At 45.0% G+C, this 144,179-nt stretch overlaps 5 protein-coding genes and 1 long non-coding RNA gene across 6 annotated transcripts; 2 read left to right on the top strand and 4 right to left on the bottom strand.

Moving 5' to 3' along the window:
• Nucleotides 1-32,955: 32,955 nt before the first annotated feature.
• On the bottom strand, nucleotides 32,956-42,726 carry LOC125705344 (germinal-center associated nuclear protein-like). The gene is made up of 28 exons (XM_048971864.1): nucleotides 42,488-42,726; nucleotides 42,177-42,406; nucleotides 41,981-42,062; nucleotides 41,714-41,852; nucleotides 41,133-41,335; nucleotides 40,905-41,044; nucleotides 40,611-40,808; nucleotides 40,263-40,531; nucleotides 40,019-40,181; nucleotides 39,781-39,935; nucleotides 39,438-39,661; nucleotides 39,147-39,343; nucleotides 38,956-39,056; nucleotides 38,732-38,863; nucleotides 38,535-38,648; nucleotides 38,297-38,449; nucleotides 38,017-38,214; nucleotides 36,962-37,030; nucleotides 36,751-36,885; nucleotides 36,495-36,648; nucleotides 36,020-36,284; nucleotides 35,769-35,866; nucleotides 35,304-35,694; nucleotides 34,949-35,200; nucleotides 34,736-34,865; nucleotides 34,368-34,547; nucleotides 34,122-34,272; nucleotides 32,956-34,028 (listed from the first exon to the last, which is right to left on the bottom strand). The coding sequence occupies exons 1-28, from the start codon at nucleotides 42,573-42,575 to the stop codon at nucleotides 33,870-33,872; spliced, it is 4,770 nt and encodes a 1,589-aa protein (XP_048827821.1). The 5' UTR covers nucleotides 42,576-42,726; the 3' UTR covers nucleotides 32,956-33,869.
• Nucleotides 42,727-43,748: 1,022 nt separating this feature from the next.
• On the bottom strand, nucleotides 43,749-112,361 carry LOC125705345 (germinal-center associated nuclear protein-like). Its single transcript, XM_048971865.1, has 28 exons — nucleotides 112,122-112,361; nucleotides 111,811-112,040; nucleotides 111,615-111,696; nucleotides 111,348-111,486; nucleotides 110,765-110,967; nucleotides 110,537-110,676; nucleotides 110,243-110,440; nucleotides 109,895-110,163; nucleotides 109,651-109,813; nucleotides 109,413-109,567; nucleotides 109,070-109,293; nucleotides 108,779-108,975; nucleotides 108,588-108,688; nucleotides 108,364-108,495; nucleotides 108,167-108,280; nucleotides 107,929-108,081; nucleotides 107,649-107,846; nucleotides 46,989-47,057; nucleotides 46,778-46,912; nucleotides 46,522-46,675; nucleotides 46,047-46,311; nucleotides 45,797-45,894; nucleotides 45,332-45,722; nucleotides 44,977-45,228; nucleotides 44,764-44,893; nucleotides 44,396-44,575; nucleotides 44,150-44,300; nucleotides 43,749-44,055 (listed from the first exon to the last, which is right to left on the bottom strand). Exons 1-28 carry the CDS (start codon nucleotides 112,207-112,209, stop codon nucleotides 43,969-43,971), a joined length of 4,698 nt encoding a protein of 1,565 aa, XP_048827822.1. The 5' UTR covers nucleotides 112,210-112,361; the 3' UTR covers nucleotides 43,749-43,968.
• Nucleotides 56,943-128,544, top strand: LOC125705365 (uncharacterized). The gene is made up of 3 exons (XM_048971908.1): nucleotides 56,943-57,043; nucleotides 57,787-58,534; nucleotides 128,143-128,544. The coding sequence occupies exons 1-2, from the start codon at nucleotides 57,036-57,038 to the stop codon at nucleotides 58,502-58,504; spliced, it is 726 nt and encodes a 241-aa protein (XP_048827865.1). The 5' UTR covers nucleotides 56,943-57,035; the 3' UTR covers nucleotides 58,505-58,534; nucleotides 128,143-128,544.
• Nucleotides 91,558-93,463, bottom strand: LOC125705382 (uncharacterized). The gene is made up of 3 exons (XR_007381497.1): nucleotides 93,330-93,463; nucleotides 92,229-92,253; nucleotides 91,558-91,689 (listed from the first exon to the last, which is right to left on the bottom strand). It is a non-coding gene; the product is annotated as an uncharacterized LOC125705382 (long non-coding RNA).
• Nucleotides 112,549-115,268, bottom strand: LOC125705364 (germinal-center associated nuclear protein-like). Its single transcript, XM_048971907.1, has 6 exons — nucleotides 114,964-115,268; nucleotides 114,609-114,860; nucleotides 114,396-114,525; nucleotides 114,028-114,207; nucleotides 113,782-113,932; nucleotides 112,549-113,687 (listed from the first exon to the last, which is right to left on the bottom strand). Exons 1-6 carry the CDS (start codon nucleotides 115,211-115,213, stop codon nucleotides 113,601-113,603), a joined length of 1,050 nt encoding a protein of 349 aa, XP_048827864.1. The 5' UTR covers nucleotides 115,214-115,268; the 3' UTR covers nucleotides 112,549-113,600.
• On the top strand, nucleotides 126,251-128,299 carry LOC125705366 (uncharacterized). Its single transcript, XM_048971910.1, has 3 exons — nucleotides 126,251-126,642; nucleotides 127,386-128,199; nucleotides 128,260-128,299. The coding sequence occupies exons 1-2, from the start codon at nucleotides 126,635-126,637 to the stop codon at nucleotides 128,101-128,103; spliced, it is 726 nt and encodes a 241-aa protein (XP_048827867.1). The 5' UTR covers nucleotides 126,251-126,634; the 3' UTR covers nucleotides 128,104-128,199; nucleotides 128,260-128,299.
• Nucleotides 128,545-144,179: the final 15,635 nt, after the last annotated feature.

The raw sequence follows: 144,179 nt of genomic DNA, 5'->3' as shown, positions 1-144,179 counted from the left end.
GCCTGGGCCCCCTCTCCTGCTGCCTCACCTTTGGGTTGAAGTGGCTCCCCATTGCCTCTGTAAAGCTCTTTGTGTATCTTAGAAAAGGGCTGTATACATGTAACATTCATTCATTTATTCGAGGTCCCAGCCAGAAGAGTGCAGTCCCACACTGTCCCAACAGCCTGAATCAGCTGGATGTTATAGGATTAAGACACTTCCTGCATTAGGCCATTTACCCTCAGTGTATTTCCACATACCCTGACAGGATGGATGACAATACTGTGGCCCTAATTTTCAATACACAGTTTTCACAGGAGTCTCACCCTCATCCACATTCTCTGCATTCCTTATCTCATGCTTTTTTGCCACCCGCATCTCCTCTGCCTGCTTTGTCTCATTTTCCCACAATTGAAACACCTTCCAATTTGTCTCCGTTTTAGTTCTACCACATTAATACCTGAGCAACCAGTCTGATCCTGTTCCTCTAATTTCAAACGCATCTGGCTTATCTGATTGGGACTGAAGCTGCTGTTTCTAGGAAAACCACATTCGTCCCACTGGGGCAGGTCTGACGCCGCGTCCTTCCCATATTTCTCCCATAATTGTTGTAGAGAATTTCAGCTGGAGATCTTTCCCAGAAGCAAGTCACTTCACTTTAGCACCTGTTATCAGTAAAAGTCAAGTCAAGTAGGTCTTTAATGTTATTTTTAACTTTACACAGTTGAGTATAGTACAGTTACAAAAGAAACTGTTTCCCTCGGACCAAGGTGCTACTTAAATTAACACAAGACTAACACATACCAACCTAGCAACATACTGTATGGTGCATAATGAGCAAAAACTGTGCAAACATTGCAGGACAGTGCAAAAAGAGAGGACAACTGACACCAACGAGCACAAACAGCACAGTAAACCCAATACTGATAAGGTGCAGTTTGGTTGTGCAATGAGGTAGCAATAAAAATAAATAAAAGTAACTGTAAACATGGCTACAATAAGATAAAAAAATAGTAGTTAAATAATAAAGTGTGTTAATGAGTGTATGTGTGTGTGGTATCAGATTAGTCCCTGAGAGTTCAGTAGTCTGACGGCATGGGGGATAAAGCTGTTTGAGTCTGGCTGTAAAGGCCCGAATGCTCCGGGACCTATTTCCAGAAGGCAGGAGGGTGAAACGATAATGTGAGGGGTGGGTGGGGTCATCCACAATGGTGGTGGCTTTGCGGATGCAGTGTGTGGTGTGAATATCCGTGATGGAGGGGAGAGATATGTTAGGGTTATCTTCTTCTGAAGATGCGCTGGAAACAAACCAGTCTCTGAACACAGAACAACACAGACAGCTGTGATGACGTTTTACTTGCTGCAAGGTGTAGGGAATCCACTTGCAGAGTCTCCGCAGTTTCAGCAAAATGATGGTTTATTGAACAGCAAAAATAATACAATGTAATACAGTGTAGAGACACACCGGGTACTGAAAGGCAGCTCAGACACAAATTGAAGACAGTTCTTCACCCCCCTTTATACCCAAAAAGGCCCTCCCCACCAAGGTGTTGTGTGTAGGTGTTGTGAGTGAATTTACATATAAAGAGTGACCCCCTGGAGTGTGAGGATCCTGAGACGGGGACAGGACAGAACAGGGTAGAGACTTTTATGATCATTGTAATTAAATTCTTATCACCTTATCTTATCCTTATCACCCTAGTGGTGCCAACTGGAACCCCCATTCTCTCCCTGGCTTCCCCCATGATCATAAATTCCTAACATTGTCTGCATTCAAATGATCAACCAAGAACCTTGGGGCATTTTTACCACTTTTCCTTACAAAGGGAAGCCCGGTCCTGACCTCGAGGTGTCAGCCTCTCAGTCGAACTCGGCCAACTTCGAAAAAGGAACTCCCCTCGCAGTGTCTTTTATTGAGGTACACAAACAGGATATGCAACTGACATTGAACATTGTTTGTCACCATATATGGGGTGGAAATATTCAAGCGACAGTTCTTGAGACGTGTTATTGCTCAATTAAGATCAAGCTGCGGCAGGGTGTTGTTTCCAAGCGTCTAGCAAAATGATAATAAAAAAAGTACATATTTCTCTAACAAGATACTCCAATGATTTTCTCACCTGTCATCACTATCTGTTGTAGGGACTTGCGATCTGAGGCGACATAGTTCCCAAAGCAGACTGTGATGCAGTTCCCCAATAGAGTGTGAGGATGGGAGATGGGCTTTTCTGAGCTTCCGTGGAGAGTAGAGGTGCTGCTGTGCTTTCCTTACTATGGAGCTGATGTTGAAGGACCTGGTGAGATTCTCCGCCAGATGGACAACAAGGAATCTGGTACTCTCTACGATCTCCACAGATGAGCCATCGATGTGCAGCAGAGAGTGGTCACTCTGTGCTTTGTGTTCTTCTAAAGTCAACAACCATTTCTTTGGTCAACATTCAGAGACAGGTTGTTGGCTCTGCAGCAGTCCGATAGTCATCACACTTCCTCTTTGTATGCTGAGTCACCGTTTTTATTGACGAGACCCACAGTCTTGTCATCAGCCTGATGTTGATGATGTGATTCGAAATGTGCATTGCTGCTCAGTTGTGAGTCATCGGAGTTAACAGCAGTGGGCTGAGCATAAAGTCCTGGGTTCCTGCTACAGCGTCTGAGCAGCCGCCTTCGTCGCCCGTAGCTCCTGCGCAGCCCGAGCAGCCGCCTCCGCTGCCCCCTGCGGCCCTAGAGCCCGAGGCGCTCCCTCTGCCTCAAATGACTGTGCCCCCTGGGGCTCTTGTTCCTGGCCCCACTCCTGTCCCTGACCCAGCTCCAGACTTTCCTGCCCTAGTCCCCGAGGAGGTCCCGGACAGTCCGACCACCGTGTGTGCCACGCCCCCTGATTATCCACGTGTGCTTCCCTGATCGTACCCAGCTGGTTCCGATTATTTTCAATCAGTCCTGTCTATTTGAGTCCATGTCTTACTAGAGTTCAGTGTCCGTCATTGAAGTCCGTCTGCGTGAGATGTTTCCTGCACCCCGTGTTCCTAATAAATCCCCGTATTTCCCCGTATCCTGCCTGCCTTGCCTGTTTCCTGCCCGTCCGCCGCTCCCGTTAAACGGCGATCGTGACACAAGGCACACGCACATCAACAAGTACCAATGCAGCAAATACAGATGAACAATTTAGGAGGAATACTAGTCAAAGGAAGGAAGAAAAGCAGCCCACCCTATCTCATGGTCACGGACACAAACATCAGGGAGTGTTATGAAGAAGACACCACACTTAGCACCATTGGTTTTACGCAGTGAATTACACCAGAGAGAGTTTTTACATTCTAGCTGTGTTACATAACATTCCTCAGCCTTCAGGTTTTTTCCACACAATGCAGGACACGCAGGGGTGCCAAACAAAACAGCGGAACTGCAGTGTAGCCAATTATTTGTTTCAGTAGTTTTAAGAAAACTAGAACATAAAATGTTTGTTTTACTTAGGTAAAAGTCCAGTTGAAACAGACTTTATTTTTAAAAAGTTAGATTGGCTTTAAGTGATGAAACATGTTACTTGTGTTAATATTGCTTAATGAAGTGTAGGTGACATAGAAGCATGCAGTTTGATGTTTGGGGGCTGTAGTTTTTAATGGGACTATTTGAATATGGAGTACTAGTGTTGTACTTTTTAAGGGTACAGCACACGAAAAAAATACAGAGTATTAAAAGTGCCTCTCTTTAAAGGAACTGAGTTATCTTAGTGTATTTTACATCACATACACTCTCGGTCCGCTGGGGGAGTCCATCCCGCTGTAGTTGGAGAATGCTGCCATCAGTCGCTCGGTGTAGCACTCGCAGGATTTACCAGGCTCCTGTTTAAACTGATGCATCATGCCCCAGTCCATGCGCAGGAGGACCAGTCTCTGAAGGGCTGTCGCATGGTGAGGTCTGTTCTGCCTGGGATCCAGCAGGTCACTGGCAATGTCCTTCAACTCCTTCATCTACAGTGTCAGATGAGCAAACCTCATCTCCCCCTTGAGGATTTGGACAAACCAACATAGGGGCAAGAATTTCTGCTACCTCGTCCTGCTGCCTGAGTGTTTCGCCACGGCACTTCATCACCGAGAAGGAGGTAGAGTCGGGTGCTGAATGGTTATGATCCTCGTCTGCAGGGGGGAGAGGGGAAGGGGCAGGGGAACCACTTGCTACTCCTCCCTCGGCGGCATAAGGAGGAAGCTGCTGTTTGGGCAGCAATGCTTGGGCAGGAGCCACACAGTTTATTTCTGGGTATCTAATTAGCGGACACCATTAGGTCCCTTCAGGGGCTCCACAGACAAACTCATTGACATAATAGAATTGTCACAGAAAAATTCTTTGTCACATTCTCAGTCGACATAGACTGTGTGCTGTTTACATATTTTTGGCACAAACGAAATCTCATATGCATATTGACATATCTTTGGCACAAGTGGACCTCCATCACTTTAAAGAGGGTAAACTCTGGTCAGGAAATTTACGACGTCAGAATAAACTGATTTTTAACAGAAGTAACTGACATGCCCTAATAAGGAAATGCATACAATCAGAATACAATATCTGTGGTTTTTAACAGTGGTAACAATCTGATAATGAAAGGAATCAGATCAACATTTCTATAGCATGTAACAGAGCTTGCTCCCCTCCAGAACTCATTGTTCCAGTAGTTATCTGAAATCATCTGCAGGAGCTATTCTTTTATTTGTATATTAAGCGTAATTATTCATGAATATTATTGATGATGTTTATTTGTTCAATGTTTTTATTTATTCGTATTTATTGTTTATAATATAATGTTATATATATATATATATATATATAGTATTGTAATAGGGGTGGCATGGTGGTGCAGTGGTTAGCACTGTTGCCTCACACCTCTGGGACCTGGGTTCGAGTCTCCGCCTGGGTCACATGTGTGTGGAGTTTGCATGTTCTCCCCGTGTCGTCGTGGGGTTTCCTCCGGGTACTCCGGTTTCCCCCCACAGTCCAAAAACATGCTGAGGCTAATTGGAATCACTGAATTGCCCATAGGTGTGCATGTGTGAGTGAATGGTGTGTGAGTGTGCCCTGCGATGGGCTGGCCCCCCATCCTGGGTTGTTCCCTGCCTCGTGCCCATTGCTTCCGGGATAGGCTCCGGACCCCCCGCGACCCAGTAGGATAAGCGGTTTGGAAAATGGATGGATGGATGGATGGATAGTATTGTAATACTTGAAACGAGAGGTACTGCCTGCCTTAGTGATCTTTACTATTGTGTAAGTGTATTCCCACCTGTAGGGGGCAGCAATGGTTGTTATTAGAGGTGCTGAGATTACGCGGCTCAGGGCTGAAGGTGCAAAGTGAAACAGTCATTGACCGTATTTGCCGTGTGTGATGGTGTCTGCATATCGACCCTTTCGAGCCAAACAAACCAGTTCAAAGTACTGTGCGTTAATATATCATATGAATAAATCCACTCAAGAACTAAACTCAATATCGTATCCTCATCATTCAACGCGTCCGACTTTTCCACCTCTTACCACAAGGCAGTGGATTACATGGGGAAATTACAAACAAGGAGAATTTAATCTGTTTTTCCTCTACATTGTCGTTATTCAGAATATTACAGACTATGAACAAAAACGGACAATGTAAGAAAATAAAAAAATGTGTATGAAAGCTAGAGTATTTTTGCAGTGGTGAACACTAGCTGGTTTATGTACTAGCTCACACTCAAGAAACAGCATAAATGCTACTCATACACAGTTGGGGGGCAGGGGTCAGTCCTTGTGCCTGTAATGAGAAGGTCACCAGTTGAAACTAACCCAGCCACAGCACGTCTGTGGGTCCTTGAGCAAGGCCCTTAACCCCCAGCTCCCTGGGCGCCCCAACAGGCAGCTGCACTTCGCGGACAATTTACTCCACAAAGAGTAAGTTGAGGGAGACATAAAAAACAATTTCCCCACAGGGATTAATAAAGTCCATCCATCTATGGAATATTATTTAGCACTATCTAACGTAGAATATAAGAATTATGATTTTATAAAAAGTATGCCAAATATCCATGATATAATCATTACAATGTAAACATTGTAATGTAATCAACACAATGGAACCAACTGAGTATGTATTTGCACCTTTTGTTAGTCTAAGTTTCTGTTAGCTACTTTATGTTAGTCATGAATCTATGAATATTCACTTTTATTAGCGTATATTTCATCATTATGTAAAAGGACAAATATATTATCAACCTTTTAGTGAGACAATGTGTAAACGGCTGAAAATACCAAGGTTTACTACTGAAGGAAGGGATTCACCTGAGTTCACCAGAAGTTCATGGCTGAGTATTTTTAAAAAACCAAGTGGAGCTGCTCGCGCCACTATTATGTTCAACCGAGAGACCAAACGGTAAAAGAAATGACTATCAAACTTATCACCTAGAGGTGAACATAAATCTATACAAATATCACCTGCATGCACATTACTTCTTTTACAATAACCAACTCCTGATCCATACTGTTAGTCGTGAAAAAAATAACTATTGTGTACATAGAGGCCCTGTGTAAAAAGATAACTGCCAAGGAAAAGATCAAAAACATTTATTTCAAGGATTCAAAGTTTTTATGGTCATGTACAGTGTACAGTGCAGTTCTTATTTGATTAACTTGAATGTCTTCACAGACAAGACGATTAAACAAATAAAGCAGCGCAACATTACAGTAACTAACAACAAACAAACAAAGTTCACGAGTACTATTACAGTATTCATATCATTTATTTAAATTTAATTTTACCAAGTAAATTAATTGAAAAGCAGTTACCACCGCTTTACCTGCTTCTCGGGAGAAATAGCAGATATACAAACGTCATGTATGTAACTAAAATCTTAAGCCAATAAGGGCAAAGTTGTGTCGTAATGCCCACGCTCGCCTCTCCTGCTCCTGTTTCTCTCCCTCTTTTCTCCACTTTCCCCGTTGTAACACCCTCGCTTTCACTAGCTCGCGTCCTGCCTCGTCTTTCAGGCCGCTATGCTCCTTTACCTTACGCCATAAAAGTGCTCCTAATGATTGCCTATCCTCCGGTTTGTATCCTGCACATTTCACTGCAATCCCCATACGCTTCCACGCATCTGCCGTCTCTCTCTCTCGGCCCTTTTCCTGAGCTGTTTTTCCCACTGCTATTTTTAACAGCTGTATCTGTTCACACAGAGGCTTCCACCGCCCGCGCACTGGTGGACCCCAGCCCCCGTCATCCAATTCTCTATCAAATTCGTGATCCATGTTTTAGCTTATCTGACCTACACTTCTCCTGATCCAACAACCCCTGTGCCTCAGGGGATGGATTTATCCACCCACACTTAGTACACCTCTTAGTTGTCTCTGAGTGCCCCACTAACAAACACCACCAAAACCTAAACCCACACTCACACACAATCACCGAACCACGCAAAACAGTAAATAGTAAATGGTAAACCCACTCACACTGGAATAGTGAATAGTAAACACGCACTTACACACGCGAAATAGTAAATAGCGCTGTGTACACTTTTTGGTACCTTGGGACCCCACGTCTCGGGACTTTTTAGCCCGATGCTTTGAGTACTCTAATCTCGGGACTTTAACCCAATACTTTGAGGACTTTCACCTCGGGACTTCAACCCGTTTTAAGGAGGATGAACCTTACTCCTCCGATCAATTTAGCTGTTCGGGGGTCCTGAATTTCCCGGGACGCTCAATCCCAGCTGTCCTACTGCTCGTCAGCAGTAGGTGGGTTGCCAAACCAAGGACACGACAGTGGACTTAAATCCTCCGCCAATAGGTTCTACTACGGGGTCCCGTACCCTCTGTTCACAGGCCGTCAGAGCTACGCACAACAGGCCCTCGCCACAATATTGGTCGACAGATCCTGAGACACTTCCAGCCACTTTATTTAGCAATCGCCAATATGCAGAATTCGATAAAACAGGCTCTGCTCACCTAATTGCTGGGCGCCCGTGGCTCTCTGCGTCCCCAAGACCTCGTCTCTGGTTCCAATCCAAACAACCTTCTCCTCATCCCGGACGAGCCCCCAAATTGTTGGAGTTAGACTCCACCGAGTCCGTTGATGAGGAAAAGATGCATTCGTGAGGCAAAGGATGGTTGTAAGTCAGCTCTCTTTATTTGTTGTACAGATCGATCCGGGAGCCACTCTCAGATGCACAAAAGTACACACCAAGGGAAGCTCAGCTCCCTGTTGTCTGTGTCTAACTTTTATACCCCGTTTAGGGCGTCTACTGTTCTTGTTGGTATCTTTCCAGTTGACGTAACATATAACTATTGTTTGGACATTGCTGGCGTTAGTCCCCACACCCGTTCCCTTTGATCTTATCTTGTTATGTTGCAATTTAGCAGCGTCAGCGACCCCCTCCCTTGTTATGTCCCCGCAGGTCAAGCGTAAGCTTAATGTCACCACGAGCCTGTCAATGTACCTTCTGCTTTCCGGAATTTACTTACACAACGAGGAGGGCTGGAGCCCCCCTTCTCTTCCTGCCTGTGTTCCAGTTTGTTCCCCTTTCTCAGTGTGACAAAGTTTAGCACGCAACCTAGCCCCCCTTCATTCGCCATTTATATTTTCCGCCGGGCACCCGAAATGCTGCCACACAAAAGATTTAAAAGTGTCTGGGGTATCTACTATAGTAATTTAGTCAGATGCCAACATATTCACAGCAGCTAATTTGCAGCGCATTCGTGAAACCGCTTTTCGCTCCAACGAGAAACTCATGTTGTAATATCGCGAGATCTCGTGACACGCGTTTCACTCCCACTTCTTAGTAACAGTCATGATTTGATAAAGTGACAACCTGCGTAATAATTGGTAATACATAGAGTTTGCTATTGTTCAGGCTAGCAGACTGTTATGGCTTGAGGTTAATGGTGCCTGTTACTTGTGAATTTTCACATTTGCAGGGATCTTCTGCCTCGTGAACGTGAAACGGATAATTATGCTAAAAGAAGAAAAAAGCAGAACTGCAATGTGTGTAAGGCTGGTGCTGATTTTTCAGTCTGAACACAGTAAAATTTATACAAATTACCTGTATTCAAACTTGTATTCTTTATATAGTTTGGTTAATTACTATTTAAAAGTTTTATCTGCGCTCCATTGTATAACTTGTACTGGAGATTTGTATGTACTTTTTGATTGGAAATGGTTAGTTGTATATACATTGAATATTTTTATGATTAATTTCTTTGTTTATTTAATTTGGCAACAGATTTGCACTTTTAGAAGTATTGCTGTTCATTTTTGTGAAAGTTGTTACTAAAAAAAACAAAAGAAGCAGACTTGTGTAAATCCTATATTGGCCGTGTATCCTTCCTGTAGCGTAGTGACAGCTTTTTGTACGGAAGCCGTGAACGGCTGTGCTTGCAAATATATTTTCTTCTGAATAATTAGAAGGATAAGCATATTTTGTCGCCGCCGCGAGATAGTCATGCCATACACAGCTCTGCTCGTTTTTGTACTGTTACTGTGTTACTTAATTTGCGCATCCATGAATTTAACGTTGACATTAAGTCAACATTGACATTGACAACGTTGACATTAAGTGTTGCACCTATCTAGTGTTTTACTGTGAAGGGCATGTTATATCTCGTCTCTAAGTCGCACTATGGTCCAGGGGAATGCTATGTCATATCAGAACATGTGTCGATTATGTGGCAATATAAATATTTTATATTACTGTCAGTTTTAGTTTCAGAAATCCATCATTTGAGAAAAAAGGCCAGTCACGACAAATATATATGGAATATAACAACAGAGTTTAGGCAGCTGTATTTGTTTAAGTGTAAAGATGCACATAGAAACATGCATGAGCTCATCTGAGAATAAACTGAATGCAATGAAGATTTGTGACTCCTGCTGGAAAATGCGAATAGTGGCAGGGTCTTCAAGTAGTACATTTGTCTGAGAGTCAATTAATATTAGGAAAGGCACAGTTTTTTTTCAATGGCGCTAATTATCAAGAAGGAAATGGAGTACCCCAGCACCTGGTTTACGGGCACTGGAAGCTCCAGTATCAGTCAGACTTTCATGTAAGTATATGTGTGTTTAATGACTTAGCAGTTGGTTAAAAAGTAGACTTGTGCATGTTTCATCTTTACCAGGGGCAGAGGGGAAACTCAATAAATAGCCTTCTCTCACACTTCCAGACCTGCAGAACTGAGCATGTCCCCTGGTTTTGTGCATATGTCTGTAGGCTTTGAGTTTTTCCTATGGGGGCTTCAATTTCCTCCCAGAGTACAAATACGTGCAGATCAGTTGCATTGGGGAGTCCATACTGTGATGCTGAGTGGGTGTAGGAGGAGATTGAGAGATGAAACTCCGGATGATTTACTCCCTCGGCTAACTAACCAGAACAGGATCGTACCAATACCAAAATGATAAGTTTATAAATGTTTTTCACTACCCTGATTCATTCAGTTATTTATGTTTGTTAATTCCACCTCCCAAGCAAATACATAAATAAACAAACAAACAAATATTCAGGGGGAATGTGTCATAGGTGATAGAATCAGTGGATGAATCTAAAGAAAAAAAGTTATGATTTCTTTCTCTCCAAAACACAATGCAAAAAACTCTTAAGTTAGGTAAGACATTGAAATTTTATGACAGTAGCATGATGCAGAGGAACAACAGAAGGAAAAATCTAACTAAACCTGAGTCAACTAGGACTAATTACACTAAATTAAGTGGAACACACAAAATACCTAAAACCACTTAATAAACAAGCAAGAAATATTACATTTGATTAACTATACTGATGCCTGAGGGAAGTTCTTGTGCTTAATGCAGCAAGTATGTACAGCTGCAGAGACACTACACATAGTGCAAATAAATTAAAAAGTATACAGTACACACACTGATTCCTGAAAAATCAAAATACCATGGAATACTAATGAAATACTTATCAGGATGATGATGACGATGATGATGATAATAATAGAAATAATAATGAATTAGTTTAGGGTATTATGCAATTGACATGTACAATTAAAAAAGAAATTGCACCAGACATTTCCTGTGGCAAAGAAGGGTTGCTTTGTGCCACGTTACTCAAGTCAATTCACTTTATTTTGTATAGTGCATTTTCACAGCCTTACATAGTCTCAAAGCACTTTACTTTGTCCCTGCCCAATTGTCCCAGTGAGCAATATCAAGCCTGAAAAATTATAAAGCCACATTGGCAAGGATAAACTCAGTCATAGTAAGAAACCTTTGGAGGAACCAGAGTGAAAGGGGGAGCCCATCCTCCACAGGGCAGAAGTCAGGTTAACAAAGTCCTGATCTATATGGTTCAATTAGTTAAGTCCGGATGTAAATACAGAATAACTGGCAGCAGGGCACACAGGAAAGACGTCACAGGCAGGAGGGCAGGCAGGAGGGTGGCACAGGCAGGACGTAATGGGCAGGAGGGCGGGCAGGCAGGGCAGCACAGGCAGAAGGGCTGGCGGGTAGCCAGAACTGTTTTGCCACTGCAGTCTGTTTTACAGTTTCATCTGCATTTGTTCCCACAAGGAATAACAACAGCTAATTTATGAACATGCTGCTTTTCAGAAAAGAAGTTTAATTTCTAGGAACATGACCAGTGCAAACATTTAGTGTTGACGGTTCTTTGTAAAATGGATGTTCTGTACTTTTATTGATCTGTCCGTCCATCCATCCATCCATCCATCCATCCATCCATTTTCTAACTACTTCTGATGAAGTTCCGGGTTATGAGGTATCCTGAAGCCCAGGCAATATGGGACACACACACACACATAGGGTATACCTATCTTTATGGGGCCCGCTCATTCACTTCTATGGGATAAATGCTAACGCTAACTATGACAAGCTTAACCCCCACCCTGCCCTAACCATAACCATAAGTAACCCAGCAAAATACAAGAGGTTTTGCATTTTTAGTTTTTCCATAGCAGTCACAGATTTTTATAAAATAGAGTTTTCCTGGTTTTCGGTTTCGTGGTCCCCATAAGGGAAAAAAAACAGGTATTTATCACGTTATGGGGTAGGATAGGTATACCCGCTCGCACACACACACACACACACACACATGCACACAAATGGATAGATCAACACAGTTACTATGGATGTCGATCCTGCAATAATGAGACAGAACTATCATACTTAATAGGATCATATCCCTAGTTCTACATATGCATAATTATATTTTAAAAAGATCCCACGCACCCAGCACATGAGATGTTTGAACTTCTGCCCTCTGGTAAACGTTACCGCAGTATGCATTGCAGAACAACCAGATTTAATAAGACCTTCTACCCCCAAAGCCATCAGAATACTAAATGCTAATGAACATAAGTTTATGTGAAACCCTACTCTCTCTTCCTCTCTGTGCACTTTATTACCACAACTGGTATTAAGTTTACTTTTTATTTATACAGTATAGTGCAATAATATAATCACGAATGGTGTGTGAGTGTGCCCTGTGATGGGCTGGCCCCCCATCCTGGGTTGTTCCCTGCCTCGTGCCCATTCCACATTCCGGGATAGGCTCCGGACCACCCGCGACCCAGTAGGATAAGCAGTTTGGAAAATGGATGGATGGATATAACTAACATAAGACAGACATTACACCTAACAAACAATAAACACGAAATAAAGGAGTGGACACAAAAAAAATGTAATGCAATGACCAGATTTAACACCTGGATTATGTCCCCCCTTAGTCTCCTTTGCTCGAGGCTAAACAGATTCAGCTCAGCTAACCTCTCCTCATTAGACATTCCTCTAAGACCAGGAATCATTCTCCCAGCTAAGCAAGCCTGAGTCCGGCTTCCACTCCCCCGATTCCCAGCAATGTTAACTTGGAAGGGCGTGTTCTGTATGCACAACTGAGACAACCCAGGTGGAGCTCAGCTTATCGGCTGGCAAAATTGCCTTCAGGTATCACCCACCCTAGTGAGAGTCCAAGCTAGGGCCGTTCTCAGAACTCACCCTAAACGAGGTCCTGCTCAAAAGTTGTAATGACCGCCTGAGGTACCTGTGAGCCTTGCCCGTAATGAGTCAGTGGGTGTAGCCGAGCTGACACGCTTTTGGGCGTCCAATTGCTGAGAACTCCCCTTCGGTTTTGACAAACTGTACGATCGCAAGCAGTGACAGCAGAGCCACAGACAAGCTCAACCAGCAGAGAGCGAATGGTAAGCACCCAACACCCGAAGGGCTCAACTGATCACATCCAAACGACTTCCTGATGGGATTGTGTACGTAACTGGTTTACTGTTGTTAATAGTGGTTGAACTTCTATGCAAGTCCCCTTGTTGGGGGAGAGGGAATGAATGAAAGCATAAGGTGAAATAAAACCTAAAATAAATCAAAAAGGTTAAACAGAAATCAAACCAAATGAATTGTGTTTCTTCTTCAATTGTAAACATAAATTAGTTATGCAACAATAACCTAATTGGATGTTAATGTATTGTGATCAAATTGATTTAGTCCATGAAGTTAATTCCTGCTTTCAGGCAAGAACCTGTGTGTCCAATTATGCGTGTTGTATCACCGCAGTTGACCACCAGAGACCCAACTCAGATGTTGTTAACCTACTATGGCGGACCACTAGAGGTGCAATTTCAATGGAGTGGCACTGCTATGGCTTGCCACTAGAAGCGCAATTTCAAAATGGAGTGGTAGTTCTATGCCTGACCATCAGGGGAGCAATATCGAAATGGGGTCGTAGTTCTATGCCTGACCACTGGAGGCGCGATTTCGAAATGGAGTGGTAGTTCTATGCCTGACCACTAGAGGCGCAATTTCGAACTGGAGTGGTAGTTCTATGCCTGACCACTAGGGGCGCAATATCGAAATGGAGTGGTAGTTCTATGCCTGACCACCGGGGGCGCAATATCGAAATGGAGTGGTAGTTCTATGCCTGACCACTAGAGGCGCGATTTCGAAATGGAGTGTTAGTTCTATGCCTGACCACTAGAGGCGCAATTTCGAAATGGAGTGGTAGTTCTATGCCTGACCACCGGGGGCGCAATATCGAAATGGAGTGGTAGTTCTATGCCTGACCACCGGGGGCGCAATATCGAAATGGAGTGGTAGTTCTATGCCTGACCACTAGAGGCGCTATTTCGAAATGGAGTGGTAGTTCTATGCCTGACCACCGGGGGCGCAATATCGAAATGGAGTGGTAGTTCTATGCCTGACCACCGGGGGCGCAATATCGAAATGGAGTGGTAGTTCTATGCCTGGCCACTGGAGGCGCAATTTCGAAATGGAGTGGAAGTTCTATGCCTGACCACTAGAGGTAACCAAACGGTTGCCGACGCAAGATGAGTGACACACACATTTAATGCATGCGCATGCCGCTTGCGGCCTTCTTCTGTGCCTTGCACAGTATAAACCCCCTTAAAACAATTACTGAAGCGAGACGGCGCTCGCGTTACGGCGACGGATTTAAATTGTGAGTGCACTATAATTTGTCGCAAATGGTGCTTAACCACGGTGGGTCTCAAGCACAGGAGACTCCCAATTTCTAAATGACACACTCACAGCGCAAAGTTGTGTTAAACTTGCTTTGTCTACAGCAGGCACACACATACGAGTATGATCCTGATAGGTAACTAAGCTATCGGTCTTATGTCCAAGCGCAACATAATTTAGGTTAGAACCTCGTAACAAGTATTCCCGTTTGCTAATAGAGAAATCTCTCCCAGGATATATAGAAACGGAGAAACTCCGAATCGAACCTGGAAACAAAGCGCTACATCTGAGAATTTCGTCAGACATATGGTTAAGGTTCACTGCAGTTTAATACGAAAGAACTACAATGAAATAACCGAAAATAAAACAAAATAATATAACTACTAATAATAGAAATAAAAATAACTATAATAAGCCCTTATGATCCCGCTTAAATGCCTTCAGATTGCCATGAGTGCGACTTTGGCAACCAGTTCACAGTAGCGCTTCTTCACTGCACGTTCGGTCATAAAAAATTTAAATTGTGTGCTCAGAATAAGTTTAAACCTTCTGCCTTGTGATTATTAACCAATTGTTATGCCGAATGGTCGGCTCCTCCAAACTCAATTGCGAAACACTGTGAGTCTGTTAATGTGTGACTTAAATGGAACTCATTAATAACCAGTATCGCGTAATAACCTGGGTTAGAATAGAAGGCTCATCCAACAAGCTGCGTCACCAGGTAATGTAAACGATCGGTAGCGAAGCTCCCCTCACGGCCAACGAGAGAGAGTCTCGCGATATTTCAGGCGAATTTGAGGTTTCAGAGCGTAGATCGCACAGGCAGGGATTCTTGTGAGCACTCAATGAACAGAGGCTGAAGTTGTGTAAAAGACATGCATTTATTCCTATAACTAACATAAGACAGACATTACACCTAACAAACAATAAACACGAAATAACGGAGTGGACACAAACAATGTAATCATGAAAATGCAATGACCAGATTTAAAATGAGTAACCTTAAAAGGGAAAATACTGTTCTGCAATGCAAGCAATTTTGCAAAAAATCTTATCTAGCTCTGATTTAAAAGAACCCAGGGTTTTAGCTTGTGTTACAATAACAGGAAGACTATTCCATACTCTAACTACACGCTGTGTACAGAAATGCTTCATCAAATTCGTTTTAAAATGTTCTCCAGCTAATTTCCACTTATGGCCACGAGTTCTGGTATTTAAACTAACATTGAAATAGTCATTTGGCTGAACAGCATCCAGACCTGTTAGAATCTTAAACACCTGGATTATGTCCCCCCTTAGTCTCCTTTGCTCGAGGCTAAACAGATTCAGCTCAGCTAACCTCTCCTCATTAGACATTCCTCTAAGACCAGGAATCATTCTCGTTGCCCTACGTTGCACCTTTTCCAAGGCAGCAATGTCCTTCTTAAGGTATGGTAACCAAACCCGCACACAATATTCTAGGTGGGGTCTTACCAAGGAATTATGTTATCGTAGCATCACTTGCCTTGTCTTAAACTCCACACACCTAGAGATGCAATGTGCCTTCTCGCGTGGTGTTCCTGCAGAGGGAGTCTGTGAGTGCTGGAGATTGGGGGAGGGGGCAGTGTGGCTATGTCTGCTCTGTGTTCCTCCAGACGAGCAAAGAAGCTGTTTAGCTCCTTTGCTAAAAGGGCGTTGCTGTTAACACTGATGCTGTTGTCGCCTTTGAAGTTTGTAATGTGTTGTATTCCCTGCCACACCCACTGTGGGTTGTTGTATGTGAAGTAGACCTCTATTTTCTGTTTCTCTGCCTGCACTCTATGTTCTTGACTGCGCTGTCTTGTCCTGTAGTATTGTATTGTTGCTCTTGTGTTTATCTTGCACTTTCTCCCTCTGTTTGTGCTCCTTTCACTCTGTATAGTTCTATCTTGCCCGCACTTGTGTCATCTTGTGTTGTTTCTGTTTTTCTTCTTTGTCTTGCACCGTGGTCCAGGAGGAACAATGTTTCCTTTCACTGTGTACTGTGTATATTGCTGAAATAACAATAAACCCACTTGACCACCTGCCTCGATTCATCCTGAAGAGTTTTCCAATGTTGTTCAAAGGTCTGTTTGTTTCGGGTGAAGGACACGCCCCTGGACGTGCTGGATAAGGGGACCACAGATCAGTGTCCTCAGTCCTGCTTCTCCCTTCAAAGCTGAGAGGAAGATGACCCGCCTGCTGGTTCTGGTTTTGGCTTATGGAGCTCTGCTTATCTCCACAGAGGCCCAGCAAGATTACCACAGTCTCCCTGCACTCTACAAGACGGCCATTAAACTCGCAGTCGAAAATGCTCATCAAGGAACCCGTCAGCACATGAATTTCTATAACATCCAGGGCCGTCCGAAGGTAACTGCTGAGAAAGTGTTTACAAAAGTGTGAAACTTTCATCATCTGCAAGCTGAACTAATGAGAATCACATTGATTTTGATGTTTTAATTTCAATGCCTATGATGCTTAATGTCTCTTCACAATGAAAGTGATGGTTGTATATCTCAGCCCTGGTCAATTTTACCTTCTCACAGTTTCTCTCTGAATCTGCTGCAGTCAAGTCTGTGACAGTTTGCCATTTTTTGGGTGATTATTGTTTGTTATATTGCCTTTAAAACAGTTGTAGGCAATTTTGTATATAACGTGTTTATGTGATTTAGATCAGCAGTGAATACATTGACATTGAGATTCTCTTGAGAGCAACAAAATGTCCAAAGTCAACTGCAACAGACCATCGGGCTGACTGTATTTTCATGGACAAGAGGGTAAGTAAAGAGTCACTGTGACTGTGAGCATTGGACATATCAGTTAGCAAATTAATTTAGGTTCATGTTAACTTTTTTGATGCCCTGCGGAGGAAAGTTAGCCAACAATAAAGTAACAAATAGATAGGTGGCCTCAAACAGCCAGTTCCATCACCTTATTCTCAAATTTTAGTAGGTTTACAGGCTTAAAGGCTGGATTACCAGGCAGTTGAAATCAGCCTTAAATGGCAGTGTGGTGTTTTGTGGTGAAAGGGCAATTAAATCTGGTCAGAGCAGGGTAGATGCGCAGTGTGAATTACCCTTTAAATTTACCTCTTTAAATAGTGAACTACAGGACCACTTAGCTTGATCGGAGGACAGTATTTTAATACAGAGCAGTGTTCAGTTAAACGGGATTTGTTGTTCATACTTTTAGATGAACTTGCTTTGTATAATATAGCCTTAAGGTGACCCTGCTTTGGAAGCTCTTTCCTCTAAAATTGTTCTGTGTCATTAAACCCTGCAGTCCAGCAGCTCTGCCTTAAATCTTTAGATATATCTTTACTACACCTTCTCTCACTGTATTTATTGCCCACCACTCTTTAAATACTGTTTTTGTGTGTCTGTGTGTTTTTGCAGCCATTCATTAACTGTAGAGTTTGCAGCAGACGGTCTGGTAATAATCTTACACATCCATCAATTGACTGTGTACCAAACAAGAAAGTGGATGAAGTAAGTGTAGAGAGTCTTAGCATTATGGAAATGTAACAGGTGTGTGAATTGTGTCTAAACATGTGGTTAAACTTTGATTGTGTTTGTACATGCAAAAATTTGATCAGAGTACTGTTTATTAATGACAAGGTTACTTTTAATCTGAACAACAGTGGCAGCACCAGGGAAAAGCTTGGGGGGGGGGCTCTAGCTCCTCCTCCAAAGACCATAGTACCCCCACAGCACCCCCAAAATATTGGTTTCATTTTTTCTTTAACTATCTGTAAAATCTGTATATTGTGTAAGACATTTTTGCGGTTTTTACAGCATACTTGTAGTGTATTTTTTCTTCAAAGTACACATAGAGGCTCTGTGAGCTAGACGTTAGAATTTCATATTTTATCATATTTTATCCATGCTGTAGCTTATCGTGCTGTGTGCTTCTATACAGCATCTACATAAGCTGAAAAGCTAAAGCACCCGCTCTAAATAATCTCACTCCCCTATAGCACCTGTAGCATTAAGTCACTGGCGCTGCCACTGCTGAATAAACGACTCCAATCTGACTAAACCGCTTAACTTTTCCTCCCCATGTTACATTTCAGGACAAACGACGTAATATGTGTCCTTCTGATAAACCTCCTCTCAGATCTAAAACTGCCTTGGCTTCCAAGGACACTAAAGAAGCTGAAGGAGACTGTCTGGGCTGTTTCTGATGGCTGATGGTCCTGCAATGTGGACCAGAGGAGGAAACTGGAAGGGAAAATGCTTTGCTTTATATCATGCCCACCCAAAGCCCCCAGTGAGTAAGCCATAGGCGCCGATAGCATGGAAAAACTCCCAAGAAGGAAGAAACCTTGGGAGGGACCAAACTCAAAGGGGGAGCCCATCCTCCTGGGGCCGGCAAAGTGTAGGTGCAGGATCACAAAAAACTTAACGAGAGAATTCGACTGTCCCTCACAAAAACTGTAAAGTTTTAGTGGCTAAATTGCTTTTTCTATGCCTTTTCAAACAGGAGGAGATTTGTTTGGCTATATGTAGAAATTTTCTATACAATTTAGACAGCACAGAATCATTAACCTACTTTAATGAATTTATTTATACAACCACATATTTCACACATTTTGACATCAGTCATGCAGTGAAGATACAGTCTCTTTATTTCTTGACGCCAACCCTCCCCATTAATCCGGGCTTGGGACCGACACCTAGTTGAGCTGGCTTGCTCCCTTAAGTGGCTGGGTTAGGCTAAACTATGTACATATTTATAAAGACTACAATAAATTTATAAAGACCTCCCTAAATATGTAGTCTAACAAAACGCAGTTTAAAGAAGGTAGCCTACCTGGTAAACAAAGAAATTAAATGGCCCACAGCATATAATCGGGCTATATTCCAAGCAGTTTTTAAGAACGTAACCTACATGGCGAAATTGAATTACTTTCTGGACCAACAAACGCAACCAGGCATGAACATTATGCACCTTCCTAGTCTTGATGTAAGTCGTCCTACAGATGAGGACGTTAGGCAGCCTTTAGATCCGACCCATCATGCACTGCAGTTTTTTGCAAATTCCTCAGACGGAAAACCATTAAATACCTCTTCTATTACCTTATATTACCTTATATTCATGTAATAAATATACAAATATCAATTAGTTGGAAATCAGCCAGACAGACGTAATTACTACAAATGGTTTCCACTGTATTTGTGACTCTGAGTGCCGCAGGCTTGGATGCAGTGCCGCACCATTTTGTAAGGCATGCACTGGCCAATCATGTAGCACTTCTCTCAGAAATATTAATGAGACATCACCTACCACCCTGCAAAAAAGAAATTTGCCGCTTGTCCCCCTGCACATGAGCCAACTTGGCTGCGTCAACCAGCGGAGCTCCGGAGCCTCTGGAGAAACACGCGGCAAAAAAGGCTCGCATGCGGTCTTCCAAAGTTTGGGAATACTTCAGTCATGACACCTTTTCTGCGCCTCTACTGTAGCTGGCGTTAATGATGCTGTTTCAGCCATTTTATATTTTCTGTTTACTCATTCTGTCATGTAAGACTGAGACAAATTATCGTTTACGACTATTCTTACACACTGTAGCCTGACTTGCTGACTTAAGTAAGTTTAACTATAAGCTACCTTTGCTAGTGTTTGTGAATAACATGTTTCTCTAGTTATGAAATTATTCCATGTTTTAGCATCTGTTTCAACATTAAAGTCAAATTGGTATACTGAAATATATAAAAACTATTGAACTATTAACTTAAGTCTAACATAGAAAATCCTACTGAATCTCTTAAGATTTTCCTTTTTTGTTAATGCACTAATGTTTAAGAAGTGTCTTAATAAATTGAATTTCAGATTTGTGTGTGGGTGGGAGTGGGTGAATTGTATTAAATTCATACATTCATTCTTTTGGCTCAACAAATTGAGGCATTGGGTAAGTGCTTAAATTAGCTACTAAATGGCAAAAAATATTCTAAATATCACATTTTCCATTCTTCGGTATAATTTTAACGAATCACCTATGCTGCCAAACATTAACGCATAGATTGTCACAACACTCTATGTTTTAGTTCTTCTTTATGTGTATAGGACGGTGTGATGGTTCTGGTGGTGGGTGTGGCCGACGCTGCTCGCGATGTTTGGCTATGCTGCAGTCCCAGGGACCAAGTTGGAACACATTTCCACCTTCAAGCTTAGGTGGAAAAACGGCACCGAGACCCAGCAGCAGGACAACTTCACTTGTCCAGACAACCAGCCCTGCTTCATCATTGAAGTAAGCCCTGTGAACAGGAGCGAGATGTACTTCTGCAGTGGATGTTATAGCGGAAAGAACATCCCCATCCTCACGTCTGCCGGAGTGCCCCCTCAAGTGGGTGTGTGACTTAACTCGATGGATGAATTGGACAGAATGTACTGTTACTAGAGGTCGACCGATATGGGTTTTTCAATAGCCGATGCCGATATTTAGGAGTCAGGGTCAGGCGATGGCCGATATATGCTGCTGATTTTTTTTGGCCGATAATTGGACGTTTTCCCCTCTATTTGCATGGTAAAATATCACACTAATAATAACAAACGATACACAAAATTTCTCAATTTAGCATTTATTGAATACTCAACTTGGAAACAATAACACATTTATAAACAATAAAAATAGCAGCATCAGAATCTCTGTTAGTGCACAATATAGCAGCAAACTCCTCATGTTTGACGGAAGGAAATTTGTAAACAATACAAAAAGGAATAAGCATGTTATCTTCAGTTGTAATCCCACTTCCAGTCCCTGAGTCTTACTCACCACACTCATACTTCACAGCAATCAGACAGCAGTTAATTAACCAGAAGAGAAAAATGCAAAAACACAACAGAACTTGTAAATAATAACAAACTAATAGACAATAAAAATAGCAGCATCAGAATCTCTATTAGTGCCAAATATAGCAGCAAACTCCTCATGTCTGACGGAAGGAAAATTTGTAAATACACAAAGGAATGAGCACATCTTCAGTTTTAATCCCATTTCCAGTCCCTGAGTCTTCCTCATCCCACAAGCAGGCAAGGAATGTCACCCCGGTTGTGTGACACTTATTTTATATAATAAAATAATAATAATTTTATTATTTTATATAATAAAATAAGTGCCCCCTGCGGCCCCAGAGCCCGAGCAGCCGTCTCCGCTGCCTGCAGCTACCGCGCCCACGTCCGAGGCGCTTTCCCTGCCTGCAGCTCCCGGGCAGGCGCCCCCTCTGCAGCCTGCAGCTCCAGTCCCTGGCCCCACTCCAGTCCCTTCTCCCCCTGTGACTCTGGTACCCTCACCCCGACGAGCCCGACCCCGGCCACGGGTCCTTATGTCTGTGTCCCATAAGGGGAGAGGACACAGACGCACGGCTGGGGTCCCACCCGCCCAGCCCCCTGGCTCGCCCTCCCTCGCCGGCGCTAGGGCTTGGTCGGCGCATGCGGGTCCTGGCCCTCCGGGTCGGCTGTCGTCTGCGGGTCCCCCTCCGCGGCCTCGTCGCCCTGCCTCGGTCCCTCCTCCGGCGTCTTATCGGTTGCCTGCGGGCCCCCCGACGGCGGCTCCTCATTCGCCTGCTGGTCCTCCCGCTCTGGCGTCGCCGTCTGCTGCGCCCTCGCCAGGGTCCCTTCCAGCTCCTTCGTCCCCTTCCCTGGTCTCCCCTCCGACTCCCTCCTTCGTCCCTGCGTCTGTCCCTCACCCCGTCTCCTCGGCCCCTCCGGCTCCGGCCTCCCGGCCGCCTGCAGCCCTTCCGGCTGCCTCCCGTCGCCCGCTGGGTCTCCCTCGGGCTCCTCTTGGTTCCCCCTCCTTCTCTCCCTGGCCTCCCGTCTTTGTCCCTCCTGCCTCTGCTCCCCCTCGCTTTGTTCCTCCTGTCTCTGTCCCTCCTCTCTTTGTCCCTCGTCCCTCTGGCTTCTGCTCCTCTTTCCCCGATGTTCCCTTCGTTCACTCCCGGTCCTTTTGTCCTGCCTGTTCCCTCCGTGTCCCCCTTTCTGATCTGTTTCTCTGCCTTTCCTGTCTTATGTCAAGTCTTGTCCTGGCTCCTTCCCCTGTGCCAGTTCTGTCTGTCCGTTCTGTTCCCTGTCCCTCATTAATGAGGTTTTATATAGATATACATATATGCCCGGCTTGTCCGCTCCTCGTGTGTGCCACGCCCCCTGATTACCCACGTGTGCTTCCCTGATCGTCTCCTGCTTTGCCCGATTACTTTGATTAGTCATGACCTATTTTAAGTCCTGGTCTTACCTGTTTGCCCTGTCCGTCATTGTTGTTTGTCAATGCCTGCGTTCCGTCCTGCTCTACCCGCTCCGTTTCCCCGATTAAAGACCCGTTTTCACAAACACAAAAAAAACTATATGTATACATATACATACACTGAACAAAAATATAAACGCAACACTTTTGTTTTTGCTCCCATTTTTCATGAGATGGACTTAAAGATCTACAATTCATTCCAGATACACAATATTACCATTTCTCTCAAACATTTCTCACAAATCAGTCTAAATGTGTGATAGTGAGCACTTCTGCTTTGCTGAGATAATCCATCCCACCTCACAGGTGTGCCACATCAAGATGCTGATCTGACATCATGGGTAGTGCACAGGTGTACCTTATACTGCCCACAATAAAAGGCCACCCTGGAATGTGCAGTTTTGTCTCACAGCAAAATGCCACAAATGCCACAAGCATTGAGGGAGCGTGCAATTGGCATGCTGACAGCAGGAATGTCAACCAGATCTGTTGCTCGTGCATTGAATGTTCATTTCTCAACCATAAGCCGTCTCCAAAGGCGTTTCAGAGAATATGGCAGTACATCCAACCGGCCTCACAACCGCAGACCACGTGTAACCACACCAGCCCAGGACCTCCACATCCAGCAGGTTCACCTCCAAGATCGTCTGAGACCAGCCACTCAGACAGATAATGCACGGCCCCATGTTGCAAGGATCTGTACACAGTTCTTGGAAGCTGAAAATGTCCCAGTTCTTGCATGGCCAGCATACTCACCGGACATGTCACCCGTTGAGCATGTTTGGGATGTGCTTGACCGGCGTATACGACAGCGTGTACCAGTTCCCACTAATATCCAACAACTTCGCACAGCCATTGAAGAGGACTGGACAAACATTCCACAGGCCACAATTGACAATCTGATAAACTCTATGCGAAGAAGATGTGTTGCATTGTATGAGGCAAATGGTGGTCACACCAGATACTGACCGGTTCTGAGTCCCCAGACCCCCAATAAAGCAAAAAACTGCACATTCCAGGGTGGCCTTTTATTGTGGGCAGTATAAGGTACACCTGTGCACTACCCATGATGTCAGATCAGCATCTTGATGTGGCACACCTGTGAGGTGGGATGGATTATCTCAGCAAAGCAGAAGTGCTCACTATCACACATTTAGACTGATTTGTGAGAAATGTTTGAGAGAAATGGTAATATTGTGTATCTGGAATGAATTGTAGGTCTTTAAGTCCATCTCATGAAAAATGGGAGCAGAAACAAGAGTGTTGCGTTTATATTTTTGTTCAGTATATATATTTATGGGTGTATCGAGACTAGATGGTCAGTATGGATAACTAAGGTGCACTAAAACTGGGTGAGCAGGCAAGGCATGTCACCCAGGTTGTGTGACACTTATTTTATATATATGCATATACATATTCCATCCACCATCCCTCCTTTACGGAGAACTGCGTTATTTTTATTGTCTATTGCAAAAAAAAAAACAGAAAAACTATATATATATATATATATATATACATATATATTCATGGGTGTATCGAGACTAGATGGTCATTATGGATAACTAAAGTGCACTAAAATTGGGTGAGCAGGCAAGGCATGTCACCCAGGTTGTGTGACAATTATTTTATATAAATGTATATATATATATATATATATTCCATCCACCATCCCTCCTTTACGGAGAACTGCGTTATTTTTCTTTTCTATTGCTAATAAAAAAACTATATATATATACATATATATTTATGGGTGTATCGAGACTAGATGGTCATTATGAATAACTAAGGTGCACTAAAATTGGGTGAGCAGGCAAAGCATGTCACCCCGGTTGTGTGACAATTATTTTATATATATGTATATATATATTCCATCCACCATCCCTCCTTTACGGAGGACTGCTTTATTATTAATATCCATTGCGAAAAAAAAAACACAAGAAAAAGAAAAAATATCTATATATATACATATATATATATATATATATATATGGGTGTATCGAGACTAGATGGTCAGTATGGATAACTAAGGTGCACTAAAATTGGGTGAGCAGGCAAGGCATGTCACCCAGGTTGTGTGACAATTATTTTATATATATGTATATATATATTCCATCCACCATCCCTCCTTTATGGAGAACTGCGTTATTTTTATTGTCTATTGCAAAAAAAAAAACAAAAAAAACTATATATATATACATATATATTTATGGGTGTATCGAGACTAGATGGTCATTATGAATAACTAAGGTGCACTAAAATTGGGTGAGCAGGCAAGGCATGTCACCCAGGTTGTGTGACAATTATTTTATATATATATGTATATATATATTCCCTCCACCACCCCTCCTTTACGGAGGACTGCTTTATTATTAATATCCATTGCGAAAAAAAAAACACAAGAAAAAGAAAAAATATCTATATATATATACATATATATATATATATATATATGGGTGTGTCGAGACTAGATGGTCATTATGGATAACTAAGGTGCATTCAAATTGGGTGAGCAGGCAAGGCATGTCACCCAGGTTGTGTGACATTAATTATTTTATATATATGTATATATATATTCCATCCACCATCCCTCCTTTACGGAGAACTGCGTTATTTTTATTGTCCATTACGAAGAAAAAAAAAACTATATATATATATATATATATATATATATATATATATATATGGGTGTTTCGAGACTAGATGGTCATTATGGATAACTAAGGTGCACTAAAATTGGGTGAGCAGGCAAGGCATGTCACCCAGGTTGTGTGACAATTATTTTATATATATGTATATATATATTCCATCCACCATCCCTCTTTTATGGAGAACTGCGTTATTTTTATTGTCTATTGCAAAAAAAAAAAAAAAAAAACAATACATATATACATATATATTTATGGGTGTATCGAGACTAGATGGTCATTATGAATAACTAAGGTGCACTAAAATTGGGTGAGCAGGCAAGGCATGTCACCCCGGTTGTGTGACAATTATTTTATATATATGTATATATATATTCCATCCACCATCCCTCCTTTACGGAGAACTGCGTTATTTTTATTGTTCATTGCGAAAAAAAAAAACTATATATATACATATATATTTATGGGTGTATCGAGACTAGATGGTCATTATGGATAACTAAGGTGCATTCAAATTGGGTGAGCAGGCAAGGCATGTCACCCAGGTTGTGTGACATTAATTATTTTATATATATGTATATATATATTCCATCCACCATCCCTCCTTTATGGAGAACTGCGTTATTTTTATTGTCTATTGCAAAAAAAAAAAAAAAACTATATATATATATATATATATATATATATATATACATATATATTCATGGGTGTATCGAGAATTGATGGTCATTATGGATAACTAAAGTGCACTAAAATTGGGTGAGCAGGCAAGGCATGTCACCCAGGTTGTGTGACAATTATTTTATATAAATGTATATATATATATTCCCTCCACCACCCCTCCTCTACGGAGGACTGCTTTATTTTTATTTCCATTGCAAAAATTAAAAATTTTAAAACACAAAAAAAAAAAAAACGAAAATAATAATAATAAAAATTATTTTGAATGTGTATTCAAATAAGTTTGAATGTGTGTGAACTATATATAAATATATATATACACATGCATATACAGAAATATATACACACACACACATATATATATATACACACACACACACACAGACACACACTCACATAAACACATACACACACTGTGTACAGTCTTATGCAAAGGTTTGGCACCCCTTGACAAATAACATCTTTTCAATTACAAAAGCAACAATATCAGTTAATACAGTCTCTTTAGGAACTGGGGGGAAAATACACAATATTTTCAGCAAACATTGATGAATAGTTACTTTTTATGCCATAAATTGAACAAAATTACAAAATAAAAACATTATTATGGCACTCTGCAAAAGTTTGGGCACCCTACGTAATCAGTACTTAGTAACACCTCCTCTGCCAGATATCACAGCTTACAAGCGCTTCTTATAGCCAGCTGAAAGGCTTTCAGTTCTTGTACTTGGGATTTTCTCACATTCTTCCTTGCAAAAGGCTTCTAGTTCTGTAATATTCTAATATATCAAGGGCTGTATTGTCAAATAGGAGATCGGCAGCATTCTCCCACCTGAGAAAACTGTACTACAATGCCCTTGATAGTGTGTAGAAACACACTCGTCAGCTCTAGTCCTCCTGTAACAACGCAAAAGGACTGGCAACCCTCAGGTATTTATGCGTGCGATTGTATGATAAATTCACCCTGACAGTCTCACACTTCTCTTGGTACCAACAGGTCTCATGGAATATATAAAAGGCAACTGCAACAATTATACTCGGCACTAAACATCGAGGCACGGAAATGCAGCAGAGCTTGTGTATTTCTCAGGATGCATTCTAGTAAAATGCCCGGAAAATGAGCTAAAGACATATTTCAAGGGGCACTATATAAAACCGATGGAAATTTTACTGATTAAATAAAAGGAAAAGCATCGTTTGAAAAATCACAAATGTTTCTAAGATTCAATGCATCGCTTTTTGACCACATCATAGCGATGAACACATCATTGTTCCTGACAATGTCCTAATACAGAAATAAAACTTTATGTTGGTAAACTCAAAAAGCCTTCAGCTGTCACACTGGCTAACGATCTCAAACGATTATAAAGCAGCATTTTGAAAAGCGCTGTTTTAAAATAACAGGTACAACACTTACCTTGTCTTCTGGCCAAATGCTTTTCACGGCTTGGCACTCCAACGGTGCTGAAACGAAATTTGTATTTCCTCCTACCTCGTTGGCCCTTCAGTTCTTCTTTTCTCCCTTTGGATGTTTTTTTCCTTCTTCTTTGGATATTGTTTTTTATTTTTGTTTGTTTTTTTTACTTTGCATGTTTTTCCTTCTTCGGATATTATTTTTTTGGCTTATTTTTTTAGACGTTGTTTTTTTCGTCTTCTTTAAAAATTGATTTTTTTCGTCTTCTTTAAATATTGTTTTTTTTTTCATCCTTTTGATGTTGTTTTACGGAACAAGAGCCGTACAGTGCTACTCTATCAGGAGGTAGCGCCAACTGAACGCCTTGAAGCAGTACCCAGCTCTTTTATAGGGAGCGTCAACCCGAAGTCAAGTTCTAGAACGTTGCACTCACTTTTCATTGGTTTCCCAGCTATGCTGTCAGAATAATGTTTGCTGATTGGTCGAAAATTTTAAAACGTACCCGAGTACTGTAAAAAAACTCAAGATCTTGCTACCCTACGGAGCACCCATAAGGTGATTTTTTTTATACGTTATATGCAGCTATTTGTAGCAGGCCGTAATTAGACTAATCCACCCTTTGTCAATAAAGCCAACAAGAGAACAGGTTGCCCAAAGTTTGCTCAGGTACACGCCACAGCACAACCTTAAAAACACATCCAGCACAAATCACACTAGTGAATGACACAGCAAATCACAGCAATAAAAAAGACCCCTATGGGCAATCCAGCACCCAGACTACAGGTGCCAAAAGGCCCAGCCTGCCTAATAATGAACCCAAAATATACATACAACAAAGAAAAAGACACAAACAAAAAAGAAAATAAAACTAGCCAGCTGCTCCCACTAAACCCCGCTCCCGAGGCCACTAAGCCGGCTGGCTTGATAATACACGATACAACCTCAGATAAAACATATTAAAGCAACACCAGGGAGGTTTACAACCTGATCCTTAAAATTATCGACCCGTAATTCCACCTTGAAAACCCCTAAAGAACAGTAGTTTACCCCATGACTCACTGCCCCATTCAAACAAAAAAAAAACAGGTTTTTGAGGTAACCTTTAGGTCAGCTCTTCAAAACCAGGTATGAGGACTCTTCAGCTAATCAGTCCTCTAATTAGAAATCTAATTAGGGAGTTGCAGCGAAAACCTGCATACACACCGGCCCTTTGCGGATAAGATTGTTCACCCCTGAAACAAGCAAACAGAAAGGCTGCTACACTGCAAATTCAATATGCCCGCCGATGCTCCACCAAATCTATCAGGACCCTGCCTGTCTTTCCCGTGCCTGCTCCTTTGCCAATATGCCCTACCATCGGAACATGCACAGCCATCTCGCCCCGGCTATGCCTCCAGTCCGAACTGCAGTTCCTATACCTGCCTATAATTGCCTGGCTACAATCCATCCCCCAAAATGAAATTGATGACCCAACGATCACAGCTAAGAATTCTATCCCCAAACCACTGGTCTTCCTCCCCAACCGAACGATCATTCACTGACCGTGGTAACTTATAAGGGTTGGTATGATGACCAGTGGTGGACCTCACCGAACGTTTAACTGGTCTCTACACCTCGGGGGGGACATAACCTCCTCCATTATACGAGGCCTACTTGTGGATGCTCTATTGCGACCCCTCCCACCAGCCCTGTCCCCGTAAAATCACAGAGTCCTCATCCGATTCCATTTCTGTTGCCCCTGTGGGCAACCCAGACTCAGGAGACATTACCAGAACATCTTCCCCTGACATAACAACCCCCTGTGGTACTGGACGCAACTCTGTTCGGTGAACTTGACGGACAACCCCGTCCCCCTCCATTGGAGTTGCAGAGTAAACTGCACCCTGATCTTGGGGACACCGAACTACCATATACAAACAGGCATCCCAATGATCCTGTATTTTACCTCGAACATGGTTCCGCAAACACACCAGCTGACCTTCATCAAACCCCTAATCATTAACCAACTCATTGTGTTTCCGATTTCGTGGTGTGGCTTGTTCCTCCAACTAAGCCTTCACATACTCTTGAAGCACCTGCAAACTTTCCTGATGGTTTTGTACCCATTCCTCCAAAGGTCCACCATACTGACTGATCCCGGCAGGAGCCTGAAGATAGTGTATCGGTAATCGAGGCTCACAGCCAGACCTTAAATAAAAAGGCATCATCCAATCATTTGGTGGGGTGTAGTATTGTAAGCTTCTCTGCTGGAGGAAGTGTGTGAAGCAAATTGTGCAAAAAAAATATTAAAGCAACACCAGGGAGGTTTACATCTAGATCCTTAAAATGATCGACCTGCAATTCCACCTTGAAAATCCAATTACCATATAAAGGATACAAGATGTAAAGATGACAAATGACATGGCACACATTTGTTGTTTAGACTGTTGTGTCAGGTTAATTGAAAGCTGAAGGATCTTAGTGTTTACTAGTCTAAGTAACAGAATGTCTAAACACTGTGCTTGCCTTTATGGGTTTTTAAGCAGAACATATAGGTATAGAAACATATTAACATTACGTTTCACGATTCACTGACTGGAGAATAGGAGAATATACACATCAATATTACTACTTAAGTTAACTAACCCTAATCCCAACCCCTATTGGCACGGAGCCCGCCAGGGTTCAGGTGAGATATAAATCTGTAATCTGTATCAATGGTTTTGCTATCCATACCCACCCTATTAATGTTAGCTTCCCAGGGTTTCTTGTTAGACAAGCTCTGTGTCTCTCTATACCCCCATTTACTGCACGACTGATTGTCCATTTATAAAGAATCAAATAGGGTGAAGATGGTTTTAGTTTACAATTACTCTGGAAGGTGACCAGATTAAAAAAAACTAAATACCATGCCTACGTGTATGTAATCTCCATCACAGTCCCCATTTTCCCCATAATCCTCGTTTTGATAGTGCCAATTTGTGTAATGTGAGTTTTTTTTTTTTTTTTAAAAACTGTTATAGAAGAACATACTGGATGCCACATGTGTACAATTACCCCTTTCTAATTAGTGGGGTCCGTTGTGTCAGCTACAGCCTTTACTAACATACACATAAGTATACAGTCTTACAGCACTTTTGTTTTCCTTTTGTATTTAATGGTTTTCCATTTAGGGGGCAGCATGGTGGTGCAGTGGTTAGCACTGTTGCCTCACACCTCTAGGGCCCGGGTTCGAGTCTCCACCTGGGTCACATGTGTGTGGAGTTTGCATGTTCTACCCATGTCATCGTGGGGTTTCCTCCGGGTACTCTGGTTTCCCCCACAGTCCAAAAACATGCTGAGGCTAATTGGAGTTGCTAAATTGCCCATAGGAGTGTATGCGTGAGTGAATAGTGTGTGAGTGTGCCCTGCGATGGGCTGGCCCGCCATCCTGGGTTGTTCCCTGTCTCGTGCCCATTGCTTCCGGGATAGGCTCCAGACCCCCCGCGATCCAGTAGGATAAGCGGTTTGGAAAATGGATGGATGGATGGACAGTTTTCCATTTGAGGAATTAGCAAAAAACTGCAGTGCATGATGGGTAGGATCTAAAGGCTGCCTAACGCCCTTAATTTGTTTGCAATTTCGCCAGGTAGGCTACCTTCTTTAAACTGCGTTTTGCTAGACTACACATTTCGAGATGTTTTATTGTAGTCTTGGTAAATATATATATATAGTTTAGCCTAACCCAGCCACTTAAGGGAGCAAGCCAGCTCAGGTAGGTGCCAGTCCCAAGCCCGGATTAATGGAGAGGGTTGGCGTCAAGAAATAAAGAGAAATAAAGACAACTAATACTCCTAGTTTGCGAGATCTGACTGCAATGGCAGCACTGCTACAAGGGTGTGGATAAATCTATACAAATATCACCTGCATGCACATTACTTCTTTTACAATAACCAACTCCTGATCCATACTGTTAGTCGTGAAAAAAAAAACTATCGTGTACATAGAGGCCCTGTGTAAAAAGATAACTGCCAAGGAAAAGATCAAAAACATTTATTTCAAGGATACAAAGTTTTTATGGTCATGTACAGTGTACAGTGCAATTCTTATTTGATTAACTTGAATGTCTCCACAGACTAGACGATTAAACAAATAAAGCAGCGCAACATTACAGTAACTAATAACAAATAAACAAAGCTCACGAGTACTATTACAGTATTTATATCATTTATTTAAACTTAATTTTACCAGGTAAATTAACTACAAAGCAGTTACCACTGCTTTACCTGCTTCTCGGGAGAAATAGCAGATATACGTCATGTATGTGACTAAATTCTTAAGCCAATAAGGGCAAAGTTGTGTCGTAATGGAGGCGGATCCAGTTTGTGCAGCCGGTTAAAGACACTACGGGCATGTAAATGGAGAACGAAATTATAGTTATACCGAATCTCCTACACACAATACCAAGGTTACCAACTTTGGTCAGCTGACCGGAGTGAGACGTTCAATTCCCGTAAGATTTCTTTGCGCCAGCCTGAGAGTCTGAAAACACGTCACACCAGATGCATGAGAGATGGAAACCTGGGATATTCAGTCGAATCAGATCAAATATGATGCTAAGTTAGTACTAAGTTAAAATATGTTCCGGACTTGTAACATGCACCCATGATTTGGAACAGTCAGCAGGCTGTCTCTGGCCACGCCCCCTACACTCGGTCCGGCCCCTGGCTTTTCCTGAATTCTGATTCCTTTAGATAAACATTGACTTCATTGATATTGTTATTGATTTATCGACAGACCATCATACTTTTTAGACGTTATAATAACAACACTCTATTGATCCCCAAAGAGAGAAATTCTCTCCTTGCCTGCCCCCTCTTACTGTCCATGATACACAAGCACATATGTAGAAAAACGTCAGCTTGGAAGCCAAGGCTGGACTTAACCTACTCTATTCTGGTATTCTGTTCTCCCAAGTAAGGCGTGGGTTCGAATCCAACTTCCGACAAAAGTTCTTCAATCGCTACAGCACAATTTGAGCCACTGATCGGCTTTAATTGCTTTGTTTTATTTTTGCGTTTCAGGCAAAACTACATAACACTTAAAGACACTACGGGCATGTAAATGGAGAACGAAATTATAGTTATACCGAATCTCCTACACACAATACCAAGGTTACCAACTTTGGTCAGCTGACCGGAGTCAGACGTTCAATTCCCGTAAGACTTCTTTGCGCCAGCCTGAGAGTCTGAAAACACGTCACACCAGGTGCATGAGAGATGGAAACCTGGGATATTCAGTCGAATCAGATCAAATATGACGCCAAGTTAGTACCAAGTTAAAATATGTTCCGCACTTGTAACATGCACCCATGATTTGGAACAGTCAGCAGGGGGGGGGGGGGGGGGAGGGATTATCTGCTCCCTGCATTTAAAAGTGCATAACAGAATTACATGACAGTGAGCGCAGGGGCAGGTAGACAGTTTTCTGCTTGTTGAAATAATATCAGAGGAAGCAGTTCATAATGAACATCATACAGAATACAGGAAGTCCCCAGAATAGAAGATCCATCCTAAGTCAGTCTTAAAGTCAAATTTATTGGTGTGAGAAGAGTAATACTACAGAACATTATAGTACAGTAATATTAAAAATAACTGCATACAGTACTGTACCTCAAGCCCACGAAAGAATAAAGCAGGGTGATGTTTTCATGAGCATCATAAAGTAATGCATATGTTTGATATTAAAAATAGTTTTAAACTAAATTAGTATGATAGGATCTATGGCCATCTGCTTTTAAATGCAAAATATCTTAGCTACATCAAGTCAGTCGAATATTCTTAACCAGCAGACTGTCTGTACATATGCAGATGGCTCCCTGCTGCCACCTGTAGGGCATCCACGGGCATATTTTCTTAAAAACTAGCCAGCCAGTTTATAAAAGGAACTCAGTGGCAGACTGCTTAGTGAACTGCTGTGATCTTCAGTTCAATTACATGAACTTTCTTTAAGAATCTAAAAAAAGACATACTTTTGCAATGGTGTACAATGCAGATATTACCTAAATTGTTAATTTTGACCAACAATACACAAGGTTAAAGAAACAGCAGTAACAACCCCACGTATGAGTGTCTAATATGGGCAAATAACGTCACAGGTTTTAAAGATTCTGCAGCAAATTGTGATTCAATTTAAAAGTACAATAAACAAAGTTTCATGATGGAAAAAAAACAAAGAAATAGCCATGGGTTTCTAAATACAATAACATTTTAATATTTAAAATTTGCACAAAAAAAAACCCCTAAAAAACTGTCCATTTCCTATGACATGTTTTTCCCCCAGTTACAACACTCCCAATGTTGTGTAAATTACTGTACATCATACTCTTCAAAGCAATATATGCACAAGTACCACACAACTAAATATACTGCAGAAATCAGGCATAAGAGAGACAACTTGTGGCAGTCAACGGCAGACATCAGGTGGGTCACATGACACTCAGTCATCAACAATGTCCAGAAGGCAGCTTAGCTTCAGCTCACATGCGAGCTCCTCCTCCCGGCTTGCAGAGATCAGCTGCTCCAGCTCCTGTAGACGCCTCGCCATAGAACTGGCAGCTCCCCTGGCCTGGTCACTGAGGACACTGCGCTCCTTCTGCTACAAAAATGGGCACAGAAACAGTCTCAACTGATGAACACAGGGTACTTGGGGTCTTAAAATGTGAGCAACTGTGTAGCACAGGGTCAATACCAGGGCAAGTGCAGGTGGGGCAGCCATCTTTGGGGAGGGCACTACGATCTCCGGTACAGACAGTAACGAAGAAGGCAAGAAAAGTGGTGAGGAGGAAGAGGAAGGGCCCAGGGACTCGACGTCAAGCCAGGTACGCAGCTGGTCCTCGAACCTGCAGATCCAAGTCAAACAGGAAATGGCTCAATGTTTATGCCACAACTCACATGAGAGAGTACACGTGTGTAGCATGTCTGTTCTCTGTCAGACCTGCGGCTCTGTTCTTTCTCCTCCTCAATGCGAGCCAGGAGGTCCTGGGGGCTGGAGGCAGCATCCAAAACAGGGGCAACACCGGATCCGGACTCAGGGTCCTCAACCATGCTGTGAAACAGCTTCTGTTGAAGACGTGGCCTGGCCAGTCGAGGATGAGGCCACATGCTCTGGTGACACCTGCAATGGCAGAGGCTTTGGATAAGAAGCCAGTATTGTACACCACTCTTGGGGATATGAGCAAGACTGGAAGCTGATGGCTTTCCCTCTTCTTCCATTTAATAGTAAATAATATTCATTAAATCTGCAGGTCACTGTTAACAGTCTATCTGGAATGTGTTAGATTTACATGGCTGGCTGGCTCTTACCCTGCCTTCCCCTGCTGCTTGTCCCTGTGCGTCTGCTTTACGGCATCCACCCAGCAGGACGGCGGTATGAAGCCCTGCAGCCCATCGCTCAGGAAATACACCGAGATTTCTCCGTCGTCACTGATGACATCTGAAGATGGTGGGATAGGTTCACACCTGCATGGCATCCCCAGTAGGCCCCCCCAAACGTCAGACCCACCCCACCCCCCTCACCTTCACTCACGGGGCACCCAGGAGGGTTCCAGTCCAGGAGTTGGTGCTCTACACAGAGCATGACAATTTCGTCCCAGGGCACCTCCCAGAAAGTGGGCTCCTTGTCCGGCCCCCCACCTCGGCCCACACAGTCCTGACGCAGCCTCTCCAAAAGGTTCTCCAACTGGGACATAAGGAGTGGCTGGCTGTGGCGGGACCATGGGATTTGAGATACGTACTGGAAGATGGAGGCAACCAGCTGGCTCCAAGGAGCTGGGTGGGGGGAGCGGTGGCAGCAGCAGAAATTTAAGGAAACAGACTAAGAAGCAGCCACTTAGCAAGAAATCCGAATTCCGAATCTGAGGCATGGACATACCCCCCACGGCTGGCAGCGGCCAGTCGGGCAGCCGCAGGCTCAGGACTGCCCCCTGGAGCCACTCCAGGTGCTCAGCCGAGTTCCAGAGCAGATGTGGTAGGCAGTCACCACCCCCTGGCACCGAGAACTCTGCCACGGGCCAGGAGAGGCCAGCCAGACTCGGGGACGACACAAGGCCAGCCAAGAAAGCCAGGACAGTGTTGTAGAGGCCGATGACGGGTGCAGGGCCCTGGGAGGGCAGTCCCGCCATGTCACGGTCCCTCCGATCACGGTGAAGCCTACCAGCAAACTCGCGGCAGAGCCCGGCCTCCACAACCTGCACCAACGTCTGCGAGACGAGCCGGGCTGGTGCCGTGGAGCGGGCAGCGAGCCACCTGACGGCATGGCGGATCTGCGGGGATACGGGGGTGATAGTCAATGGGATGGTTCAATCTTACCGAGGCCAGCGACAACATGCACACTCACCTGCTCGGATCCTTGGGGTTCGTTCGTGGTCTCGGGGATATGGACGAACATGTACTCTGAAATCAAACCTTCCTCAATGAGTGTCTGAAGCATCAGGTCTTACAGGGAAAGGAAACCGATGGTCAGACAGGAGGAACAAACCAACTGTATTAGCTCTGCATACGTAAACATAGCCTCAAGAGAAATGCTATAAGTAAAAGTAAGCGAATCCCACGCGACACCTGTTGTCATAGACACGGTTAGTGTCACACCTTCCTCTAGCCGTTCATCGCTGGCCCTGTGCCCAGCCTGCCCTGGGACCACCACCACCAGAGGAAGGGCCTGTGGCCAGGCATTAGCCTGCTGGATCTGCCGGAGCTGCAGCAGGGCGGATAACAGGAAGATGTCCCCGTCTTCCTCATCAGCCCCGGGACTGACTGCCGAGGGCAGCAGCATCAGCAGGGCGCCCATGCCCATCAGCCCCTTCCGCTTCTCCAATGCCAACTGGCCTTCCTCGCTGAGGGGCCCGCGGGCCACCTGACCCACAGTGAGAAACATGGCCTCACTTCCTGCACTTGCACCCTTCGCAAACATCTGTGTTACCACAGGACCTGCTAATATCACATAGTGCCAGACTATGCTAGGCTATGTTAAGCTATGCTAGACTAACATTAATGACAGAACATGCAACACAGGGGCATGAAGCCTGTCGATATTCATCGGCAAGTTCCCCCCTATCTGCCACACCTTCACACACACGTGCACTGTGTGCATGCGCTCCCCCACGCTCCGCAGGCCGCTGCTGATGCTCAAGGTTTGCATGTGTCCGTTGGGGACCATCTCCCTGTGTTCTTGCTTCTCCGAGTTACCGAATTTGGACTCCAGCCATTCTGTCAAAATCCTGCATCAGAGATGGGAGGGGGGCACAAATGTAAGCTCCAGGACCTCTAAACCCAACTAACACCCAATCCCTCCCCGAACGACACCCAGTTCCCCCACTTACTGGTTAGCAACACTGGCATCTCTTTCATGATCACTTGGCAACAAGAGGGCTGCCTTCCAGAAGATTGTGTCAGATGGGTTCGAGACGCTTGCTGCCACCAGACTGAGCAGGTCCAGTGGCCCCCACACAGATTCGCTGAAGTGGATGGAGATGTAGATGAGCACATGGAGAGTGATGGATGGCTAACAGCTACTCTACAGTAGCACCATACCTCAGGAGCTGCTGGTAGAACAAGTGGACCTTCATCTGATGCTCGGTTTCCCTTCGCATCTTCGCCAACCTGCAGAAGGCAGCAGAGTGTCAGCATCGGTACACTTAACACTACAGCAAATCAATGGCCAGCAAAATAAACGGACAGGACGGAAGTCATTTTGGGAAGTACTGTCTAATTCAGCAGAGGTGCCCCGATCCAATATTCAAGATACCTAATCAGACGGATCGGACATCGGCCACATGTGACCGATCCATGTTCAATAATTATTTAGTTATTGCCAGTCTATTTCTTCTTATACTGAGTGGTACAATCAAATCGCACAACAGCTTTCCCCCCTTTTTTATTTTTTGTGGCATTCAAGCTGAACGTTAACGCTTCCTCGGTTTTTTGACACTCAGTGTGTGTGAGTGCAGTGACTTCCCCTGCTATGACGTCATGTGCATGTCCTTTGTAGTGGAAGGATCAGGTGATGGTAGCAAATGCAACTTGCATGCTTGCGAAGCAAACTAACATGTCTAAAACCTGGAAGAATTTTATGCTTGAAACAACCAGTAGCACAGCGATTTGCGATCTTTGTAAAAACAAAGTAACATTCAGTGGAAAATCCCACTAATAGTGCACTCAATTAAGGCAATGCAAGTAATATGAAAAAAAGCGATGGATTTGGAAGCCAGCTTGGGCTGTTTTGCGCACTCGCTATAGCTTGATACACGAGGTGCTGCTATCACAGTGAAAAGTGACGCATGCCACTTGGGTGTACTTGTGAAGATATTCAAACAACTGCAAAATGTCTCAAAAATGCTCAATACAAGATGCACAAAAGAGGTGGAACAGTATCTTATGTATGTTTCTTGTGGGCTAATTAAAACTTCTTTTCCATTTGTATTTACTAGCTTGGAAAAAAAAAAAGAGCTTTGGTCCTGGATCATACTCATAATCAGCCAATACCTTATGTTCAGGTATCAAGATTATATTGGCACTGAAAAAGTGGGATCGGTGCACCTCTATTATGAATATTATGTCAGCATTATTATGCTGTGAGAGAGATGTACCTGGTGCAGGAAACAGAGAGGTCCCCAGCGTGCCCCAGGTTGACCACGCCCCGGGCCAGCCTGTCCAGGCAGGGTGAGGGGGGGGCACTGGGGGCCAAGGCCTGCAGCCTGAAGCGGGGGTCCACACAGCCAGGGGCAGCAGGAAAATCACGCATCTGTCGCTTCAGCTGCCTGCGCACGGCCACCACATCACGCCACCTGCAACACATGCACAGGGTGAAGCCCGGTTGTCGGCGAGCATGTGGGCAAAATATCTGGTCCCCTTACCACTGCCCCTTACCTTTTGATGAACCTGCGTATACTCAGAAGCTCTGCTTCCAGGACGTCTTGGGCCAGCAGGGTGAGCTCACCACACAGCGTCTCCTCCAGCAGTACCTCACACACGTCTTGTGAGCTGCGAGCCACACATTCTGCCTGCTCTTCTTGGGCACGCCTGGCACGAAGGGGCATGCGTTCAGCCTATATACAGTTATCTGAACACTCTCTATGACCTCTGATCCCCCTTGGCTCACCAGTACCTGATCTCTGTTGAGGCAGTCTCCACGATGCAGTCGCGCAGCACCTCCTGTGTGATCTCGGCACACAGTGTCTTGCTGAGCCGGGCCAGGAGCTCCTCGTGTTCCTGCTTTCTCCTGACAGAGACAGGCCCTTCAGATGGCACATCCCCTCAAAATGCACCCACCCCTCCTCCCCAGCCCAGACAGGTGAGGCCTACCTGGCTTCCTCCATCCTGCGCTTCTCCTCAGCGATATGCTCCCTCTCTGCCTGGATCTCGGCAGCAGAAACCTCCCGCAGCATCTGCTCCACCACCTCACTCAGCACTGCCTCCACCTGGCCGTTGCACATGCTGCAACAACCCATCCACATCACCAAACTGGTGTTGGTTGAGTGTGACAACCCTCTAGAGGCCACTGCTCCCTATCTGGCTCACGCTCCTACCTGAGTGCAGCAGAGATGTACTCGGCTCCGGTGGCAGCCACGTCAGCCACCTCGGCCTGCACTACCTCCTCCAGCATGGCCTCTACCTCCGTGGCGATGTCCTGCAAGGGGGAGGGGGGATATTTGTCATTACTATGGCAATACCAACACACTGCTACTGGGTTGACACGCAGCAATGAGCAATCTATCACCTGCTCTGTGTAAACGGGCTCCGGTGGGGGAGGCGTAGGTGGGGCGACTGGTGGTGCCTCCGACGGAGATGCCCCAAGTGCTCCACTCTCCTCTCTACCAGGGAGGCCAGCTGACTCCGCTGGGTCGCTCGGCATCTTGGATCGGTGCTGGAGGGCCCGCGCATCCAGCTCAATGGGGGGCCTCTGAGGGGAGGCTGCTACAGCGTGGGCAGGAAAAATGACAAAATTACAATCAGAGGCCAGAAGGTGGACGAAGCGTAACAGTTAGCGGAAGGTGGAGTGCAGACGCACCAGCCCTGGGCACACTGCCTGCCTCCGCTGGCTGCCCATCCCCACGGTACTTGTTGCGGCTGTCAAAGCTGTTGACGGGTGTGTGTTGGGGTGGGTTGGGCAGTGGCGCGCCGTTGACCACTTGGCCCACCAGCACCTCCCGCTTCCTTGCGATGGCCACAGAGCGCTTTGGACGTGGCTGGATCTCAGGCTCCTGGTACGCTGTCCGGCTTAGCTCCACCATGCTAGGGGGAGGGCAGAGCTTCAATAAAATATACCACCCATCATAGATTAGCACCTCCATCAGAGATAAGCCACCCTGCCCCCAACACAAAAGGGACAACGAAGCACAGCCCAGCCTTACCCTGCATCGACCGCGAGCCCATACTGCAGCGTGAGGTCCGAAGCCTCGCCGGCATTCTGGAACATGAGCATCCGGACCAGGTCTTCGACCGGGAATGTGGTGGAACCACGGGAGCTGTAGGCCACATTCAGGGCCCGCAGAGCCTCACGGCGCACCTGTAGGGGGCACCAGAGCGGTCCAGGTAAGTGAGGTATTGGGGCTGATGAGGATGTAGGGAGCGGAGCAACGGCTCCCCCACCTGGTCGAAGTAGCGGTGCAAGATGCAACCAGCCAGATACGAGGCCACCTTGACCAGCTTGAAGAACCTCACGAAGTTGTTGCTGTTGACAGCGGCAAAGGCCTGGACGGCAAACTTCACCTCCGGAGAGTTTCGGAGCTCCGCCCGGAATTGCTGCACCTCCCTGCAGGTAGGGAGGGAATGAAATGTCAGCTGGAGAGGTGCCACGGTGACACGGGACACCGACTGCCGGCCAGCCACCCACCGGAGGATGTCTCCATCATTGAGCTTCAGGAGCACGCTGTACTGCCGAAACTCTGCCTCATGAGGGCAGTAGATGTTCTTGCTGGCCAGGTCCTGGTACATCTCCTTGAGGCTCTGCAGGCATTTGGTCAGGTTTTCATTGTTGATCTTAGCATCAAAGGACATCATGGGCTCCTGGCACAGGTGGTGTGCGCAGTGGATGTGGAAGCGGGCGCACTTTTCAATAAGGGACACCGTAAGCGGGTCGCACAGGTGCTGCTGAGTGATATCCTGCAGATGGCCCAGAAAAAGGATCAGGGCGAGGCCCGCAGGGCACAGGAATAATGAGACACGGACTAATGTTGCTCACCTTCCGGATACCTCGTGTGCGGTTCCACACAAAGTCATACCAGTCACGGTAGTTGTCCTCACCCTGGTCCATGACCTGGGTAACCAGGTAGTTCATGGTCATGTTCAGCACAGTAAGGGGCCGCAGTTCATGGGGGAGGGGCTCCTCCTGGTCAGCAGAGGACCTGCTGTACTCCTTAATGGCAGCAGTGTGGTCCACCTGCGTGGGGTGCAGAGGGTGATTTGCAGCCTGTGGTCTGTCAATTCATGGCGGGGAGGGGGAAGCATTAGGAAAGAGGGGCAGGGGTGGTGATACCTTCTCCGTGTTGGGGATGACCTCAAAAGAGCTCAGTTGGTTCCGGGTCTCCCTCATGTAACGCTCCTTCTCCGGACACATGTCAGGACACGTACCCACAAACACCTTGGACAGATCCAGGTCGGTCCTCTTGGGCCGAGCTGTGCCAGAGGAGACCGTGTCAGCTGGCGATTCACTTTGGGGTGGGAGGGGGGGGTGGCTCAGCAACGTGACCCTAGGGGGACCTACCCTGTCGCAGGATCTTGTCCCGCTGCTCTAGCAGACGATACTTCTCCTCTGCGGTTTCAGCTACCTGGCCAATCAGGTGGAAGAGGGGAGAGGGGAGGCTGCTGGCTAGATGTTCGGATTCGAGGCCGTCTGGGCTGGGCTCCATCTGCGGCTCACTCTCAAACTGCAGGGCCTTTGTCGCCAGGGGTTTCTTGGCTGGTGACCTGAGAGGGACAGACCAAAGGCTGAAGAGCTTCTAAAAGCTGGCAAAACCTGGGCTCCTTTGAACACCTGGCCAGTAGGGGGCATAGCAGCCAAAGAACTCAGTTTGACTTTAATGTCACGAATCCGAGCCTGAGGTAAAGAGTTTCATTACCAGATGACCTAACATAACTCAAGCTGCTTGGAAAAAAAACAAACAAAATGTATACATAATAAAAAACCAGAGTGATCCAGATTTTTTTTTTTTTTTAAAGAACTTGCATTGGGTTTCAAAAAGGTGATTTTCTTCCCTAACTTAATTTAATAAAGACCCGGCCATCTTATTGTAAAATTGAGTTATTTACTCTTACGGTAAGAGAATGATTTAAAGACAAGATTACCCTCTGGATAGGGATGAGCTGGAGGACCAGCCGGAGGTGGATTTGGAGAGGGCTTTGCAGACAGGGGCTGACTCAAAGCCTCCTGCCTGGCTCTGAGGATCAGGGTCATCTGGAGGCCTTTGGCCCTTCTCTCCTGGACCTAAGAGACACACAGAACCAGTTCATCGAAACAGCTGACATGGGAATGAAAGGCTGCAACGAGTCACAAAGACCCCGCCCTGGCCTTGGCTCGATGCACAGATAGAGAGCACCGTAATAGTCACTCACTCTGCTTCTTCCTCTGCCAGAAGATGGTGAGCTCATGCCTGCGCAGCAGTTTGCCCTTCTTCTTGGCTTTGGCAGCAGAAGCCTGAAAGATACCAAAAGTCAGTGAGGAAAGCCCGGGAGATCATGGACGAGAGCACAGCCTAATGAGTACAGCGACCAAGCCCCCCCCGCAAAGGTGTGCAAAGCCATTGCTCACATGGTCGTGGAAGTGCACTATGGCCAGGTTCTTCTGGGGCCTGCAGAAGATCCGCTGCACACGTCCGAACTGGCGGAAATGTTCCCCCAGGATGTCCTTGCTGTTAAGACTGGCTGGAATGTTCTTGCATTGGAGCACCATGGCTTCGGAGGGTGACATCCCCCCCAGGCTGTCTGTGCTGTCCAGGCGGCGGGCACGTCTCACTGTTGATGCTGCCTCAGTTTCGGGATCTGTGGCAAGTGTCACAGAGTTCAGTTTTTCAGACTATACTTGGCTTCGAACCCAATGTGCTTCTTCCTGGGAGTACTCACCCAACTCCTCCGCCCTCTCAAGGACCTCCCGGGTTGGGGCCTGTGACCTTGGCGGCGTTGAGGGTGAGTGGCTGGTGGTCGGTGCCATCGAACCCTGGTGCTCCGCCTCCCCCCAGTCTGGCTGTGGCTCCTCACTCCTCTTCGGCTCTCGCCGGGTCTGTAGGGCCGGTGTCTTCAGGATGCTGGTCAAGGCACTGCGAAAGATGCTGCTGACAGGCCCCCGGCCCCGGACCAGGGGCCTCTTGGGAGGGTGCCTGGGGGCGGAGTCAGCACCAACTTAGGGCTCCTCTGATAAATGCTCCACCATCTCCTCCTTCCGCTTGGTACCCTTAGCCGCTGCCTCCCCTGCATTCTCCCCCTCATCGCCCCCCCCCCCACGGACCTCACCAGACACAACCCCAGCGTCAGTCTTGGGTTTTAGCGGACCAAAGCTGACAGCACCAAACAGTGGCCGGGGCTCATGGAGGCTAGAGGCAGAGTACCTGGAGACAGAGGCGGCCTGGGAGGTCCCCCCACCCAGGCCACTGCCAGCACCAACGGAGGGTGCTGCTGGTTTCGAGAAGCTGAACTCCTGGGTGGTGCTGGGATGTGCATCTTTGGTGGGGAGGATGCTGCTGGACACTGCGATGGGCTGTGAGAAGCTAAAACCTAATGCTCCAGAAAGGAACTCAGAGGCAGCAGGAGCAGGCCCACTGCTGTCCATACTGGTAGCGGTGGTGCTGGATGGGCTGGAACCAAAAGACTCGGACACAGCCTGGGACACAGCCGGTTCAGGACTGGCGCTATAAATAGGTTTGAACACAGCTGCGTCTGACGGCTTGAAGCTGAACTCTGAGGTGCTAAATCCGCGGCCCTGAACGCTTCCAGGGGAGAATACCGAAGAAGACCCTGTGGACAACTGTCCGAATCTCAGTGGTTGACTAGACCCCGAGGAGGGGGGAACAGAGGAGGCGGAGATAGCGTTAGAGCCGCCGAAGCCGGGTGTGTGCTGAGCAAATCCGCCGGTCTGTCCGAAGGCAGAGGTCTGGGGAAAAGCCGAGTTCTGGTTAAAGACAGAGCTCTGACCGACCCCGGCCGGCTGCCCGAAGGAGGGCGGCGGGCCGAACCTGGTGTCGCTCTGTACAAACGACGGGGTCTGACTCCCAGAACCGGGCATGCCGAAGGTCGGGGCCTGTCCAGACGCCGTCCCGCCAGGCTGCCCAAAAAGGGATCCGGTCTGGCCGAAGGCAGACGATGTACTGAAGAGCGAGGTCTGGCCGGTGCCCTGGCCGAGGGCAGGCGGCTGCACGAAAGGGGCGTTCTGCTGGCCGAAGGAAAAGAGCCCCGAGGTCGGGGCGCGCGGAGACTGAAACGCTCCGCCTTGTGTTCTGCCGAAAAGCCCAGACGGATTCATTGTGTAAAAAGCCCAAAAATACGGCCTTCAAAAGTCGAAACAGAGTTCTTACAGCGCGGTAGATTTCGGCGTCCTTCGGCCTGGGAGATTATATCCGTGCCTGTGTCACATCTGCGGAAATATACAAACTGGCAGCTCCCCTGGCCTGGTCACTGCGGACACTGCGCTCCTTCTGCTACAAAAATGGGCACAGAAACAGTCTCAACTGATGAGCACAGGGTACTTGGGGTCTTAAAATGTGAGCAACTGTGTAGGCACAGGGTCAATACCAGGGCAAGTGCAGGTGGGGCAGCCATCTTTGGGGAGGGCACTACGATCTCCGGTACAGACAGTAACGAAGAAGGCAAGAAAAGTGGTGAGGAGGAAGAGGAAGGGCCCAGGGACTCGACGTCAAGCCAGGTACGCAGCTGGTCCTCGAACCTGCAGATCCAAGTCAAACAGGAAATGGCTCAATGTTTATGCCACAACTCACATGAGAGAGTACACGTGTGTAGCATGTCTGTTCTCTGTCAGACCTGCGGCTCTGTTCTTTCTCCTCCTCAATGCGAGCCAGGAGGTCCTGGGGGCTGGAGGCAGCATCCAAAACAGGGGCAACACCGGATCCGGACTCAGGGTCCTCAACCATGCTGTGAAACAGCTTCTGTTGAAGACGTGGCCTGGCCAGTCGAGGATGAGGCCACATGCTCTGGTGACACCTGCAATGGCAGAGACTTTGGATAAGAAGCCAGTATTGTACACCACTCTTGGGGATATGAGCAAGACTGGAAGCTGATGGCTTTCCCTCTTCTTCCATTTAATAGTAAATAATATTCATTAAATCTGCAGGTCACTGTTAACAGTCTATCTGGAATGTGTTAGATTTACATGGCTGGCTGGCTCTTACCCTGCCTTCCCCTGCTGCTTGTCCCTGTGCGTCTGCTTTACGGCATCCACCCAGCAGGACGGCGGTATGAAGCCCTGCAGCCCATCGCTCAGGAAATACACCGAGATTTCTCCGTCGTCACTGATGACATCTGAAGATGGTGGGATAGGTTCACACCTGCATGGCATCCCCAGTAGGCCCCCCCAAACGTCAGACCCACCCCACCCCCCTCACCTTCACTCACGGGGCACCCAGGACGGTTCCAGTCCCGGAGTTGGTGCTCTACACAGAGCATGACAATTTCGTCCCAGGGCACCTCCCAGAAAGTGGGCTCCTTGTCCGGCCCCCCACCTCGGCCCACACAGTCCTGACGCAGCCTCTCCAAAAGGTTCTCCAACTGGGACATAAGGAGTGGCTGGCTGTGGCGGGACCATGGGATTTGAGATACGTACTGGAAGATGGAGGCAACCAGCTGGCTCCAAGGAGCTGGGTGGGGGGAGCGGTGGCAGCAGCAGAAATTTAAGGAAACAGACTAAGAAGCAGCCACTTAGCAAGAAGTACGAATTCCGAATCTGAGGCATGGACATACCCCCCACGGCTGGCAGCGGCCAGTCGGGCAGCCGCAGGCTCAGGACTGCCCCCTGGAGCCACTCCAGGTGCTCAGCCGAGTTCCAGAGCAGATGTGGTAGGCAGTCACCACCCCCTGGCACCGAGAACTCTGCCACGGGCCAGGAGAGGCCAGCCAGACTCGGGGACGACACAAGGCCAGCCAAGAAAGCCAGGACAGTGTTGTAGAGGCCGATGACGGGTGCAGGGCCCTGGGAGGGCAGTCCCGCCATGTCACGGTCCCTCCGATCACGGTGAAGCCTACCAGCAAACTCGCGGCAGAGCCCGGCCTCCACAACCTGCACCAACGTCTGCGAGACGAGCCGGGCTGGTGCCGTGGAGCGGGCAGCGAGCCACCTGACGGCATGGCGGATCTGCGGGGAGACGGGGGTGATGGTCAATGGGATGGTTCAATCTTACCGAGGCCAGCGACAACATGCACACTCACCTGCTCGGATCCTTGGGGTTCGTTCGTGGTCTCGGGGATATGGACGAACATGTACTCTGAAATCAAACCTTCCTCAATGAGTGTCTGAAGCATCAGGTCTTACAGGGAAAGGAAACCGATGGTCAGACAGGAGGAACAAACCAACTGTATTAGCTCTGCATACGTAAACATAGCCTCAAGAGAAATGCTATAAGTAAAGTAAGCGAATCCCACGCGACACCTGTTGTCATAGACACGGTTAGTGTCACACCTTCCTCTAGCCGTTCATCGCTGGCCCTGTGCCCAGCCTGCCCTGGGACCACCACCACCAGAGGAAGGGCCTGTGGCCAGGCATTAGCCTGCTGGATCTGCCGGAGTTGCAGCAGGGCGGATAACAGGAAGATGTCCCCGTCTTCCTCATCAGCCCCGGGACTGACTGCCGAGGGCAGCAGCATCAGCAGGGCGCCCATGCCCATCAGCCCCTTCCGCTTCTCCAATGCCAACTGGCCTTCCTCGCTGAGGGGCCCGCGGGCCACCTGACCCACAGTGAGAAACATGGCCTCACTTCCTGCACTTGCACCCTTCGCAAACATCTGTGTTACCACAGGACCTGCTAATATCACATAGTGCCAGACTATGCTAGGCTATGTTAAGCTATGCTAGACTAACATTAATGACAGAACATGCAACACAGGGGCATGAAGCCTGTCGATATTCATCGGCAAGTTCCCCCCTATCTGCCACACCTTCACACACACGTGCACTGTGTGCATGCGCTCCCCCACGCTCCGCAGGCCGCTGCTGATGCTCAAGGTTTGCATGTGTCCGTTGGGGACCATCTCCCTGTGTTCTTGCTTCTCCGAGTTACCGAATTTGGACTCCAGCCATTCTGTCAAAATCCTGCATCAGAGATGGGAGGGGGGCACAAATGTAAGCTCCAGGACCTCTAAACCCAACTAACACCCAATCCCTCCCCGAACGACACCCAGTTCCCCCACTTACTGGTTAGCAACACTGGCATCTCTTTCATGATCACTTGGCAACAAGAGGGCTGCCTTCCAGAAGATTGTGTCAGATGGGTTCGAGACGCTTGCTGCCACCAGACTGAGCAGGTCCAGTGGCCCCCACACAGATTCGCTGAAGTGGATGGAGATGTAGATGAGCACATGGAGAGTGATGGATGGCTAACAGCTACTCTACAGTAGCACCATACCTCAGGAGCTGCTGGTAGAACAAGTGGACCTTCATCTGATGCTCGGTTTCCCTTCGCATCTTCGCCAACCTGCAGAAGGCAGCAGCACTGGTTGTCGCGTTGAATACAGCCGTCTATGGGAGCGAATGCGTCAACAGAGCCGCCATCTTGGGACGGGGTAGAGCTCCTTTTAAATGAATGAACGTCTATCAGGGACAAGCTGGCATTCAGAAATAAAGAACCATAAATGGGCAAATTTGAGAAGCGATTTTTATTGTCTTGGTTCATTATAAATGTCAGACATGTATTTACGACCGAGCCACGAGTAAATCGACAGAGAAGCGGGTTTTCTTAACACAGCCTACTTTTATGTTCAAAATGTAATGCACATATAGGTATTTTTTCATTCTTCCATTCGAAATAAACATACACTACTCTCCTACTACATGCAGAACAATGCAAATACAAAACACAACAAAAAAGGCCAGCAATGTTAGCTGAAAGACCCTGGTAATCTCCATGATAAGCCCCATTGCGTTACCACTCATGCATTTATGCAGGCCGGCCCGTGGCATTGGCAATATAGGCAAATGCTAAGGGCGCCATTCATCCAGGGGGTGCCACAAACGGAGGAAGAAAAAAGTGTAACATTCCACTATTCTTAAAGCTAGTTGGTATTAATGCGTCTTAATATGAAAAGAACAAGCCCACATGAATTTACCTGCTTAGCAAAGCCTATTAAGTAATAATAATAATAATGATGATGATGATGATGATGATACGTAACTTTCCTATGAGCCGCCCCCCCTTGTAACCTCCCTCAATAACGAACACAAGTTGATCTCTGATCACGGGCATTTATTCACATATCTATCCGGTCGAGCATGCCGTGAGAACTAGATAAAATAAAGCACATACATCAAAAAATGAATCAGTAAAAACACAGGCATTTTCCTAAAAATAACCAAACACAAACCTAAATAGGCTACAGCTTGCTCACGCCATTAACTTATGACTGCAGCTCATACAATAACTCCAATATCCATGAATATTGACGTTATAACTTAAAACACTTTCTCAGCCGCATAACAAATGCTGCACTTATAACTGAGCAAAACGAAAATGTTACCAGCAAAACTGACCAGACCTAAACCCAAACGCAACATTAGTTCCGCTATAGTTTCCCTACACCTGGGGGGGGGGGGGGGGGGTGCCGGCGCTGATGCTCGCCTAGGGCGCCTCATCAGCTAGGACCGTTACTGCATTTAAGCATTTAGCAGACGCCTTTATCCAAAGCAACGGGCATTTGTATAGACTTGTAGAGAACTATAGACAATGAACTGTACACAATACATTTTCCAGACAAGGAAAATACTTTATTATTTTTTTTACATTTACGGTAATATGAAAGATGAACATCCAGTTACCTCCTTTTTGGAAAAATAACTATAGACAGGGCAGGTCTATACACACAGGCATCTTGTATATATTTGTCAAGAACTATAGCCAATGAACTGCAATATATACTGGTGTCAGTACAGAAGCTGTGTCTTTCCTGTGACGTGGGGGTGGGAAGACAGAGGCTCTGTGTCTAGTATTTAGTATCCTTATAACAGTACTATTTTACACAGTTTCTTCCTCAAACTGCTGGTCTGTAGTTGGAGAGTATGTACTTTTGCCACATGGTCTTCTCTCAACTTGTGAAAGCAAGACAAGTGAAATTAAATTGAAGCGATGGTTGCCAATGCCATCTTGAGTTTCAGCAATGTGATCACAAAGATTAAATATATCCTGAAAACCTACATCTGCTTTCACAACCCTGTTCAACAGAGACTGGATGTTGGAGGCTTGTCTGATGCACTGCTCAGCTGAGCCAATCGCCTTTAATTAATTTAATTAATTAAATTAAACTTAAGTTGCTTCAAAATATTGTTTTAGTTTTGTAATTGATGCAATTTAAGTTTTAACAATAGCAGTCAGTGGTCAGAGACTTTTGCATAGTGTCAGTAAAGTAGAACAAGTTTATCCACAATTTCTACAGATTCAAATGAAATAATAAATTGATCATAACTTACAACTTGGAAGCCATTCTTGAGAAGTTGTTCAACAAAAGATGAAATCTTCAACAGAATCTGGAGCTCTTGTCTCGCTGGAAGCAGAGGTAGAGTGACTTTACATGTGCAGGTCTCCTCTCCTTTGGCACCTTACAGGGTCCTCGTCACCCAGTTTAATTTGCGGTTTAGAAGCATTTTTTTAAACATGTTGGGATTCAGTTGCAGCGCGCTGACTTTGTGTGTTTCGGGGCATATCTCAGGACGGCAGGATACCAAAATGGCGAAAAAAAAAAAAAGTTTACGTCTTCAAAATGGCGCCCGTGATTCTCTTTGGGTCCTAATGACCCAGTATTCAAATTTAATGGGATTAGGAGCGGAGCCTGCATTCAACTACCATGAAAAAAAAAACAACTAAATACTAATCAGATATGAAACCAAAGCGCTATGGCAATGCAGAAGGGATGGGGCTAAAGGTATGAAAGAATGATAGCTAGTAATAAACAGCTAAACTTGTAATAAAAAGCAGGCTCCGAAAAGACAGCCCACTGTGAATACGCTCAGAGTCCTAAGGACCTAGGATTCAACTTACCTAGTATTTCGCCGAGCTGGGCCTCTCCAAACGCTAGCACCGTGCAAAACCCTTGCAGCACCGTGGAAGACTCTCTCACTCCAGCGGGGGCGGGTCCGTAAAGAGATCGGCTGCCGCTTTCGCCGAGCTGGGCCTTTCCAAACGCTCTCACCGTGCAAAAGCAATGTAGCACCGGAAAAGACGCATTCACTCCCGCGGGGGGGTCCTCTGGGCTCGACTGCTGCTTTCCCTGAGCTTCCCCAAACGCTGTGCCAAAAGCCTTGCAGCTTCTGAGCAGAAGCGTCCACTCCTGAACTGGGGGGAACAACGGGGGAGGGGGTTTCGGCGCTCATGCAGGAATATTTTGCGACTTTGCTTTTCATCTGGGATTTAGCTCTTTACATAGAAGGTAAACATTGTGCTCTGAAATATCCAGAATGTTGCAAAATAGCAGCGAAATGTTTTTGTTTTGAAATGGGCTGGGGTGTTTGTATCCATTTAGTTTCGTTCTTTGCATTCCCCGTACACGTGATAGCTTTATGGCAGTAATTACTCTGGGCGCCTGCCTGTCTGGGTGGTCGGCTTCTTTTATCTTTTGTCAGTGACCAAATGGTGAGCTAGCAAGAGGTACTAAAAATAGCTTTACAGCAGGGAAGGACCAGGCACAGTTACTGAGCAGAAAACGGTCAAACGGTAGCAAAAAGCAACCAAATATATAATGGCATGCCCTTTTTATTTTCTTTTAATAAATTGTTTTTTAGAAGTCAGCATATTTTATACAACAAATTATGCATTTTGCATGACAAATTGCAGTTCAGAGTGTTTTCGAGGCTTTGGAATAAACAATTACCCAAATGTCGGGAAAGCCCATTGAAATGAATGGGAAGCGAGAGGCATAAAGCACTTTGAGGGGCTTGCGCAGTTACTTGGAGCGTTATAAAAGCAAACCATTTGAATATGTTTGCTCTAAAGAGATCCAAATTCATAAAAAAGTACAAGTCATTACATTTAATTTTTTTTTACATTGATTTAACAATAAATATTGTAATTGCCGCTAAGTGTCGCACTTACTTTGACCGGCTTTCCACGGTCTATGTCGACATCTAGTGGTAAAAAAAAAGCATTACATTACACATAAGGGATGACTTTTTGCAGTAAAGACGACATTTTTTGTATTCGCAAATTTAAAAAAAAAATATTAATAAAACTATTAAAATTGGGTCACGAGGACGCGCAGCAGAATCATAGGATGGTGAAATTTGAGGAGCCAATACCATTCTGACCGCGTCCCCCACCTCCGCCCCCCGTAGCCCCGCCCTTCAGTGTCACTGTGAGGGACACCTTGAAATTCAAATGTGAAAGAAAGTAACTTTTAAAAATGATAAGAACTGAATTTATATTTCTAAATAAAGTGATAAATCGATAGTGCAGTTGTAAAACTTCTGCACGACTTCGCCACCACATCACATTTCCATCCATCCATCCATTTTCCAAACCGCTTATCCTATTGGGTCGCGGGGGGTCCGGATGCTAAGTTATGTTGCTGCTCATATACATTTGATTTATGTCTGTCTTTGCCATTTAAAGACCATGTTGTGACTCGGGCAACTTTAATATAAACTACTGGAGCTGAAATATTCTCAGTTTTACAATCCCTTGATTAATATGGAAGATCGTAATTTAATATAAACAGAATGGTAATAATGAAAGTTTGCTTTCTTGTCACAGTAATCTACCGCAACGCACCGCATACCATCGGAAGGCTACTGCGATTCTGAGCAACATTGGCAATATGATCCATTTTTTTCGCCGCTATTACCCTGAAATTTCTGACTGAAATCGCTACCCCGCTCTAACGCACACTAGGACTCACCCACTCTTCGCAGCGAGCCAGCCTTAACTGGAAACTGCCCCATGGCCGAGTGGTCTCATTCGCCCGACTCAACGTAACCAGCCTTCCGAAGTAAGGTGTATTCTGTTCTCCGAAGTAAGGCGTGGGTTCGAATCCAACTTCCGACAAAAGTTCTTCAATCACTACAGCAGCAACTGGTTAGCTCTAATTGCTTTCTTTTATTTTTGCGTTTCAGGCAAAACTACATAACACTTAAAGACACTTCCGGCATGTAAATGGAGAACGAAATTATAGTTATACCGAATCTCCTACACACAATACCAAGGTTACCAACTTTGCTCAGCTGACCGGAGTCAGACGTTCAATTCGCCATAACCCGGAACTTCATCAGAAGTAGTTAGAAAATGGATGGATGGATGGATGGATGGACGGACGGACAGATCAATAAAAGTACAGGACATCCATTTTACAAAGAACCGTCAACACTAAATGTGTGCACTGGTCATGCTCCTGGAAATTAAACTTCTTTTCTGAAAAGCAGCATGTTCATAAATTAGCTGCTGTTATACCTTGGGGAAACAAATGCAGATGAAACTGTAAAACAAACTGCAGTGGCAAAACAGTTCTGGCTGCCCGCCAGCCCTTCTGCCTGTGCTGCCCTGCCTGCCTACCCTCCTGCCCATGACATCCTGTCGGCGACATGCCACAAAGCAACCCTTCTTTGCCACAGGAAATGTCTGGTGCAATTTCTTTTTTAATTGTACATGTCAATTGCATAATACCTTAAACTAATTCTTTATTATTTCTATCATCATCATCATCATCATCATCATCATCATCCTGATAAGTATTTCATTAGTATTCCACGGTATTTTGATTTTTCAGGAATCATTGTGTGTACTGTATACTTTTAAATTAGTTTGCACTATATGTAGTGTCTCTGCACCTGTGCCTTACGTACTTGCTGCAGCTTGCACAACAACTTCTCTCAGGCATCAGTATAGTTTATCTAATGCAATATTTGTTGTTTGTTTATTAAGTGGTTTTAGGTATTTTGTGTGTTCCACTTAATTTAGTGTAATTAGTCCTAGTTGACTCAGGTTTAGTTTGATATTTCCTTCTGTTTGTTCCTCTGCATCATGCTACTGTCATAACATGTCAATGTCTTACCTAACTTTTGTGCATTATGTTTTGGAGAGAAAAAAATCATGACTTTTTTTTTTAGATTCATCCACTGATTCTATCACCTCTGACACATCCCCCCTCAATATTTGTTTGTTTGTTTGTTTATGTATTTGCTTGGGGGGTGGAATTAACAAACAGAAATAACTGAATGAATCAGGGTAGTGAAAAACATTTATAAACTTATAATTTTGGTATTGGTATGATCCTGTTCTGGTTAGTTAGCCGAGGGAGTAAATCATCAGGAGTTTCATCTCTCAAACTCCTACTACACTCACTCAGCATCACAGTATGGACTCCCCAATGCAACTGATCTGCACGTACTCTGGGAGGAAACCTGGTTCGGGAACAGCACCATGCAGGACAGACGAGCTCTACAGAGGGTTGTGCGATCAGCTGAGCGCACCATCTGCACCGAGCTCCCTGACCTGCACTCAATCTACAGCAGGCGGTGCTGGACCAAGGCCAAGAAGATCGTGAAGGACCTCAGCCATCCCAATAATGGACTGTTCATTTCATTAGAATCTGTAGAAATTGTGGATAAACTTGTTCTACTTTACTGACACTGTGCAAAAGTCTCTGACCACTGACTGCTATTGTTAAAACTTAAATTGCATCCATTACAAAACTAAAACAATATTTTGAAGCAACTTAAGTTTAATTTAATTAATTAAATTTTATTTTAATATAAATGTAAGTAATTAGTCAACATGTTTCAATAGCTATGATTATGTACATTACAAACCTAAAATAATATTTTGAAGCAGCTTAAGTTTAATTTAATTAATTAAATTTTATTTTAATATAAATGTAAGTAATTAGTTAACATGTTTCAATAGCTGTGATTATGTACTTTACTCAGTCTAGGAGCCATCAGGATATGCAAATGTTATTTATCCAAACCACTGTGAAACGAACAGTGTTGATGATGACTGGACTGTTTCTTTATTCAACTAAAAGTAATGAATCAAATCTAATCTTTATTTATGACTTTTTTTAATTTTATTTTATCCCCAGTGCTTCGAGCAGGCATTTCCTGCTCTGCCCCGTGTGCAAGAAGACACAGCCAAGCCTCTCAGTGCATCTGGCTAGGGTGTGCATGAAGAGGTCTTCGAAAGAGGCCATCCAGGAAGTGATGGAGAAGGAAAAGCAGAATTCCCTTGAACTTCTGCAGTGGGGCAGGGTCTTCAGCTACAGGCTGAACTTCAGCTACATTATGCCTGTCAAAGTGTGTCAGCTTAGCCATTTCAGAACCTCTGCTAAAATCATCCTAGTATTTGTAACGACCATCCAGTGCAGCCATGTATTTTTTGACTTGGCCACTAGCACACCTCATACAGTACAGCTAGTCAATCTGTCACTGACTTTTTAAACCAGTATAATTAATTATTTAATTGAGCTGTTGGTGAAATTTAACAAAATCATGGAACGGCTGAGGTGCCGCTGGGGAGAAGTTTGGGAACTGAAGCGGTGTTCATCTAGCCATCCAACTAGATATCAGTAACGCTTTAGAAAACAGAAGAAGTTATTACTAGTTTTTATTGTGTTACTCTTAATTTGCACATGTTCTAATGTTAAATTGTGTCATTTATTCTAAGTCAAAGTACACTTGCTACCCAGATAAACAGCTTTAAACATTTCTTTGGACTGCCTAAGACTTTCACACAGTACTGTATGTCTTAGAACATAAGAAATTTACAAATTAGAGGAGGCCTTTCGGCCCATCAAACTCATTTGGGAAGAACTTAACTAATAGCTCAGAGTTGTTAAAATCTTATCTAGCTCTGATTTAATCATCTCTCTCAATATAATATTGGGATAATTTATTCTCTTCAGAGGCCTCCATAGAATAGTGCATCCATCCCCTCACTTATGTTCAGACAGTCAGAATAACAACAGCATCATCAATTTCACAGCTAGATTTAAAAATTGCTTTAACATAGAGTGATTACAGAAAAAAAGGTAAACAAATATTAACAAGATTATTAAAACGTAATACACATATTCGTCATTCAGACATATTGCGCTTTTTTAAGAGCAGAAGGGATACATTAAATCACGATTATATTTTGTCCATAATATATATATATATATATTTACATATATATATATTTACATATATATATATATATATATATATATATATATATTTACATATATATATATATGGTGGTGCAGTGGTTAACACTGTTGCCTCACACCTCTGGGACCCAGGTTCGAGTCTCTGCCTGGATTACATGTGTGTGGAGTTTGCATGTTCTCCCCGTGTCCTCGTGGGGTTTCCTCCGGGTACTCCGGTGTACCCCCACAATCAAAAACATGCTGAGGCTAATTGGAGTTACTAAATTGCCCATAGGTGTGCATGTGAGAGTGAATGGTATGTGAGTGTGACCTGCGATGGGCTGGCCCCCCATCCTAGGTTGTTCCCTGCCTCGTGCCCATTGGGAACTGGGATAGGCTCAGGAACCCCCGCGACCCAGTAGGATAAGCAGTTTGGAAAATGGATGGATGGATGGATGGATATATATATATATATTTATAATTTTACATCATCATAAATGAGAACTATAAGTGATTGCTAATTACTGTTAACTAATGTCCTGTAATCAGTGGAGGCACACGGACACTTTGGCCAGTTATCCTATTTCTTCAGCTCCAGCCCAACACCCAGCACCACAGACAGTGACCTGTGTTACTGTGACATCTGGTTCCTTCATTGGCTCTATTTATTTTTCTAGAAATAACTAATTGGCTCTTCCAGACTATATGAAGAGAATATTTTATTTTTATTTAGACTAAGAAACTACAGAAAATCAGCTCTGCATGTGATCTCCCCTTTACTGCTCAAGGAGGGCACACGCACATCAACAAATATCAATGCAACAATTACAGATGAACAATTTCTCACAGCTTCAGAAGAAGTCAGAGTTCTGTGTAATTCAGAAATTGTCTAAGACCTCTGCTAGAACATTTTCTGCACTTCAAAATAAATGACACCTGGGTCCATTAAAAGAAGGTGATGCTGCCTGAACCACCAGCCAAGGCTGGGAGGAAAGGGAGGAACACTAGTAAAATGAAGGAAGAAAAGCAGCCCACCCTATCTCATGGTCACGGATACAAAAGTCAGGGAGTGTTATGAAGAAGACACCACACTTAAGACCATGGTTTTATGCAGTGAATTACACCAGAGAGAACTTTTGCATTTTAACTGTGTTACGTAACATTCCTCAGCCTTCATTTTTTTCCACAGAATGCAGGACATAATTTACGGTGCCAAACAAAACAGCGGAACTGCATTGTAGCCAATTATTTGTTTCAGTAGTTTTAAGATAAATAGAACATAAAATGGTTGTTTTACTTAGGTAAAAATCCAGTTGAAACAGACTTTATTTTAAAAAAGTTACATTGGCTTTAAGTGATGGCACATGTCGCTTGTGTTAATACTGCTTTGATTTTGAGGATGAAGTCTGAAGTGTAGGTGACATGCAGAAGCATGCAATTTGACGTTTGGGGATTGTAGTTTTTAATGGGACAATTTGAATAAGGAATACTGGTGATATGCTTTTTAAGGGGACAGCACACGAAAATTATAATACAGAGTATTAAAAGAACCGCTCTTTAAAGGAACTGAATTATCTTAGTGTATTTTACATCACAAGCACTCTCGGTCCGTTGGGGAGTCCGTCCCACTGTACTTGGAGAATGCTGCCATGCATTAATCATAAAATTCATTCAGTTGTGCGACAGAAGTTCCCTTCTAATGTTTTCTTCAACATAACAAAGTCCCACGGTAACAAAAGCGCTGAGGCCAGGATCGTTAATTGCAATGTGGGGAATGCAGACCAGCTGGGGTGGGGGATCGTGCTCAGTCACAGTAAAAGGCAAACGGGTACATTGTGAATACGCTCTTAATCTAACTACAGCTTCTTGAATTGTGGGAGGCGTGTGTAACATAACGTTGTTCCACATACCAATATCACTACGTATCGGTATCGCAAAACAAAGTTTTAAATGTTAAGATTCTGTCATTCTGAAAATCAGAGTATTTAAGACATTATGTTACATAGCGATTTGTGGAGATAAATGCCCTCGGACAGTAGCGTTCATTTCATATTAAGTCTCTTTAAGTCATTGTTTTATGTTATGCAGGATGAATGTGCGAATTTTAATTAATCATCCTTTAAGGGTTATATGCTTACGGTGTTGTATACTATTCTCGGTGAACAAGTTAACTTATAAAAGTCTGTTCCTCTAATTATAGAATAATATATAGAATAATTATACAAGAGCTATAATTATTATGATGTTATTATTTAATTGTGTGGGCCGTGTTGCTCGATTACATTTGACTCTTCGGCACGTGGGACGCTGCCGGTTTGAAAGACGCAGCTTCACTTGTTTTCTGCACCAAGATGACGAGGTACGTTGCTTTTCTGCTCCCATTTTATCGGATAATTTTTCTTATTTAGTATCTGTCAAATTTGCATGTATATTAAAATATGTTTGGTGAGTAAAGTCAGTATATTGCTTTTAAATAAAGTGATTTTGTTCCGGGGTACAATGTTAATTATATTTAAATTTTATGCGCAAAGTGTAGTTGATATTTCGCTTTTCCGCGTGCGCTTTACTGCGCTTAAGTAAATAATTGCGCTTGCTTGTGAGTAAATTAGTTCATTGCTTTTAAATAAAGTGAATATTGTTGCGGGCTACTGTGTTGGTTATATTTAAATTTTATGTGCAAGTCGGCTAGTTTCCTGTGCCGCAAAGTCTAGATGATATTTCACTTTTGCACGTGCGCTTTCCCGCGCTTTCATGTTGCATTCGGAAGAGGATGCGGGTGGTTGCGCTCAGTGCTGCCTACAGCAATGATATTCCAGCAGACCAGGAGAGGGCAGATGTATTGCAACAAACACAGATAAAAGTAGTGAAGCAAGACCTGAAAAGTTTGTTTGGTGACTAAAATCAGTATATTGCCATTTAGTAAAATTTAAAATTGTTCCAGGCTTCTTTCTTGATTATATGTAAATTGTATGTGAAAGTTAACTAGTTTCCTATGCTATAATGCAGTTGTTCATTGCGAAGGTGTCAGTGCAGAACTGAATTCCATGTGCCAGGAGTGACTGACAGCTCTATTGTATTGCTTGTGTGTTTTTCCTCATTCAGAAACAAACGAATTGCAAAAGCTGTCAGCTGGAGCAACGATCGATACTGGGCAACTTGGGACAAGTGGATGGAAGTGATTGACTGGGAAGATGAGGAAGAGCTGTGCTCCCCAGCAGAATCACCCTCTGACCAGGCTGACCGTTCCATCGTGTCACACACCCGAAAGCCAATTGCCAAGGCAGTTAGCTGGACGGATGATGTGTATTGGGCAGCCTGGGACAAGTGGGATGAGATCATCTGCTGGGGTGAAGAAGGAGAGTGCTCCCCAGCAACTCCACCCATCAACCAGCCTGGGAGGGATAAGGGGTTAGACATGCATGGATTAGAGGTTTTTCTGTTAAATGAAAGGACAGTCTCCATAAAGCCTGCAGATGACCACCAAGACAGGCTGAAAATAGGAGCCGTAGTGGTCGACCTCTGCCAGTTTGAGCTAGATGGTGTAAATGATAAATTTGAAATTGTCGAAATACAAATTGGAGAGGTCAAATTGGAGGAGACTGCAGAGAGGGGTTTTAATTCAGAATTTGAATTGGAAATTATGGATGTGGAGATAGAGGTTGTAGACAGTGAATTCCAGCTGAATGCTCTTAATTGGGAAATTGCTGGAACTAAAGTGGACAAATTATTAGTGGAACACCTGAACATAAATAATCTAGAAGCAGGCAGTGTGAAGGTGTCCACATCAAATGGGAATGTGGTATATGTCAATGGTATGTGAGTGTGTTTGGTAATGATGGGTGTGAATGGTGTGTGTAAGTGGTGTGTGTGTGTGTGTGTGTGTGTGTGTGTGTGTGTGTGTGTGTGTGTGAGGTAATGGCATGTGTGAGTGAGTGTGAGTGGTAATGGCGTGTGTGAGGTAATGGCATGTGTGAGTGAGTGTGAGTGGTAATGGCGTGTGTGAGTGAATGGTGTGTGTGAGTATATGGTGTATGTGAATGGTCTATGTGTGTGTGAATGGGGAGTGAATGGTGTGTGAGTGACTGGTGTGTGTCTGGTGTTTATGAATGGTGTGTGTGAGTGAATGCTGTGTGAATGGTGTTTATGAATGGTGTGTGTGTGAGTGAATGCTGTGTGAGTGACTGGTGTGTGAATGGTGTTTATGAATGGTGTGTGAATGAATGGTGAGTTTTTGTGTTTGTGTGTGTGTGTGTGAATGATCTGTGTGTGTGAGCCTGCCCTGTGATGGGTTGGTGTCCCATCCTGGGTTGTTCCCTGCCTCGTGCCTGTAGCCTCTGGGATCCATCTGACCGCCTGTTCCAAAAGGCAAATTGATCCCCACATCCCTGAACAGGAGAAGCGGTTTTAGAAAATGGATAAATGTTCCCAGAGGTGTGAGGCAACAGTGCTAACCACTGTACCATGCATATGTATAGGATATGTAGAAGAATACCTGTTGCAGTTATCTGATGTGTGTGTTTTTCACTCTCCCTGCCGGCCCCTGGAGGTTTGGGCTTCCCCTTTGAGTCTGGTGCCTCCCAAGGTTTCTTCCTTCTAGGGAGTTTTTCCTTGCCACTGTCGCCTATGGCTTACTCACTGGGGGCTTTGGGTGGGGGTGCTCTAAAGCGCTTTGAGACAATGTAATGTTGTGATATCGTGCTATACTTTGTTGTGTAATTTTCTATTTACTCATGCAAATAAATAATTGTTTGATAACAAAAAGCACTTGTTTCATTCTTTTTACTGCGAGCATATCAGTCACTTCCCTTGTGCTCCTGCATTCAAAAATGAAAGTTTGTCCTGCCCTGCACTTAATTGCCATGGATTCTACGGGAATGCAGACCTCTACTTTGGTGGAATCCTGCTGTTGTTGTAGATGGTCTGCTCAAACGCTTTCACATTGTGTACAAGCAGATTTGTTTCTGTATCTCTGTAGAGAAGCATTCTTTTCTTCTACCTGGCAAATCCACAAATATAATAGCAATCCACCAAGGTGCAAGTGCACCTAGCTCTTAAAGAAAATGTTAGAAAAAATTAGTTTATAGCATGTTTAAACCATAAACACAGCAGTGACTGAGTACATCCCTTGTGGACCAGACGCCTGGCTTTGACTATTTTTCTGCCATTAAACTAGCAAAGGTGGCTTGGCCATGATGTAAAATAACTTGTGCCTTTAAATTGTTAAAAAGTCCTGTGTGTTGTAAAGTGAGGTATGAAACAGATACCAGGTCGTTTCAGTAACGGTCAGCGTACGTTTTCTTCATGTGATTTTGTGGTTTCAAATGTTTCATTGGAATCAATAGTATTTGCCAATTCCAGTTGCCAGGTAACTTCAATAATTTGAATAGAATACATGATAACATTTTAAACTAGATTACAGTTAATTGTTATTTTTCTGTTTAAAAAAGACAATTGCTGTAATTTGTTACTCCCCTTGGGGAAATTCTATTTTCACCTACCCCATTTTGCCCTACTTGACACATGGGCACAGACGAAGGTGACAGCAAGCCTGGCAGCAAAGGGCAGCCACCTGTAGGGACACCCATGGAGCTGGGGGTTTTACAGTGATTAACAGCAATTTTGCAATACTTTTCTGGCAGTTTTTTTTGCTAGGAATTTACAGTCAATTCTACACTGAAACAGACGTCATTCCTAAGCGCAGCATGGACTGCTTCTGGACACAGTATCAAATGCGACTTCCAGAGTCACTTGAGTAAGCTGGAGATGCTACATCCCCGGGTAAGATTACCTGCAGTAGGCAGCCTACCAAAAGAGGGCCTTTCCTGTTCCCTTGGTGAATTAGAAAACCAGTGGAGAGAGCTCTCCTGTTGCAGTTTCACAGAGATGAACAACATGGAGAACTTTGGATTGAGGTTTTGCAGTATGAGGGTGCTGAAGGAAAAAGGAGTTTTAAAGACATTGGTCTGCCTGTACTGCAGATTTTGTCTCTGCCCATTTCAGATGTTCATGTAAAGCGTGAATTTACTAATGTGACATTCCTTAAATATAACCACCGAAACAGAACGGTTGTAAATGTGCTGTCCAGATTGGTAGATGTACAACTTGGACTGCAAAGAGATGGACTGACACAGAGGCGGAGCTATGGATAGGCCTGGGTGGGATTGACAGCTGGGCCCACCCATTCAGATTAATGAAATTACATTTTTTATATATAAATTACCGGCTTCTAACTGTTCCTATACATCACTGTTGTTACTGTGGCAAGTACAATAGAATGTGTGAGCTCCCTCTAGTGGTGCTCTAGGTAGAACACCACAGTCGTAGGTGTATTATTGTTGCAGTCACCATGTTGTAAATATATAAGCCAATTTAAGAAAATTTGGGGTAATGAGTTTCACTCAGAAGTCCATCCATCAGCCACTTTTCCATATTTAAAGGCTGCAGGAGGATGCTCACATGGAAAAAAAAGACTAATTCATTTCTTTATCCAAAACTATTTCTTTCCTCATTCATTAAAACGAAAAGAGCTTTAACTTGTGCGTGCATTGCTTCATTTTAAGCAGCATTATGGAGTATCATTGAAGATAGAAAAGTTTATGAAGGGTCTGATTTTCGACATCTTTTACTCCTGGTTTGGGCTATAAAATTGGAAGGAGTTGCCAAACATGACCGTGCAGGGTCTGCGCTGTTCTCATCTGTGAACAGTGTGTGGGTTTGTGGGTCAGGCATAAATTTGGGGGGAGGGGCTCCCTCCAGCAGTAAAATAGGGAGATATCCCCCAAAATAATATAATTCTTCATATTCAAAAAAGTACAGATAAAATTAATCTATCTCACCAGTTAATGTAAAGTTTTTTCACCCCAAGCACACCTACCCTTCCCGAAAATGGTTTAGTCTGAAGTCCTGCTCTGGGGTACGTTTCCTATACCACGATGCACTTTGCAAAAGACAAATATATATCAGGAAAATATATAGCAGGAGATGAAAGAAAAAAGATACATTCTGCGGGCCATGGCTGCTGCCGCCTGGCAGAGGGTATGAGGAGGAAGTGCAGGGACGATGTCAGCATCACCAAAAGGATGGTTGCAGCACTCTGGAGGGAGCAGGTGAGGTGGGCTGGGGGGAGCACCAGTCTGCATTCTCTCACTCCTGGGGAGGACCGAGTATTGGCCATCCTAGATCTCAGAAGCACTTGAGGGAGTCCCGGGGTGCATAAATCTCTGTAGTCTACCCACCTCCCAGACATCTGTGCTTTCTACTCCCCAGCCACTTCCTCTTGGCCCACCAACATTTGTCCCCCTGTAGTGTGATCACCAGGGTTCCTCAATGTGTGGCACCTCCACACCTGGCTCCTCTACATCAGCCATCCCTCCTATAGGCCCCTCTACATCAGGGCGACACTGTCCCCTGAGTCCCCAGAATACCTTTCAGTCTGGTAGATCACCAAACCCCAACCATCCTGCTTCCTTGTCACCACACGCCCCTCCTTCCCCCCACGCACTCAAGCCCACTGGTGCAGAAACATTCGCTGCCAATGTAGTGAAGAGCTCCTCAGGTCTGAAGGTGGAAAAAATATCTGTTCTGAGGGGCATCCGGGAGGAACCGGCAGCCCTGATGGAGCAGTATGAAAGACACCATAAAGAGGTGATCGCCTACCGGAGAGAGACACTGGCCTTACTGGCCCAAAGGGTCAGGAGGCCCAGTGTGACAATATACTGTATCTCCCCACCTCTTAATGTCAAGGGCGCCTCCAAGGGGCGGCCACATCCCTCCTTGGAAACCTCTGGCCACCCCTGTGGCAGCCCCCAAATATGGCTGTAGAGAGATTGTTTTATAGCGAAAGCTGTGGTGCACTCAGGGACCATTAACTGTGTAGCACCTGGGGCCTGCATCATGAAACTGAAAGTCTGAGTTAGAACAAAAGTTTTAGCCTAATAAAGTCAAACAAATGCAATGCGCGATCATAAAAATCATGCCTGTAAGAAGGCTCCTGCAGTTTTAAGGGCGCACCGGTGCATGCAAAGGGCTGTGGGTGCACTGTGGGGACACCGAGGCACGCGCTGACAGCGTGTTAGAACTTAAAGTTTTTCCTGGTCAGCAATATATGGAAGTCCTTACATTATATGTATGTATTAAGTTATATAATTGTGCTATGTAATTACCGAATGACGCTAAACTCATTTAGTTTGGCTTTAATTATGCTGATGTTTAATGCCGGTGTTGTGCTGCAAACTGCCCCTCTGCCACGGATTGTAATCTTTCATTTTAAAGGAAGTGTAACTTCATTTATCTTGCTTTAAGCAAACTGAAAACTCACATTACTTGTTTATAATGATATTTTACAGACAAACCTGAAGTTAAGATTAACTACCTCCTGTAAAACGTCGCAAATGTGACATGATTTAAAGGCGACAGTAATGCTTCGCTTTTCGACGACAGACGCCTTCAGTCGCAAGAAGTGTTTCATTTTCTTGAATAATATTTTTGATACTTTGTTGAATTAATTCTGCCTCGATATTTTTGATATTCTGTCTTCTTTTCATACTTATAATGCGGCGAATAGCTTCATACTCGGCACATCACACCTGGAAATAAAATAACATCGAACTAAGCAACAGAAGTAATCAGAACATAAGAACATAAGAACTATACAAACGAGAGGAGGCCATTCGGCCCATCAAGCTCGCTTGGGGAGAACTAAACTAATAGCTCAGAGTCGTTAAAATCTTATCTAGCTCTGATTTAAAGGAACCCAAGGATTCAGCTTGCACTACATTATCAGGAAGGCTATTCCATACTCTGACTACACGCTGCGTAAAGAAGTGCTTCCTTAAATCCAGCTTGAAATGTTCTCCCGCTAATTTCCACCTATGGCCACGAGTTCGTGTATTTAAACTAATGCTGAAGTAACTATTTGGTTGAACAGCATCCAAACCTGTTAGAATCTTATATACCTAGATCATGTCCCCCCTCAATCTCCTTTGCTTGAGACTGAACAGATTTATCTCAAGTAACCGTTCCTCGTATGACATTCCTCTAAGACCAGGAATCATTTTTGTAGCCCTACGCTGCACCTTTTCTAAGGCCACAATGTCCTTTTTAAGATATGGTGACCAAACCTGCACACAATATTCTAGGTGAGGTCTCACCAAGGAATTGTATAATCTTAGCATTACCTCCCTTGACTTAAACTCCACACACCTGGAGATATACCCCAACATCCTATTGGCCTTTTTTATTGCTTCCCCACACTGGCGAGAATGGGACATGGAAGCATCAACATACACACCAAGGTCTTTCTCATGATCAGCTACCTTTATTTCAGTGACACCCATGAAATACCTGTACTTTATATTTCTGCTCCCTAGATGGAGTACCTTACATTTATCGACGTTAAATTTCATCTGCCAGGTATCGGCCCAGTCACTAATTAAATCAAGATCCCGCTGTAGCTGCTGAGCCACTAATTCAGTATCTGCTACACCACCCACCTTGGTGTCATCTGCAAATTTCACCAGTTTACTGTATATATTGGTATCCATATCATTTATGTAAATTAGGAACAATAGTGGTCCTAAAATCGAACCCTGCGGTACCCCACTATGAACGCAAGCCCACTGTGACATTGTGCCTCTTATAACTACTCGCTGTTTCCTATCTGTTAACCAGTTATCAATCCAGGTGGCTACGGTACCTAAAATACCTGTCACTTTGAGTTTAAGTAGGAGCCTCTTGTGGGGGACAACATCAAAAGCCTTTTGGAAATCTAAGTAGATGACAAGTAGTCAGCACCCTGCACTTCTTAGTATTTAGAAGTTATGTTTTTCATTGGGTCGAACTTGCTATATCTTGACGTTAAAATTTAGAAAGCTATGTGATTTAAAAGTACTTTTTTCACTTTAATATGACATTATTTTATTAATGCTATATTATTCGTTAAACTTTTGTTTTAGTAGTGTGTGAGATCACAATCACCAGTTACAGCTACTCTTTGCTGAAACAGACATTAGACTAATTATGTCTGGATAACTGAGTACATACTGTATTGTGCATTTTTTCCCAGTGGCGAGTCTCCAAAGTTAGCCAGACTTCTGCATCAAGCTGCAAGGATATTAATGAGACAGTCTGAAAATTCAGACATAGTTGTAGCAGAAGCGACATCACTGGTGTCAAATCAAACACCTGGGGTGTCAACCTCAGCCAGTCTTTCTGCACTTGTTGCACATTCTGAATTTAACACATCTAGACAGGACCAGATTGAAAGAAATCTAGTCCAGCTGTTCCAGTTGTATGACCGTTTTAAGAGGACAAAGGGACCCATACCAAAGGGTGAAATAGAGAGCAAGTATAACAACAGAGTCATGGACACATGACTTCTTCTGTTTTGCGGAAAAAGATGTCCATCCTTTGCCAGAAGAACATAGTCATTTACAGAACTGTGGCCTAGGTAGGAAGCGAATAACATTCCCAGATAAAAATGGCAATTACAAAGACCTCTGAGATGTCCTGTATGCAGCTTATCCACCACTTAATACTTCTGGAGGATTTCAAATTTTGGCATGTTTTAGATCAATATATTTGGAACCTCTGCCAATACCACCCAATGGATATAGCGTGAAATACCTTAGAACAGAGAGTGGTTTGAATCAGGCAGTCGACTATATCCGTCCACTCCGTCCAAGTTAGCATAAGCACAGATGGATTGTGTAAGCTTAATGAGGTTAGTCACAAAAAATCTTGCCTTTTTTGTACACTTGTAAATGTTTCATGAAAGCATCTCACTTCTCCTACGAAATATCTTCAATTTCTTTAAACTACTACAAATAATTACTAAATAGAGTTATGTTCAGAGATTTACATATGTCTTGTTTGTATTATGCTGTGTTTAACTGTTATGCTTTCTACCTTAAGGGCCAAGCATTGGTGCTGGAAAAATGTCAGACCTGTAGAAATTATATTCCCATGCAGTCTCTAGTTCAGCATGTTGAACAGTGCTCAAGGTAAAATACATGATTTAGACTTTTTTTGTCTTGCATCACCTGAGACATTATTTCAATGTGTGTTAAATGGACTTTAAAACTCGCTGAGCATTTGTTAAAGTATTTAGATGTATGCTGAGTGATTTTAATGTATCATTTAAATGAAAATGTCTTTATATTCTTCTTCTTGTAAAGCAAAACCAACAGCCAGATACCAGATGCCAGGCAGAGGAAGCACCTTGTACTTCACAATCACTAGCTAACATCCAAGCTGATATCACCCCGCAGATTTTAACTTCCACTGTTATAGACACAGAAAGTCCATCTGTTTGTACATACAGGTATGATTAATGTAAATGAGGTCTCAGAAAGATAGAAAATGTAAGAACAACCTCAAATGAGCAAATTTTTTCAGGGACTATTTGGACCTTGTTTGCTCTGATGTGAGTGAGTCAGAGGATGAACAAATCAGTCGAGCTATAGAAGAGTCATTGATAGAAATGTCAAGTGAGTTTAATGTTCAAATGTCGCAATTTTGTTATGTAGTGTTTTTTTATGTTTGGTTGTGTGACTGTCTTTTCAGGCTGCAGGATGTCTTGCAGATGCTGCAAAAGGAATATTGATAAGGATGAAGCTCTTCGCTTCAACATCAACCGGAAGAACATTTAGGATGGTGCTGTCCGCACAATGAGGAGACCAAATTTCTCTGCCAGAAAGAGAATTGATGCCAAATTCACTTATGAGGGAAATTCTGTAGAAGCAGTTTATATGGGTGGCCCAATGAGGGAGTTCTTCAGACTTGCATTTCAACATATAAGGCAGAGCCCAGTGTTCACAGGTTCTGACTACCAGCGAGTTTTGGAGTGCCATATATGTGTGTAAGTGTTGCAGAGGGAAACCATCAAACATTTCATATATATGTCAGGCTTTGGTTACTGTTGAGAATGTAATTGCATGATTTCTCATCTTTCTCTGGTAGCTTTAAAAGAAAACAGCTACTTTTATGCAGGAGAGTTGATTGCAATGGACATAGTTCAAGGAGGACCATCCCCACGTTTCTTTGCTCCAGTCTTGTATCAAGCCATAGTGTCAGGTGCAGAAAGTGCAGACATTGAGGACATTCATGATCATGAATTAAAAAGCTTGCTGTCAGAGGTAGGGGAAGAACGTGAATAATTGCATTTCAGACTGCTGTACAATTTTAAAATGGTGTTTATAGCAATGTTTACGTATTCTTTAGTACGTTTTGTCAGTTCTCTTTATGCTCATGTGCATTTGAAAAGCTTGATATTAATGTTTGCATGAACAAATAATTCACTGTAAAAATAAATGTTTTCAATCCAGTGTCAAGTTGTGGCTTCAGAGTTTAAGAAAAACCTGAACAAAGCTGTTGAAAGATGTGAGACCCACCTGATGCTGGCTGGATGTCTGCGAAGCATCTCTGTCAGTAATAAAAATGAAGTGGTGCAAGACGTCATTAATTGGTTTGTCCTTCAGGATAAGGAAACACTTTGAAAGGCATGTTCCTCATCATGTATTATCCATGTTCAAAGTTTATAGGGCATTCAAAATTAGTGGATGTTTTTTTTCTCTTTTGATCAATGTATCAAAATTTTTTATAGGTTCCAGGATGGGCTTCGTAGCTGTGGACTACTGGATGCTATCCAGAGCCATCCAGGCGTATTCAGAACGGTATTTACAAAGATCAACGAAAAGCTTACAGCTGAGAGTATTGAACAGCAGTTTACAGAACAAAGGTCTGAGCGAGGGAGCGACAAATACAAAATCGAAAATGAAGCTATCTCTTGGATGCTAAGAGAAGGTATTCCTCAACCACAATTAGAACCAAACTTAAAAGGATGTGGAATTCTAAAGAATGATGGTTCTTCCTAATATCAGCACTACATATATTTAAGTAAAATTCAGCCTTATTTACTTTATACATGGAACCTGGCAAAAGCAGCCAGCCATTACTGACACATGAGAAATTATAGATAGAACATTTTTCTTCTAAAATGTATAGTAATTTGTATCAAAATTGTAACTAATTAAAAATTAACTGACTAAGTATATATGACTATACTATACGCTACATAGTGCAGGACAGTTACACTTATTTTTGCATTGTTCATTGATTTTGCATATGCTTCATACAGGTTGATAGAACTGTTTGTTGTTACATTATTTTTACACTACAGAGACTTAAACTGTGCCTTATTGGCTCTTAAACTCAGAATCTCTCGAGTCCCCTTTAGGAACAGGCTGGGTCATATGATTTGACATGTTACACACTGGATAACTGTAACAGGTTTTCTCCTATATATCCCATACATGGGGATGGCACAGTGGTGCAGTGGTTAGCACTGTTGTCTCACAACTCTGGGACCATCCAACCATCCATCTTCTGAAACTGCTTCTCCTGTTCAGGGCCGCAGGGGCTTCTCCTGTTCAGGGCCGCATTTAAACCCAAATCCCAGAGGTGTGAGGCGAAAGCGCTAACCACTGCATCACCGTGCCACCCGCCTCTGGGAACATACTGCGGTTAATTGGAGTTAACAAGTTGACCATGAGTGTGAATGGTGCACACAGGCAGGCATGTAAGTAGGCAGGCATGTAAGTAGGCAGGCATGTAAGTAGGCAGGCATGTAAGTAGGCAGGCAGACAGGCAAGCGCGCGCGAACACAGACAGGCAAGTATGCACACATGCATAAAGGCACTCCTCCAAACAGTCAAGCACACACGCACACAGGCAGGCACACACACACATAGGCACGCACAAATGTACGCACACAGGCACGCACGCAGACACACACACACATAGGCAGGCACAGACACAGGTAGGCTCACAGGCACTCAGAGGCACCCATGCATGCAAGGACACACAGAGACACAGGTGCATACAAGCACACAGGAATGCACGGACACAGGCACGCAAGCACAGGCATGCACAGAGGCATGCACACACACAGACATATACACACAGGCAGGCACACACACGGACACACACAGGCGCGCAGACAGGTAGGTACTTACACAGGAATGCACGCACCCACACAAGCACGCATGCACTCACACAGGCAGACATGTACACAGGCACGCAGACAGGTAGGTACTTACACAGGCATGCACACATGCAGGCACGCATGCACGCACAAAACTCCTCGTCCTTAACCCAGGACTTCCAAACATAAGCAAAACACAGTTACAATATTAGTTGTAATTATTAGCATTAGTAAGATTCCCCTTACATTGCATAATAGGTAAGAAATAAATGGATGTAGGGGCGGCATGGTGGTGCAGTGGTTAGCACTGTTGCCTCACACCTCTGGGACCCAGGTTCGAGTCTTCGCCTGGGTCACATGTGTGTGGAGTTTGCATGTTCTCCCCATGTCATCGTGGGGTTTCCTCCGGGTACTCCGGTTTCCCCCCACAGTCCAAAAACATGCTGAGGCTAATTGGAGTCGCTAAATTGCCCATAGGTGTGCCTGTGTGAGTGAATGGTGTGTGAGTGTGCCCTGCGATGGGCTGGCCCCCCATCCTGGGTTGTTCCCAGCCTCGTGCCCATTGCTTCCGGGATAGGCTCCGGACCCCCCGCGACCCGATAGGATAAGCGGTTTGGAAAATGGATGGATGGATAAATGGATGTAGAGAAGAAACATGTTTACAATTCAAAGTATATTAGAGATGCTGTAAGTATGTATGTGAAGGGTTCAATGGGGCTAATCCCACAATGATTAAAAACAATTTGACAAATTCAAATAACAGGCTGAGAAGGATGTTCAGCTTCAGCCACCGGCTCTCGTTTTTGACAGTGGGGTGTAATTTTGCCGGTTCTTTCCTTTCTTCTGTTTCCCATACGTTGTTTGCAGAGGCCCCTTCACCACATCGCCATGTGATGTGGACACCTTCACACTGCCTGCTTCTAGATCATTTATGTTGAGGTGTTCCACTTTAGTTTCAGCAATGTGTAAATTAACATCATTCAGCTGGAATTCATCGTCTACAACTTCTAATAATAATAATAATAATCAATACTTTATTAATCCCTGTGGGGATATTGCGTTTTTTGTGTCTCCCTCAACATGCCCTTTGTGGAGTAAGTTGTCTGTGAAGGGCAGCTACCTGTTGGGGCGTCTAGGGAGCTGGGGGGAATTAAGGGCCTTGCTCGAGGACCCGCAGACGTGCTGAGGCTGGGTTTGAACCGGTGACCTTCCGATTACAGGCACAAGGACTTGGTCTATGTATTGACCCCTGCCCCCCAACTGTGTATGAGTAGCATTTATGGTGTTTCTTGAATGTGAGCTAGTACATAAACCAGCTAGTACCCACCCTTGCAAAAATACTCTAGAGTTCCGTCATACACATTCTTTTATTTTCTTGCATTGTCCGTTTTTGTTCATAGTCTGTAATTTTCCGAATAACGGCAATTTCTGATAACTACTGGAACTATGAATTCCGGAGGGGAGAATATATTCATGCAAGTTCCATTACATGCTATAGATATATTGATCTGATACCTTTCTTTATCAGACTGTTACTGTACCACTGTTAAAAACCACAGATATTTTATTCTGATTGTATGCATTTCCTTATTAGGGCACATTAGTTAGTTCTTTTAAAAAATCAGTTTATTCTGACATCGTAAATTTCCTGATCAGAGTTTACCCTCTTTAAAATGACAGGGTTACACTTGTGCCACTTAATTTACGTAATCTGTGGCAGTCAGTGACAATGACTTATTTACTACCAAACAGCACTGAGATTGAGTAGAGTGAGGGGCTTAGGGCGTATTACGGAAGAATAAAAGCTGAGTCCTGTATCCAGGCGAGATGCGTAGCTGACAGGCTGATGAACGTTTCAAACTCTTACCTCCACCGTACTGACAGGAACGGCGAGCAGCTGTGGCGTCATGGCATCAAACTTCTGTTTCTCTAGGCAAGAAAACAACCAAGACCAGCCTTAATAATCTAAACACTTTGAAGACTGATATAAATGGTAAATATGAGGCGTGAATACCATCCAACACTACCAGTTACTCAGTGAATACTCAGTCATGCAGAAATATAATCTAAAGTTATAATTATGGGGACATGTGGCCATCCACTGCAGGTGACAATGTCCTAAACTCTTTCATACTTAAAGAACGCTTACAGTTATTACTTTGTAAGGATGCATAGAACTCCAGTTCAGTATATTTATGGAATATATACAGCAGCAACTACTTTATGGTCATTTATTAAGTAACAGACTTATTTTCTACCTGCGGGATCTTATAATTATGCTGAAATAAAAATGTAACTTACAGCGTAAAAACATGGAATCCAGTCCAAAATTTATTTAGTTTGACATGTGATCAAAATTCAGAGTAAACTAATACATGATAGCATGCATGCAAAAGATCAAGGGCAGAACAGGGGCTGTGAACCCAGTCTGCATTAAAATGGAATTAACCATCTCTCTCAATATAAAATCGGGATAATTATTCTCTTCAGAGGCATCCATAGAATACTGTATCCATCCCCTCACTCCTGTGTATAGAGGCATATCCTAAGGCTCCGGCAACAAATTTCAGCTCAACAACAGCATCAATAATTTTACAGCTAGTTTTAAAACTTGCTTTAACATACAGTGATTGCAGAAAATGATAAACAAATTAGGTAATATTAATTAAATCATTAAAATGTGCAGAAAAGGTTTTGAAGTTTACATCACGATAAATGAGAACTACACGTGATTACTAATTACTGTTAACTAATTTGCTGTCTGGACTTTTTACAGTGAGGGGGGAAAAGTCATTATATGTCAGGATGCCAGTCAGTGGCACAGACACAAGTTGGCCAGCTGGCCTATTCATTCAGCACCAGCCCATCAAGTAGAGAATTTATTTACGTAGTTTTAAGTGGACAGATTTCTGACTAATTTTCAAGCATGTGCAACAAGTAATGACAGATATTGACGTTAGTTTCACACATTCAAAAATATTCAGTAACTGCGTTGCTTGTGACATTTGCGTTTGGTTTATACTTTCATAAGGTGTTCGAATTTTTAACCAATATGTTTTGTTTTGCCATTTCCAAATATATGTGTTATTCTAACATCCGGAATACGGCACGTATGGTAGATGTTCATGGACGTGGATGGTACTCACACAAAGGATGTGAGGACCGACTTCAAATAGCATATCTCGGGGGGGCCAATAGTACTATTGGCACACGTTTCCCTTCGTATCAAAACATGGGTTAGTATGACGTGTTCGTAGTGAGCATATATATCCTCTATCAGTTTTATCACAATCTCGTATATCATACCTTTTGTTAGTATAGGTATCTAGCTATTCTCCCTTTACCTGTAGAGTCCATTAATCACGGCGGGGGTTGCGGAAAATAAGGAGGACGCTATAGCGGATCAGTCCAATATTTATCTTCTCCGTCAACTCCGGGAGAGAGAGCAACAGGACAGAGACAAAAAAAATCCAAAATCGAGGTAGTGAAAACAGACAGGTGGTCAGGCGATCGGCATCGGCAGTGAGAGGGCTAGGCTATAAGCGAAGGGCGGAAGAGGCAGAACAGAGGTGGAGACAGGTCAGGGAATAAACGCTGGAACTTAGCACGGAGGGCTGAAGACCGGCAGGTGTGCCAAACACGAATAAAAAGGCTCGCCGATTACCCCGACGGGCATCAGCTGGTAGAGGAGGGCAAACGGTAACCGGTCCTGCCGGTTCTCGGGACAGGTGTAGAAGCGCTACGGCCGCTGCTCAACTCCCTCCTAGGGAAACCAGCGGGGGTGTGGCAGGGGAGTCCCGCGTGACATCATAGGGGCTTCCCCTGGGCGATCCACGACACCATTATGCCCCTCCAGCTATTATGGACAACCCGTGGAATCTACATTGAGCTTGGTGTGTAGCTACATTATACATTCCCCCATGCCCAGTGCATAAAGTATCATTACACTGAGGTATTTCAGGCTTTAGATGTAACCACATAGTAGAACTAATACTCCACAGTTGCTTCCATGCACTATGATTAGATGTCAATAACATTCGTTGAACATTATTTCGTTGTATTTTGGCATTTAACATAGCCATAGTACATGCAGTCCAATTCATCCATCGAGTTCGGTCACAGCCACTTGAGGGGGCACTCCGGCAGACGCAAGGATGTTCTTCCCCCTATAACACCCCCTGCAGAAGTACATCTCACTTCCATTAGTAGGGGCCAGTTCAGCATGGTTGGTTTGCTGGACAGGTGAAGTTGTCTTGCTGTCGATCTTGTATGCTGCTTCTCCATCCAATCCTAAAAGTGGAAGTGTGCTCCAGCTCGGTCATTGGGACTGTATCATAGCCGAAGGCTGTCAGCAGCATTGGCCACGCCGTCCACCAGGGCCATTGCGCCATCCTTCACGCATAAAGAAGAACTGACATCCACATTACTGTAGTTTTCTCATAAATAACATTTATTAGCTGGGATACGTCACCAACTTTCGGCGCCTGGCTTCATAACGGCCACAGTGTTATCTTGTCCCACTGTTTCTATAAGGAAACATTCCAATTATTCCTTTTTCTGGATCTATTTTTATAAATGAATTGTGAAGGGAAAGGAAAATATGCAAAGGAGGCCAAACTAACACTGCAATCTGGAGTAATGTATTTTATTCTTTTTATAATAATGGATGAAGTTTAGCTTCCTTACACTCTCTCTGTACCTCTGTTTCTAATGCGGGTTTACGTGAAGAGTTGTACTGTATTTAATCTAACTACAGCTAGATCAGTACCAGAGATAAAAACACTGGATGTCGCGTTGAATACAGCCGTCTTTGGGAGCGAATGCGTCAACAGAGCCGCCATCTTGGGACGGGGTAGAGCTCCTTTTAAATGAATGAACGTCTATCAGGGACAAGCTGGCATTCAGAAATAAAGAACCATAAATGGGCAAATTTGAGAAGCGATTTTTATTGTCTTGGTTCATTATAAATGTCAGACATGTATTTACGACCGAGCCACGAGTAAATCGACAGGGAAGCGGTTTTTCTTAACACAGCCTACTTTTATGTTCAAAATGTAATGCGCATATAGGTATTTTTTCATTCTTCCAATCGAAATAAACATACACTACTCTCCTACTACGTGCAGAACAATGCAAATACAAAACACCACAAAAAAGGCCAGCAATGTTAGCTGAAAGACCCTGGTAATCTCCATGATAAATCCCATTGTGTTACCACTCATGCATTTACATTAATGCAGGCCGGCTCGTGGCATTGGCAATATAGGCAATGGGCCAAGGGCGCCATTCATCCAGGGGGCGCCACAAACGGAGGAAGAAAAAAGTGTAACATTCCACTATTCTTAAAGCTAGTTGGTATTAATGTGTCTTAATATGAAAAGAACAAGCCCACATGAATTTACCTCCTAAACAAAGCCTATTAAGTAGTAATAATAATAATGATGATGATGACGATGATGATGATACATAACTTTCCTATGAGCCCCCCCCCCTTGTAACCTCCCTCAATAACGAACACAAGTTGATCTCTGATCACGGGCATTTATTCACATATCTATCCGGTCGAGCATGCCGTGAGAACTAGATAAAATAAAGCACATACATCAAAAAATGAATAAGTAAAAACACGGGCAATTTCCTAAAAATAACCAAACACAAACAAATAGGCTACAGCTCGCTCACGCCATTAACTTATGACTGCAGCTCATACAGTAACTCCAATATCCATGAATATTGACATTATAACTTAAAACACTTTCTCAGCCGCATAACAAATGCTGCACTTATAACTGAGCAAAACAAAAATGTTACCAGCAAAACTGACCAGACCTCAACCCAAACGCAACATTAGTTCCGCTATAGTTTCCCTACGCCTGGGGGGGCGCCGGCGCTGATGCTCGCCTAGGGCGCCTCATCGGCTAGGACCGTTACTGCATTTAAGCATTTGGCAGACGCCTTTATCCAAAGCAACGGGCATTTGTATAGACTTGTAGAGAACTATAGACAATGAACTGTACACAATACATTTTCCAGACAAAGAAAATACTTTATTTTTTTTTTACATTTAATATGAAAGATGAACATCCGTTTACCTGCTTTTTGGAAAAATAACTATAGACAGGGCAGGTCCATACACACAGGCATCTTGTGTATATTTGTCAAGAACTATAGCCAATGAACTGCAATATATACTGGTGTCAGTACAGAAGCTGTGTCTTTCCTGTGACGTGGGGGTGGGAAGACAGAGGCTCTGTGTCTAGTATTTAGTATCCTTGTAACAATACTATTTTACTCAGTTTCTTCCTCAAACTGCTGCTCTGTAGTTGGAGAGTATGTACTTTTGCCACATGGTCTTCTCTCAACTTGTGAAAGCAAGACAAGTGAAATTAAATTGAAATGATGGTTGCCAATGCCATCTTGAGTTTCAGCAATGTGATCACAACGATTAAATATATCCTGAAAACCTACATCTGCTTTCACAACCCTATTCAACAGAGACTGGATGTTGGAGGCCTGTCTGATGCACTGCTCAGCTGAGCCAATCACCTTTACTGTACCATGGCTTAGTATCAGCAGGCCTCCATTGTTACGCAAGGTCAGCAGATGATAGTTCTGACGAGACGTGAAGGCACGGCTGTACTAACCAAGCTACTGCAGCACATCACACTTCAGCTTCTTCACGACCTGCCTAACAACAAAACCTGTGATATACACCAGAGCATTCTCAGTTAGGGCTCCAAAGCTGGCTGGCAAGTAGCTATGGTCTAACACAACACCAGTGACTTGCTCAAAAGGAGAGGACCCTCTTGTGTCCCTGTCCTTTGGCATGGCTTTGAACAGCAGAAATGCCCATGTTGCCTACATCAAAAGCTTTCTTGCATATCTTGCAGTATGCCCGATGTACATTATCTGTCACATGCCCTATCCAGTACCTGAACTCAGGATTTATCGTCCATTCCACCTTAAACGTACACCTCCTTCACATGATTCTGCTCTCCCTCACTTCTGTAATTAGAAACACATTCTCTAAATTAACCATTATAGGCTACTATTTTCCTGCAACACTGCCTATTAGTGTCAAAGATATTAAATACAGTAATGCACAAAAATGTAGGCTAAACAGAAATACTGATCCAATACAGATTTTCTGTAGGCTAACTGTGGTAAACTGAATGTGAAAGCATACCCATATAATTCCTCTAGAGGGAGCTAACGTTCTGGGGAATAATGGAAGCTAGCTAGAACAAGAAGTTGAGCCAGAAGCCGTTAAGCCTGTTTGTAGTAGTGCAAATAAACGGCACAAGCCAAGTAATATTTATTGTGTGGTGATTACTGGGCTTGAAGGATATCACAGGAACCTACACAAACACACAAACACAGGCATTTAGATGTAGGCTTCAAGTAGCCTAAGCTCAATTTGTTTTTAAATGAAAGAGCTCTAAGTCTAATCATTTTTAAGACTGTTATCGTCTTTGTGCTGTTTCAGATTTGGTTCACTGAATTTATTTGCTTAACAGTGGGACCACGTAGGCCTCCAAAATGATTTTAGATCGATTACCGTCATTGACAATTAGCACTATGCTAACACCTAATGGGAACTGCCATTAACAGGCTAACAGAAATTAGCATCGCCAATTTACTTGACATGTTTAACATGCGGCCTGGGTCCACATCAGATGGTATGAAGTAACAAAACTATCAGTTGCACCATATGCACTGTGGTCATACTTACAGTCATGAACTTGAGAAATTTCAATTGATGAACTGATATCCTTTTGTTCTCCTGTCAGCTACTAACAAGCTAGAGCAACGAGAGTCAAAATATGATAGGTCGCATTAAGTTGATGTCATTGTCCAAGGTATGCATAATGAAAACGAAGCGGCGGCCATTTTACTGGGGTGCGAGAGACAAGAGCAGCAAGAAAACTGGAGAAAAACTGAGTAGGGGCTATGCTGTAACAACGCGAGACCTCGACGAGAAGCACGGCAGTATTGAACACGGCGGTGCGCAGCTGACTGCAAAAAGGTTATCAATCGGATTCTTTCCACGCCAACTTATCTCTAGACAGCCTTAAAGGTAATCAAAATTCATTTCAGTTGTATCCATAAAAAAATTTAGCATCCTGGAGCACAGTGAAATTCTGAACAGTTTAGAAAATTGTATAGACGAGTACTTCGAGAGAATTGCTATGCGGAAATCAGACAAAACACCGACCACTTCCACCTGTAAAAATAACTCGTCCTCCAAGAGAAGCCGCCCCGAGGACTCCCCAGAAGCGGCTTCTCGTAATACCAACGATGTGACAGACATTTTGGAGTCTATAGATATACGACTATCCTGCTTAGAGGCGCGTCTGTCCCTAATGGAAATTCTCCATAAAGAGTTCCAGGCTTTGCGTGAGTCAGTGGAGTACAGCCAACAACAGGTGGAATCACTTGCTGCAGAGAATGCGACCCTCGGGGAATCGGTAAAATCCCTCACAGATGGAATGATGCGCCTTTCGGAGGAAAATTAAAAAATAAAATAAACTATCATTGACCTCCAGGCCCGCCGCATGACAGACAATTTAGTAATTTCAGGCATCCTGGAGAAAGCATATTTTAGCACTTTGAAATTGCTAAAATATAAAGTGCAATACAAATAAAATTTATTATTATTATTATTATTATTATTATTATTATTATTACAGTGAAAGAGTTCATTCTAACTCAGCTAAAACTCCCGGAGGACACAGTAAAAACCATCAGCTTCTATCGAGTTCACCACCTAGGAGTGAAGAGACCCGACGGACGCAGACCCAGACCAATAGTGGCTAAATTCGAGCACTTTAAACAAAAAGAACTGGTTAAAAGCCTCGGCCGGGAATTAAAAGGAACAAACTTTAGCATCAACGACCAGTTTCCCAAGGAGATCCTGGAAAGAAGGAAGATCCTGTTCCCTATAAGGAAAAAATTCATCGACGGAGGCTCCCGTGCTGTCATCGCGGTCAACAAACTGTATGTCAGCGGATGGGTCTTTTGCCACCGGACCCGGAGCCGTACAGCATCTTCCAAATAATAAAGTCCCAGGTCCCGATGGTTTCCCAGCAGAATTCTACAAAGTATTTTGGCCAACTTTAGCACCCGTTTTTATCAGAATGGTTACTCAAATTCAGAATGATCACTCGCTATCTCCAAACTTGAACTATTAGCCTGCTTCTGAAACCTGGTAAAGACCCAACGCTGACATCGAGCTACCGCCCAATCTTACTCATAGACGTAGATCTTAAAATAATTTGCCAAAGTCCTTGCCAAAAGATTAGAGAAAGTTAGTCCATTTCTTATACATCCTGACCAAACAGGTTTTTATCAAGGGTAGACACTCAGCCAATAATACACGTAGACTATTGAATGTTATAGACTATTGCTCCATTAACAAATTAGAAACCACGGTTATATCTCTAGATGCAGAGAAAGCATTTGACAAAGTAAATTGTAAATTTCTATTTGCAGTTCTACATAAATTTGGATTTGGTTCATCCTTCATAAGCTGGATTAAAACACTATACAGCTCTCCAAATGAACGTATTAGGACAAATGAACTATTTTCTCGAAGCCTCCGTTTGCAGAGGGGCACCAGGCAGGGCTGCCCGCTCTCTCCCTCGCTTTTTGTTATCTTCATTGAGCCACTAGCAGCGGCGATTAGACAAAATTTACATATTAAAGGAATTCAAACAAAAAAAAAATAGACCATAAGATAAGCCTTTATGCAGTTGACGTATTACTCTTTCTTAGGAACTCACCAGCCTCTCTTCTTAAGACAATATCACTTATAGATAAGTTCTCATCTATATCAGACTACTCCGTCAACTGGAGCAGACCAACAGTTCTGCCTTGTAATTTCCAAAACACAACTGCTACTCTATTGCAGTCAGGTAACCTCAGATACTTAGGCATACATTTTTCCACCAGGCTCTCAGACTTGGTACAGATGAATGACATTCCAGTATTAAAAATGGTAGATTTCATGCGATGGAAAAATCTACCTATATCACTCATGGGTAGAATTGCCACCATTAAAATGAAGATCCTGCCTAAAATCAATTACTTGTTCTCAATGATCCCTAATAAACCCTCTATTGCTTGGTTTATATCACTAGACACAAGCATCTCATCATTTTTATGGAAGAATAAACCATCGCGAATAAGATTAAAAACCCTACAAAATGCTAAAGGTGATGGTGGTCTAGAACTACCAAATTTCTATCACTACTTCTTAGCCAACAGATTGCAGTATGTATCAAATTGGATTAAATCAAGCCCAGTAGACAGTCCATGGCTGGACTTAGAACAAGCAATCAGTGGAGAAGTAAAAAATCTCTGATCTACCCTTTATAAGTCCTAGCATGAAGCGTTATAACTGTTTTAAAAGCCTTAGTAACCTCATTGACAGCCTGGTGGGAATTTTTTAAAATAACCAGGTCTGCACTTAGCCCTGTAATCTAACACCCATTTGGAACAATCCAGATATTTGCCAAAAAAAGAAAGCATTGAACTTTCCTGTATGGCGTGATAAAGGGATTATAAATCTATAAATAGATGACTCAATTTCCCTCCCAACCTCAAAATGGGAGCAAGATCTATCCATTGATCCCGAGCAAAACGTTTGGAATCAAATATGTTTAAACCCTTTCAAAATGACTAAAAGTCCCAACTTGCAACTTGTACAATACAAAACTCTCCATTGAATACACTACACAGGACAAAGGATGTTCCAAATAGGCCTTAAACACTCAAACTTATGTACCCACTGCTCAGGTAACTTTGTGGAGAACTACAGTACATGCATGCAATAAGGTCCTGCACACCGGTGCAGAAGTTCTGGCAGATGATATGTGAAGATCTATCAGTATGGTTTAATTGTCATATCCCAACCTCACCCACACTGTATATTTTAGGAGATGCAAGTGAATTAGATATGGAAGAAAATAAGGCACACATAATCCTTACTGCCTTAGGCATTGCAAAGAAAACTATCTTCATGAAAAGGAATTTAAAAAAATAATTTATGTATTACTCAGCATAGAAATTTACTGTTAGACCACTTAAGTATGGAGAGAATATCTGCTCCCATCCAAAATAAACAATTATGTGAATTGGATTCTCTCTGGTCCACTCTCTCTCTGGGCCAATTCCATTATATGGGGGGGGTGGTCGGCTGTGGTCTCGTCTCCTCGGGATCCTGGCGGATGGCGGGGTTGGGCCCTCGAGCAATGGGCGTCTAGTGGCTTCTTGGGATGGCTGCCGTTTTATGATGTCTGGGTGTTTGCCCTGGCTGGGGGTGGTGGGGGGGAGCTTGGGCGGGTGCTAACTGGTGGTTATGGGGCGTGGGGTCTGGAGTGCTGGTGGTGGCAGGGGCTGGCCCTGGGAGGGGCGGTTGACCTCTGTTACGTGCCGTAAGGTTTGGGGGGGATTGTCCTGATTGTTGTCCGGCTGCCTTCGTCTCCGCCTCCCGGACCTGGCCATGCCCCGAGCCTCGACGCTACTTCCGCGTTTGTGAATTGAAAAGGCCGGCGCGGGAGAGTAGCGGCAGCTCTGCTCACAGTTGGTTGTTGCGCTATTGATTTGCTTGTGTTCTTTTGATTGATCGTGTATGACAGTTTTTGGTTTTCCGGTTTTCGTCTCTTGCCTTATCCCTCTGTACCTTTGCCTTTGGTTTTGACTGCTTTCTGGTTTGTGATCTATTGCCTTCCTCCTGACTCCTCTCTTGCTTCGCCCCTCGGATACTGTGTTTCGGCTTTGGTGTTCTGTATGTCCGTTTCTGTTAAGTGCGTAGGGAGTGACGGCTGTTTTGTTTTGCGTACGTGTTGCTTATTCTGTGTTTTGGTTAGGGAGTTAGGATTAGTCTGTGTCATTTTCTTTTCATTTAGAATTAGCTTAGTTTGGGACGTGTTCGTTAGTGGGGTTTTGTTTATTGTTTTGGCGGTGTCACTCCCGAAGTCTGTTGCCCTATTGTGTGTGAAAGTCTTTGTGAATAAACATAAAAAAAATACAAAAAAAGATCCCTTTGTGTCCCGTGTTCCCTTTTCCCATACCCTGGTTGTCTCGTTTTCCCCTCTCCTTTCCCTTTACCTTTCTGGCGGTCCTCAACCCTAGACTGAGGATCGTAACACCTCTTTGGTGCAGGCCTCGGTACGGGGTTCGAGGCTGTGGCGCCTGGGGCCTGGCCATCTCTTCGGTGGGCGCCTCCCTGCGCCGGGGTGGCCTGTGTTTCCACCGGGGTGCCGCCGAGGGTGGGGGAGGGGTGGGGTGGGTTTTGGTGCTGGCAGTGCCCTGGAGGCCCCAGGTCCGCTCCTTCGGGGGGGGCTGGGGTGCCTACTAAGGCAGCTGGTTAGCTGGCTTTCTTTTTCCAGGGGGTGAATAATCTGCCCCCTGGCCTTATGAATCCTAGCCCCTCTCCCCCCTCATTCACAACATGCCACGCACACATGTACGACCTCTGGGGGGGGGGGGGGGCGTATGCCGTGCATACTACGGTGGGGAGGGCCATTTACGTGGCCTTACTCACTCTGTTGCGCGGCCTTCTGCCTCCCCGTTTTAATTGCACTTTAGTCATCACATACCAGTATACACACGGGGCCTTGGGGGGCGGGGGCACTACTCAGAGGCTGGTGGTATCACTCGCCTCTGTGCTGCTGCCGCCCCCAAATTTTACTCACATCATATACATTGAGGGTCTTGATGGGGAGGAGATGTGGAGGAGAGCTGTTCACAAGCAGCGCTCCTCAACGCTTCCCCCGTCAATTTTAAATTCATCTTAGTTTCTCAACTGTCATACTCACCCTTACACTACATACAGTCTCATACATCACCACACGCCTCCAACACTCTACCTTTCACACAGGTGCATGGGGGAGGAGAGTGGGAGGGTCTTCCTACTCCCCTGCTTCCTGCCGGGGGTGTGGGGGGGGCGCTTGGGTGGTCGCTCGGCTGGTGGCGCCCTGGGGTCGCGGCTGGTTGCATTCTCCCGCACGTCGGAGGGCAGTTCGGAGTAAATGGGCCTATGTCTTTTTGTCTCTGTGTGTGGGTGTCTGTGTATGTTGTGGGGATGTGTGTATGGTGTATGTGCATGGCTGCGAGGTGTGTTTGCGGGGTGTCTGTGTGGATGGTGGCGGCCTGGGTCCGTGCTTGCTGCTCCGTCCTGGGTGCGGTTGGTCTCCTGGGCATGGTTGCTGGCCCCTTTCCACTGGCTGGTGGCCCGGGGGGGGCTCGGGCCTCTCCAGCGTGGGTGAGGCTCTCTACTGGGAGCTGGTCGGCCCCCGGCCGCCTGGGGTGCTAGGGGCCCTGGCCTTAGCTCATACGGGAGTGGCCGCGCCCTCGCATTTGGGAACCCACCTCTGGTTCTTTGGGGCTCATGCCCTTTTGGCTGCGGGGGCTGCGTCTGGGACCTCCCTCCTCCCCCGGCTGGAGTGGAGGCATGGCTGTTATTGGGACGTGGGGCCCGGCTCTTCCGTGCTCTTTGGGTGCTGCGTACGTCCTGGTCCTCCCGGGCCTGTCTCCGCCGACCTCTGGCTCTTGTGGGGTGTGGTTGCGGCGTCCCACCCTTGCTATTTAGTCCATTTCATGTTGAAAACACACGCACACAACACACGCACACAACACACGCACACAACACATGCACACAACACACGCACACAACACACGCACCCTAGCCTGCATCTCGCCTACACAATTGAGCACACATGCACTTATACTTGCATGCATCCATCCAAGCACACACTAAGATTTTATATGCTTGTATAGTTGTGTTACTTTCTTCACTTTTTAATTTTGTTTGTTCCTGAATTCATCCATTTCTGGATAATTTCACATTTCTGAATTTATCCACTCTTGACATGTTTCTCACTTATTCCTTTTTTCTTTTTCCTTCTTTTTTCCCTCCTAATCTGTCCCTCCTCTTCGGCCAGCTCACCCACTGCAAAATTTTGTATGTGTTCAAAATAAAATAAATAAATAAAATCAAATAAAATAAAATAAAGAAATCGATTAACATGAGGAGTCTATACAGAGTTTATAGAGCCCCTCATGGTAAAGCAAACATGTTTGGCAGAGCAGTGCATTCAGACCTCGATTCTGCTAAAGCTGCCGGACAAGACAAAGGCGAAAAAAAAGAAGAAGGTGGGGGTCAGTGCAGCAGTGGATAGTTCAGGTCCAGAAAGTAAAAATCCAGACCAAGATTTAGTTTCAACCAACCAGCTGAGTACTCTGAGTCTGTGGCACTTTACACAACTAGTTGTTTGAAACAAAATACAGGACTGGATTTTTACTCTCTGGACCTAAACTATCCACTTCTGGATCAGTGTCATTCTTAAAGTCGTGTTTCAACTTCTGGCAAAGTTCTCCCAGGAGCCCATCTCTGTTGTATGTACATTTGACATGTAATTCATTCCTGCCCAGATCCCTGACAAACAGTTGGAGGCAGAGTTACTTACTATCAGAGTATGTGAATTTATACACACACCAGCAGCTGTGACAGAATAAGATATTTCCTGTATACTGCTGCCACATAGTGGACACAAGGAAGACTGCAATCAATTCTAAAATCAGTCAGTCAACATGCTACCGCCACAGACTATTATTGGGAAGTGATAAAACTTCAGGGAACAATATGAATATAAAAATATAGATGTAGTAAGTATATTGTGCAAAATGTATCTTCATCTTAACTACGCTGAATGGTGGAGTGAGAGAGAGTGAGAGCCTGTCCCAGAGTAAGTGATCCTCACCTGGAGGCCCATCAGTGAAGAAGAGGATGAAGAGGAGCATCAGAGGAGCCTGAAGTGTGTATCGCTGACCTCAGATCTGTGGAGACTGACACTCACTTCCTGACTCTCCATAACTTCACTGCCTCCCTTTTTCTGGGTTTTAAATGTTTAAAAATCATCCATCTATCTTTGATAAAAATAAACTGTTTGTGCACTGATACATTTTCTCTCTATTTCTTGTCTGTAATAAGGAAAACAGTTTGATGCTGCTTTTGTCCTGCTCTTACCAGGAATAAATATTTTGATTACATCTAGAATCTTATTTTAGAAACATGATCCATCCATCCATCATCTCCCGCTTAATCCGGGGTCGGGTCGCGGGGGCAGCAGCCTCAGCAGGGAGACCCAGACTTCCCTCTCCCCGGCCACTTCGTCTAGCTCCTCTGGGGGGACCCCGAGGCGTTCCCAGGCCAGCCGAGAGACATAGTCTCTCCAGCGTGTCCTGGGTCTTCCCCAGGGTCTCCTCCCAGTGGGACATGCCCGGAATACCTCCCCAGGGAGGCGTCCCGGAGGCATCCTGATCAGATGCCCGAGCCACCTCATCTGGCTCCTCTCGATGCGGAGGAGCAGCGGCTCTACTCTGAGTCCCTCCCGAATGACTGAGCTCCTCACCCTATCTCTAAGGGAGAGCCCAGCCACCCTGCGGAGGAAACTCATTTCGGCCGCTTGTACCCGCGATCTCGTTCTTTCGGTCACTACCCAAAGCTCATGACCATAGGTGAGGGTAGGAACGTAGATCGACTGGTAAATCGAGAGCTTCGCCTTTTGGCTCAGCTCTCTCTTCACCATGACAGACCGATGCAGCGCCCGCATGACTGCCGACGCCGCACCGATCCGCCTGTCGATCTCCCGCTCCATCGTTCCCCCACTCGTGAACAAGATCCCGAGATACTTAAATTCCTCCACTTGGGGGAGGACCCCATCCCCAACCCGGAGAGAGCACTCTACCCTTTTCCGGCTGAGAACCATGGTCTCGGATTTGGAGGTGCTGATTCTCATCCCAGCCGCTTCGCACTCGGCTGCGAACTGCTCCAGCGAGAGCTGAAGGTCACGGCTCGATGAGGCCAACAGAACCACATCATCCGCAAAAAGCAGAGACCTAATCCTGAGGTCACCGAACCGGACGCCCTCAACGCCCTGGCTGCGCCTAGAAATTCTGTCCATAAAAACTATGAACAGAATCGGTGACAAAGGGCAGCCCTGACGGAGTCCAACCCTCACCAGAAACGAGTCCGACTTATTGCCGCCCATGCGGACCAAACTCTGGCACCGGTCATACAGGGACCGAACCGCCCTTAAAAGGGAGCCCGGTACCCCATACTCCCGGAGCACTCCCCACAGGACCCCACGAGGGACACGGTCGAATGCCTTTTCCAAGTCCACAAAACACATGTAGACTGGTCGGGCAAACTCCCATGAACCCTCCAGAACCCTGCTGAGAGTATAGAGCTGGTCCACTGTTCCACGGCCAGGGCGAAAACCACACTGCTCCTCCTGAATCCGAGGTTCGACAATCCGGCGGACCCTCCTTTCCAGGACCCCCGAATAGACCTTACCAGGGAGGCTGAGGAGTGTGATCCCCCTGTAGTTGGAGCACACCCTCCGGTCCCCCTTCTTAAAGAGGGGGACCACCACCCCGGTCTGCCAGTCCAGAGGTACTGCCCCCGATGTCCACGCGATGCTGCAGATGCGTGTCAACCAGGACAACCCCGCAGCATCCAGAGCCTTGAGGAACTCTGGGCGAATCTCGTCCACCCCCGGGGCCCGGCCGCCGAGGAGCTTTTTGACCACCTCAGCGACCTCCACCCCCGAGATAGGCGAGTCCACCCCCAAGTCCCCACACTCTGCTTCCATATTGGAAGGCGTGTCGGTGGGATTGAGGAGGTCTTCGAAGTACTCCCTCCACCGACCCAAAACGTCCCGAGCTGAGGTCAGCAGCGCACCATCCCCACCATAAATAGTGTTGATGCTGCACCGCTTTCCCGCCCGGAGCCGCCGGATGGTGGACCAGAATCTCCTCGAAGCCGTCCGGAAGTCGTTCTCCATGGCCTCACCAAACTCCTCCCACACCCGAGTTTTTGCCTCAGCGACCGCCAAAGCCGCATTCCGCTTGGCCTGCCGGTAGCCGTCAGCTGCGTCTGGAGTCCCACAGGCCAGAAAGGCCCGATAAGACTCCTTCTTCAGCTTGACGGCATCCCTTACCACCGGTGTCCACCAGCGGGTTCGGGGATTACCGCCGCGACAGGCACCGACCACCTTGCGGCCGCAGCTCTGGTCAGCCGCCTCCACAATGGAGGCACGGAACATGGCCCATTCGGACTCAATGTCCCCCGCCTCCCCCGGGATATGGGAGAAGTTCTGCTGGAGGTAGGAGTTGAAACTCTCCCTGACAGGGGATTCCGCCAGACGTTCCCAGCAGACCCTCACTATACGCTTGGGCCTGCCAGGCCTGGCCGGCTTCCTCCCCCACCAGCGGAGCCAACCCACCACCAGGTAGTGATCGGTTGACAGCTCCGCCCCTCTCTTCACCCGAGTGTCCAAAACATGCGGCCGCAAGTCCGACGACACGACTACAAAGTCGATCATCGAACTGCGGCCTAGGGTGTCCTGGTGCCAAGTACACATATGGACACCCTTATGCTTGAACATGGTGTTCATTATGGACAGTCCGTGACGAGCACAGAAGTCCAATAACAAAACACCGCTCGGGTTCAGATCGGGGGGGCCGTTCCTCCCAATCACGCCCCTCCAGGTCTCACTGTCGCTGCCCACGTGAGCATTGAAGTCCCCCAGCAGAACAAGGGAGTCCCCAGGAGGAGCGCTCTCCAACACCCCTTCCAAGGACTCCAAAAAGGGTGGGTATTCCGAACTGCTGTTTGGCGCATAAGCGCAAACAACAGTCAGGACCCGTCTCCCCACCCGAAGGCGGAGGGAGGCTACCCTCTCGTCCACTGCGGTAAACCCCAATGTACAGGCGCCCAGCCTGGGGGCAATAAGTATGCCCACGCCCGCTCGGCGCCTCTCCCCGCGGGCAACTCCAGAGTGGAAAAGGGTCCAACCCCCCTCAAGGAGACTGGTTCCAGAGCCCAAGCCGTGCGTCGAGGTGAGTCCGACTATATCTAGCCGGAACTTCACAACCTCGCGCACCAGCTCGGGCTCTTTCCCCATCAGAGAGGTGACATTCCATGTCCCTAGAGCTAGCTTCTGCAGCCGAGGATCGGACCGCCAAGGTCCCTGCCTTTGGCCGCCGCCCAGATCACTTCGCACCCGACCCCTATGGCCCCTCCCATGGGTGGTGAGCCCATTGGAGGGGGGACCCACGTGCCTTGTTCGGGCTGCGCCCAACCAGGCCCCATGGATGTAGGCCTGGCCGCCAGGCGCTCGCCATCGAGCCCCACCCCCAGGCCTGGCTCCAGGGGGGGGCCCCGGTGACCCGCGTCCGGGCAAGGGAAAACGTGGTTCCAATATTTTTCTCATCATAAGGGGTTTTTGAGCCGTGCTTCGTCTGGTTCCTCACCCAGGACCTGTTTGCCTTGGGTGACCCTACCAGGGGCATAAAGCCCCAGACAACATAGCTCCTGGGATCATTGTAACACGCAAACCCCTCCACCACGATAAGGTGTCGGCTCCAGGAGGGGTAGAAACATGATTTCATAGCAAAATTATTGATAGCTGGCCTTCACAGTGAATCATTCATGCTCACAGTTTAAACTACAAACAAATTAATCAAATAAGTCTAGTTCTTTTCTAAACTGTTACTTCCTCATATTGCAAATGAGCAAAGAGCAGTGAAATCAGACTTATTCTGAACAGCAGAAATGTCGTCATACAGGATGTGAGTGTGAGACTCTGCAGAAACACTGTGTGCCGCATACAGAGGGTCTGACCTCAGGCCTTTGTTTCAGTCTTTATTATGTTTTATACAGTTTTAAAATGTCACTGCAGTAGGTCCTTTTAATATCTGTGGATCAGTACAAATCAAGAAGTCCATTAGGAAGGTGTCTGTATGACAGGGGCGGGGGTGTCCAGAGGGGAAGGGGGGCAAAGTCAGGTGATTCACTTCATCTGGGTCTTATCAGCAGTCCTGTCAGACTGAGTGCTGTTTGTCTTTCTCTCAGCACCACAATGGTGTTTCACACATAATGGGGTCCGTGGGCGTCCTCAGTCATTTTCAGGCTTTCAAAGCTCATCAATCATAAAAAGTCACATGGATCTGACACTCTGACACTGTTATATTCATTTGTTTAAATTCAATGAAAATACTATATATTACAGCTAGTTGGTGGATCCGTCTGCTCTTTATCTGCTCCTCACTGGCATACCTGGGTCTCTAAACAGTGCTTCCCTGAAGCATCAGAACCATTTATAAGGGAATCTATGTGTGGCTGCCCTCTAGTGGATAAACAAAATTCAGCTACTTACATAGTTTGACTGTATTTCCCTCCTAGTTTAGTTTAGTTCCTAATTTAATCTATCTGATGAAGCTGAAGGCAGAGATGGAAATTAGTTTAGTCATGACTTCAGACAAGGGATTCTGTACAATCAGAGATGGAGCTGCTGGTTGGGCTGGTCATCTTTTTCTGACTGATGTAGCTCTGGATGTAAAGTTGCAAACTGCTTAATATGTATCAATCTGTTTTATAATGTTCACACAAAAAAGTGCTTTTAATGTGTTTGCACCTTGTATCTCCCACAATGTGCTTCTGCATTTGATTCCTTCTTGACTTGGAGGTAAAGAGATTTAACTGGATGGATTTTACTTTTGTGAAGCACTATAGTCCAAAGCTGAACTGATTATTCAAAGCTTTCTGGTTTTTAAGTAAAACTACTTCATTTAAATTATCTGTAACCCACTTTGCGCCTTTCTAGACTCAACAAAGCATCATTGCCAACAAAATATGTTACAATTAAATCAGGTAAAGAAGTTTCATTTGGAATTTACTGATCCAGGTTTTCAGAACCATGGACAGCAACTAGATTTACTGTCATTTAATGGGATTGAAAGCAGAAAACACAGGGATGTTTTCATTTGATGTTGTCTTTCTTTTTACTTTTGATATGCCGTCTTCCTCCTTAGTTGATATGTGAGGCTGCTGTCAGCTGAGACAAACTGGTGTGATTTGTGATTGGATTGGATGGTGGTGTGATTGGAGCGATAAGTGGGCGGTCCTGATTTAATGCGTACATCACCCTCTAAAAGAGTCCCTGATTGGTGGGCCCTGACAAGGAGGCGTGACCTAATAACCCCAAACCGTTTAAGTTTGTGGAATTTGTTTTTAATAATAACCAATTTCATAAAAATACTAAATGTTTTGTAAAGTATCAATTTATTAATCATGTATTAAAACAAATAATGACCAGTATAAAAGACATATACAAAACTATGCAAAAGTCTTGGGCCGTCAAATAAAATAATGTTCATCTTGGTCTAGAATTATAATATTTTGTCCATCAAAGAGTGGCAGCCCAGTCATTTCAAAATCTCTTCTAAGTCAGTACAGCATTTGCACCAACCATCTAATACACCCATATATTTTTGACTTGACCATTAACACAACTCCTATGGCTAATCAATACATCATTAACATTTGTTTAATAATTAAATTAATTAAGCGAGCTGGTGGTGAAATTTAACAAATACATGGAATGGCTGAGGTGCCCCTGAGGAGAGATTTTGTAACCAAAGCGTGGTTCATCTAGTGATCCAACAAGGCATCAGCAACTTTTTGGAGAAAAGGAGAAATTCTTGTTAGTTTTTATTGTGTTACTTTTAATTTGCATATATTTTAATGATAATTGTGTTTTTGTTCTGAGCAAATATACAAAACCCAGATAAATAGCATTAAACATTTTCTTTGATGGCCCAAGACTTTTGCATAGTACCGCATTTTTTCAGAATTAATAGACAATTTAATAAAATCCAGTCTAACCTTCACTAGTTAACTATTATTAAACATTAACCAGCAAGTGGCAGCAAAGCGCTTGTGAATAAGTGGCCAATACGTGGTTGTACAGGTTCCCAACAGATAATCCAACACTGCAGATCAACCTCTCTGTGTTTAACTGACTCTCTTGCTATGACTGTACAGACTTAGCAGGGTCAAGTGAAAGAGGCCTCACTGCAGTTAACATAACCGTGTACCTCGGCCGGTTGGGGAGGTTCTTACCATCTGTCCGCAGGGGGTCCCTGCTTTTGGGGTATCCACTCTGCGGGGGGGGGGGGGGGATCCAATAGAGGAGGAGGAGGGACTCAACCTGGATGTCTTTTGTCTTATGCAGTCTGAGAGTTGACTGAATGCTGGGGCGGGGGTAGTTTTTCCTCTGTGGTGGGGTGTCTTGGGCTCTGTGGGGCCCGCTGATGCCACTGCCTTTGGCCCCGGTCTGGATGGGCCTGGGCCCCCCACCTTGGATGGATTTCGGGGGGGGGGTGCATATGGGGGTCAGCGGGGGAGCTGGCTCCAGAGGGGGGGGAATTTGGCCCCCCGCCATTCCTTTCCTCCCCATCCCGAAGTGCCTCCCTTCTCCCGCTCCATCACACCACCACACACGTAGGGCTTTGAGGTGCAGGTGCGTTGCTGGGATACAGGGGAAGTATCCCTCCTCTGTCCCCTCGCGACCACATGTACCTCATTCATACACCACAACGTAGACACTCTCATTACTTACTCTCTCACAACACATACATTTAGGGCCTTGGGGGTGGGCACACAGAATGGCATCCAGAGGGCGGTCTGTTCATTCAGCCTTACCTCTGGTGCCAGGGCCCACATCTCAATTTTAATCACACATAGACATTGAGGGTTCTGGGGAGGGGCTGAGCTAACACCAGCTGTTGGTCGGCAGGGGATGGTTATCGCTATGCCCTTCACCTGTTTTAAAAGCACTTTAGAACAACACGCACCAACAACACATCTGAGCGGGCGAAGGGGGGCATGGGGTCTTTTCACACCCCCGTTCCCTGTTCGCCATTTGGGGCTGGGGGCTGAGAGGAAGAGCTGTGGCCCCGCCGCCACACTCCCTGCCGGTGGATGGGGCCCCCGGCCGCTGGTGCGTTGGTGGTTCTCGATGTCCAGGGCTGGGTGCTTGGGTGGGTGCTGGCTCACCCTCGGCGGTTGCCTGGCGGGGTCTGGCCCTCCTGGCTCTGTCGGCCCTTGCTGGGGGGTGGGGGGGCCCTTGGATCTCTGGGCCCAGGGCCTGGTCTGTTCTGGTGGGGCCGGCCGCCGGCGGAGCTTGCGGGCTCAGCGCCACGGCCCCCTGGGGCTCCTGCACTGTGGCTGCCGGATGGCCTCCCTCCGGAGCTCTCCTCTGCCCTTTTCTGGGTGAGGGATGCTATTCTCCCTGCGGTGGTCCTCCGGGGGCTCCCATGCCCTGGGGGGCCTCTGGATGTCTGGGGTCCGGGCCTCCTCCGTGTCTGCTTCATGTCCTGAGGGATGGGGCTGTGGCTCCCCACACACACTACTAGACATTTACATGGAGAAACCTTTGAACACCGGCGCGCTCACAGATACAGGTGTGCACACAGGGGTACAAACAGGTTCTCACAGACACAAACAGGAGTACAAACAGGTTCTCACAGACACACGCAGGTGTACAAACAGGTTCTCACAGATACAAGCAGGTGTACAAACAGGTTCTCACAGATACACGCAGGTGTACAAACAGGTTGTCACAAACACACACTGTCTTTATCGGCTGTTGCTCCTTAACATGCTCATTGTGATTCGTACAGATGTTGGTTGTTGTTTTCTCTCAGCAGGTATTGAAGCAGATTATCTGTGGTTTTCTTTCTTCTTAATTGTTTTTCTCTTTTCCCTCCCTCCCTCTCTATTTACCTTCCTCTCCGTTTTCGTCCTTCTGTCCCCCTCTCTCTCCTTCTCCCTCTCTTGAGGAAATAAATAAAAATAAATAGAAATAAAGTAGTCCTCCGCAGAGGGGGGGTGGTGGAGGGAATATATATATATATATATATATATATATATATATATATATATATATAAAATATATATATAACCATTTATTTCCAGCTTGTCTGACTCATTCTGCTCCACGAAGGTCATCTCCTCTGCCAGCTTCCTCTAACACAGGGAGACCCTCTGCTTCTCTCTGATTGGTTCCCGCTTTCTACAGGAGGTCCAGTGCAGCTGAATGGTGATGATGGTGCAAATCAGATAAAACACACCAGTCCCAGCTTTCAGTACAGCATCCAGAACCTGCTCCCACCTGTCAGACATCAGTGTGTCTGTCAGTCACACGTATCACAATTAAACCTGAAGAACAGAAGAGTGAATCTATTCTGACTGAAGTAAAACCATCTTGATGATCAACAGCAGCACCGATAAGCCCAGTCCTACATGCAGAGCCAGCTGGACCAAAGAGCTGAATAAGAGGGTGGATTTGAACAGTAAAGTCTTACGTGCTTTATAGCAACACGGTACAGCCATCTGTACTACTGTATTACACAGGTTACATGTGAGGAACAGGAGACATTAACAAAGAGCATGAAAATAGCTAGAGATTATCACACAACATGTTACACTATTTTGTAAAAACAGGCCTGCAGTCGTTCCCCAGCAGCATAGGGCACAAGGCAAGGGCTCACCCTGGATGGGATGGGATCTCAAGTTTATTATTAATAAAATAAAATAAAAAATAATATCTTTTTCTCTTAAAATTAAAATGACAGTTTCCCATTACTGTGTGATCAGGTAAATGCTGCTAGCTGGATCCCCACACTACTGTACATGCTGCTGAATGCTTACCTCAGTTTTTCATTATCCCCTCCTTCTTCATCATGTGCAGAGAAAAGGAGAGCAGTGGAAACAGGAGAAAGGATCGTTAATAAAAAGCAGTGCTCTGTTAGTCAATAAAGACTAAGAAAAGGTCACTCTTGAAACTGAAATATAAATTATGAAAGGTATTCTACAGAGAAAATGATTAGATAGAGAACAATGAATTAGTGTCATGACCAAAGTATTCACATCCCACGGCACTGATAGTGAACAGGTGAGATAAATGATTTTATTAACATATTATAATGTATTTATTGTAGCAGGGTGGCACGGTGGTGCAGTGGTTTGCAATGTCACCTCACACCTCTGGCACGTGTGCTCAAGTCTCTACCAGAGTTCTGTGTGTGTGGAGTTTGTATGTTCTCCCCGTGTCATTGTGGGGTTTCCTCCAGGTACTCTGATTTCCCCCCACAGTCCAAAAACATGCTGAGGCTAATTGGAGTTGTCAAATTGCCGGTAGGTGTGCTTGTGCGAGAGAATGGAGTGTGAGTGTGTCCTGCAATGGGTTGGCACCCTGTCATGGAACGTACCCTGCCTTGCGCCCATAGGGACCCTGAATTAGACAAGCAGTTTCAGACAATGGATGGATGCAGCACTGGAACAGATATTACAGAGTACAACTGTAACACTGGCCTACGCTGCAATGAAAAACCACCTACAGACATGTTAGTCAGTCTTCACACAATTAGACTGATCATAAACTAGAAGACACACATTCTATATTAGAGACACCAATTAGGCTGACTGTGTGTTTTTGGATTGTTGGAGGAAACCCACACAGCATGTAGAGAACATGCAAACTCCACACAGAAAGAGCAGAAGCCAGATTCAAACCCCTGAACATGGAGGTGTGAAGCAACAGCGCCACCTACTGGACCACCGTGCCACTATCATTGAAACAATAATCCCAATAAATAATTGTTTCACAACAGCTGATAAATATCCTCACAAAGAAGCACAAACCCCTTTGTGAGTGAAACTGCTGGGTTTCAAAAATAAAATAAAATTAGTATTTATCTATTTATATTCAAGCACAAAGGATTCACAGGCAGATTTAAATCAATTACTTACGTTTGACAGTTATATGAACTGGAATCTGCAGGTTTCCAGCAGCACACCAATGCCAGCCAGTGTCCTTCCTCTCCAGCCCACTCATTGTCACAATGAAGGTTTTATTTTCTGTGTCATCCCTGATCAGGACAGGCCTCCCATGCAAACTCACTGATCTCTCTGATGCACAGGAGCCCCCAATCTTACACCACATCCTTTGTCTTTTGTTGTTTCCATAGTAACACTGTCTCCATCCACACCCGTCACCTCCTGTTTGTCCACTGACAGCCCTGGAGGACTTCAACACACAGGTAAAACACTCAAAGACTTGCACAGCAATGAAATGTTTTATGAATGTCAGCCCATTACAACATACATACTGTATGTAAATGTTTGGCCAATAAACTGACATTTTTTAACATATTGCTTATCATATTTAACCTCATGAAGTCGCCCGATTTAGCTGACACTGTTACTTCTTCCAAGTCTCGTTTATCATATTGAATTAAATTAAAATGCAGATTTTTAAAATATTAAAACATTTTTCCATCAGTGTTTGTGTTAAGGTCCTTCCTTTTTGACTCAGTGACATGTTACATACTGTGCATCTCATTGGCTACAGTCTGCAGTACAGACATCTTACCATCAGTGACTGACAGATTAACCTGATCAGAGAGGCTCCACTGATCTTCACACCACACCAGTACCGATCGGAGTCCTCAGCTGTCAGATTGTTGATGGTCACAGTGAAGACTCGCTGGTCAGGATCATCTCTGACTCACACTTTACCCTCCTGTGGAGAGTCAGTGTGTACTATGGGAGTACATGACCTCACATTATACCCTCTGCACCAGTATTTCACATGAGTTTTATATCTGTCACCATAGGAACATGGGATTGTTACAGATCATCTTCTCTGTACACAGGCCCATTTCACTGTAGACACACTGTCAGCACCTGTGGGGAAAATAATTAACTGAATAAGGATTTTCCATCTTATGACATCTCTAAGTAATTATGCTTGGTTTGTGTAATACTTAGATTAGGTCATGTGTAATTAACAGAACAGTGATGATGTATAAAAGTCAAAGACCATCATTTTACTATAAGAACAAGGAAAACAAAACTAGTGTCTGATCTTGGGAAGGGCTTCAGCAGGATGTGGGATCGGGAATCTGAGCCTGGCAGTGTTTTCTAGGGTCTGAGAGGAAAATCAGGACCTTAAATCCCTAGTAAAAGGCCTAGATGAGGTGAATGAATGGGCTTGTCACTGTGTGGGATGGCCACACCCCTTCAGTACTATGGCCTTACTTGTAAACATATCCAGTCCTGTGATACAGGCCCTCTCATATTCCCTCTATACATGCTTCCTTTGGGCTCTATTTGTGAACGTTATTATGTAAAATATCATTGCTATGCTGGTGATACGCAGCTCTATCTGCCATTAAAACCTGGTGACTGCTGCTCTCTGGTGGCCCTTTCTAACTGTCTGGAGGATATTAAGAACAGGACAGCAATGACTTTCGTCCAGATTAATGAAAACAAGACAGAGGTAATGAGTTTTGGTCACTGTTCATGATCTCAGAGAACAATTAGGGCCTCATTCAGAAAACTTCCAGTCACATACTAAAAATCTTGGTGTCATCTTTGATTCATCACTGAGTTTGATAAACAAATAAATGCTGTTGTGAAGGGGTGTTTCTGTCAGCTGAGTTCAATAGCCTGGCTTAAACCACACCTTTCAGCCAAAGACCTGGAGAGTTACTCCTGCTTTTATCCTGATTGGGTTACTGCCGTTCTCTGTACCCAGGTTTACCAGAAGCATCTTTATTCTGACTACACCTTGTTCAAAACGGTGCTACCAGGCTCTCAACAAAAAATAGACACCAAATTTCCCCTGTGTTGGCTGCATTGCATTGGCTACCTGTTAAGTTTTGAGAATTTCTGAGAATACAGTTTAAAGATTTCTTATTTCTTTCTAAGGCGATACATGGCATAGGTCCCCAGTCCGTCTCGGAGCTAATTCAGCCTTACACCGCTTCTTATTAGATGCATCTCTGTACTGACCCTGCACACACAGGAACACATTTTATTTATCTATTTAATCTGACTATTCTGCTTTGCACATCATGTATTTAACATTTATAGTGATTTTTTATTTATTACTAGATTATTGTATAACTTTTGCACTGTTTTTTGAACTTGGTTGTTGCTTAGTCTTGTTTTTCCATGGAGCACCATTATACCAAAAATAATTCCTTGTAGGGTCAACCTACTTGGCAATAAACCACAGTCTGATTCTGATTATTTTTTGTGTAACATTGGCCAATGTCTCTACTTTTACTATATATTTATATTATTTTGACCTACAGCACTTTGGCACAACATAGATTGTTTTTAAATGTGCTATAGAAATAAAAATAATTCAACTTGATATAGAAACGTATTTCAAGTCATCCATCTTGCCGAGATGGGGGTTGCGCTGTGACCCCTGGTGGACAAATTATGCAGCAACAGTACTCATATCATGGTTGAAAGTTCTGTCTTCAGTCTCTCTGTTTCTTTTTAGTTATCATTAATTGGCCATTATAAACCAAATGCTGATAGCGAATTATCACAGACTCCTGCATTAATGAATTAAAATATTCATGATGAATAAAGAAGATGAATTGGCGCTAATGTGTATTTTTACTGTGTTATTGATGAGATAAATATTACAGTACACGGATCGCTCTGGTGTCTCAGAAATTGTCTCCATTTTTTCATACCAATTTATCATTAGTACAGTAGTGCTTGCAGTTCACAAATGCTTTGGCCTACAAACAATTTGGTTCACAAAAACAAAATTTGGTCAATGAACAAACTCGACCAGATTCCTTTTTTTATACTAGTGTAACACCGGCGGGGCGCATATCCCAGCATGCCCCGCGTACAATTGTAAATAGAAGGACCACGACAGGCACCCAACAAGCACCGAACCCAAATACACAGATGGGAAACACAATGTTGTCAGAAGCTGAACTGCGAAATGCAGATGCAGTGAGAGATTTACACACACTAAATACACGTTAGGATCGGACAGGGTATACACACAAGACATGGGCAAAGTGTAAAGTGAGGTAGACCTTCATGGGTCAGTCCATTGCAGGGCAATGGAAGCTGGAGAAATGCCATGTGAACAGCAGAAATGTGGTCATACAGGATGTGAGGGTGAGACTGTGTGCTGTATACAGAGGGTCTGACCTCACGGCTTTGTTTCAGTCTTTAGTATTGTGATGACATTGTTATAGCCCAGTGATAACTATACTGGATGGGTGGTACCCCTTTAAAGACACTTCCGGCATGTAAATGGAGAACGAAATTATAGTTATACCGAATCTCCTACACACAATACCAAGGTTACCAACTTTGCTCAGCTGACCGGAGTGAGACGTTCAATTCCCGTAAGATTTCTTTGCGCCAGCCTGAGAGTCTGAAAACACGTCACACCAGATGCATGAGAGATGGAAACCTGGGATATTCAGTCGAATCAGATCAAATATGATGCTAAGTTAGTACTAAGTTAAAATATGTTCCGGACTTGTAACATGCACCCATGATTTGGAACAGTCAGCAGGCTGTCTCTGGCCACGCCCCCTACACTCGGTCCGGCCCCTGGCTTTTCCTGAATTCTGATTTCTTTAGATAAACATTGACTTCATTCATATTGTTATTGATTTATCGACAGACCATCATACGTTTTAGACGTTATAATAACAACACTCTATTGATCCCCAAAGAGAGAAATTCTCTCCTTGCCTGCCCCCTCTTACTGTCCATGATACACAAGCACATATGTAGAAAAACGTCAGCTTGGAAGCCAAGGCTGGACTTAACCTACTCCTTAGGGTTCAACCGGTAACTGCCCCATGGCCGAGCGGTCTCAAGCCTCCTGCGCAGCGAAAATGGCCTTTCGAAGTAAGGGGTATTCTGTTCTCCGAAGTAAGGCGTGGGTTCGAATCCAACCTCCGACAAAAGTTCTTCAATCGCTACAGCAGAATTTGAGCAACTGCTTGGCTTTAATTGCTTTGTTTTATTTTTGCGTTTCAGGCAAAACTACATAACACTTAAAGACACTACGGGCATGTAAATGGAGAACGAAATTATAGTTATACCGAATCTCCTACACACAATACCAAGGTTACCAACTTTGGTCAGCTGACCGGAGTCAGACGTTCAATTCCCGTAAGACTTCTTTGCGCCAGCCTGAGAGTCTGAAAACACGTCACACCAGGTGCATGAGAGATGGAAACCTGGGATATTCAGTCGAATCAGATCAAATATGACGCCAAGTTAGTACTAAGTTAAAATATGTTCCGGACTTGTAACATGCACCCATGATTTGGAACAGTCAGCAGGCTGTCTCTGGCCACGCCCCCTACACTCGGTCCGGCCCCTGGCTTTTCCTGAATTCTGATTTCTTTACATAAACATTGACTTCATTGATATTGTTATTGATTTATCGACAGACTATCATACGTTTTAGACGTTATAATAACAACACTCTATTGATCCCCAAAGAGAGAAATTCTCTCCTTGCCTGCCCCCTCTTACTGTCCATGATACACAAGCACATATGTAGAAAAACGTCAGCTTGGAAGCCAAGGCTGGACTTAACCTACTCCTTAGGGTTCAACCGGTAACTGCCCCATGGCCGAGCGGTCTCAAGCCTCCTGCGCAGCGAAAATGGCCTTTCAAAGTAAGGGGTATTCTGTTCTCCGAAGTAAGGCGTGGGTTCGAATCCAACCTCCGACAAAAGTTCTTCAATCGCTACAGCAGAATTTGAGCAACTGCTTGGCTTTAATTGCTTTGTTTTATTTTTGCGTTTCAGGCAAAACTACATAACACTTAAAGACACTACGGGCATGTAAATGGAGAACGAAATTATAGTTATACCGAATCTCCTACACACAATACCAAGGTTACCAACTTTGGTCAGCTGACCGGAGTCAGACGTTCAATTCCCGTAAGACTTCTTTGCGCCAGCCTGAGAGTCTGAAAACACGTCACACCAGGTGCATGAGAGATGGAAACCTGGGATATTCAGTCGAATCAGATCAAATATGACGCCAAGTTAGTACTAAGTTAAAATATGTTCCGGACTTGTAACATGCACCCATGATTTGGAACAGTCAGCAGGCTGTCTCTGGCCACGCCCCCTACACTCGGTCCGGCCCCTGGCTTTTCCTGAATTCTGATTTCTTTACATAAACATTGACTTCATTGATATTGTTATTGATTTATCGACAGACCATCATACGTTTTAGACGTTATAATAACAACACTCTATTGATCCCCAAAGAGAGAAATTCTCTCCTTGCCTGCCCCCTCTTACTGTCCATGATACACAAGCACATATGTAGAAAAACGTCAGCTTGGAAGCCAAGGCTGGACTTAACCTACTCCTTAGGGTTCAACCGGTAACTGCCCCATGGCCGAGCGGTCTCAAGCCTCCTGCGCAGCGAAAATGGCCTTTCAAAGTAAGGGGTATTCTGTTCTCCGAAGTAAGGCGTGGGTTCGAATCCAACCTCCGACAAAAGTTCTTCAATCGCTACAGCAGAATTTGAGCAACTGCTTGGCTTTAATTGCTTTGTTTTATTTTTGCGTTTCAGGCAAAACTACATAACACTTAAAGACACTACGGGCATGTAAATGGAGAACGAAATTATAGTTATACCGAATCTCCTACACACAATACCAAGGTTACCAACTTTGGTCAGCTGACCGGAGTCAGACGTTCAATTCCCGTAAGACTTCTTTGCGCCAGCCTGAGAGTCTGAAAACACGTCACACCAGGTGCATGAGAGATGGAAACCTGGGATATTCAGTCGAATCAGATCAAATATGACGCCAAGTTAGTACTAAGTTAAAATATGTTCCGGACTTGTAACATGCACCCATGATTTGGAACAGTCAGCAGGCTGTCTCTGGCCACGCCCCCTACACTCGGTCCGGCCCCTGGCTTTTCCTGAATTCTGATTTCTTTACATAAACATTGACTTCATTGATATTGTTATTGATTTATCGACAGACCATCATACGTTTTAGACGTTATAATAACAACACTCTGTTGATCCCCAAAGAGAGAAATTCTCTCCTTGCCTGCCCCCTCTTACTGTCCATGATACACAAGCACATATGTAGAAAAACGTCAGCTTGGAAGCCAAGGCTGGACTTAACCTACTCCTTAGGGTTCAACCGGTAACTGCCCCATGGCCGAGCGGTCTCAAGCCTCCTGCGCAGCGAAAATGGCCTTTCGAAGTAAGGGGTATTCTGTTCTCCGAAGTAAGGCGTGGGTTCGAATCCAACCTCCGACAAAAGTTCTTCAATCGCTACAGCAGAATTTGAGCAACTGCTTGGCTTTAATTGCTTTGTTTTATTTTTGCGTTTCAGGCAAAACTACATAACACTTAAAGACACTACGGGCATGTAAATGGAGAACGAAATTATAGTCATACCGAATCTCCTACACACAATACCAAGGTTACCAACTTTGGTCAGCTGACCGGAGTCAGACGTTCAATTCCCGTAAGACTTCTTTGCGCCAGCCTGAGAGTCTGAAAACACGTCACACCAGATGCATGAGAGATGGAAACCTGGGATATTCAGTCGAATCAGATCAAATATGATGCTAAGTTAGTACTAAGTTAAAATATGTTCCGGACTTGTAACATGCACCCATGATTTGGAACAGTCAGCAGGCTGTCTCTGGCCACGCCCCCTACACTCGGTCCGGCCCCTGGCTTTTCCTGAATTCTGATTTCTTTAGATAAACATTGACTTCATTCATATTGTTATTGATTTATCGACAGACCATCATACGTTTTAGACGTTATAATAACAACACTCTATTGATCCCCAAAGAGAGAAATTCTCTCCTTGCCTGCCCCCTCTTACTGTCCATGATACACAAGCACATATGTAGAAAAACGTCAGCTTGGAAGCCAAGGCTGGACTTAACCTACTCCTTAGGGTTCAACCGGTAACTGCCCCATGGCCGAGCGGTCTCAAGCCTCCTGCGCAGCGAAAATGACCTTTCGAAGTAAGGGGTATTCTGTTCTCCGAAGTAAGGCGTGGGTTCGAATCCAACCTCCGACAAAAGTTCTTCAATCGCTACAGCAGAATTTGAGCAACTGCTTGGCTTTAATTGCTTTGTTTTATTTTTGCGTTTCAGGCAAAACTACATAACACTTAAAGACACTACGGGCATGTAAATGGAGAACGAAATTATAGTTATACCGAATCTCCTACACACAATACCAAGGTTACCAACTTTGGTCAGCTGACCGGAGTCAGACGTTCAATTCCCGTAAGACTTCTTTGCGCCAGCCTGAGAGTCTGAAAACACGTCACACCAGGTGCATGAGAGATGGAAACCTGGGATATTCAGTCGAATCAGATCAAATATGACGCCAAGTTAGTACTAAGTTAAAATATGTTCCGGACTTGTAACATGCACCCATGATTTGGAACAGTCAGCAGGCTGTCTCTGGCCACGCCCCCTACACTCGGTCCGGCCCCTGGCTTTTCCTGAATTCTGATTTCTTTACATAAACATTGACTTCATTGATATTGTTATTGATTTATCGACAGACCATCATACGTTTTAGACGTTATAATAACAACACTCTATTGATCCCCAAAGAGAGAAATTCTCTCCTTGCCTGCCCCCTCTTACTGTCCATGATACACAAGCACATATGTAGAAAAACGTCAGCTTGGAAGCCAAGGCTGGACTTAACCTACTCCTTAGGGTTCAACCGGTAACTGCCCCATGGCCGAGCGGTCTCAAGCCTCCTGCGCAGCGGAAATGGCCTTTCGAAGTAAGGGGTATTCTGTTCTCCGAAGTAAGGCGTGGGTTCGAATCCAACCTCCGACAAAAGTTCTTCAATCGCTACAGCAGAATTTGAGCAACTGCTTGGCTTTAATTGCTTTGTTTTATTTTTGCGTTTCAGGCAAAACTACATAACACTTAAAGACACTACGGGCATGTAAATGGAGAACGAAATTATAGTTATACCGAATCTCCTACACACAATACCAAGGTTACCAACTTTGGTCAGCTGACCGGAGTCAGACGTTCAATTCCCGTAAGACTTCTTTGCGCCAGCCTGAGAGTCTGAAAACACGTCACACCAGGTGCATGAGAGATGGAAACCTGGGATATTCAGTCGAATCAGATCAAATATGACGCCAAGTTAGTACTAAGTTAAAATATGTTCCGGACTTGTAACATGCACCCATGATTTGGAACAGTCAGCAGGCTGTCTCTGGCCACGCCCCCTACACTCGGTCCGGCCCCTGGCTTTTCCTGAATTCTGATTTCTTTACATAAACATTGACTTCATTGATATTGTTATTGATTTATCGACAGACCATCATACGTTTTAGACGTTATAATAACAACACTCTATTGATCCCCAAAGAGAGAAATTCTCTCCTTGCCTGCCCCCTCTTACTGTCCATGATACACAAGCACATATGTAGAAAAACGTCAGCTTGGAAGCCAAGGCTGGACTTAACCTACTCCTTAGGGTTCAACCGGTAACTGCCCCATGGCCGAGCGGTCTCAAGCCTCCTGCGCAGCGGAAATGGCCTTTCAAAGTAAGGGGTATTCTGTTCTCCGAAGTAAGGCGTGGGTTCGAATCCAACCTCCGACAAAAGTTCTTCAATCGCTACAGCAGAATTTGAGCAACTGCTTGGCTTTAATTGCTTTGTTTTATTTTTGCGTTTCAGGCAAAACTACATAACACTTAAAGACACTACGGGCATGTAAATGGAGAACGAAATTATAGTTATACCGAATCTCCTACACACAATACCAAGGTTACCAACTTTGGTCAGCTGACCGGAGTCAGACGTTCAATTCCCGTAAGACTTCTTTGCGCCAGCCTGAGAGTCTGAAAACACGTCACACCAGGTGCATGAGAGATGGAAACCTGGGATATTCAGTCGAATCAGATCAAATATGACGCCAAGTTAGTACCAAGTTAAAATATGTTCCGCACTTGTAACATGCACCCATGATTTGGAACAGTCAGCAGGGGGGGGGGGGGGGGGGAGGGATTATCTGCTCCCTGCATTTAAAAGTGCATAACAGAATTACATGACAGTGAGCGCAGGGGCAGGTAGACAGTTTTCTGCTTGTTGAAATAATATCAGAGGAAGCAGTTCATAATGAACATCATACAGAATACAGGAAGTCCCCAGAATAGAAGATCCATCCTAAGTCAGTCTTAAAGTCAAATTTATTGGTGTGAGAAGAGTAATACTACAGAACATTATAGTACAGTAATATTAAAAATAACTGCATACAGTACTGTACCTCAAGCCCACGAAAGAATAAAGCAGGGTGATGTTTTCATGAGCATCATAAAGTAATGCATATGTTTGATATTAAAAATAGTTTTAAACTAAATTAGTATGATAGGATCTATGGCCATCTGCTTTTAAATGCAAAATATCTTAGCTACATCAAGTCAGTCGAATATTCTTAACCAGCAGACTGTCTGTACATATGCAGATGGCTCCCTGCTGCCACCTGTAGGGCATCCACGGGCATATTTTCTTAAAAACCAGCCAGCCAGTTTATAAAAGGAACTTAGTGGCAGACTGCTTAGTGAACTGCTGTGATCTTCAGTTCAATTACATGAACTTTCTTTAAGAATCTAAAAAAAGACATACTTTTGCAATGGTGTACAATGCAGATATTACCTAAATTGTTAATTTTGACCAACAATACACAAGGTTAAAGAAACAGCAGTAACAACCCCACGTATGAGTGTCTAATATGGGCAAATAACGTCACAGGTTTTAAAGATTCTGCAGCAAATTGTGATTCAATTTAAAAGTACAATAAACAAAGTTTCATGATGGAAAAAAAACAAAGAAATAGCCATGGGTTTCTAAATACAATAACATTTTAATATTTAAAATTTGCACAAAAAAAAAACCCTAAAAAACTGTCCATTTCCTATGACATGTTTTTCCCCCAGTTACAACACTCCCAATGTTGTGTAAATTACTGTACATCATACTCTTCAAAGCAATATATGCACAAGTACCACACAACTAAATATACTGCAGAAATCAGGCATAAGAGAGACAACTTGTGGAAGTCAACGGCAGACATCAGGTGGGTCACATGACACTCAGTCATCAACAATGTCCAGAAGGCAGCTTAGCTTCAGCTCACATGCGAGCTCCTCCTCCCGGCTTGCAGAGATCAGCTGCTCCAGCTCCTGTAGACGCCTCACCATAGAACTAGCAGCTCCCCTGGCCTGGTCACTGCGGACACTGCGCTCCTTCTGCTACAAAAATGGGCACAGAAACAGTCTCAACTGATGAGCACAGGGTACTTGGGGTCTTAAAATGTGAGCAACTGTGTAGCACAGGGTCAATACCAGGGCAAGTGCAGGTGGGGCAGCCATCTTTGGGGAGGGCACTACGATCTCCGGTACAGACAGAAACGAAGAAGGCAAGAAAAGTGGTGAGGAGGAAGAGGAAGGGCCCAGGGACTCGACGTCAAGCCAGGTACGCAGCTGGTCCTCGAACCTGCAGATCCAAGTCAAACAGGAAATGGCTCAATGTTTATGCCACAACTCACATGAGAGAGTACACGTGTGTAGCATGTCTGTTCTCTGTCAGACCTGCGGCTCTGTTCTTTCTCCTCCTCAATGCGAGCCAGGAGGTCCTGGGGGCTGGAGGCAGCATCCAAAACAGGGGCAACACCGGATCCGGACTCAGGGTCCTCAACCATGCTGTGAAACAGCTTCTGTTGAAGACGTGGCCTGGCCAGTCGAGGATGAGGCCACATGCTCTGGTGACACCTGCAATGGCAGAGACTTTGGATAAGAAGCCAGTATTGTACACCACTCTTGGGGATATGAGCAAGACTGGAAGCTGATGGCTTTCCCTCTTCTTCCATTTAATAGTAAATAATATTCATTAAATCTGCAGGTCACTGTTAACAGTCTATCTGGAATGTGTTAGATTTACATGGCTGGCTGGCTCTTACCCTGCCTTCCCCTGCTGCTTGTCCCTGTGCGTCTGCTTTACGGCATCCACCCAGCAGGACGGCGGTATGAAGCCCTGCAGCCCATCGCTCAGGAAATACACCGGGATTTCTCCGTCGTCACTGATGACATCTGAAGATGGTGGGATAGGTTCACACCTGCATGGCATCCCCAGTAGGCCCCCCCAAACGTCAGACCCACCCCACCCCCCTCACCTTCACTCACGGGGCACCCAGGAGGGTTCCAGTCCCGGAGTTGGTGCTCTACACAGAGCATGACAATTTCGTCCCAGGGCACCTCCCAGAAAGTGGGCTCCTTGTCCGGCCCCCCACCTCGGCCCACACAGTCCTGACGCAGCCTCTCCAAAAGGTTCTCCAACTGGGACATAAGGAGTGGCTGGCTGTGGCGGGACCATGGGATTTGAGATACGTACTGGAAGATGGAGGCAACCAGCTGGCTCCAAGGAGCTGGGTGGGGGGAGCGGTGGCAGCAGCAGAAATTTAAGGAAACAGACTAAGAAGCAGCCACTTAGCAAGAAGTCCGAATTCCGAATCTGAGGCATGGACATACCCCCCACGGCTGGCAGCGGCCAGTCGGGCAGCTGCAGGCTCAGGACTGCCCCCTGGAGCCACTCCAGGTGCTCAGCCGAGTTCCAGAGCAGATGTGGTAGGCAGTCACCACCCCCTGGCACCGAGAACTCTGCCACGGGCCAGGAGAGGCCAGCCAGACTCGGGGACGACACAAGGCCAGCCAAGAAAGCCAGGACAGTGTTGTAGAGGCCGATGACGGGTGCAGGGCCCTGGGAGGGCAGTCCCGCCATGTCACGGTCCCTCCGATCACGGTGAAGCCTACCAGCAAACTCGCGGCAGAGCCCGGCCTCCACAACCTGCACCAACGTCTGCGAGACGAGCCGGGCTGGTGCCGTGGAGCGGGCAGCGAGTCACCTGACGGCATGGCGGATCTGCGGGGATACGGGGGTGATAGTCAATGGGATGGTTCAATCTTACCGAGGCCAGCGACAACATGCACACTCACCTGCTCGGATCCTTGGGGTTCGTTCGTGGTCTCGGGGATATGGACGAACATGTACTCTGAAATCAAACCTTCCTCAATGAGTGTCTGAAGCATCAGGTCTTACAGGGAAAGGAAACCGATGGTCAGACAGGAGGAACAAACCAACTGTATTAGCTCTGCATACGTAAACATAGCCTCAAGAGAAATGCTATAAGTAAAAGTAAGCGAATCCCACGCGACACCTGTTGTCATAGACACGGTTAGTGTCACACCTTCCTCTAGCCGTTCATCGCTGGCCCTGTGCCCAGCCTGCCCTGGGACCACCACCACCAGAGGAAGGGCCTGTGGCCAGGCATTAGCCTGCTGGATCTGCCGGAGCTGCAGCAGGGCGGATAACAGGAAGATGTCCCCGTCTTCCTCATCAGCCCCGGGACTGACTGCCGAGGGCAGCAGCATCAGCAGGGCGCCCATGCCCATCAGCCCCTTCCGCTTCTCCAATGCCAACTGGCCTTCCTCGCTGAGGGGCCCGCGGGCCACCTGACCCACAGTGAGAAACATGGCCTCACTTCCTGCACTTGCACCCTTCGCAAACATCTGTGTTACCACAGGACCTGCTAATATCACATAGTGCCAGACTATGCTAGGCTATGTTAAGCTATGCTAGACTAACATTAATGACAGAACATGCAACACAGGGGCATGAAGCCTGTCGATATTCATCGGCAAGTTCCCCCCTATCTGCCACACCTTCACACACACGTGCACTGTGTGCATGCGCTCCCCCACGCTCCGCAGGCCGCTGCTGATGCTCAAGGTTTGCATGTGTCCGTTGGGGACCATCTCCCTGTGTTCTTGCTTCTCCGAGTTACCGAATTTGGACTCCAGCCATTCTGTCAAAATCCTGCATCAGAGATGGGAGGGGGGCACAAATGTAAGCTCCAGGACCTCTAAACCCAACTAACACCCAATCCCTCCCCGAACGACACCCAGTTCCCCCACTTACTGGTTAGCAACACTGGCATCTCTTTCATGATCACTTGGCAACAAGAGGGCTGCCTTCCAGAAGATTGTGTCAGATGGGTTCGAGACGCTTGCTGCCACCAGACTGAGCAGGTCCAGTGGCCCCCACACAGATTCGCTGAAGTGGATGGAGATGTAGATGAGCACATGGAGAGTGATGGATGGCTAACAGCTACTCTACAGTAGGACCATACCTCAGGAGCTGCTGGTAGAACAAGTGAACCTTCATCTGATGCTCGGTTTCCCTTCGCATCTTCGCCAACCTGCAGAAGGCAGCAGAGTGTCAGCATCGGTACACTTAACACTATAGCAAATCAATGGCCAGCAAAATAAACGGACAGGACGGAAGTCATTTTGGGAAGTACTGTCTAATTCAGCAGAGGTGCCCCGATCCAATATTCAAGATACCTAATCAGACGGATCGGACATCGGCCACATGTGACCGATCCATGTTCAATAATTATTTAGTTATTGCCAGTCTATTTCTTCTTATACTGAGTGGTACAATCAAATCGCACAACAGCTTTCCCCCCTTTTTTATTTTTTGTGGCATTCAAGCTGAACGTTAACGCTTCCTCGGTTTTTTGACACTCAGTGTGTGTGAGTGCAGTGACTTCCCCTGCTATGACGTCATGTGCATGTCCTTTGTAGTGGAAGGATCAGGTGATGGTAGCAAATGCAACTTGCATGCTTGCGAAGCAAACTAACATGTCTAAAACCTGGAAGAATTTTATGCTTGAAACAACCAGTAGCACAGCGATTTGCGATCTTTGTAAAAACAAAGTAACATTCAGTGGAAAATCCCACTAATAGTGCACTCAATTAAGGCAATGCAAGTAATATGAAAAAAAAGCGATGGATTTGGAAGCCAGCTTGGGCTGTTTTGCGCACTCGCTATAGCTTGATACACGAGGTGCTGCTATCACAGTGAAAAGTGACGCATGCCACTTGGGTGTACTTGTGAAGATATTCAAACAACTGCAAAATGTCTCAAAAATGCTCAATACAAGATGCACAAAAGAGGTGGAACAGTATCTTATGTATGTTTCTTGTGGGCTAATTAAAACTTCTTTTCCATTTGTATTTACTAGCTTGGAAAAAAAAAAAAAGAGCTTTGGTACTGGATCATACTCATAATCAGCCAATACCTTATGTTCAGGTATCAGGATTATATTGGCACTGAAAAAGTGGGATCGGTGCACCTCTATTATGAATATTATGTCAGCATTATTATGCTGTGAGAGAGATGTACCTGGTGCAGGAAACAGAGAGGTCCCCAGCGTGCCCCAGGTTGACCACGCCCCGGGCCAGCCTGTCCAGGCAGGGTGAGGGGGGGGCACTGGGGGCCAAGGCCTGCAGCCTGAAGCGGGGGTCCACACAGCCAGGGGCAGCAGGAAAATCACGCATCTGTCGCTTCAGCTGCCTGCGCACGGCCACCACATCACGCCACCTGCAACACATGCACAGGGTGAAGCCCGGTTGTCGGCGAGCATGTGGGCAAAATATCTGGTCCCCTTACCACTGCCCCTTACCTTTTGATGAACCTGCGTATACTCAGAAGCTCTGCTTCCAGGACGTCTTGGGCCAGCAGGGTGAGCTCACCACACAGCGTCTCCTCCAGCAGTACCTCACACACGTCTTGTGAGCTGCGAGCCACACATTCTGCCTGCTCTTCTTGGGCACGCCTGGCACGAAGGGGCATGCGTTCAGCCTATATACAGTTATCTGAACACTCTCTATGACCTCTGATCCCCCTTGGCTCACCAGTACCTGATCTCTGTTGAGGCAGTCTCCACGATGCAGTCGCGCAGCACCTCCTGTGTGATCTCGGCACACAGTGTCTTGCTGAGCCGGGCCAGGAGCTCCTCGTGTTCCTGCTTTCTCCTGACAGAGACAGGCCCTTCAGATGGCACATCCCCTCAAAATGCACCCACCCCTCCTCCCCAGCCCAGACAGGTGAGGCCTACCTGGCTTCCTCCATCCTGCGCTTCTCCTCAGCGATATGCTCCCTCTCTGCCTGGATCTCGGCAGCAGAAACCTCCCGCAGCATCTGCTCCACCACCTCACTCAGCACTGCCTCCACCTGGCCGTTGCACATGCTGCAACAACCCATCCACATCACCAAACTGGTGTTGGTTGAGTGTGACAACCCTCTAGAGGCCACTGCTCCCTATCTGGCTCACGCTCCTACCTGAGTGCAGCAGAGATGTACTCGGCTCCGGTGGCAGCCACGTCAGCCACCTCGGCCTGCACTACCTCCTCCAGCATGGCCTCTACCTCCGTGGCGATGTCCTGCAAGGGGGAGGGGGGATATTTGTCATTACTATGGCAATACCAACACACTGCTACTGGGTTGACACGCAGCAATGAGCAATCTATCACCTGCTCTGTGTAAACGGGCTCCGGTGGGGGAGGCGTAGGTGGGGCGACTGGTGGTGCCTCCGACGGAGATGCCCCAAGTGCTCCACTCTCCTCTCTACCAGGGAGGCCAGCTGACTCCGCTGGGTCGCTCGGCATCTTGGATCGGTGCTGGAGGGCCCGCGCATCCAGCTCAATGGGGGGCCTCTGAGGGGAGGCTGCTACAGCGTGGGCAGGAAAAATGACAAAATTACAATCAGAGGCCAGAAGGTGGACGAAGCGTAACAGTTAGCGGAAGGTGGAGTGCAGACGCACCAGCCCTGGGCACACTGCCTGCCTCCGCTGGCTGCCCATCCCCACGGTACTTGTTGCGGCTGTCAAAGCTGTTGACGGGTGTGTGTTGGGGTGGGTTGGGCAGTGGCGCGCCGTTGACCACTTGGCCCACCAGCACCTCCCGCTTCCTTGCGATGGCCACAGAGCGCTTTGGACGTGGCTGGATCTCAGGCTCCTGGTACGCTGTCCGGCTTAGCTCCACCATGCTAGGGGGAGGGCAGAGCTTCAATAAAATATACCACCCATCATAGATTAGCACCTCCATCAGAGATAAGCCACCCTGCCCCCAACACAAAAGGGACAACGAAGCACAGCCCAGCCTTACCCTGCATCGACCGCGAGCCCATACTGCAGCGTGAGGTCCGAAGCCTCGCCGGCATTCTGGAACATGAGCATCCGGACCAGGTCTTCGACCGGGAATGTGGTGGAACCACGGGAGCTGTAGGCCACATTCAGGGCCCGCAGAGCCTCACGGCGCACCTGTAGGGGGCACCAGAGCGGTCCAGGTAAGTGAGGTATTGGGGCTGATGAGGATGTAGGGAGCGGAGCAACGGCTCCCCCACCTGGTCGAAGTAGCGGTGCAAGATGCAACCAGCCAGATACGAGGCCACCTTGACCAGCTTGAAGAACCTCACGAAGTTGTTGCTGTTGACAGCGGCAAAGGCCTGGACGGCAAACTTCACCTCCGGAGAGTTTCGGAGCTCCGCCCGGAATTGCTGCACCTCCCTGCAGGTAGGGAGGGAATGAAATGTCAGCTGGAGAGGTGCCACGGTGACACGGGACACCGACTGCCGGCCAGCCACCCACCGGAGGATGTCTCCATCATTGAGCTTCAGGAGCACGCTGTACTGCCGAAACTCTGCCTCATGAGGGCAGTAGATGTTCTTGCTGGCCAGGTCCTGGTACATCTCCTTGAGGCTCTGCAGGCATTTGGTCAGGTTTTCATTGTTGATCTTAGCATCAAAGGACATCATGGGCTCCTGGCACAGGTGGTGTGCGCAGTGGATGTGGAAGCGGGCGCACTTTTCAATAAGGGACACCGTAAGCGGGTCGCACAGGTGCTGCTGAGTGATATCCTGCAGATGGCCCAGAAAAAGGATCAGGGCGAGGCCCGCAGGGCACAGGAATAATGAGACACGGACTAATGTTGCTCACCTTCCGGATACCTCGTGTGCGGTTCCACACAAAGTCATACCAGTCACGGTAGTTGTCCTCACCCTGGTCCATGACCTGGGTAACCAGGTAGTTCATGGTCATGTTCAGCACAGTAAGGGGCCGCAGTTCATGGGGGAGGGGCTCCTCCTGGTCAGCAGAGGACCTGCTGTACTCCTTAATGGCAGCAGTGTGGTCCACCTGCGTGGGGTGCAGAGGGTGATTTGCAGCCTGTGGTCTGTCAATTCATGGCGGGGAGGGGGAAGCATTAGGAAAGAGGGGCAGGGGTGGTGATACCTTCTCCGTGTTGGGGATGACCTCAAAAGAGCTCAGTTGGTTCCGGGTCTCCCTCATGTAACGCTCCTTCTCCGGACACATGTCAGGACACGTACCCACAAACACCTTGGACAGATCCAGGTCGGTCCTCTTGGGCCGAGCTGTGCCAGAGGAGACCGTGTCAGCTGGCGATTCACTTTGGGGTGGGAGGGGGGGGTGGCTCAGCAACGTGACCCTAGGGGGACCTACCCTGTCGCAGGATCTTGTCCCGCTGCTCTAGCAGACGATACTTCTCCTCTGCGGTTTCAGCTACCTGGCCAATCAGGTGGAAGAGGGGAGAGGGGAGGCTGCTGGCTAGATGTTCGGATTCGAGGCCGTCTGGGCTGGGCTCCATCTGCGGCTCACTCTCAAACTGCAGGGCCTTTGTCGCCAGGGGTTTCTTGGCTGGTGACCTGAGAGGGACAGACCAAAGGCTGAAGAGCTTCTAAAAGCTGGCAAAACCTGGGCTCCTTTGAACACCTGGCCAGTAGGGGGCATAGCAGCCAAAGAACTCAGTTTGACTTTAATGTCACGAATCCGAGCCTGAGGTAAAGAGTTTCATTACCAGATGACCTAACATAACTCAAGCTGCTTGGAAAAAAAACAAACAAAATGTATACATAATAAAAAACCAGAGTGATCCAGATTTTTTATTTTTTTTTTAAAGAACTTGCATTGGGTTTCAAAAAGGTGATTTTCTTCCCTAACTTAATTTAATAAAGACCCGGCCATCTTATTGTAAAATTGAGTTATTTACTCTTACGGTAAGAGAATGATTTAAAGACAAGATTACCCTCTGGATAGGGATGAGCTGGAGGACCAGCCGGAGGTGGATTTGGAGAGGGCTTTGCAGACAGGGGCTGACTCAAAGCCTCCTGCCTGGCTCTGAGGATCAGGGTCATCTGGAGGCCTTTGGCCCTTCTCTCCTGGACCTAAGAGACACACAGAACCAGTTCATCGAAACAGCTGACATGGGAATGAAAGGCTGCAACGAGTCACAAAGACCCCGCCCTGGCCTTGGCTCGATGCACAGATAGAGAGCACCGTAATAGTCACTCACTCTGCTTCTTCCTCTGCCAGAAGATGGTGAGCTCATGCCTGCGCAGCAGTTTGCCCTTCTTCTTGGCTTTGGCAGCAGAAGCCTGAAAGATACCAAAAGTCAGTGAGGAAAGCCCGGGAGATCATGGACGAGACCACAGCCTAATGAGTACAGCGACCAAGCCCCCCCCCCAAAGGTGTGCAAAGCCATTGCTCACATGGTCGTGGAAGTGCACTATGGCCAGGTTCTTCTGGGGCCTGCAGAAGATCCGCTGCACACGTCCGAACTGGCGGAAATGTTCCCCCAGGATGTCCTTGCTGTTAAGACTGGCTGGAATGTTCTTGCATTGGAGCACCATGGCTTCGGAGGGTGACATCCCCCCCAGGCTGTCTGTGCTGTCCAGGCGGCGGGCACGTCTCACTGTTGATGCTGCCTCAGTTTCGGGATCTGTGGCAAGTGTCACAGAGTTCAGTTTTTCAGACTATACTTGGCTTCGAACCCAATGTGCTTCTTCCTGGGAGTACTCACCCAACTCCTCCGCCCTCTCAAGGACCTCCCGGGTTGGGGCCTGTGACCTTGGCGGCGTTGAGGGTGAGTGGCTGGTGGTCGGTGCCATCGAACCCTGGTGCTCCGCCTCCCCCCAGTCTGGCTGTGGCTCCTCACTCCTCTTCGGCTCTCGCCGGGTCTGTAGGGCCGGTGTCTTCAGGATGCTGGTCAAGGCACTGCGAAAGATGCTGCTGACAGGCCCCCGGCCCCGGACCAGGGGCCTCTTGGGAGGGTGCCTGGGGGCGGAGTCAGCACCAACTTGGGGCTCCTCTGATAAATGCTCCACCATCTCCTCCTTCCGCTTGGTACCCTTAGCCGCTGCCTCCCCTGCATTCTCCCCCTCACCGCCCCCCCCCACGGACCTCACCAGACACAACCCCAGCGTCAGTCTTGGGTTTTAGCGGACCAAAGCTGACAGCACCAAACAGTGGCCGGGGCTCATGGAGGCTAGAGGCAGAGTACCTGGAGACAGAGGCGGCCTGGGAGGTCCCCCCACCCAGGCCACTGCCAGCACCAACGGAGGGTGCTGCTGGTTTCGAGAAGCTGAACTCCTGGGTGGTGCTGGGATGTGCATCTTTGGTGGGGAGGATGCTGCTGGACACTGCGATGGGCTGTGAGAAGCTAAAACCTAATGCTCCAGAAAGGAACTCAGAGGCAGCAGGAGCAGGCCCACTGCTGTCCATACTGGTAGCGGTGGTGCTGGATGGGCTGGAACCAAAAGACTCGGACACAGCCTGGGACACAGCCGGTTCAGGACTGGCGCTATAAATAGGTTTGAACACAGCTGCGTCTGACGGCTTGAAGCTGAACTCTGAGGTGCTAAATCCGCGGCCCTGAACGCTTCCAGGGGAGAATACCGAAGAAGACCCTGTGGACAACTGTCCGAATCTCAGTGGTTGACTAGACCCCGAGGAGGGGGGAACAGAGGAGGCGGAGATAGCGTTAGAGCCGCCGAAGCCGGGTGTGTGCTGAGCAAATCCGCCGGTCTGTCCGAAGGCAGAGGTCTGGGGAAAAGCCGAGTTCTGGTTAAAGACAGAGCTCTGACCGACCCCGGCCGGCTGCCCGAAGGAGGGCGGCGGGCCGAACCTGGTGTCGCTCTGTACAAACGACGGGGTCTGACTCCCAGAACCGGGCATGCCGAAGGTCGGGGCCTGTCCAGACGCCGTCCCGCCAGGCTGCCCGAAAAGGGATCCGGTCTGGCCGAAGGCAGACGATGTACTGAAGAGCGAGGTCTGGCCGGTGCCCTGGCCGAGGGCAGGCGGCTGCACGAAAGGGGCGTTCTGCTGGCCGAAGGAAAAGAGCCCCGAGGTCGGGGCGCGCGGAGACTGAAACGCTCCGCCTTGTGTTCTGCCGAAAAGCCCAGACGGATTCATTGTGTAAAAAGCCCAAAAATACGGCCTTCAAAAGTCGAAACAGAGTTCTTACAGCGCGGTAGATTTCGGCGTCCTTCGGCCTGGGAAATTATATCCGCGCCTGTGTCACATCTGCGGAAATATACAAACTGGCAGCTCCCCTGGCCTGGTCACTGCGGACACTGCGCTCCTTCTGCTACAAAAATGGGCACAGAAACAGTCTCAACTGATGAGCACAGGGTACTTGGGGTCTTAAAATGTGAGCAACTGTGTAGGCACAGGGTCAATACCAGGGCAAGTGCAGGTGGGGCAGCCATCTTTGGGGAGGGCACTACGATCTCCGGTACAGACAGTAACGAAGAAGGCAAGAAAAGTGGTGAGGAGGAAGAGGAAGGGCCCAGGGACTCGACGTCAAGCCAGGTACGCAGCTGGTCCTCGAACCTGCAGATCCAAGTCAAACAGGAAATGGCTCAATGTTTATGCCACAACTCACATGAGAGAGTACACGTGTGTAGCATGTCTGTTCTCTGTCAGACCTGCGGCTCTGTTCTTTCTCCTCCTCAATGCGAGCCAGGAGGTCCTGGGGGCTGGAGGCAGCATCCAAAACAGGGGCAACACCGGATCCGGACTCAGGGTCCTCAACCATGCTGTGAAACAGCTTCTGTTGAAGACGTGGCCTGGCCAGTCGAGGATGAGGCCACATGCTCTGGTGACACCTGCAATGGCAGAGACTTTGGATAAGAAGCCAGTATTGTACACCACTCTTGGGGATATGAGCAAGACTGGAAGCTGATGGCTTTCCCTCTTCTTCCATTTAATAGTAAATAATATTCATTAAATCTGCAGGTCACTGTTAACAGTCTATCTGGAATGTGTTAGATTTACATGGCTGGCTGGCTCTTACCCTGCCTTCCCCTGCTGCTTGTCCCTGTGCGTCTGCTTTACGGCATCCACCCAGCAGGACGGCGGTATGAAGCCCTGCAGCCCATCGCTCAGGAAATACACCGAGATTTCTCCGTCGTCACTGATGACATCTGAAGATGGTGGGATAGGTTCACACCTGCATGGCATCCCCAGTAGGCCCCCCCAAACGTCAGACCCACCCCACCCCCCTCACCTTCACTCACGGGGCACCCAGGAGGGTTCCAGTCCCGGAGTTGGTGCTCTACACAGAGCATGACAATTTCGTCCCAGGGCACCTCCCAGAAAGTGGGCTCCTTGTCCGGCCCCCCACCTCGGCCCACACAGTCCTGACGCAGCCTCTCCAAAAGGTTCTCCAACTGGGACATAAGGAGTGGCTGGCTGTGGCGGGACCATGGGATTTGAGATACGTACTGGAAGATGGAGGCAACCAGCTGGCTCCAAGGAGCTGGGTGGGGGGAGCGGTGGCAGCAGCAGAAATTTAAGGAAACAGACTAAGAAGCAGCCACTTAGCAAGAAATCCGAATTCCGAATCTGAGGCATGGACATACCCCCCACGGCTGGCAGCGGCCAGTCGGGCAGCCGCAGGCTCAGGACTGCCCCCTGGAGCCACTCCAGGTGCTCAGCCGAGTTCCAGAGCAGATGTGGTAGGCAGTCACCACCCCCTGGCACCGAGAACTCTGCCACGGGCCAGGAGAGGCCAGCCAGACTCGGGGACGACACAAGGCCAGCCAAGAAAGCCAGGACAGTGTTGTAGAGGCCGATGACGGGTGCAGGGCCCTGGGAGGGCAGTCCCGCCATGTCACGGTCCCTCCGATCACGGTGAAGCCTACCAGCAAACTCGCGGCAGAGCCCGGCCTACACAACCTGCACCAACGTCTGCGAGACGAGCCGGGCTGGTGCCGTGGAGCGGGCAGCGAGCCACCTGACGGCATGGCGGATCTGCGGGACAGCACAGACAGCCTGGACAGCACAGACAGCCTGGGGGGTGATGGTCAATGGGATGGTTCAATCTTACCGAGGCCAGCGACAACATGCACACTCACCTGCTCGGATCCTTGGGGTTCGTTCGTGGTCTCGGGGATATGGACGAACATGTACTCTGAAATCAAACCTTCCTCAATGAGTGTCTGAAGCATCAGGTCTTACAGGGAAAGGAAACCGATGGTCAGACAGGAGGAACAAACCAACTGTATTAGCTCTGCATACGTAAACATAGCCTCAAGAGAAATGCTATAAGTAAAGTAAGCGAATCCCACGCGACACCTGTTGTCATAGACACGGTTAGTGTCACACCTTCCTCTAGCCGTTCATCGCTGGCCCTGTGCCCAGCCTGCCCTGGGACCACCACCACTAGAGGAAGGGCCTGTGGCCAGGCATTAGCCTGCTGGATCTGCCGGAGTTGCAGCAGGGCGGATAACAGGAAGATGTCCCCGTCTTCCTCATCAGCCCCGGGACTGACTGCCGAGGGCAGCAGCATCAGCAGGGCGCCCATGCCCATCAGCCCCTTCCGCTTCTCCAATGCCAACTGGCCTTCCTCGCTGAGGGGCCCGCGGGCCACCTGACCCACAGTGAGAAACATGGCCTCACTTCCTGCACTTGCACCCTTCGCAAACATCTGTGTTACCACAGGACCTGCTAATATCACATAGTGCCAGACTATGCTAGGCTATGTTAAGCTATGCTAGACTAACATTAATGACAGAACATGCAACACAGGGGCATGAAGCCTGTCGATATTCATCGGCAAGTTCCCCCCTATCTGCCACACCTTCACACACATGTGCACTGTGTGCATGCGCTCCCCCACGCTCCGCAGGCCGCTGCTGATGCTCAAGGTTTGCATGTGTCCGTTGGGGACCATCTCCCTGTGTTCTTGCTTCTCCGAGTTACCGAATTTGGACTCCAGCCATTCTGTCAAAATCCTGCATCAGAGATGGGAGGGGGGCACAAATGTAAGCTCCAGGACCTCTAAACCCAACTAACACCCAATCCCTCCCCGAACGACACCCAGTTCCCCCACTTACTGGTTAGCAACACTGGCATCTCTTTCATGATCACTTGGCAACAAGAGGGCTGCCTTCCAGAAGATTGTGTCAGATGGGTTCGAGACGCTTGCTGCCACCAGACTGAGCAGGTCCAGTGGCCCCCACACAGATTCGCTGAAGTGGATGGAGATGTAGATGAGCACATGGAGAGTGATGGATGGCTAACAGCTACTCTACAGTAGCACCATACCTCAGGAGCTGCTGGTAGAACAAGTGGACCTTCATCTGATGCTCGGTTTCCCTTCGCATCTTCGCCAACCTGCAGAAGGCAGCAGCACTGGTTGTCGCGTTGAATACAGCCGTCTATGGGAGCGAATGCGTCAACAGAGCCGCCATCTTGGGACGGGGTAGAGCTCCTTTTAAATGAATGAACGTCTATCAGGGACAAGCTGGCATTCAGAAATAAAGAACCATAAATGGGCAAATTTGAGAAGCGATTTTTATTGTCTTGGTTCATTATAAATGTCAGACATGTATTTACGACCGAGCCACGAGTAAATCGACAGAGAAGCGGGTTTTCTTAACACAGCCTACTTTTATGTTCAAAATGTAATGCACATATAGGTATTTTTTCATTCTTCCATTCGAAATAAACATACACTACTCTCCTACTACATGCAGAACAATGCAAATACAAAACACAACAAAAAAGGCCAGCAATGTTAGCTGAAAGACCCTGGTAATCTCCATGATAAGCCCCATTGCGTTACCACTCATGCATTTATGCAGGCCGGCCCGTGGCATTGGCAATATAGGCAAATGCTAAGGGCGCCATTCATCCAGGGGGTGCCACAAACGGAGGAAGAAAAAAGTGTAACATTCCACTATTCTTAAAGCTAGTTGGTATTAATGCGTCTTAATATGAAAAGAACAAGCCCACATGAATTTACCTGCTTAGCAAAGCCTATTAAGTAATAATAATAATAATGATGATGATGATGATGATGATACGTAACTTTCCTATGAGCCGCCCCCCCTTGTAACCTCCCTCAATAACGAACACAAGTTGATCTCTGATCACGGGCATTTATTCACATATCTATCCGGTCGAGCATGCCGTGAGAACTAGATAAAATAAAGCACATACATCAAAAAATGAATCAGTAAAAACACAGGCATTTTCCTAAAAATAACCAAACACAAACCTAAATAGGCTACAGCTTGCTCACGCCATTAACTTATGACTGCAGCTCATACAATAACTCCAATATCCATGAATATTGACGTTATAACTTAAAACACTTTCTCAGCCGCATAACAAATGCTGCACTTATAACTGAGCAAAACGAAAATGTTACCAGCAAAACTGACCAGACCTAAACCCAAACGCAACATTAGTTCCGCTATAGTTTCCCTACACCTGGGGGGGGGGGGGGGGGTGCCGGCGCTGATGCTCGCCTAGGGCGCCTCATCAGCTAGGACCGTTACTGCATTTAAGCATTTAGCAGACGCCTTTATCCAAAGCAACGGGCATTTGTATAGACTTGTAGAGAACTATAGTCAATGAACTGTACACAATACATTTTCCAGACAAGGAAAATACTTTATTATTTTTTTTACATTTACGGTAATATGAAAGATGAACATCCAGTTACCTCCTTTTTGGAAAAATAACTATAGACAGGGCAGGTCTATACACACAGGCATCTTGTATATATTTGTCAAGAACTATAGCCAATGAACTGCAATATATACTGGTGTCAGTACAGAAGCTGTGTCTTTCCTGTGACGTGGGGGTGGGAAGACAGAGGCTCTGTGTCTAGTATTTAGTATCCTTATAAGAGTACTATTTTACACAGTTTCTTCCTCAAACTGCTGGTCTGTAGTTGGAGAGTATGTACTTTTGCCACATGGTCTTCTCTCAACTTGTGAAAGCAAGACAAGTGAAATTAAATTGAAGCGATGGTTGCCAATGCCATCTTGAGTTTCAGCAATGTGATCACAAAGATTAAATATATCCTGAAAACCTACATCTGCTTTCACAACCCTGTTCAACAGAGACTGGATGTTGGAGGCTTGTCTGATGCACTGCTCAGCTGAGCCAATCGCCTTTAATTAATTTAATTAATTAAATTAAACTTAAGTTGCTTCAAAATATTGTTTTAGTTTTGTAATTGATGCAATTTAAGTTTTAACAATAGCAGTCAGTGGTCAGAGACTTTTGCACAGTGTCAGTAAAGTAGAACAAGTTTATCCACAATTTCTACAGATTCAAATGAAATAATAAATTGATCATAACTTACAACTTGGAAGCCATTCTTGAGAAGTTGTTCAACAAAAGATGAAATCTTCAACAGAATCTGGAGCTCTTGTCTCGCTGGAAGCAGAGGTAGAGTGACTTTACATGTGCAGGTCTCCTCTCCTTTGGCACCTTACAGGGTCCTCGTCACCCAGTTTAATTTGCGGTTTAGAAGCATTTTTTTTAAACATGTTGGGATTCAGTTGCAGCGCGCTGACTTTGTGTGTTTCGGGGCATATCTCAGGACGGCAGGATACCAAAATGGTGAAAAAAAAAAAAGTTTACGTCATCAAAATGGCGCCCGTGATTCTCTTTGGGTCCTAATGACCCAGTATTCAAATTTAATGGGATTAGGAGCGGAGCCTGCATTCAACTACCATGAAGAAAAAAAACAACTAAATACTAATCAGATATGAAACCAAAGCGCTATGGCAATGCAGAAGGGATGGGGCTAAAGGTATGAAAGAATGATAGCTAGTAATAAACAGCTAAACTTGTAATAAAAAGCAGGCTCCGAAAAGACAGCCCACTGTGAATACGCTCAGAGTCCTAAGGACCTAGGATTCAACTTACCTAGTATTTCGCCGAGCTGGGCCTCTCCAAACGCTAGCACCGTGCAAAACCCTTGCAGCACCGTGGAAGACTCTCTCACTCCAGCGGGGGCGGGTCCGTAAAGAGATCGGCTGCCGCTTTCGCCGAGCTGGGCCTTTCCAAACGCTCTCACCGTGCAAAAGCAATGTAGCACCGGAAAAGACGCATTCACTCCCGCGGGGGGGTCCTCTGGGCTCGACTGCTGCTTTCCCTGAGCTTCCCCAAACGCTGTGCCAAAAGCCTTGCAGCTTCTGAGCAGAAGCGTCCACTCCTGAACTGGGGGGAACAACGGGGGAGGGGGTTTCGGCGCTCATGCAGGAATATTTTGCGACTTTGCTTTTCATCTGGGATTTAGCTCTTTACATAGAAGGTAAACATTGTGCTCTGAAATATCCAGAATGTTGCAAAATAGCAGCGAAATGTTTTTGTTTTGAAATGGGCTGGGGTGTTTGTATCCATTTAGTTTCGTTCTTTGCATTCCCCGTACACGTGATAGCTTTATGGCAGTAATTACTCTGGGCGCCTGCCTGTCTGGGTGGTCGGCTTCTTTTATCTTTTGTCAGTGACCAAACGGTGAGCTAGCAAGAGGTACTAAAAATAGCTTTACAGCAGGGAAGGACCAGGCACAGTTACTGAGCAGAAAACGGTCAAACGGTGGCAAAAAGCAACCAAATATATAATGGCATGCCCTTTTTATTTTCTTTTAATAAATTGTTTTTTAGAAGTCAGCATATTTTATACAACAAATTATGCATTTTGCATGACAAATTGCAGTTCAGAGTGTTTTCGAGGCTTTGGAATAAACAATTACCCAAATGTCGGGAAAGCCCATTGAAATGAATGGGAAGCGAGAGGCATAAAGCACTTTGAGGGGCTTGCGCAGTTACTTGGAGCGTTATAAAAGCAAACCATTTGAATATGTTTGCTCTAAAGAGATCCAAATTCATAAAAAAGTACAAGTCATTACATTTAATTTTTTTTTACATTGATTTAACAATAAATATTGTAATTGCCGCTAAGTGTCGCACTTACTTTGACCGGCTTTCCACGGTCTATGTCGACATCTAGTGGTAAAAAAAAAGCATTACATTACACATAAGGGATGACTTTTTGCAGTAAAGACGACATTTTTTGTATTCGCAAATTTAAAAAAAATATATTAATAAAACTATTAAAATTGGGTCACGAGGACGCGCAGCAGAATCATAGGATGGTGAAATTTGAGGAGCCAAAGTGTCATACCATTCTGACCGCGTCCCCCACCTCCGCCCCCCGTAGCCCCGCCCTTCAGTGTCACTGTGAGGGACACCTTGAAATTCAAATGTGAAAGAAAGTAACTTTTAAAAATGATAAGAACTGAATTTATATTTCTAAATAAAGTGATAAATCGATAGTGCAGTTGTAAAACTTCTGCACGACTTCGCCACCACATCACATTTCCATCCATCCATCCATTTTCCAAACCGCTTATCCTATTGGGTCGCGGGGGGTCCGGATGCTAAGTTATGTTGCTGCTCATATACATTTGATTTATGTCTGTCTTTGCCATTTAAAGACCATGTTGTGACTCGGGCAACTTTAATATAAACTACTGGAGCTGAAATATTCTCAGTTTTACAATCCCTTGATTAATATGGAAGATCGTAATTTAATATAAACAGAATGGTAATAATGAAAGTTTGCTTTCTTGTCACAGTAATCTACCGCAACGCACCGCATACCATCGGAAGGCTACTGCGATTCTGAGCAACATTGGCAATATGATCCATTTTTTTCGCCGCTATTACCCTGAAATTTCTGACTGAAATCGCTACCCCGCTCTAACGCACACTAGGACTCACCCACTCTTCGCAGCGAGCCAGCCTTAACTGGAAACTGCCCCATGGCCGAGTGGTCTCATTCGCCCGACTCAACGTAAACAGCCTTCCGAAGTAAGGCGTGGGTTCGAATCCAACTTCCGACAAAAGTTCTTCAATCACTACAGCAGCAACTGGTTAGCTCTAATTGCTTTCTTTTATTTTTGCGTTTCAGGCAAAACTACATAACACTTAAAGACACTTCCGGCATGTAAATGGAGAACGAAATTATAGTTATACCGAATCTCCTACACACAATACCAAGGTTACCAACTTTGCTCAGCTGACCGGAGTCAGACGTTCAATTCGCCATAACCCGGAACTTCATCAGAAGTAGTTAGAAAATGGATGGATGGATGGATGGATGGACGGACGGACAGATCAATAAAAGTACAGGACATCCATTTTACAAAGAACCGTCAACACTAAATGTGTGCACTGGTCATGCTCCTGGAAATTAAACTTCTTTTCTGAAAAGCAGCATGTTCATAAATTAGCTGCTGTTATACCTTGGGGAAACAAATGCAGATGAAACTGTAAAACAAACTGCAGTGGCAAAACAGTTCTGGCTGCCCGCCAGCCCTTCTGCCTGTGCTGCCCTGCCTGCCTACCCTCCTGCCCATGACATCCTGTCGGCGACATGCCACAAAGCAACCCTTCTTTGCCACAGGAAATGTCTGGTGCAATTTCTTTTTTAATTGTACATGTCAATTGCATAATACCTTAAACTAATTCTTTATTATTTCTATCATCATCATCATCATCATCATCATCATCATCCTGATAAGTATTTCATTAGTATTCCACGGTATTTTGATTTTTCAGGAATCATTGTGTGTACTGTATACTTTTAAATTAGTTTGCACTATATGTAGTGTCTCTGCACCTGTGCCTTACGTACTTGCTGCAGCTTGCACAACAACTTCTCTCAGGCATCAGTATAGTTTATCTAATGCAATATTTGTTGTTTGTTTATTAAGTGGTTTTAGGTATTTTGTGTGTTCCACTTAATTTAGTGTAATTAGTCCTAGTTGACTCAGGTTTAGTTTGATATTTCCTTCTGTTTGTTCCTCTGCATCATGCTACTGTCATAACATGTCAATGTCTTACCTAACTTTTGTGCATTATGTTTTGGAGAGAAAAAAATCATGACTTTTTTTTTTAGATTCATCCACTGATTCTATCACCTCTGACACATCCCCCCTCAATATTTGTTTGTTTGTTTGTTTATGTATTTGCTTGGGGGGTGGAATTAACAAACAGAAATAACTGAATGAATCAGGGTAGTGAAAAACATTTATAAACTTATAATTTTGGTATTGGTATGATCCTGTTCTGGTTAGTTAGCCGAGGGAGTAAATCATCAGGAGTTTCATCTCTCAAACTCCTACTACACTCACTCAGCATCACAGTATGGACTCCCCAATGCAACTGATCTGCACGTACTCTGGGAGGAAACCTGGTTCGGGAACAGCACCATGCAGGACAGACGAGCTCTACAGAGGGTTGTGCGATCAGCTGAGCGCACCATCTGCACCGAGCTCCCTGACCTGCACTCAATCTACAGCAGGCGGTGCTGGACCAAGGCCAAGAAGATCGTGAAGGACCTCAGCCATCCCAATAATGGACTGTTCATTTCATTAGAATCTGTAGAAATTGTGGATAAACTTGTTCTACTTTACTGACACTGTGCAAAAGTCTCTGACCACTGACTGCTATTGTTAAAACTTAAATTGCATCCATTACAAAACTAAAACAATATTTTGAAGCAACTTAAGTTTAATTTAATTAATTAAATTTTATTTTAATATAAATGTAAGTAATTAGTCAACATGTTTCAATAGCTATGATTATGTACATTACAAACCTAAAATAATATTTTGAAGCAGCTTAAGTTTAATTTAATTAATTAAATTTTATTTTAATATAAATGTAAGTAATTAGTTAACATGTTTCAATAGCTGTGATTATGTACTTTACTCAGTCTAGGAGCCATCAGGATATGCAAATGTTATTTATCCAAACCACTGTGAAACGAACAGTGTTGATGATGACTGGACTGTTTCTTTATTCAACTAAAAGTAATGAATCAAATCTAATCTTTATTTATGACTTTTTTTAATTTTATTTTATCCCCAGTGCTTCGAGCAGGCATTTCCTGCTCTGCCCCGTGTGCAAGAAGACACAGCCAAGCCTCTCAGTGCATCTGGCTAGGGTGTGCATGAAGAGGTCTTCGAAAGAGGCCATCCAGGAAGTGATGGAGAAGGAAAAGCAGAATTCCCTTGAACTTCTGCAGTGGGGCAGGGTCTTCAGCTACAGGCTGAACTTCAGCTACATTATGCCTGTCAAAGTGTGTCAGCTTAGCCATTTCAGAACCTCTGCTAAAATCATCCTAGTATTTGTAACGACCATCCAGTGCAGCCATGTATTTTTTGACTTGGCCACTAGCACACCTCATACAGTACAGCTAGTCAATCTGTCACTGACTTTTTAAACCAGTATAATTAATTATTTAATTGAGCTGTTGGTGAAATTTAACAAAATCATGGAACGGCTGAGGTGCCGCTGGGGAGAAGTTTGGGAACTGAAGCGGTGTTCATCTAGCCATCCAACTAGATATCAGTAACGCTTTAGAAAACAGAAGAAGTTATTACTAGTTTTTATTGTGTTACTCTTAATTTGCACATGTTCTAATGTTAAATTGTGTCATTTATTCTAAGTCAAAGTACACTTGCTACCCAGATAAACAGCTTTAAACATTTCTTTGGACTGCCTAAGACTTTCACACAGTACTGTATGTCTTAGAACATAAGAAATTTACAAATTAGAGGAGGCCTTTCGGCCCATCAAACTCATTTGGGAAGAACTTAACTAATAGCTCAGAGTTGTTAAAATCTTATCTAGCTCTGATTTAATCATCTCTCCCAATATAATATTGGGATAATTTATTCTCTTCAGAGGCCTCCATAGAATAGTGCATCCATCCCCTCACTTATGTTCAGACAGTCAGAATAACAACAGCATCATCAATTTCACAGCTAGATTTAAAAATTGCTTTAACATAGAGTGATTACAGAAAAAAAGGTAAACAAATATTAACAAGATTATTAAAACGTAATAGACATATTCGTCATTCAGACATATTGCGCTTTTTTAAGAGCAGAAGGGATACATTAAATCACGATTATATTTTGTCCATAATATATATATATATATATATATATATATATATATATTTACATATATATATATATGGTGGTGCAGTGGTTAACACTGTTGCCTCACACCTCTGGGACCCAGGTTCGAGTCTCTGCCTGGATTACATGTGTGTGGAGTTTGCATGTTCTCCCCGTGTCCTCGTGGGGTTTCCTCCGGGTACTCCGGTGTACCCCCACAATCAAAAACATGCTGAGGCTAATTGGAGTTACTAAATTGCCCATAGGTGTGCATGTGAGAGTGAATGGTATGTGAGTGTGACCTGCGATGGGCTGGCCCCCCATCCTAGGTTGTTCCCTGCCTCGTGCCCATTGGGAACTGGGATAGGCTCAGGAACCCCCGCGACCCAGTAGGATAAGCAGTTTGGAAAATGGATGGATGGATATATATATATATTTATAATTTTACATCATTATAAATGAGAACTATAAGTGATTGCTAATTACTGTTAACTAATGTCCTGTAATCAGTGGAGGCACACGGACACTTTGGCCAGTTATCCTATTTCTTCAGCGCCAGCCCAACACCCAGCACCACAGACAGTGACCTGTGTTACTGTGACATCTGGTTCCTTCATTGGCTCTATTTATTTTTCTAGAAATAACTAATTGGCTCTTCCAGACTATATGAAGAGAATATTTTATTTTTATTTAGACTAAGAAACTACAGAAAATCAGCTCTGCATGTGATCTCCCCTTTACTGCTCAAGGAGGGCACACGCACATCAACAAATATCAATGCAACAATTACAGATGAACAATTTCTCACAGCTTCAGAAGAAGTCAGAGTTCTGTGTAATTCAGAAATTGTCTAAGACCTCTGCTAGAACATTTTCTGCACTTCAAAATAAATGACACCTGGGTCCATTAAAAGAAGGTGATGCTGCCTGAACCACCAGCCAAGGCTGGGGGGAAAGGGAGGAACACTAGTAAAATGAAGGAAGAAAAGCAGCCCACCCTATCTCATGGTCACGGATACAAAAGTCAGGGAGTGTTATGAAGAAGACACCACACTTAAGACCATGGTTTTATGCAGTGAATTACACCAGAGAGAACTTTTGCATTTTAACTGTGTTACGTAACATTCCTCAGCCTTCATTTTTTTCCACAGAATGCAGGACATAATTTACGGTGCCAAACAAAACAGCGGAACTGCATTGTAGCCAATTATTTGTTTCAGTAGTTTTAAGATAAATAGAACATAAAATGGTTGTTTTACTTAGGTAAAAATCCAGTTGAAACAGACTTTATTTTAAAAAAGTTACATTGGCTTTAAGTGATGGCACATGTCGCTTGTGTTAATACTGCTTTGATTTTGAGGATGAAGTCTGAAGTGTAGGTGACATGCAGAAGCATGCAATTTGACGTTTGGGGATTGTAGTTTTAAATGGGACAATTTGAATAAGGAATACTGGTGATATGCTTTTTAAGGGGACAGCACACGAAAATTATAATACAGAGTATTAAAAGAACCGCTCTTTAAAGGAACTGAATTATCTTAGTGTATTTTACATCACAAGCACTCTCGGTCCGTTGGGGAGTCCGTCCCACTGTACTTGGAGAATGCTGCCATGCATTAATCATAAATTTCATTCAGTTGTGCGACAGAAGTTCCCTTCTAATGTTTTCTTCAACATAACAAAGTCCCACGGTAACAAAAGCGCTGAGGCCAGGATCGTTAATTGCAATGTGGGGAATGCAGACCAGCTGGGGTGGGGGATCGTGCTCAGTCACGGTAAAAGGCAAACGGGTAAATTGTGAATACGCTCTTAATCTAACTACAGCTTCTTGAATTGTGGGAGGCGTGTGTAACATAACGTTGTTCCACATACCAATATCACTACGTATCGGTATCGCAAAACAAAGTTTTAAATGTTAAGATTCTGTCATTCTGAAAATCAGAGTATTTAAGACATTATGTTACATAGCGATTTGTGGAGATAAATGCCCTCGGACAGTAGCGTTCATTTCATATTAAGTCTCTTTAAGTCATTGTTTTATGTTATGCAGGATGAATGTGCGAATTTTAATTAATCATCCTTTAAGGGTTATATGCTTACGGTGTTGTATACTATTCTCGGTGAACAAGTTAACTTATAAAAGTCTGTTCCTCTAATTATAGAATAATATATAGAATAATTATACAAGAGCTATAATTATTATGATGTTATTATTTAATTGTGTGGGCCGTGTTGCTTGATTACATTTGACTCTTCGGCACGTGGGACGCTGCCGGTTTGAAAGACGCAGCTTCACTTGTTTTCTGCACCAAGATGACGAGGTACGTTGCTTTTCTGCTCCCATTTTATCGGATAATTTTTCTTATTTAGTATCTGTCAAATTTGCATGTATATTAAAATATGTTTGGTGAGTAAAGTCAGTATATTGCTTTTAAATAAAGTGATTTTGTTCCGGGGTACAATGTTAATTATATTTAAATTTTATGCGCAAAGTGTAGTTGATATTTCGCTTTTCCGCGTGCGCTTTACTGCGCTTAAGTAAATAATTGCGCTTGCTTGTGAGTAAATTAGTTCATTGCTTTTAAATAAAGTGAATATTGTTGCGGGCTACTGTGTTGGTTATATTTAAATTTTATGTGCAAGTCGGCTAGTTTCCTGTGCCGCAAAGTCTAGATGATATTTCACTTTTGCACGTGCGCTTTCCCGCGCTTTCATGTTGCATTCGGAAGAGGATGCGGGTGGTTGCGCTCGGTGCTGCCTACAGCAATGATATTCCAGCAGACCAGGAGAGGGCAGATGTATTGCAACAAACACAGATAAAAGTAGTGAAGCAAGACCTGAAAAGTTTGTTTGGTGACTAAAATCAGTATATTGCCATTTAGTAAAATTTAAAATTGTTCCAGGCTTCTTTCTTGATTATATGTAAATTGTATGTGAAAGTTAACTAGTTTCCTATGCTATAATGCAGTTGTTTATTGCGAAGGTGTCAGTGCAGAACTGAATTCCATGTGCCAGGAGTGACTGACAGCTCTATTGTATTGCCTGTGTGTTTTTCCTCATTCAGAAACAAACGAATTGCAAAAGCTGTCAGCTGGAGCAACGATCGATACTGGGCAACTTGGGACAAGTGGATGGAAGTGATTGACTGGGAAGATGAGGAAGAGCTGTGCTCCCCAGCAGAATCACCCTCTGACCAGGCTGACCGTTCCATCGTGTCACACACCCGAAAGCCAATTGCCAAGGCAGTTAGCTGGACGGATGATGTGTATTGGGCAGCCTGGGACAAGTGGGATGAGATCATCTGCTGGGGTGAAGAAGGAGAGTGCTCCCCAGCAACTCCACCCATCAACCAGCCTGGGAGGGATAAGGGGTTAGACATGCATGGGTTAGAGGTTTTTCTGTTAAATGAAAGGACAGTCTCCATAAAGCCTGCAGATGACCACCAAGACAGGCTGAAAATAGGAGCCATAGTGGTCGACCTCTGCCAGTTTGAGCTAGATGGTGTAAATGATAAATTTGAAATTGTCGAAATACAAATTGGAGAGGTCAAATTGGAGGAGACTGCAGAGAGGGGTTTTAATTCAGAATTTGAATTGGAAATTATGGATGTGGAGATAGAGGTTGTAGACAGTGAATTCCAGCTGAATGCTCTTAATTGGGAAATTGCTGGAACTAAAGTGGACAAATTATTAGTGGAACACCTGAACATAAATAATCTAGAAGCAGGCAGTGTGAAGGTGTCCACATCAAATGGGAATGTGGTATATGTCAATGGTATGTGAGTGTGTTTGGTAATGATGGGTGTGAATGGTGTGTGTAAGTGGTGTGTGTGTGTGTGTGTGTGTGTATGAGAATGGTGATTGAATGGTGTGTGTGAGGTAATGGCGTGTGAGTGAATGGTGTGTGTGAGTGACAGGTGTGTGAATGGTGTGTGTGAGGTAATGGCATGTGTGAGTGAGTGTGAGTGGTAATGGCGTGTGTGAGTGAATGGTGTGTGTGAGTGGTCTATGTGTGTGTGAATGGGGAGTGAATGGTGTGTGAGTGACTGGTGTGTGTCTGGTGTTTATGAATGGTGTGTGTGAGTGAATGCTGTGTGAATGGTGTTTATGAATGGTGTGTGTGTGTGAGTGAATGCTGTGTGAGTGACTGGTGTGTGAATGGTGTTTATGAATGGTGTGTGAATGAATGGTGAGTTTTTGTGTGTGTGTGTTTGTGTGTGTGTGTGTGTGAGCCTGCCCTGTGATGGGTTGGTGTCCCATCCTGGGTTGTTCCCTGCCTCGTGCCTGTAGCCTCTGGGATCCATCTGACCGCCTGTTCCAAAAGGCAAATTGATCCCCACATCCCTGAACAGGAGAAGCGGTTTTAGAAAATGGATAAATGTTCCCAGAGGTGTGAGGCAACAGTGCTAACCACTGTACCATGCATATGTATAGGATATGTAGAAGAATACCTGTTGCAGTTATCTGATGTGTGTGTTTTTCACTCTCCCTGCCGGCCCCTGGAGGTTTGGGCTTCCCCTTTGAGTCTGGTGCCTCCCAAGGTTTCTTCCTTCTAGGGAGTTTTTCCTTGCCACTGTCGCCTATGGCTTACTCACTGGGGGCTTTGGGTGGAGGTGCTCTAAAGCGCTTTGAGACAATGTAATGTTGTGATATCGTGCTATACTTTGTTGTGTAATTTTCTATTTACTCATGCAAATAAATAATTGTTTGATAACAAAAAGCACTTGTTTCATTCTTTTTACTGCGAGCATATCAGTCACTTCCCTTGTGCTCCTGCATTCAAAAATGAAAGTTTGTCCTGCCCTGCACTTAATTGCCATGGATTCTACGGGAATGCAGACCTCTACTTTGGTGGAATCCTGCTTGTTGTAGATGGTCTGCTCAAACGCTTTCACATTGTGTACAAGCATATTTGTTTCTGTATCTCTGTAGAGAAGCCTTATTTTCTTCTACCTGGCAAATACACAAATATAATAGCAATCCACCAAGGTGCAAGTGCACCTAGCTCTTAAAGAAAATGTTAGAAAAAATTAGTTTATAGCATGTTTACAGCATAAACACAGCAGCGACTGAGTACATCCCTTGTGGACCAGGCGCCTGGCTTTGACTATTTTTCTGCCATTAAACTAGCAAAGGTGGCTTGGCCATGACGTAAAATAACTTGTGCCTTTAAATTGTTAAAAAAAAGTCCTGTGTGTTGTAAAGTGAGGTATGAAACAGATACCAGGTCATTTCAGTAACGGTCAGCGTACGTTTTCTTCATGTGATTTTGTGGTTTCAAATGTTTCATTGGAATCAATAGTATTTGCCAATTCCAGTTGCCAGGTAACTTCAATAATTTGAATAGAATACATGATAACATTTTAAACTAGATTACAGTTAATTGTTATTTTTCTGTTTAAAAAAGACAATTGCTGTAATTTACATACGACAAAACCTGTAAAAGACATTTTGGAATTCTTTTCTAAATGAAATGAAGGTACTTTGTTACTCCCCTTGGGGAAATTCTATTTTCACCTACCCCATTTTGCCCTACTTGACACATGGGCACAGACGAAGGTGACAGCAAGCCTGGCAGCAAAGGGCAGCCACCTGTAGGGACACCCATGGAGCTGGGGGTTTTACAGTGATTAACAGCAATTTTGCAATACTTTTCTGGCAGTTTTTTTTTGCTAGGAATTTACAGTCAATTCTACACTAAAACAGACGTCATTCCTAAGCGCAGCATGGACTGCTTCCGGACACAGTATCAAATGCGACTTCCAGAGTCACTTGAGTAAGCTGGAGATGCTACATCCCCGGGTAAGATTACCTGCAGTAGGCAGCCTACCAAAAGAGGGCCTTTCCTGTTCCCTTGGTGAATTAGAAAACCAGTGGAGAGAGCTCTCCTGTTGCAGTTTCACAGAGATGAACAACATGGAGAACTTTGGATTGAGGTTTTGCAGTATGAGGGTGCTGAAGGAAAAAGGAGTTTTAAAGACATTGGTCTGCCTGTACTGCAGATTTTATCTCTGCCCATTTCAGATGTTCATGTAAAGCGTGAATTTACTAATGTGACATTCCTTAAATATAACCACCGAAACAGAACGGTTGTAAATTTGCTGTCCAGATTGGTAGATGTACAACTTGGACTGCAAAGAGATGGACTGACACAGAGGCGGAGCTATGGATAGGCCTGGGTGGGATTGACAGCTGGGCCCACCCATTCAGATTAATGAAATTACATTTTTTATATATAAATTACCGGCTTCTAACTGTTCCTATACATCACTGTTGTTACTGTGGCAAGTACAATAGAATGTGTGAGCTCCCTCTAGTGGTGCTCTAGGTAGAACACCACAGTCGTAGGTGTATTATTGTTGCAGTCACCATGTTGTAAATATATAAGCCAATTTAAGAAAATTTGGGGTAATGAGTTTCACTCAGAAGTCCATCCATCAGCCACTTTTCCATATTTAAAGGCTGCAGGAGGATGCTCACATGGAAAAAAAAGACTAATTCATTTCTTTATCCAAAACTATTTCTTTCCTCATTCATTAAAACGAAAAGAGCTTTAACTTGTGCGTGCATTGCTTCATTTTAAGCAGCATTATGGAGTATCATTGAAGATAGAAAAGTTTATGAAGGGTCTGATTTTCGACATCTTTTACTCCTGGTTTGGGCTATAAAATTGGAAGGAGTTGCCAAACATGACCGTGCAGGGTCTGCGCTGTTCTCATCTGTGAACAGTGTGTGGGTTTGTGGGTCAGGCATAAATTTGGGGGGAGGGGCTCCCTCCAGCATTAAAATAGGGAGATATCCCCCAAAATAATATAATTCTTCATATTCAAAAAAGTACAGATAAAATTAATCTATCTCACCAGTTAATGTAAAGTTTTTTCACCCCAAGCACACCTACCCTTCCCGAAAATGGTTTAGTCTGAAGTCCTGCTCTGGGGTACGTTTCCTATACCACGATGCACTTTGCAAAAGACAAATATATATCAGGAAAATATATAGCAGGAGATGAAAGAAAAAAGAAACATTCTGCGGGCCATGGCTGCTGCCGCCTGGCAGAGGGTATGAGGAGGAAGTGCAGGGACGATGTCAGCATCACCAAAAGGATGGTTAGAACATAAGAACATAAGAACTATACAAACGAGAGGAGGCCATTCGGCCCATCAAGCTCGCTTGGGGAGAACTAAACTAATAGCTCAGAGTCGTTAAAATCTTATCTAGCTCTGATTTAAAGGAACCCAAGGATTCAGCTTGCACTACATTATCAGGAAGGCTATTCCATACTCTGACTACACGCTGCGTAAAGAAGTGCTTCCTTAAATCCAGCTTGAAATGTTCTCCCGCTAATTTCCACCTATGGCCACGAGTTCGTGTATTTAAACTAATGCTGAAGTAACTATTTGGTTGAACAGCATCCAAACCTGTTAGAATCTTATATACCAGGATCATGTCCCCCCTCAATCTCCTTTGCTTGAGACTGAACAGATTTAGCTCAAGTAACCGTTCCTCGTATGACATTCCTCTAAGACCAGGAATCATTTTTGTGGCCCTACGCTGCACCTTTTCTAAGGCCACAATGTCCTTTTTAAGATATGGTGACCAAACCTGCACACAATATTCTAGGTGAGGTCTCACCAAGGAATTGTATAATCTTAGCATTACCTCCCTTGACTTAAACTCCACACACCTGGAGATATACCCCAACATCCTATTGGCCTTTTTTATTGCTTCCCCACACTGGCGAGAATGGGACATGGAAGCATCAACATACACACCAAGGTCTTTCTCATGATCAGCTACCTTTATTTCAGTGACACCCATGAAATACCTGTACTTTATATTTCTGCTCCCTAGATGGAGTACCTTACATTTATCGACGTTAAATTTCATCTGCCAGGTATCGGCCCAGTCACTAATTAAATCAAGATCCCGCTGTAGCTGCTGAGCCACTAATTCAGTATCTGCTACACCACCCACCTTGGTGTCATCTGCAAATTTCACCAGTTTACTGTATATATTGGTATCCATATCATTTATGTAAATTAGGAACAATAGTGGTCCTAAAATCGAACCCTGCGGTACCCCACTATGAACGCAAGCCCACTGTGACATTGTGCCTCTTATAACTACTCGCTGTTTCCTATCTGTTAACCAGTTATCAATCCAGGTCGCTACCGTACCTAAAATACCTGTCACTTTGAGTTTAAGTAGGAGCCTCTTGTGGGGGACAATATCAAAAGCCTTTTGGAAATCTAAGTAGATGACAAGTAGTCAGCACCCTGCACTTCTTAGTATTTAGAAGTTATGTTTTTCATTGGGTCGAACTTGCTATATCTTGACGTTAAAATTTAGAAAGCTATGTGATTTAAAAGTACTTTTTTCACTTTAATATGACATTATTTTATTAATGCTATATTATTCTTTAAACTTTTGTTTTAGTAGTGTGTGAGATCACAATCACCAGTTACAGCTACTCTTTGCTGAAACAGACATTAGACTAATTATGTCTGGATAACTGAGTACATACTGTATTGTGCATTTTTTCCCAGTGGCGAGTCTCCAAAGTTAGCCAGACTTCTGCATCAAGCTGCAAGGATATTAATGAGACAGTCTGAAAATTCAGACATAGTTGTAGCAGAAGCGACATCACTGGTGTCAAATCAAACACCTGGGGTGTCAACCTCAGCCAGTCTTTCTGCACTTGTTGCACATTCTGAATTTAACACATCTAGACAGGACCAGATTGAAAGAAATCTAGTCCAGCTGTTCCAGTTGTATGACCGTTTTAAGAGGACAAAGGGACCCATACCAAAGGGTGAAATAGAGAGCAAGTATAACAACAGAGTCATGGACACATGACTTCTTCTGTTTTGCGGAAAAAGATGTCCATCCTTTGCCAGAAGAACATAGTCATTTACAGAACTGTGGCCTAGGTAGGAAGTGAATAACATTCCCAGATAAAAATGGCAATTACAAAGACCTCAGAGATGTCCTGTATGCAGCTTATCCACCACTTAATACTTCTGGAGGATTTCAAATTTTGGCATGTTTTAGATCAATATATTTGGAACCTCTGCCAATACCACCCAATGGATATAGCGTGAAATACCTTAGAACAGAGAGTGGTTTGAATCAGGCAGTCGACTATATCCGTCCACTCCGTCCAAGTTAGCATAAGCACAGATGGATTGTGTAAGCTTAATGAGGTTAGTCACAAAAAATCTTGCCTTTTTTGTACACTTGTAAATGTTTCATGAAAGCATCTCACTTCTCCTACGAAATATCTTCAATTTCTTTAAACTACTACAAATAATTACTAAATAGAGTTATGTTCAGAGATTTACATATGTCTTGTTTGTATTATGCTGTGTTTAACTGTTATGCTTTCTACCTTAAGGGCCAAGCATTGGTGCTGGAAAAATGTCAGACCTGTAGAAATTATATTCCCATGCAGTCTCTAGTTCAGCATGTTGAACAGTGCTCAAGGTAAAATACATGATTTAGACTTTTTTTGTCTTGCATCACCTGAGACTTTATTTGAATGTGTGTTAAATGGACTTTAAAACTCGCTGAGCATTTGTTAAAGTATTTAGATGTATGCTGAGTGATTTTAATGTATCATTTAAATGAAAATGTCTTTATATTCTTCTTCTTGTAAAGCAAAACCAACAGCCAGATACCAGATGCCAGGCAGAGGAAGCACCTTGTACTTCACAATCACTAGCTAACATCCAAGCTGATATCACAGCGCTGATTTTAACTTCCACTGTTATAAACACAGAAAGTCCATCTGTTTGTACATACAGGTATGATTAATGTAAATGAGGTCTCAGAAAGATAGAAAATGTAAGAACAACCTCAAATGAGCACATTTTTTCAGGGACTATTTGGACCTTGTTTGCTCTGATGTGAGTGAGTCAGAGGATGAACAAATCAGTCGAGCTATAGAAGAGTCATTGATAGAAATGTCAAGTGAGTTTAATGTTCAAATGTCGCAATTTTGTTATGTATTGTTTTTTTATGTTTGGTTGTGTGACTGTCTTTTCAGGCTGCAGGATGTCTTGCGGATGCTGCAAAGGAATATTGATAAGGATGAAGCTCTTCGCTTCAACATCAACCGGAAGAACATTTAGGATGGTGCTGTCCGCACAATGAGGAGACCAAATTTCTCTGCCAGAAAGAGAATTGATGCCAAATTCACTTATGAGGGAAATTCTGTAGAAGCAGTTTATATGGGTGGCCCAATGAGGGAGTTCTTCAGACTTGCATTTCAACATATAAGGCAGAGCCCAGTGTTCACAGGTTCTGACTACCAGCGAGTTTTGGAGTGCCATATGTGTGTGTAAGTGTTGCAGAGGGAAACCATCAAACATTTCATATATATGTCAGGCTTTGGTTACTGTTGAGAATGTAATTGCATGATTTCTCATCTTTCTCTGGTAGCTTTAAAAGAAAACAGCTACTTTTATGCAGGAGAGTTGATTGGAATGGGCATAGTTCAAGGAGGACCATCCCCACGTTTCTTTGCTCCAGTCTTGTATCAAGCCATAGTGTCAGGTGCAGAAAGTGCAGACATTGAGGACATTCATGATCATGAATTAAAAAGCTTGCTGTCAGAGGTAGGGGAAGAACGTGAATAATTGCATTTCAGACTGCTGTACAATTTTAAAATGGTGTTTATAGCAATGTTTACGTATTCTTTAGTACGTTTTGTCAGTTCTCTTTATGCTCATGTGCGTTTGAAAAGCTTGATATTAATGTTTGCATGAACAAATAATTCACTGTAAAAATAAATGTTTTCAATCCAGTGTCAAGTTGTGGCTTCAGAGTTGAAGAAAAACCTGAACAAAGCTGTTGAAAGATGTGAGACCCACCTGATGCTGGCTGGATGTCTGCGAAGCATCTCTGTCAGTAATAAAAATGAAGTGGTGCAAGACGTCATTAATTGGTTTGTCCTTCAGGATAAGGAAACACTTTGAAAGGCATGTTCCTCATCATGTATTATCCATGTTCAAAGTTTATAGGGCATTCAAAATTAGTGGATGTTTTTTTTCTCTTTTGATCAATGCATCAAAAATTTTTATAGGTTCCAGGATGGGCTTCGTAGCTGTGGACTACTGGATGCTATCCAGAGCCATCCAGGCGTATTCAGAACGGTATTTACAAAGATCAACGAAAAGCTTACAGCTGAGAGTATTGAACAGCAGTTTACAGAACAAAGGTCTGAGCGAGGGAGCGACAAATACAAAATCGAAAATGAAGCTATCTCTTGGATGCTAAGAGAAGGTATTCCTCAACCACAATTAGAACCAAACTTAAAAGTATGTGGAATTCTAAAGAATGATGGTTCTTCCTAATATCAGCACTACATATATTTAAGTAAAATTCAGCCTTATTTACTTTATACATGGAACCTGGCAAAAGCAGCCAGCCATTACTGACACATGAGAAATTACAGATAGAACATTTTTCTTCTAAAATGTATAGTAATTTGTATCAAAATTGTAACTAATTAAAAATTAACTGACTAAGTATATATGACTATATTATACGCTACATAGTGCAGGACAGTTACACTTATTTTTGCATTGTTCATTGATTTTGCATATGCTTCATACAGGTTAATAGAACTGTTTGTTGTTACATTATTTTTACACTACAGAGACTTAAACTGTGCCTTATTGGCTCTTAAACTCAGAATCTCTCGAGTCCCCTTTAGGAACAGGCTGGGTCATATGATTTGACATGTTACACACTGGATAACCTGTTACAGTTTTCTCCTATATATCCCATACATGGGGATGGCACAGTGGTGCAGTGGTTAGCACTGTTGTCTCACAACTCTGGGACCATCCAACCATCCATCTTCTGAAACTGCTTCTCCTGTTCAGGGCCGCAGGGGCTTCTCCTGTTCAGGGCCGCATTTAAACCCAAATCCCAGAGGTGTGAGGCGAAAGCGCTAACCACTGCATCACCGTGCCACCCGCCTCTGGAAACATACTGTGGTTAATTGGAGTTAACAAGTTGACCATGAGTGTGAATGGTGCACACAGGCAGGCATGTAAGTAGGCAGGCATGTAAGTAGGCAGGCATGTAAGTAGGCAGGCAGACAGGCAAGCGCGCGCGAACACAGACAGGCAAGTATGCACACATGCATAAAGGCACTCCTCCAAACAGTCAAGCACACACGCACACAGGCAGGCAAACACACACATAGGCACGCACAAATGTACGCACACAGGCACGCACGCAGACACACACACACATAGGCAGGCACAGACACAGGTAGGCTCACAGGCACTCAGAGGCACCCATGCATGCAAGGACACACAGAGACACAGGTGCATACAAGCACACAGGAATGCACGGACACAGGCACGCAAGCACAGGCATGCACAGAGGCATGCACACACACTGACATATACACACAGGCAGGCACGAAAGGGACACAGGCACGAATGCAGGCACAAAGCCACGCACACTCACAGGCAGGCACACACACGCACCCACACAAGCACGCATGCACGCACACAGGCACGCAGACACGCACACAGGTAGGCACTCACACAGGCATGCACGCACCCACACAAGCAGGCATGCACGCACACAGGCAGACGCGCAGACAGGTAGGTACTTACACAGGCATGCACACACCCACACAAGCAGGCATGCACGCACACAGGCAGACACACACACAGATGCGCAGACAGGTAGGTACTTACACAGGCATGCACACACCCACACAAGCAGGCATGCACGCACACAGGCAGACACGCACACAGACGCGCAGACAGGTAGGTACTTACACAGGCATGCACACATGCAGGCAGGCATGCACGCACAAAAGTCCTCGTCCTTAACCCAGGACTTCCAAACATAAGCAAAACACAGTTACAATATTAGTTGTAATTATTAGCATTAGTAAGATTCCCCTTACATTGCATAATAGGTAAGAAATAAATGGATGTAGAGAAGAAACATGTTTACAATTCAAAGTATATTAGAGATGCTGTAAGTATGTATGTGAAGGGTTCAATATGGGCTAATACCTCAATGATTAAAAACAATTTGACATATTCAAATAACAGGCTGAGAAGGATGTTCAGCTTCAGCCACCGGCTCTCGTTTTTGACAGTGGGGTGTAATTTTGCCGGTTCTTTCCTTTCTTCTGTTTCCCATACGTTGTTTGCAGAGGCCCCTTCACCACATCGCCATGTGATGTGGACACCTTCACACTGCCTGCTTCTAGATCATTTATGTTGAGGTGTTCCACTTTAGTTTCAGCAATGTGCAAATTAACATCATTCAGCTGGAATTCATCGTCTACAACTTCTAATAATAATAATAATCAATACTTTATTAATCCCTGTGGGGATATTGCGTTTTTTGTGTCTCCCTCAACATGCCCTTTGTGGAGTAAGTTGTCTGTGAAGGGCAGCTACCTGTTGGGGCGTCTAGGGAGCTGGGGGGAATTAAGGGCCTTGCTCGAGGACCCGCAGACGTGCTGAGGCTGGGTTTGAACCAGTGACCTTCTGATTACAGGCACAAGGACTTGGTCTATGTATTGACCCCTGCCCCCCAACTGTGTATGAGTAGCATTTATGGTGTTTCTTGAATGTGAGCTAGTACATAAACCAGCTAGTACCCACCCTTGCAAAAATACTCTAGTGTTCCGTCATACACATTCTTTTATTTTCTTGCATTGTCCGTTTTTGTTCACAGTCTGTAATTTTCCGAATAACGGCAATTTCCGATAACTACTGGAACTATGAATTCTGGAGGGGAGAATATATTCAAGCAAGTTCCATTACATGCTATAGATATATTGATCTGATACCTTTCTTTATCAGACTGTTACTGTACCACTGTTAAAAACCACAGATATTTTATTCTGATTGTATGCATTTCCTTATTAGGGCACATTAGTTAGTTCTTTTAAAAAATCTGTTTATTCTGACATCGTAAATTTCCTGATCAGAGTTTACCCTCTTTAAAATGATAGAGTTACACTTGTGCCATTTAATTTCCGTAATCTGTGACAGTCAGTGACAATGACTTATTTACTACCAAACAGCACTGAGATTGAGTAGAGTGAGGGGCTTAGGGCGTATTACGGAAGAATAAAAGCTGAGTCCTGTATCCAGGCGAGATGCGTAGCTGACAGGCTGATGAACGTTTCAAACTCTTACCTCCACCGTACTGACAGGAACGGCAAGCTGCTGTGGCGTCATGGCATCAAACTTCTGTTTCTCCAGGCAAGAAAACAACCAAGACCAGCCTTAATAATCTAAACACTTTGAAGACTGATATAAATGGTAAATATGAGGCGTGAATACCATCCAACACTACCAGTTACTCAGTGAATACTCAGTCATGCAGAAATATAATCTAAAGTTATAATTATGGGGACATGTGGCCATCCACTGCAGGTGACAATGTCCTAAACTCTTTCATACTTAAAGAACGCTTACAGTTATTACTTTGTAAGGATGCATAGAACTCCAGTTCAGTATATTTATGGAATATATACAGCAGCAACTACTTTATGGTCATTTATTAAGTAACAGACTTATTTTCTACCTGCGGGATCTTATAATTATGCTGAAATAAAAATGTAACTTACAGCGTAAAAACATGGAATCCAGTCCAAAATTTATTTAGTTTGACATGTGATCAAAATTCAGAGTAAACTAATACATGATAGCATGCATGCAAAAGATCAAGGGCAGAACAGGGGCTGTGAACCCAGTCTGCATTAAAATGGAATTAACCATCTCTCTCAATATAAAATCGGGATAATTATTCTCTTCAGAGGCATCCATAGAATAGTGTATCCATCCCCTCACTCCTGTGTATAGAGGCATATCCTAAGGCTCTGGCAACAAATTTCAGCTCAACAACAGCATCAATAATTTTACAGCTAGTTTTAAAACTTGCTTTAACATACAGTGATTGCAGAAAATGATAAACAAATTAGGTAATATTAATTAAATCATTAAAATGTGCAGAAAAGGTTTTGAAGTTTACATCACGATAAATGAGAACTACACGTGATTACTAATTACTGTTAACTAATTTGCTGTCTGGACTTTTTACAATGAGGGGGGAAAAGTCATTATATGTCAGGATGCCAGTCAGTGGCACAGACACAAGTTGGCCAGCTGGCCTATTCATTCAGCACCAGCCCATCAAGTAGAGAATTTATTTACGTAGTTTTAAGTGGACAGATTTCTGACTAATTTTCAAGCATGTGCAACAAGCAATGACAGATATTGACGTTAGTTTCACACATTCAAAAATATTCAGTAACTGCGTTGCTTGTGACAACAACAACAACAACAAATTTATTTTTATATAGCGCATTATCACAACATTACATTGTCTCAAAGCGCTTTACAGTATCCTCACCCAAAGCCCCCAGTGAGTAAGCCATAGGCGACAGTGGCAAGGAAAAACTCCCTAGAAGGAAGAAACCTTGAGAGGGACCAGACTCAAAGGGGAAGCCCATCCTCCAGGGGCCGGCAGGGATAGTCAAATAGAGAGAGGAGAGCAAGGAAGATAAGCCAATGCCGAAGCCGAGTCTTCTTCCAATTGCCAGGCAACCAGAGGTAAGGCAGCGGGTCATACATGGAAGATCAGAACGGCGAGCTGGATGCAGGGACGTCACTGGTGGTGGTCGGGTGTGCTGGATATCTTGATAGATTGAGGTCTCCAGGCATCACCCCCCAGGAGGAGTAGGGGAAATAAAATGTACAATTAGGCATAGTAGAGGAGGCTATTGGCAGTGCTAAAAGCTAGGTGAGTACAATATGAAGTGCAATCTGCAAGCTCCGGCAGATATGGCTATGTCAGCATCAGTAGGAGGGAGAGGCAAGTGGGAATGCCGGCATGGGGAGTCCCTGAAATGTCAGCACTCCAGTTCCACAAGAGATTGCAAAGCTAGAGTGACAGCACTGACAATCCAGTTCATCCAAAGCCAATGGCACCGATCCCCACCCAGCTCTACACCTCACACTACAGGTCTGACTGGGAGTGAAGAGTTAGCTAGGGCTATAACTAGTGTCCCTATACGCTAAACTAAACAGGTGTGTTTTTAGTCTGGACTTGAATATTGAGAGTGAACCTGAAACCCGCACATCCGGTGGAAGACCATTCCACAGCAGAGGAGCTTTGTAGGAGAAAGCTCTGCAGCCTGCCGTAGCTCTTTCTACCCTAGGCACTAACAGATATCCCATGGCTTGAGAGCGAAGCAAGCGTGGAGGGTTGTATGTGGTCAGCAGTTCACTAAGGTATTCTGGTGCAAGGCCATTTAGTGCTTTATAAGTTAATAGCAGTATTTTATAGTCAATTCGAGACTTAACTGGCAGCCAATGAAGAGAGGATAAGACCGGTGTAATATGATCAAATTTTTTAGTGTTTGTTAGAACTCTGGCTGCAGCATTCTGTACCATCTGAAGTTTATGCAAGGATCCAGATGGGCAACCCGATAGGAGGGCATTACAGTAATCCAGTCTGGAACTTACGAAGGCATGTATTAGTTTTTCTGCATCATTAAGTGAGAGCATCTTACGAAGCTTGGCTATGTTCCGTAGATGATAAAATGCAGTTCTAGTAATACTTCTTATGTGAGCATCAAAGCATAGATCTGAATCGACAAGAACGCCAAGATTTCTAACTACCATGTTAGGTTGTGTAGGAAGGTTACCAACGTTGAGGTGGTGGAACTTATTTCTAGCAGCCTTGGGACCAATTACCAGAACTTCTGTTTTTTCTGTGTTTAACATAAGGAAATTTTTTGCCATCCAGCACTGGATATCTAATAGACAGTCTTCTAACCGAGATAGCAGTGATATATCATCAGGGTTAACAGATATGTACAACTGTGTATCATCTGCATAACAATGAAACCCAATACCATGATTTCTAATAATGTTACCAAGAGGTAGCATGTATAGGGTAAACAGTAGCGGGCCCAGGACTGATCCCTGTGGGACACCATATTCAACTTTAGTGGCCTTGGATGATTCATTGTTCACATGGGCATACTGATAGCGATCAGACAAATATGAGCGGAACCAAGAGAGCGCTGTCCCTGTAATGCCAACTACACCTTCTAACCGGTCCAAGAGGATATTATGGTGCACAGTATCGAATGCTGCAGTTAAATCTAGCAATACCAACAGAGATACACAGCCACGGTCAGAAGCCACAAGTAAATCATTCATTACTTTGACTAGAGCAGTTTCTGTGCTATGGTTTGGTCTAAAGCCAGACTGATATAATTCATTGGCATTAGTTTTTGTAGGAAAGAGGACAACTGACGAACTACAACCTTTTCCATGATCTTTGAAATGAAAGGAAGATTTGAGATAGGTCTATAGTTTCCTAAAACACTGGGTTCAAGATTTGGTTTCTTTAGGACGGGTCTGATAACAGCTATTTTAAAAGGTTTTGGAACATATCCAAGCCTAAGAGAAGAGTTTAACACATTTAACACGGTAGTGCCAATCTGTGGTGCAATTTCCTTGAAGAATTTTGTAGGAATTGGGTCTACAAGGCTAGTAGAGGATTTACAGGAGAAAATTAAGCTCAAAAGTTCTGAGTGTGTAATAGGAATGAATGATTCAAAGGTCTCATTATTGGTAGGCATAAGACTAGCAGGAGGCAGGCAGCCGTAAGTAGGTAAAGGTGTGCACTGTATAGTCTGTCTAATTGTAGTTATCTTACCATTAAAAAATGTAAGAAAGTCATCACTCTTCAGAGCTTGTGGGATTTGCAAGTTTAATGAGGAATTCTGTGTTATCCTAGCCACGGATTCAAATAGGAATTTAGTATTGGTTTTGTTCATGTCTATTAATCTGGAGAGATACACAGACCGAGCAGTTACTAGTGCTTGTCTGTATTTAGAGAGGCTCTCTTTCCAGGCAGATTTGAAAACTTCCAGTTTAGTTGAGCGCCATTTTCGCTCTAGCTTGCGTGATGCCTGTTTGAGTTCACGTGTATTATCAGAGTACCAGGGGGCAGGTTTGTTACTGCTATGCTTTATACTCCTAAGTGGAGCCACAAGATCTAGAGTGCTGCGAAGGGATTTTTCCATGTTTGAAGTTGCCTGTTCAAGTTCATTTACACACGATGCTTCAGATGTAAGGCTAAAGGACTGTGGAAGTTGTTTCATAAATGTTGTTGTAGTTAGTGCCTTAATAGAACGTCTGATTCTATACTTTGGAGTGGTGGTCAACAGGAGGCTATACTGGATTTCAAATGTTAACAAGTAATGATCTGAGAGCAGAGGACTCTGTGGCATAATAGACACATGTTCTACCAGGATGCCATGACTAATGATCAAATCAAGGGTATGGTTACAGACATGAGTAGGCCCGACTACATTCTGACATACACCTACAGAGTCAAGAATAGCTGCAAACGCTGTTTTTAAAGGATCATTATCCTTCTCCATATGAATGTTAAAATCACCCACAATAACGGCTTTGTCAGTACTGACCACCAGGTTTGTTAAAAAATCAGCAAATTCCTTAAGAAAATCACTGTACGGCCCAGGCGGTCTATACACAATAACCATGGTGATTTGGGGTGACGAACTAGAAAGAGATGAGCCAGCAAGGCTAAGAACGAGAGTTTCAAATGTGCTGAAACTCACACCACATTTCTCAGACACTCCTAAGTTGGACTGAAAAATTGCAGCAACACCACCACCTTTGCGATTTGGTCGCGGGTTATGCTTATAACTGTATTCCGCTGGAGTAGATTCATTTAGTGCCATGAATTCATCTGGTTTAAGCCAGGTCTCAGTAAGGCACAGGGCACCAAGACTAAAATCAGTAATTATTTCATTTATTAATAGTGCTTTAGGGGCCAGCGATCTTATATTCAGAAGTCCAAGTTTAAGTTTAAATATTGCATCACAACTGTTTTCTAGTAACGGATTCATTGTGATTTTAATTAAGTTATTATGGCACACTCCACGGTGGAATAGTCCTCCATGATTAAAGACGCGGGGAGCAGACACAGTCTCAATGAAATGAACCCTAGGCGACGACTCTAAGCGACTAGCAGGCGGTCGGTTATGCCGGTTTGCCTGCCGCCTGGACTTGGCTCTAGTTAGTCAGCGATTTGCCTGTAGACTACGAGCTATGCTTTTAGACAGGAGGTCGGCACCAGCCCGCGAGGGGTGAATACCGTCCCTCTTCAAAAGCCCAGGCCTACCCCAGAACATCCTCCAGTTGTCTATATAACCTACACCATTTATCGGGCACCATTCCGACAGCCAGCGATGTAGCGACGATAATCTGCTGTACATTTCATCGCCACGTCTAGCAGGGATGGGGCCAGAGCACGTTACTGACACACACATCTTCTTCGCAATGTTGCACACCTCTTTAAAATTTGCCTTTGTGATCTCCGATTGCCTCAATCAGACATCATTAGTGCCGACGTGGATAACTATCTGAGAGTATTTACGTTTACTTTTAGCCAGCACTTTTAAATTTGCCGAGATGTCGGTCGCTCTGGCACCCGGGAGACAATTTACAATGGTCGCTGGAGTCGCTACTCTCACGTTTCTTAGAATAGAATCACCAATTATTAGAGCACTTTCAACAGGCGTCTCAGTGGGAGTTTCACTGAGTGGGGAGAACCTGTTGGAAACGCGGATAGGCGAATGGTGCCGGTGTAAGTTTGGTTTGGATATACGACTATGCCGCCGGGTCGTCACCCACTCGCCTTGCTGCGAAGGCTCTGCTGCCGGAGCAGGGGGAGACTTACTGGCTATCGCGGACATATCCGGAGCCGCTAACACTGAGTCAATAAAACTCTCATTCTATGGAGTAAGATCGCTGTCAAAA

Source organism: Brienomyrus brachyistius, chromosome 12, assembly GCF_023856365.1.
Source record: "Brienomyrus brachyistius isolate T26 chromosome 12, BBRACH_0.4, whole genome shotgun sequence".
Taxonomy (NCBI): Eukaryota; Metazoa; Chordata; class Actinopteri; order Osteoglossiformes; family Mormyridae; genus Brienomyrus; species Brienomyrus brachyistius.
This window is presented reverse-complemented; position numbering and strand designations above follow the sequence as displayed.

Coding starts and splice junctions, on each gene's coding strand:
- LOC125705364 (XM_048971907.1), bottom strand. CDS start 115,213: ATGGCGGGACTGCCCTCCCAGGGCCCTGCACCCGTCATCGGCCTCTAC. Junction 114,526..114,608: donor TGGGTGCCCCGTGAGTGAAG/GTGAGGGGGGTG, acceptor CACCATCTTCAG/ATGTCATCAGTGACGACGGA. Junction 114,208..114,395: donor AAGCAGCAGGGGAAGGCAGG/GTAAGAGCCAGC, acceptor CTGCCATTGCAG/GTGTCACCAGAGCATGTGGC.
- LOC125705345 (XM_048971865.1), bottom strand. CDS start 112,209: ATGGCACCGACCACCAGCCACTCACCCTCAACGCCGCCAAGGTCACAG. Junction 45,229..45,331: donor GCCGCTGCCAGCCGTGGGGG/GTATGTCCATGC, acceptor CCCCCCACCCAG/CTCCTTGGAGCCAGCTGGTT. Junction 44,301..44,395: donor GAGAAAGAACAGAGCCGCAG/GTCTGACAGAGA, acceptor TTGGATCTGCAG/GTTCGAGGACCAGCTGCGTA.
- LOC125705344 (XM_048971864.1), bottom strand. CDS start 42,575: ATGGCACCGACCACCAGCCACTCACCCTCAACGCCGCCAAGGTCACAG. Junction 37,031..38,016: donor CTCTCTGTTTCCTGCACCAG/GTACATCTCTCT, acceptor TGCCTTCTGCAG/GTTGGCGAAGATGCGAAGGG. Junction 34,029..34,121: donor CCCCACCTGCACTTGCCCTG/GTATTGACCCTG, acceptor CCATTTTTGTAG/CAGAAGGAGCGCAGTGTCCT.